Here is a 144179-nt window from a genome sequence, read left to right on the forward strand (position 1 = left end):
AACCCATGAAACCAACAAACAAGTGTCCTGGAGGTAAAGTAGTAAAAATCAGAAATACACTGTAACATGTTTGTAAAAATTTTGGATGTTTGAAATGGCTTTGAAAATGAAAAGGAGTGAGATCTGATAAGTAAAATATGCTTAAAGTATTTGACAGTAGTACAGGATATTATAATTTCTTCTCCTGTATTTGCCCATTCTTTTATGTTCAGTTGAAACGTTTTATTACTAAGAAATAGTGTTGCTTGTCTTAAACAAAAGTTATTGGCTTTTTACATGCTGCTTTCATATTAACTGCTACCTCACATTTCATTGCTTCTACCTAAACAGAAAAAGTCTTGTTTATTGTTCTTAGACACTTCAATATCTTACATGCTCAACCTTTGTGTGGGAAGAGTTCTTTTACAAAACAAATAATTTGATTGGAATACCTGTGCCCACTTTTTTCCACTTTTTATTGTACTTGATATCTGTACAGAAACAACAGAAAGAGGAAAAAAAACCAAAAAGCCCAACAAGACCAAGTCCTAGTCTGATGAATAAGATTTTTAATTGCAGAAAGGTCCCGTTAAGAATTTTATGGCGATGAGGCAAAAAAGTTTGTTTCAGGTCTGTAGTCAGTTTAGAAAGAAATAAGTTACTATTCATATTCTGAACTTAATTGCTGCATATTTTAGAAAGGTTGACCAGATGCATAATTATTAATCCTGTCAATTTTTGGCCAACAAATACCCAGTGACTTTTTTTTTTTTTTTTTTTTTGTGGAGTTCTAATTCCTTTTAACAGCTCCAGGACTTTAAAGGCACTCATAGAAGTTAACTTTTGCCTGCTTTGAGTTTCTCACCTTGAAAGGAAAGGTGAAAAGTTTTGGATAAATACAGATTTGTGTCCTTGTCCTGTGTGTCTTGTAAAAGTAGTTATTAAAATTAAAACAATACCCAATGCTGAGACTTCCTTTTACGCAAAATTAAATTTTTTGGTTAGGTAAAATTGTTTTTGCACTAGGTTTTGTCATACACTTGTTAAAAGTACATATGAAAATAATATATTTCTTGATTCCCTTAAGTACTGTTAATTTCAGGGATCTTTCCAAGATAAGTGCTGCTTCCTTGCCCCTTTCCCCTTCCCCATTGCAACTTTAAAGCCAAACAAAACAGATACTGGTTTATGCTTTGTGGAGGGGATTGTGAGTCAGGGAATCTGCTTCCTAGTCTGTAGCTCTCTCTTTGTTTTTAGTAATCCGTTTGTTAAACTCTCTTTGCTGTAGATATTCTTAGTGAGAAGAAAAAAAACCATATTAATTAAGCAATATGCTGAGGGTTTTGGAAGTATTAAAAACAAAGGCTTTGCTTACGTTATGGCTCAATTTTCCACCTAGTCAATTAAGGGGAAAATTATTGGTATTATTTATTTCAGTGTATATTTAGCACAGTTTATAGGGACAACCTGAAGATGATGAATTACCACAAACATGTTTAGTGAACAGAATGTCCCAGATTAGTTTTGGCTGAATTTTGTGATGTTTGTGTACCTGCATACTTGATTACTGTTCTTTTCTTTCTCTACATATTTAATTGCTGCCTAATTAATTGCTCAGTTGATTTCCTACGTAATTAATTATTCACTAATTAGTCATTGATTCCATGCATAGTTAATTAACTTACTCCTTATTTGATTTTTACACTTAATTGACTATAACTCATTGCTTTATCGCTACACTGCCTAATTAGCAACTGCATAATCAATTATTGTTTGCTTATTCCATACTTGCATTGTCTGGTGATCAGCAGAGTTTATCCTCTGCTCTCTGACCTCCTTTTCCAGTCATTCTGCCTAAAATAATTTCTTTACTCTGGTTTCCATCTCACCTCTGAGTAAAGCTCGTGCATCTTCTGTGTGTTCTCCTGGTGCTTCCTGCGCCTTCAGTGACACTCAGTGTGCTCTGCCACCTGGGCTGTTCACTCATGGCTTTGGGTGGCCTTGCTAATCAAACACCTTAAACACCCACTGAGGCTTCTGGGCACTCTCCTTGCTCGTCTGCCCCTCCCCAAGTCCTCTCTGGGAGGAGTGAGAGTTAAATTGGTGTGTGAGTACTGATTGCAGCTGTTCAAGGAGGAGACGAGACAAAACCCTGGGTTTGAACTTCTAGGGAAAACAGCCAGCAGGTCAGGAAGCAGAAACAGTGACAAATAAAACCTCAAAACAGAAATGTCAGCTAAATCATGGAAATTGAATTGGTTAAATGTTTAGGTAAATGTTCATAGGTTTTATTTTGTGTTTACATTTAAGGAGAAGAGTTGTTATCTGCTGGGTCAAAAACAGGCTTCATGCCCTTAAAAAAAACCAAAAAAACCAAAACAATTATGCTAATTAGGGCAAAACTAGTTCAAAGAAACATTTCAACATACTGCAATCAAAACAGAAATATCTGTGTGCTCAAGACAGCAGAATGCCTGAGAAGGAGCCCAGCTGAACTCCTAAGAACACATTGATTGTGCCATACCCTTACATAGCTGCTTGTGTGTAATAAGAGGGTATTTTGAGCAACAGGAGCAGTATTGGAGTTGTTTTTTCAGAGATGTTGTGAGAGATGAAGGCACAGCCTGCCTGTTAGTTTTGAGCTGTGTTTTTGTTATGTTTCAAGGGCAAATACCTGTAAAAGAGACAACTCTGCTGCCCTTAACTTTCAGGACACCTCAAATAAAGATTTGTTTTGAGTGGGGTGAACTATGTAATTTATGTGTCATGAAACAGGTAGAATAAGATTCAATAGGGGAGTGCTTAGGTTTGTTTTAAAAATAGATCCCAAAATACAGCTTCCCTGTTCTCTTAACCCCAGATTCATCCCAAAATTCTCCAACTAACACTTTATTTCTGTACTTACCCAGTGATCTCTGGTTTGACTTGTACCTCAGAAGTGCTGCTTGTTCCAGTTTGGTTTCAGTGGGTTTATGTCCCTAATTTTCCTTAGGGAGATGGAGGGAAAGTAGCAATTGAAACCAGTCTGTGGACCAAAGTTTCATACATGTAGCTGGAGAAATTGGTTCCTGGTTGTTTTTTTGTTTCATTGAAACCTGAAGATTTAGGTTCTCTTCAAAAATCAACCATTAAACCAGAAGACTGCAGAGTCTTCAGAAGTCCTCTGAATTTCTCTGGCTAAAATCTCTGGCTTTTTTAAATCTGGGATTATATTAATCTTCTTTATTGTTATTTACTTTCTTGATGCTTTGCTTTCACATCACACTTCAAGTACCTGTGAATTAAAAAAAAAAAAAATTGCCTAAAAAGTTGTGTGAAATTTCTGTTTAAAGCATTGACCAGGGAGCAATTTAATGACATTCTTCATTTGCTCCTGATGCTTTGAAGCTTTTTAGGGTTTTTTTTGTTTTGTTTGTTTGTTTTTCTTAAATAAACAGGAACTTTTCATGGAATCCGATGAGGATGTCATACATATAATTTTACCATGTGTTTGAAAATATATGAAATTATAAGGATGGTTGAGGCTGGATGTTGAGTATATTGAGGAAAAAGGTCTTAAATTGTTCTTCTTCCTTTTGAGTCTTGTTAAAACATTTCTACGCTTTTAGCCAGAAGAAATTTTTTGCCCTATGAGGATCTAGCTAGGAGTTTGCCCATTTCCTAAATGAATTCATTTGGGGATGTATTATGGACGTGTTTATTTAGTGAGAAAACATTCATAATTTCACCTCATTGCTGACTGTTATGTGTCTTAAGTAAATTGTAGTTACTATGTTGACTGAGCCAAAAATCCCAGTAATTTATGGTAACTTAAATAACTTACATTTGGAAACACTAATTCCTTGTTTCTAAACTTGTTTTTTTCAGGGATCAATTCCATCTTCATGTGTAAGCTTTGTAACTTATTTTCACCAAATAAGTCAGAGCTGTTGTGTCATGTCTCCGAGAAACACACAGAAGAAGGGACTGGTGTGGATGACATCATTATTCCTCTCCAGCCTCTAACAGCACCCACAAACACAAGCAAAGATGGAGAAGGTACAGTCAGAAATTGAGAGAAATTTAATTTTCAGTGTTACATATTTTTTTTTAAATCTCTGGTTTGATGACTCTGCATTGTGCATAGAGTGGTTTCCATAGTTGGTTTTTATAATAAGCACTGTACAACTGCCACCCCAAATTTCATTCAGCACAGAATAGGTCACATGACAGATATGAATAAGCTCAACTTGTCTTATGGAACTATGGCCTTAGTTCATTAATTTTCAATGTGAACTATAGCAAAGTTTGCTTCCTACAGCTTTAATTGAAGCTCTGTAGTGGGAGCAGTGGGAAGATGGTCTAGCAGCAGTGAACAGCAGTCAGGACACCATGGATGAAGGTGTATCTTGAGACTTAGGTGTCCTTTTTGAGTTGTTTAACATGTTTGTTGTGATTCAGGTAATGTTAATAATTGAATTCCAAAAAGGAAGTGGCACAATTAATAATTTATAATTGTGTTTTGATAGCGATGTTGGTAAATAAAGCAATCAGAGGTTGAATTAGTTACACATAAAAGCTTTACTGTGCAATGGAAGAAGTTGTATTCATTCCTTTCCATTTTTAACTGATCATAATTTCCATCCTTTGGAATATTAGCAATGGGTTCAAAATAATTCGGACTTTTTATCTTCTTTTGTGCCCCTATTTAGTAATGGATTTATATTGCTGGCAAACCTCTTATTTAACACAATTACTAGGATTTTTCAATCATTAAAATTTCTGAATTTTAAAACCTATGTGCTTATGAATCAACTGCCCTCTAATATTGTACATTCAAGAATTTTTTTTTTGTTGTTAACATATATATGTGATGTTTCTTTGCTTATTTACCAGCAGTAATTCAGTAGTTATATTAACTTCATCAATGTAAGAAGATATTTCTAATAATGGTCATTTCGTATTTCACTAGAGCTGCTGTCTGCTCAGGGGGCTGGTGAGGAAAAATCTCACCAGAGTATTGTTTCACATAATGCCCAAAATTACCAGTCTATCAGAAGGTGATGAATAAATTTCAAATCAGTTTTCAAAATGTCATTCTAATTTTATTTTCATAGCACAGAATTAATTCCTTGGGCATGCAAAATGCATTTTCCTTTCTCCAGTCTTTGTTTCCTGTTATCCCTCCACCACATATGTTTTTGAGCACAGTGAGACTGGTACCTTGTAACATATTCATTTTAGTAAATGGCTCTTCGGTAAAATTCTCTTTGCATTTTTCGTAGGAGTGTCTGTTACTTTCTGTATTGTATGTGTTCAGCAGGCATTGTACATTTATGAGGATAGTTTGTAATTACCAATATGATCTGCTGCAACAGAAATTAGACATAATTAGCTTTTAAGAAAACAACTCTCAAATCTTATGTAAAATATAAAATTCTTCATACTTTACCTTTCTCATTATTCTTGGTGAATAATTTTATGTATCTGATGGGCTCATGTGATGCCACCTTTTTCAGGTTAGATAGCCCAGCTCTTTGACATCTGCTGTCAGTAAGAACGTCAAGGTAAATTACTTTTCCACAGTTTTCAACTCATATTCTAGGCATTCTTTAGAATTTTTCCTGTCCCATCAGACACATTGATTGGAGAAGATGGTTCTGAAGTCCCATTGATTTATTTTCTTTGTTCTGTTTTAAAAAAATACTGGATTCTACAGTTAAACATAGGATTTGGAAAGAATTCTTCTTTCAAAGCATCAATTATTCCTTCATGCTATGGAATCTGCAGCAAATAAAACTTAGAAAGTTTGTAGTATACAATTATTTGTCAGTGAACCAGTCTTTGTAGTAATTCAGTATTGTCACTGAAAGGAGAAGTAATTGGTGAATGACAGTCTTAGAAATTACAACCTTTAGTGCTTGGTGACTAATAGATGAACATCTTTTTGTCCTTTGAAAGTGTCATTTCTCTTCCAATTATTGGTAAATACTGTAGCTACCCCACAATTGGTACAGAAGAGTGAATGCTGAGTTGCTAATGGAGCTCTTTGTTCTGCCTGAGTAATGAATTAATGATTTTATAAGCACTGGGGACAAGTAAAGTGCTAGGCATGTCATATGTGTTTATTATAGTAGTGTTATTTTATTTACAGTGTTCTCTGCTGAATTTTGTTTAGTCACACCACTTTCCCATCATTAAGCCATGATCTATTTAGAGTTGATTCGTTCTAAATATTTTGGCACAATGATGTTAAAATTTTTTTATGAAGTAGGACCGAGGGTACCAGGGAGATGTTGCTGTTATACATCTATACACAGGTCACATTTTGTCCAGCACTGGAATGTGCCATCTTTGTTTTAGGAAATGACAGGTAATTGTAGTCATTCATACTCCAGTTTAGCCTAGGGCTTTTTATAATTCTTTACAATGATCTCCATTTTCTTCACAGTGCTTGTCAAAACTCAGGGCCCTATTTCATCCATTCATACTGTTATTACCTGATGGATTGTTGTTTGATTTGGGCTGCATCTAGATTATGGGATGCATGTCTCTGTCTGCTATGAAACCTCAAAGAAAGGTACAATCTGAGTATCATCATTTCCTCCAAGGAGTGCAGGTCATTAGGGTCACTTAGAACCACAGTGTGTGCATTAGCCTCACCCTTGCCTGACCACAGGATGCAGCCAGAGCCTGCATTCACACCTGGGGGACAGGAGGTGTTGCAGGTGCTGTGATACAAACACAGAACTGTTTTAAAATAAGGCTGGGGGTGAGATTTATATGGGTGCATTTGTGTGACACGGTGTGCAGAAGAGTCTGAGTATGGCCGTGTGCTGTTGTGACTGATGAAATGTAAGCTTTTTATACTGACATTTGAGGAAGGATTCATGTTGCATAATGTATCAAATGTTAAAATATGGTCATAAGGTTTAAGTGACGTTTGCACAAGCATTTTGTGACTTCTGAAAAACTTTTTGTATTAAATAGATTGATTTGGACAAGCTTATGTGAACAATTCCTGTGAAGGAACACTATAAAAATAGACACACAGTTTATTTCATTACTTGCTTTTTGAAGTGTCTTTTTTATGCCTTTGAGTACATAATTATACAGCATAGCACAGAATGTCTTTCCTGGATATTGCCATTGCTCATCCAATAGCAGGCAGCATAAAGATTGGTTTGAGTCAGTCAGTAATGAGTGCAAAATCCCCAGAAACAACTAAGTTGTTCTTGAGGGAACAGGATCTTAATTCAAAATCTTTTTAATGACCAATTTAAAACTTCTATTTATGACTAAACCTCCTTGAAATAAGTGTTAGGGGGGTTTTATTATTTACTTAATATACTGTTTTATTTTTAGCAGTTAAATAGATTATTTTTTCTGACAAGCAATATTTGATTAACTTGGTTATGTACTGGCAGATGAATGACAATATTCTGCTATTAAATTACTGTGTGCTGTTGATCTTATGTGGTTTGAGCTGGAATTTGTATACTGCAGCGTGAAGAGCTAACTGGGTGCAAGCTGGTAGAGAGACAGCTGGAATTTGTGGTTGTGTGCCTCATTAAAAAATTAATTCTGGCATTGTTAATTCAAAGTAGCTTGAGATAAGTTCTGTTTTGGAAAAAGGAAACCAAGGAGCAAGGAAAATAAATGACTGTGATAAACCTCAGAAGTTCTGGTGATGTTTTGGTGCTCACATGAGCCCTCCTGTTCCTGTGTTTGTTGCTTCCTGCCTCTTGCCACCAAACCTTTTACATGGCTGAGAACTTCTGTGAATTCTCCTACTGCTGGACACATTTACAAACATTTCTAAAATTTGCACATTCCTTGTTTATTTGCCACACCATTAATAGTCCCAGTGACAAGAACTGCAATTTTGTAAGCCATAGCAGTGGTTCTCTCACCAGCCATCTAAAGGAGCAGTTTTCATATTTCCACTTGCATGCAAGATTTTCTTTCAACTTCTGTCTTAATGCTGTTCTGTCTTTCATTAAATTTGCACTAAAACAGTCAGGAAGAAGCATCTCTTTGACCTGGTTTTTCTTAATTTCTTTTTGTTGGGTAATCTGATGATTGCATTGTAAAGGAATGAAAAGAATATCATACACAGAGAATATGGTGGTTGCATTCATTCCTCCAAGCCTTGGATTTAACTATTTTGTGGAAGTCTGACCAGCATCCGCATGTGAATTCCTCATGTTGGACACCAAACTGTGCCCTTTTGATGGGTTGATGTAAAGATCATTGTTGTTGGGTTTGTTATAATTGTTTGTTAATTTCTTCTACTTAAATACTGATTGCTGTAATGGATGGATATCAAAATAGCATGAATGGTAGCAGAGAGAGGCTTGAGAGCACTGAAATCACCCCTTTCTTTTTGGCTGAAATTGGCAAAATTACTTTTCCTAGAGTAGCATGAAAGTTCAGGACACTGGTGGAAAGTTGCAAAAAGTTATGGGAAACAGTTGTTTTTTTTCTATTCATAGTAAGGTTTTTTGGCAGTTTTATTTTGTTTATTTAAGGTGTTATATTAAGGTGTTCAGTCGCTTCTGTAAGAAGACAAAATGCTTTCTTTTTCATCCAATAGTAATTATATGGTTAATTCAAAGCTGTGGTCTCTGAGTGTGGGGTTTTGTTTGCCTGGTATGTTTTAGGGAAATGCTGACTAGGTTACAAATAACATGATGCTACCTTCCTCTGTTCTCCTGCATCATCTTCCTTTAAGATTCCCTAAGTAATTTCTTTTTCCATATCCTCTAAATCAACCAGTTCAATAAGGTCTTTCAGCACCTGTGCTTGGAAAATTTTTGTAGTTTAGGTTTTTTTAAATATTCTCTCTTTTTGTGGTTTTTCAGACTTCTACATTGTCAATCTCAATTTATCAGCACAGCAGTGATGACAGAAATCTTAAGCAGGAAATAGAATTTTCATGCATTTCTGTACATTGCCTGTCATAGATTTCATCAATATTTCCTCTACAGAAATGTGGAATTGTAAAATTATATTGTATTTATTAGGGGTTGTGGATGACTTCTTATTTTAATTCAGGAAACATTTTTTGCATTACTTCTGGAATTAATTTGTTACCAACAATTTTTTATGCCAGCTTTTGGCTAGAAAGTGCTGACAACCAAGAACCACAGAAAATATTAGGGAGTAATTTTTCACTATATCAAAAGGACAATGAGATTTTGGTTCTTAAGCATACATTGTTTTTCTCTGATTACTTCTCAATATCTGGATAATTTGTTTGGAAATGACTTAAATTAAAAGGCTTTTGTAGTGTTGAAACACAGTACAGCAATTTGGTAGTATACATGTGCTGATACAGTGCTTGCAGTGTAATTAACTAAAACTGTGGCACTTTGACATCTGCTGATGTCAGTAACATAAATGTTATTTCTTTGCAGCTACCAGAAATGCCAGCAAATACCACTGCTTGAAATAAGTTTGTGTGATGCTCACCTTTTTTTAAGCTTTTGGGATAACTCTCCTCAAATTTCATTCAAGGCACCTGTTTTTCAAAGATCAGATGGGTGTTAGCTAATTAGCCATGGAATTTAATTATAGTTCACTTTAAACTTTTATTTTCTTTTCTAGAGTTTCTTGTAGCAAAGAGGAAAAGGGGCAGACCAAAAGGGTCCACTAAGAAGTTTTGTGTGGATGAAGATGTGGCAGAAAATAACCCTGTTCCAAGCAAAGAGACTCCAGCTGGGACAGAGGAAGGCTCAGAACCATCAGAGGTCTCACCAGGCAGCCTGGAGTGCAGGAAATGCAATCGCAAATTCTCCAACACACGTCAGCTGACTAAACACATCTGCATTATTGTTCTGAATGAAGGAGAAGAAGAAGGAGATGGAGGTAAGGAAACATCCAGAAAAATATGTGAAGCAGGTTGTGAGACTGTGTGTTCCTACTATGAGACTTGGCTTGGAATCCCCAGGGCTGGCTTTAAATGGAGTGGAGTTGTCTGTTCCTTGTAACACAAAAAGGCAAAACTGAACTTAGATGAGGTATTTAAACTTCTTTCAAAGTGGTCAAAATGTTTATAACAGTAATGATTGTCTTACAACTACCTGAAATGCTTGTTTTTCATAGCAACTGTTCTGTTTCTCACAAAGTGGATTGTATTTTTTCAGTGAGAAGTGGTATAGGCCCTGCAGGTGAGTATCACACATAGGTCAGGAAGGATGATCCAGTACAGGGGTTTCTATCCAGTGTCTTCAGAAACCTGAGTTCTGTTCTCTTCTTTTGACAGAGTTTGCTTTTCTGAATGGCTTCTTTTACTGTATGAAAAATAATGTCAAACTCAAACAAAGTTTTGTGTGAATGATTGTCTTTGGCACAAGAGAGTCCAGTGTTTAAATTTAGCTTGAAGATTGATTTGGGTATATTCAGCCTCTCAAACTTTTAGTTTAGAACAGAGCAGAATGGAGTTATTTTCAGTTGTGAGGAACCTACAATGACCATCTCATCCAACTGCCTGACCAATTCAGGGCTGACCAGCAGTTAAAGCTGCTGCTAAGGGCATTATCCAAATGGTTTCTTAAACACTCAGTGGCTTGGGGCATTGAACCCCAATCTGTTTAAAGAGACATCAGTGAATATTCATTCAGAATAGAGTAGTTGAAGGGATGTACAGTAATCATCTCCTCTGCCTGCCTATTTAACTTTTTCCTCAGGTCAATGTCACATACATACAAAGCAATTACTTAGTCCAAATTACCTTAACTTTATGAGAGTTTTGTGTTAATGGTAAAATTCAGGTTTTGCTTTTGTTACAGTTGCTCAGTATGATACTGTGGATTCTGCTTGTAGACAAAATTTGCTACTGATTTTTTTTTTCCAGTTTCCTGTTACTCTTTCCAGTTTGTTGTGATTATACTCAATTAGTATGACTACTTTACTTTCATATATATGTAGAGTTTAACTTCTGTGGCAAAGCTTTATTAAAATAAGTTTAAAATACATTGATAGAGCAGAGATACTCTTGCTTTGATAAAGTACCTGGTTCTGTTTTACAGTCATCATTGGTACAATTTTTCAACTACACAAAATGACAGTTACTCCAGCTGTCCCACCTCTGACATCCTAAGTGTCAAAGCCCTCTGCTGTTTGTATTTGCATTATTTTAGAAATGTCATCTTTTCTAGTGTCCTTTTAAAATAAACTCTCAGGTCAAAGTATGAACTCAAATTACCTGTTCTTGACCTGTTAGCTCATTAGAGCTCCTAAATCTTCATTGGTTTCTCTACAAAATACACTGCAAATTTTCCAAACAAAATTGCTCATCCTTTTCCTTCTTCATAAATAGCCTCAGTTTTGGGCAAATGAAACATTTTTTTGTTTATTCCCTGGTAAAAGCAAAACAATCAAACAAAGTCAAACAGTCAAGCAACAAATGACTTGGGGTCACCAAAACAAGGGGTGCCAGTTTTTGGAAGCTTTATATCTTCACTGCAAACTGCTAAAGTGTTGGGGGCTGGTTTTATCCTGAAAACATAATTCTTCCTTGGAATATATCTGTGAAATTCAGTCCTCAGCTGTCTACTGATTACTGTCCCATCACAGGAAAACTTTTCACTTCTGGCTTTACTATATGAATTGGTTTGAGACAACTTTTCAGTTTCTGAATGTGGAGATGAAAGTAGCATGTGCATTATTATTTTCCTCTAAGAAAGTGTGTGAATACAGTCAGTAGCTCAAAACACTGCAGAATGGGCAAGAACAGTGTGTTCTCTGCCTGGGGTTCTCTATAACAGTCTCTGTAGTATTCCTCATAACCTTTTGCATAATCACAGAATCGCCAAGTTTGAAAAAGACATCCAAGGTTATGGAGTCCAACTATTAACACAGCATGACCATGTTCACCACTAAACCATGTCCCCAAGTGTCACTTTCACAGACCTTGTGAAAGCTTCCAGGGATGCTGAGTCCACTGCTTCCTTGCACAGCCAGTTCTGATGTTTGATCTCCTTTTCAATGAAGAAGTTTTCTCAATATACAGTCTAAACCTCCTCTGGCACAACTTGAAGCCATTTCCTCTCATCCTGTCTCTTGTTACCTGGGAGAAGAGGCCAACCCCCACCTGGCTACAGCCTCCTGCCAGGCAGTTGCTGAGAGTGATAAGGGACCCCTGGATCCTCTGCTCCAGGCTGAGCACCCCCAGCTCCCTCAGCTGCTCCTCACCAGACTTGTGCTCCAGCCCCTTCCCCAGCTCCATTGCCCTTCTCTGGACCCACTCCAGCCCCTCAATGTCCTTTTGTAGTAAAGGGCCCAAAATGAGCATGGGATTTGAGGTGTGACCTCAGCAGTACTGAGTGCAGGGGGACAGTCCCTGCCCTGGTCCTGCTGGCCACATTCATTCTAATAATATGTCAAGGTGCCAAGGTGCCATTTGCCTTCTTGCCCACCTGGGCACATGCTGGCTCATGTTCAGCCACTGTTGACCCACAGCTCCAGGTCCTTTTCTGCCAGGCAGTTTTCCAGCCCCTCTGCCCCCAGCCTGGAGCACAGCATGGAGCAGTTGTGACCCAGGGGCAGGACCTGGCACTTTGCCTTATGGAGCCTCACACAATTGGCCTCAGTCCACTGATCCAGCCTGTCCAGATCCCTCTGCAGAGCCCTCATGCTTCATACCATGGCATGAGGTATTTTTTTGCTGTTCTGCTCTTTTCTTAAAGTTTCCTTTTTATTACGGTTGATTTTTTTGCTTCCTATTAAACAGATGTTTTCAGGTAAGTATTTAGAAATACAGGCAGATCTTTCTTGTACTCTAAGAGTCAATTTAGAGCCCATCATTTTATCAGTAATTTTTTTTTTCTTGAATCCACTCTTGCCAATTTTCTTAGAGCTGGATGAAAGTTTTTATTAAAGGACTTTGAATCTTCCAGAAATATAATGCCTGCTTCTGCATGTCAGAGGCAGTTCAAAATAGATGGTTAAAATTCACAAGCAGCTTTAACTAACTGCAGGTTCTTCTCACTTGGTCTTTGACATTTTGACATACAGGTTGGTTTTTTTTTCTCTTTTATCTATGTATTTTCCAACTTGAAATTACTAATCTGTTTTTTTAATACTTCTGAGATATTTCTATAGTTTTAAAGTTTAAATCACTTTCTCATCTTTTTAATTTCTTGCAAAACTTAGCACTCTATGGACATCTAGTTCATAGTCAGATGTTTTCACTTTGCACTGTGTCTGGCTGCAGGGGAGTTAATTTCTTCATAGCAGCTCATATAATGCAGTGGTTTTTATTTTTGACCAAAATAATGTTTTGGCTATTGCTAAATATGCTAAGCATGAAAATATTGAAAAAATATATATATAGTTATTCTGTGTGATATTCTCTGTTCAAAGAAATCTAATAAATGTTTTGAGCTGGATCTCAAATATTCATGGAGGTCTCCAAGTAATAAAATGCTCTGCTGTCTTTTCTAGGTCGACAAGAAAAGTGCTGAAATCCCTAACATGACCGGCATTTAAAATAAATACATCACTAAAAACTCTGGTTGAAGCTAGGCTTGAAACTTCATTGAAGCAGCACATGTATTTGTCAGAGGAATAGCTGGTAGATGCAGTGGGCCTCTGCTGTTCCTTGCTTCTGTAATTAGTGATCTGCATTGGTCTCTGAGATCAGACACTCACTGGGAGTTCTCCTGCTCTTTCCAGAGTCACCAGGCCCTACTGATTATTGACACCCTCTGTGCATCTCATTTGATCCTTTAAAACATAATGATTGTCTTCACCCTGTGGGCCCTTTCACTAAAACAAAGCAAAAAAAGTGGTTCTTATTTCAAATCTGGAGGGTTGACCTGCCTGGACTCCAGGATGCTCAGGAAGCAGCTCCTCAGCTGGACTGGAAAGAGAAAATAAAACAAAAGGCTTGTGGGGAGAGATCACTCACCACTTACCATCACAGGAAAAACAGACACAATTTGGCCAAATTAACTTATTACCAATCAAATCAGAGGAGGATAATGAGGAATAACCCCAAATCTCCATCAGAGAAGCCAAACTGTATCCCCCCTATTACCATAACATGGCCACACAAAGCCAATACAGCACAGCATTAAAAAATGTCCATTGTATTTCAAATTTCCCCATGTACATGCTTAGTAAATATATTTTTTCATTGAGGGCTTATTTGCCTAAGCAAGTTGCTGTTTTGTAAGCCAAACTGTGTGTACACCTATTTCTCTTTCTTTTTGGTTAAACAAAGTTAACAGTTCTGGCTAATGATTTGGGTCTGGCTGGCAAGATAGAAGAGAGGACATTTAATGACTGGGGAGTGGCATTCAGTTGTAAGACAGATTACAGTCCCTTCTCTGGAGTGAACCATTCAATCCTGAAGTGGGAGCTTACATATATCTTAAAAATGTCACTTTTGGCCTTAGTTTAAAATGGTTTTGCCATCAGCTGGATTCTAATTTAAATTAATTCTTCCTGCAAGTAGAATGTCATTCTCTGCAGGAGAAACAATTGCCTGTTAATTTCAAATGGCCAGTTCACTTTCTTTTTTCTAAGCTGCTCTCCTGCTGCTATAAAATATCGCTTCTTAGAGGCTAAAAACTAGTAATTTGGATGAAGAGTAACATGCCAGTTAAGGCTGTGTAGCTATGCCTGCAAAATGTCGTACATCCAATTACAGATGCTGAGAGCAATCCCTTCAATTCATGACTCCAGCAGAATCCTGGGACAGATGAAGGATGCACTTCAATGGGACTCTGGAAGCCCTGATTAATTCAGAGCTGGCAGTAGCTCTGCTGATCAGCAGCCCATACCAGTCCTGGATTGAGTTTGAGGCAGCTCAGCATTGTGTTCCTTGCACAAACACGTGTGCCTGGCGCTGGGGAGGGTGCTCTGTCTGTCCATCTGTCTGTTGGATCCAAGTGCCAGCTGACAAAGTGCTGAGATGGCTGCTCAGCAAGGGAGGTGCAGAGTGAGACAGTTGGTCTAAACAAACCTCTTCAGGAGCAAGGAAAGGCTTTTAATGCCTGGAGAAACTCAGCTTAGCTATTCAAGTGGCATATACTCCATTTTCTCATAAATAATCTTGAAATCATCCAAGGGTGTTCCTTTATAACTCATGGTAGTTATAAGACAGCAGAACTTTGCTAGTTGAGGTGGACAAAGCATTTATTTGTCACTCTAATCCATGATCCTAACAGTGAAGGAATTTTTTTCCAGGAAGGCAGCTAGATGCTGATGAGATGGCCGCATACTACAGAAAGTCTGTTTGAGCCCTGTGGTCAAAGTTAAAGGTCTTTTTCATTAAAACATCCTTTTGTGTCCCTTTCAATCCTTTCCTAAAGCACACCTTCCACTTCAGGGTTTTTTTTTGGTGTACAGAAAGTTCAGAAACAAAGCAGCTGTCATTGAGAATTAAGGTGTTTGTTCATTTGGTGATTTGATAGGGAGTGTTGGTTTGAAGCATTTTTAAGTCTCAGGTTACACACAGACCACAAAATAGTTCTCTGTGTAGCAAAAAGTATTGTAAATGGGTATACCCCAGCTCCTTATCAACAGATTGTTTCTGGAAGTCTGTTTCAGGCAGGGGTAGAATGGGGCTACTGCCATCAACAGGCATCAAATTAGTGAATAAATTTTAAGATTTAACTATCAGAACTAGATCACTGTAGTAAGAGGATTTTTTGTTTTTTATATCAGTTCTCATGTGAGGATGAGAATGTTCTTACAGATCCTCAGCACTAGTAGCAGATGTATGAGCAGGAAATCCATGGAGTTTTCTCACTGCTTTTTCTCACCAATCTATGTGTGGGCTTTTTTTGTGTTAACTGAGATTGCACAGCACTCAGTAGCTTCCTCACACCTTTGCTCATGCTGAATGTGATCCTCCTGTTAGGGGATGGGTGTTTTCAGCTCATGTTGAGGAAGCTGAGATTTTTTGTCATAATAGACAATTCAGATTGAGTTCTTTGTTTGAAGTACTTACCAGCTTTGGGTTTTGTAGGAAAAATTTTTTGTATGGCTGTAATTTTTAGTGCTTAGCCTACATGCACAAATATTCTACATGTATGAAACAGCTCCATTTTAACAAAGAAATATTTTTATATTGCAATGCTGTATGTTTTTTTAAGTCTTTTAAAATACTATTTGTGGTCTGTTTTGAAATCAGGGAGACAGTCAGCAGTGTTTATTGTAATACATCTCTTCACCTTGACCCTTGGTTGGACTTAAAGAACTGCCAAACTGATCTGCCTGACAGAGGCAAGTCAGGAAAGAAAGCAATGTGAAACATTTGTTGGCTACTGTGGTCATAGTTGTTCACTAACATGGATCACAAACAAACTCAAATCTTTAGTTCTCCTTTTTTTAGTAGAATTCCATTACTCAAAAGTTAATAGAGTTGCATATTAACATGAAAAGGTAATAAATGGTTTTGTTATTTGTCTTCAGCCACTTTACTTTGTCATTAAACTGATTAATGGCTAGAATCTTTCTAATGGTATAGAAAGGAGAGTTTATGAGTAAGGTGCTTGGATTCTATTCATATAACTGCTAGGAATTACATGATCCTAGCAAAGTGGACAAAATTCCATTCCCCTCATCAGAGCTTTCATTCCAATATATGGTTCTGGATTTCTTTTAGCTAAAGCGTGTTTTGTCCATAGGCATATAAAATCTTTTGGGTTTTTTTCCTAATGCTTTTCAGTTTTGCTTACTGCCCACTTGAACAAAAGCAGAGTAATTAATTAATTAATTAATAAGCCAGTATGTGAAGTACCCTCAGAGAAACAATTCAATAAGCAGATTACATTCTCAGGCACATGGTGTGGCTCTTGGGGACAGTCCTGTGCAGGGCCAGGAGTTGGACTCCATGATCCTTGTGGATCCCTTCCAACTCACTTTATTCTGTCATTCTGTGAATTCAGATTCTTTATGAGAAGACTTTATTGGTTGGTAGCCTGGTCCTGCTGAGAAATTTGTGATGATTCATTTTATTCTTGCTAATAAACTAACAGAGGCTGTTTAATGAAGAAAATGTGGAAATATGTGTTTGTTTCATGGAATCACTAAGGTTAGGAAAGAACTGTAAGATAGAGTCTGACTGTCTCCTTACACCCCTGCTCAGCATACCAAAAGAAACCACTGCACAAGTAGCTTCTGTTTGAAGGGGATTTTTCTTTCAATCTTCAGATATCCCTTTCAAGTATTGCAGAAAAATATCAGTGTTAGAACTGTGTGCTTTTAGTATAAATGAATAATTTACAACTATATTAAGGAGTTAAATGGGAGCATTATGAAACTCTTTATATCTATAAAGCAGCAATGTTTTCCAAAATCATAGAAGTCCACAGAGAAGAACCTAGTTGAGAAGAGGCATAGATCAAGGAATTTTTGTAATGAAATTGGAAAAATCATTAGTAGGTGTTGAAAAACTGGGGACTCTCCAGGCAGAGGAGCTGGAAGCTGGGCAGAATCATGGCTGGCAGTGTTTGAATTCAGTTTGCTTTGTGGTTGTTCCTCATTCTGGAGACTCTAAATATGAATTTCAGGTTTGCAGTTTACTGCCAGTTGTCAGCATACAGATTTCTGTCTCAGGATGCCTGAGAAAGCTAAACTTCTTCCTGCACACCTTGTTTCCTTCTGGTTCTGTGTCTAGTAAAGAAATTGTGGTTTATGCAGGTTATGTGATCAGCCTTACGCATGCTGCTTTAGCTTCTGCTTGTGTCCTTCATTTTTGTAAGGAACAGCCAGGACACTTTAAACCTGTGTTCCATTACAGTCAGGCCACAGAGACAGTCTTTGTTTCAATCTCAGCTGAGTATTTACAAAATATTTCTGGAATTAAAACAGCTGCTTCCATGTTGTATATTTTTTCACTCCTTCTGCTGTTTCCTTGACAGAAACAAGTCTGGACACTACAGGCTTTCCTCTCACTGTTTTTTTATTTATATTTTGTTTTCCTATCTCATTATGGCAGCATATTTTGTATATGCATGGAATTACTCACTCTGGAGATTGAATCGACTGATGTAGATTGAGAGAGGAAGAAAAAAAAAAAACCTCACTGGTTTTATTTACTATTTCCTTCCATTAGTTTCTTCTTTCCTTGTTCATGGCCTCTGGAACATTTGCATAATGCCTTAATTTGCTGACTTCATTTTTTCTTGTCTGCATCCTCTACCACTTCATCTAATATAAGAAATTTTATTTGTGTAAACTTAAAAGTTCTCTGGTTTTTTTATCTATGCTGCTAATTATTTATCTAAAAAGACACTGTTGGTTTAGGGTTTTTTTTAACTTTTATTTTTATTATTTAGAATTTCAGTAAAGGAATTCCTCATTTACTTTAAAAAAGAAATCAGCTGATTACTGGCTATTCATTGTTATCTCAGAAGAGTTTTGTATACAGCTGTTGTGTGGCTTTCTAGTTAACAGGTTGAAAACTTATCCTATTTAAGAGGTTGAAGACATTCTGAATAGCAAAAGGGAATGATTTGGAAGTGCAGGCCTTCAAAATGAGGAGTTACATGTCAGGGTTAGGTTGAAACAAAGAACTGTTTTGACCCCCAATTATTTTTGAATCCATACTAAAAAAGAAAATTATGTTTCTGGCTGTTGATTTACAATAACAGAAGTGGAAGAAGGTCTAATCCAAAGAGATGATCAATAGACTTGCCTGTAAATAAGATGGATAATGAAGCCTATACTAGAAAAAATAATCCTAAGATTGTCAGAACAATTAAATATGGAAAAGAGAAAAATTAATTATTTATTACTTGCAAAATTATGAGATCTTCGACAAAGTTTGTAGCATTTTCACAGAAATCTACAACAATGTGAATGAATTTAGAGACACATGTTTCTGAGAGTTCATTTTTTTTAATTTTGATTTTTTTTCTCTTATTTTCTTTGTATAAGTATCATACTAGTTTTATTAAATAGAGGAGAGGAAGGTTCCCCTTTGGGCATCATGCAGCACATCTTGTTTTGATAACATCTTTCTTTCTACTGTAGCATAAATTTTCTCTCCATTTGTTCTTTCAGTGTTAGAAACTGTGTTACCTGCATTGCTTTTGTACATAGTTACCTTCTTTTTGATGTTTGCTCTTTAGGTAATGATTCTGACGTTGACCTTGACAGGAAGGAAGATGAGCGAGAAAAAACTCCCAAGAGGCCCAGAGCTCAGAAAACAGAGAAAACAGCTTCAACTAAGGAGACCGAGCAGGTTTCAGGAGCTAAAAATCCTATTATAAGTGTGGTTTTGACAGCCCATGAAACTATTCCAGGTAATCAAAATCACCAATTATATAATTTATTTTTTTTAATTATGCTGACACTGTATAAAACATTCACTGGTCTAAAACAAAATTGCTTAGAATATTTAGTGTATGAAAAATATTTAGCATTATTTGATTATCATGATATAGAGTCTCCACATGTGACAGCTACATAATTGTAGAACTTCAGTCACATTTCTACATAGATACAAGAAATGCTGGACCTGGCTGCAGTTAACCTCAGTTACTGCATTAACATCAGTTATGTTTAGTCTGTGAATAGTTTTAAAGAAAATGCTAAAACACTGACCAGAGAACAGAAAAGTGCATATATATTTGAAAATCAAGTTCTGCATAATGATTAGAGGATTCAAACAATTTAGTTAAACCTAGATTTGCATTTGACTGTTTATATAAACCATTAACTGGTTATAAAGCATTAACCATTCTGACTCACTGTCAGAATCCCTTTTTTCTAGTTTTGTGAATTATTTTCAGCTTTGTGGTTTTATTCTTCTCCTTTTCATTATTGTTAACATTTCTGAGTATTTGTTTTGCTTGTAACTATCAGAACAACTTTAAGGTCTTCATTTTGTTGTTGTGGGTTGGAAGCTAGCAGGATTCTCTGTGTTGTTAATATCTTTTGATATTGATACCTGTGATATGCTGGTTCAGGGACTCATGGAGGTGTAAGTAAATTAACACCTTGAGGTGTTAATTTATGAATATAGACAAACCTCCCCTCCTCAGAGCTTTTGGAAAGAGCCATAACTGGAGATTCTCCTCTCCTGATGCTAAATTTTATGCACTTTGTAAGAGTTTTTATCTTAGGCTTTTATACTTCTGGCAAGGACTAGAAGAATTTCCAAGAGGGGAAGGAAGGACATGTTGGATAATGCAATCAAAGATCCATTTACTCACAAAACTGGCCTAAAAAAGGCAAATGAAATAATAGTAAATATAGATAATGAAGCAAATGTATGAAGCATGTGATGCAGGAGAGGAATGTAAATCTAGTGGATGCTGTTGCTTTAATTACTACCTAGTAAAATTTTTCTTTGGAAACCCAAAATTTTGGGCTTTCTTGCCCAAAACCAAAAAGATTGTTGAGGTACTCAAAATAGTAAAAAAACTTTGGAGGAACTTGGGCATAGTACATCAAACATTCAGAAGGCTTTAATGAACCAAAGGGATTTTTGGTCAAGTATGAACCTGCAGCAGTTTTTGAAGGTCCTCTCATCTGTTTGGCTGACAATTACATTCAAGTTCCCAGCTAAATTATATGTAATAAAAAAGTCAGTACTCTTCAAAAAGTTATGAATTGTCACCCAACTTTCCAGAATTTGGAAATTTTAGAAGATACAATATCAGTGATTAAAAATTCAAAAGAAAAATATTTAATGCAAATATCATATAATTTATTTTTCATTGATTTTCCTTCTATTTTTTTCCATTCGTTTCCACATTCTAATTATTTCTTAATGTCACTAGCAATTCTTAGACAGTTCCCCTTGCTCAGTAATACTTAAATGTCTGGAGTTTTTAATAAAGATCTTTCATAGTCTTTTTCATAGTAATTTTTCTGGAGATTTATCTTGTGCTGAAGGGATGAGTAACTGCTATAGATTGCAGTTGAAGAATATAAATCGATGAAATAGTTCTCCCTTTTCTTCTTTCTGTATACTAGACCATCTGTAATGTTAAGTTGAAAATAAAGTTTAAAGTTCCTTAAGCACTATCTAAACTAAGTCCTTTCTCTGCAAGCATTAACAATCTCTACCCACCTCTTACCTAGTTTTGAGGGTGCATGGAAATATGCCATTTTTGTGTCCATTACAGTAAAATTCTGTTGGAAGATTTCACATGACAATTAGAAAAATAGAGAAGGCCTTAAGAATTAGATGTTTTTTATTCCCAGTACAAAGGAACTACTTAGACTGTGTTTTTCCCCTCTTAAATAAAAGATTCTTCTAGAAGTATTGCATTGACATATTGATGTAGCATTGCTAAACACTAATGAGGTTTGGGACAATGCTTTGTGTCATTGAGATTATGACTAAATGGATGTTTTCAAAATCCCTTTGAACAAACAGGATCAGTCCGTTTTTAATTTCCCAGAGAGGAGGTTTGGGCAACTTTGATTTTCTCTGGTGTTCCTCTTCTGTAATGTTTTCTTGGGAGGCATATGAAAGGTAATAGATTTACAGCTATAGAAATCTGAAAGCTGGCATTAACCCACAGAGTAAATACAGTTTGAATAAAAGTTGTAGTTTCTTTTTTCAGTGCAGGCCTTGAAGTTCCTTGATAGGCTTGAGAGGTGAGCCTGGGCAAAGCTCCTGCAGGGCAAGGGCAAGCATAGGGTCCTGCCCCTGGACATGGAGGGATGGGATAAGGGGAAATAGCTTCAAACTGAAAAAGAGAAAGGGTAGTTTTAGATTAGGTTGTAGGAAGAATTTCTTCACTGTGAGGGTGATGAGGCATGGAAAAGTTTGCTCAGAGAATTTGTGGCTGCCTCATCCCTGGAAGTGTTCAAGGCCAGGTTGGATGGGGCTTTGAGCAGTCTGGTGTAGTGGAAGGTGGCTCTGCTCACAGCAGGCAGGTTGGAATTAGATGGCCTTTGAGGTTCCTTCCTACCCAAACCACTCCATGGTTTTATAATTGGAGGGATGTGCAGACCTTCAAGAGAAGGAGTGCTGAGTTCCTGAACACACCAAGACATCAGATCAAACACAGGACAGTTTTTTGGAAGCATCACAATTAAGACTACAATTATATGCACTTCTGAAAATTGTTTTGAATGGCAGACACATTTATTTTTAAGTCTGTCTTTAGGAACAAATGAGTAAAATTGTCCAAATATTCCATCTTCTTGGTTTTTAATGTCTTTTGTTTCCCATGTTTAAATTCTGTAAATTATCAAGGTGTCAAAAACCAATTTATTATTCATGCTCAGTTAGTTTGATTCAGGAGAGATGTGAACATTTAAATTATTGTTTTATGTAAATTCTGTAATATTTTAAAGACTCAGCTTGTTGCTAGATTAGTTTTAAGTTCCTAGGAAGATGGTTAGTGGTAGATTTTTTTTGTTTGTTTGTTTGTTTTCAAGAAATTTGAAGAAATGAAGTATTCAGTTTCTTGGGAATAATTATTTTTTGTTTTCTAAAGGCGTTGGATTTTTTTTCAACTACAAATTCTTGATACAGCACTCTGAAGGCTTTTCTCTCCCTGATTTCCCCTGTCCAGAAAAGTCCACCTGAGATCTCACACTACTGTGTGAGAGGATTCTATCTGTAATCTCTGAGCACTTAGTTCCTTCTTCCATTGAAATTTTTGGGCAGTGGGGAAGAAGTGGAAGAATATAATTTTGCTTACTATTTTGGGACTGACTTAGTTTAACTGGTGGCAGTCTTTTTAACTGATAGCAGTATTTTTAAAGATAATTTCTGTTCTGTAGCTCATGGAATGATGGTTGTGGGTTTATGACACATTTGAATGGATTTAGTATCAGGAAAAATGATCCTCCTGGGGAAAGGAGGAGGACTGGGACTGCCCCTTTTCAGAGTATCTTGGTCAGTAAGTACAGATTGCTCAGATTGCTGTCACAAACAAGTGGTGTTCTTCAGCCCCAGCTTTCTGTCCTTCAAATCACTGTGCCTGTTGATGCACTTCTGTTGTGGACCACACTAGAACATTAATAGTGTATTTGCAGAAGGAGAGAAATGATGTAGATTTTGGGTAGATCCCCTCTCTAACCCTATTCATGATCTCCTGTGCTGGTACTTTTCAGGCATCACCAACATGAAGTTGAATGGAGGGCCAGAGAAAAGATGCTGTCCTTATGCTAACTTAAAGCAAACATTGAATTAGGCAAGGTTAGGAAAAGGAAACCTTTCCCCTCTGAATGTGAGCAGGTGTTCATGTTGTTGTGGGTTTACAGAATGATTTAGCTCAGCCAGTCTAATGTCCAGCTCTGGTGAAAGGGGTAATCTTCATCCTCCCATACATGGGTCTGCGTTTCTATTTTTGTCTGAATTAAAATGGGTTCAATCTCAGCGTGACCTAACCTACACAAATATTAAATGGTCTTTTTGCTTTTTTTTAGCTTTGTTTGGAGGGTTAGAGATAGCTTTGCATGGAGAGCTTTGGCATTATGGGCAGGGTTGGTTTCTGATGACTTTGAGAACTGTCTTTCTATGGATCACACTCATTTGGAGCACATTTCACAGGATACTGTGGAAACTGGAAAAACACATTCCTTCAAAAAGAGATTGAAAGAAACAAATATTCACTTCATATCCATAGCACATTGTTTTAACTGTACAGATCAAAGTTATGGTCTGTACAGTTAAAATCTGTTATATATACCTACATGATGAATTTTTTTTTTATACTTCAGCCAAAGTCCTTTTTTAAAACAAAAAGTTGGTCTAAGGGCAGCATGCAGCATCTCTATAGGAAAGAAAAAAGACACTTATTGTGTAAAGTCTCATGGATTCTGACAGTTGAGCTGGTGTTTGCATTAGATTATCATATTTAATATGTATCAATTAATATGTCTAAATCCCATCTTGAATGCATTTTCAGTCTCTGTGACATTAGGCAGTAACTGTTCCATAACTTAATTAAATGTGGGGTGAAAATGTATATTCCCTTAGTTTAAGTTTGCATTTACTTGTTTTTTGTGGGTTGCAAGATAATGATTATTCACACTTTTTTTTTCACAGTATTGCTAATTACAAAGTTTTTTCTGATATTTCACTTTCAGTTACCTCTTTTCCAAGCTGAAGGTCTCTGAATTCTGTATCCCTTTCCCAAACAAAATACTTCTGATTTTGTCTTTGTTACTGTTTTCTGAAGTTCTTCTTTATCCTTTTTTTGTGATCTGACTTGAAGCTTTAGGACATTTGCAGAATTTAGTTGAATTAATAGGAATTAGGTTTATGTTCTTTCCTGGTTTATTTCTGATCCATTCCTGATAATTCCATTACCTTTTAGACTGTTGATAAATATTGGATAACTCTGTAGTGAAGGACAGGCTGTTTTTCTAAGGGACAGACTGTAAGACACTGGAGGCCATCTCTGAGTTTGAGCCAGAGATGAGGCTCACTGGGTAATGCTTATCTGTAGAAGCTGCTGTCAGAATGCCATGAAGAGCTCAAATCTTATTCTTCTGAAGGCAGATTTACTTAGGTGATATTGACTGAAAAGAGGAAAGCAAAAGGCATAAATAAAGTCTAGTAAACTAAAGTCGATTCTGACTTTAAAATAGAGATATGATAGTGCTGATGGAAGGATTTTTGTGAAAGAAATGATCAGTACAGTAAACTTTTTTTTTTTTTTACCCTGATATTTATATGCTTTGACTTCTTGAAATGATTGCCTAGGGAAGTAGGAAAACCTTTATCTTCTTTAGTGGCATTTGATGTTTTTTAATGAAAAATAAGACCTTGTATGTGTTTGCCTTGTTCTTAGGCATTTCCCTAACCTGAATACTGAGGGCATTCTTTTGGGATTTGGGACATGTGGGGACTAGGCTGGGTAGAGCCTAGAAACTAATTTTCTCACTTCCTGGGCATGTGCTGTAGTTATTAGTTTGTGATCTAGTGCTGTGGCTGCTGGTCTCTTGGCACCCTCAGTCAGCATCCCAAGTGGATGGAGGCATCTAATGTTTCTTAATGCTTCCCTGTCTTCTAAGGATGGGAAGTAGCAACCTCCCACTAGGGGACATGATTGCCTTTTGTGAGCAGGTACTTCATCAGCATGACTGAAAATCTGAATCTCCCTCTTCAAGTTTTTAAAGACATTTGTCTTTCTGTGAAATGCATAGGTAATTTAGAGGCAGTAACATGAGGATAACCTTGGAGCATTCTACTCACTTAAAGTATGCAAAATACTGGTGAGTTAGTATTTATCTAGTGAGTATATATTCAGTTCACCCAATTTAGGTGATTAAATTTTTATAGTGGTAGTATGAAAGTCTATTAAACAGTTTGGCAGTCCTTTTAGAAAATGCTCAAACATCCTGAAATGCAGAAGGGCACAGAGGAGAGTTAGTGTGGAGCATTTAATGAGAATCTTTGTCTCACAGTCAAGAAATGGGAGGCCTAGAAGAGGCAATCATGCATATAAAGTAGTTTAAGACCTATTTTCTTTTAACTGAGTCACTCTAAATATAGAATTTGCTTCTATTTTAGGTATTGAAATATCAGAACCCTTTTCTGGTGTCTGATGTCTATTCTGTCACCTTTGTACTGAACCCACAGACTGAGCCATGGCTCCTGTGCTGTAATGACAAGGTCCCATCTCACTGGGACAGTGCAATCTGGGAGATGTAATCCTGTGGAAAACCTGATATTTTTGTGAAAGGGAGGAACAGGAAGAATAGAAGTTGTAATGTTCTGGTAACATTTAGGGTGAAAACTTGGAAGATCAGTTCTCTTGAACCTGCAGAATCTCTAGTACAGAAAGCATTATTAAAAAAAGTAATCCAAAAAAGCTGGTTTTAGATGCAACAAGTTTAGTGAGCAATAGTGCTATTACAGTTTAGGTTTTCTGTTTAGTTACAGAGTTGCCTGATGTGCAGTCTCATAGGAAAAGCTTCAATAGCTTTAGGTACTAACATATGGCCTCTTCTCAAAATATCTCAATTTCCCACTTAAAATCACTCTGAAGGCCCCACAGAATCTCTGTTTTTCTCCTTGTAGTCTACAGCACTTCTTTCCTCCATGTAATGTCACTAAGTCTTTCACACCTGTTGTTGGGTAGCCCCCACTGAGCTTTCAGAGACTTTATGTTAGTATTGCCTATATTTTGTAAATAATATCTTCAGGAATTTGGGCTAAATGCATTCAGTATAGCTCTGAATGCTCCCTATGGAGATTGAGAAGTGCACATGGAGCACAGAATCAGAATATACTGAGTTGGAAAGGCTCCACAAAGACTGAGTCCATCTCCTGGCCCAGCCCAGGACAGCCCCAAGAATTACACCATGTGCCTGAGAGCATTGTCCAAACACTTTTTGGGCTCTGTCAGGCTTGGAGCTGTGCTCTGGGAAGCCTATTCCAGACATATTATTTTATTCTGAGGGATGGCAATATGCCCCAAAATATAAGGAGTTTGAGGAAAAGATGTTCATAGTTTTAAATATAGACTAAATTGTCTTTAGTGTAAACTTTTCCCCAGCCTTATTTGTGGAACTGATTGAACAGCTTGGCATAATTTTACTAAGGATGTGGTATGAAGCAGAAACAGAAAAATTCAAATTTTATTTAGAAGATTTACAATCTTTTGAAGGTGGAAATGTTTGGATGTAGGATCTCCCTGTAGCAGGCATCAAGCACTATGAATAATGCTCTGAGCTATCAGTCCTGGCAAGTTTTTTAGGCAGAACTGTGGTGTAAGTACTGATGGATTCTGGAAGTGTATCCATCATTAACAACAGAAACTAAAACAGTCAAACTAATGATTACAGAGTTTATTGTTTAATTTACACTTTTATATTATAGACAATGCATGTTTCTAGTGTGAAATTTTTGATGAGCATTCTTTTCATTCTTCCTTTAGGAGCCAGAAAAATTGTTCCTCTCGAGGCTTCTCCTCATGAAAGTGAACCCAAAACTCCAGACACAACAGTCCAAGACCCATCACAACGAAAAGGATATCAAGAATATGCCATTCAGCAAACCCCATATGAACAGGCAATGAAAACAAGCAGGTAGTTTTGCAGTACTGTATTCTGTTCATGCAGAACATGGGGTATTTTTCTGAGACCTTTAAATAAAGAAAGAGCTGAAAATTAACTATGAATAAACTGTATCATTTAATATGTCTTTGGAGAATACATTTTCTTTTTTAAACTGAGCATTTCTGTCCATTATAAATGTCTAGGGAAATTTCAGCACATTATGTTAGCTGTAAATATAACTGATTGTTTGGGTTTCTTTTAGGTTGGGTCCAACTCAGCTGAAAATTTTTACATGTGAATACTGTAACAAGGTGTTCAAATTTAAACACTCCCTCCAAGCACATCTGAGGATTCATACAAATGAGAAACCTTACAAGTGTTCTTACTGCAGTTATGCCAGTGCCATCAAGGCCAACCTGAACGTTCACCTGCGGAAGCACACGGGGGAGAAGTTCAGCTGTGATTATTGCACCTTCACCTGCCTCAGCAAAGGCCATCTCAAAGTCCACATCGAAAGGGTTCACAAGAAGATTAAGCAGCACTGTCGTTTCTGCAAAAAGAAATACTCAGATGTTAAAAATTTGATCAAGCATATGAAGGAGACTCACGACCTTCAAGACAAAAAGGTGAAGGATGTTTTCGATGAGCTTCGCCTGATGACACGGGAGGGCAAAAGGCAGCTTCTCTACGACTGCCATATTTGTGAGCGCAAATTCAAAAATGAGCTGGACCGCGACCGTCACATGCTCGTTCATGGTGATGAAAGACCCTTTGCTTGTGAGCTCTGTGGCCATGGAGCCACGAAATACCAAGCCCTTGAGCTTCACGTTCGAAAGCACCCTTTTGTATACGTGTGTTCTGTGTGCCTGAAGAAGTTTGTCAGTTCTGTGAGGCTCCGTGCTCACATCAAAGATGTGCACGCAGATCTGCAGGAGGATTTTGTTTTTAATAGTTCTATCAACCAAAGCTTCTGCCTGCTTGAGCCAGGAGGTGACATCCAGCCAGAAGCCCTTGGTGAACAGCAGACACAAACTGCAGGTGAATCGACTGTCATGAGTACTGGTGCTGTTAACACCCCACAGCCATCTGCTTCTAAAGGTGAATCAGCAGCTGCAGAGGTCAACCATGATGGTCAGCATAATGGTGATGTAAAAATTGATGCAGTCCTTTCCTTAGAATTAGAAAATCCTCTGGTGAAGAATGTAGCAGAGACACTGTGTCAGACAACAGACATAGCAGTCCCAGACATTCAGCCATGTGTAACATCAGATTGCTTCCTGCTGAAAAATGGTACTGCTGGTCCTGAGGAGTTTAAAGGTTCTCCTCCAAATGAAGAGGAAGTTACTCAATGCAGTTCTGTAAATGAGCAGGGTGAAGAAATTAATCTTTTACTATCTGAAGACAAAAGTTTAGATGTGAGTCAGAGCAACACAATGACTGAGAACCTTCCAGTTCTTGAGGAGAGAATCCAGTCTGTTCCTCCTGGTGAATCAGAAACAAGCAATCCACCCATTCAAAATTCAGCAGAACCCACGGACCCTTTGGCAGCAGCAGAAGCTGGTGCAGCCACCAGCCCGCAGGCAGCCTCTTCTAACACAGCTACAGCCAGTGGGGGGAATGGATCCGTGGCCTTCATGCAGATCCTGGACAGCTTGCAGAAGAGACAAATGAACACTGAGCTGCGGGAGAGGATAAGGAAGGTTTATGGAGACTTGGAATGTGAATACTGTGGTAAGGAGCAGTGGAATTACGTGTGGTCATACGTCTTATGCAGTGAGCTATCTTTTTCCTGCTCCTCCAGTTTACAGTGATATAATTGTATATCTTTGCAGCAGCATTAATTTTGTAGTTCAATATGGATTCTGGGATCCAGTGGGATTTATTTTTTGCTGTAAATATAATGTGAAATGAGTCAAATCTCCTCAAAAAAACTCACTAGTAGAATATAGCAAAGCAGTACATTGCAAGGCTCTATTATCTGTTGATGTGAAATTTGATAGAATTAGATTATTTCCATCCACATGCATCTCCCCAAGTTACAACTTTCACTGGGGCCAAGCACAGCAGATTTAGGCATGTGATCATCATTACTTCTGTCCATGCTTTAATGCTTGAACTTCATTATCAGCTTAATACAAAATCCAATTTTTTTCATATAGTGTAGGAGGATGTGTAGTAATATACATTCTGTACAATAGAAACATAGACACTGGCATAATTTTGTGTCTTGTTTTGAACCAGGTTCTTTGAGATGAAAATTTTAATTACATGGTATCAGATCAAGACTATCCTGACTGTAATTGTTTGGTTTTCTTAGTTTATGGAAGTGGGAATAACACACCATTCCACTTATTCTAACTGAAAATGTTTGTGTTTACATAACTGGAAAGGAAGCAATTCGGGATGTATTTTGTAGCTTTCATTCTTGAAAAGGGAAAGGAACCAAATTCTGGAAAAATAAGTTTTTGAAACATCACGTAGCATCGTACTTTAGATGAATTGCTCTGAACTTTTTGGTGTTGTTATGCCAAAAATGCTTTTAAGAAAGAGTAGCATGAAAGAAAGTAATAAAAAATATTTTGACAATCTCTTTTAACATACAGTTGCATTCAGATTCTTTGCATAAGAAAACAGATGTATGGGACTTTTTCTTTAGGAAAAAGATCATTGATATGTACTGAAGTGGCCCTTGTTTGGCTGTTTCAGGACATATAACATGGTCTTCTTAGGCAAAGGCAGATTTGTAAATATATTTTCAGTAGCAAAGGGTCTGTAGACAAGTTTTCATCAAGGACAAAAGGGACAGGATTCAAACAGTGCGTTTTGTCCTGAATGAAAATTGGTTATTTTTTTAAATTCTCACTAACAATTGTTCAGGAATTACTCTCTTCATGTCTAATTTGATTTTCAGGCAAGTTGTTTTGGTACCAGGTGCACTACGACATGCACGTCCGTACGCACACTCGAGAACATTTATATTACTGCTCCCAGTGCAATTATTCTTCCATCACCAAGAACTGCCTTAAGCGTCACGTCATCCAGAAACACAGCAATATTTTGCTGAAATGTCCCACAGAACATTGTGATTACTCCACTCCAGATAAATACAAGCTCCAGGCACACCTTAAAGTTCACTCAGATCTGGTGAGTAGCAAAGCGAATGTGTGTTTGTCTGAATTCAGTGTCTTCTTCAGTGTTTGTAATTCTGTGGTTCTACTTTAAGACATAGCTGAGGGTTCTAACCTGTGTGTTCTCTGCACACTTCTGGGAATATCTGACTTAGAGTAACTGGATATTTGGACCTTCTCAGAGCTGTTTCCACGGTAGTATGTCTGTATCCATTTTCTGTCTTTGGTTTTCCCAGTATTTTCAGATCCTTTGAGCGAGTAGAATAAAGTTGGTACTTGTCCTGGTTTAGGGCAAATCTGGGAGAGAATCCCCAAAGAGGGGCCCCTCCAGAAAGCAAGCCCACGCGGCCCCTCCCCCCAACTGGTTTGGGAAGGACTCCTCAGAGAGAAGTGGACAGAACCTGTTTATTGAACAGGCACAGCATCCCCCAGCACACAAAATGAACAATACTGGATGACAGCACTCTTTCACTGCTCTGAAAAAGATGACAAATTCAGAAAGTCTCTCCTGGGGGTGGTCGCTCTGTTATCGGTCCCTCCGGTGTCGGGGCAGCTGCTGCAGCCACAGGGTGCAAACTCTTGGTGTTCCCAGGCCCCAGTCTGGAGCAGGTTTGAGTAGGTCCAAACAGGAAAGGAGAAACAGTCCAGGATGAAATTTGGACTTTTTAGCTAAACTAACTAATGAGAAGAAGCAAGAAGCAAGGGCAAGCAGAAGCGAAGCAGAAGCAAGAAGCAAAGCGAAAAGCCAGGCAGAAAGCAAAAGCAGCACTATGTACTGTCCCGTCTGTATGTCCCACAGGCCGTAGGGGAGCGGCTGATAAGGAGCCAAAACAAAACATTCCCTCCTCAGAGCCAGTCTTGAAGGCACAGAACAGAATATCCAGCATAAACAGCACACACGAATGGGGATACAAGCATCCCAACGTCAGCCTAGGACAGTACTATTATTGCATTACTTCATTTTGTGAACCTGAATTCCCTTCCTTCATAAATAAATGACTTGTGTAAAATGGAAATATGTTCTTCTTAATTACTACAGACAAAAGATATGTAAGAGCTGAAATGAGGGATGCAGGACTCCAGGCTGCTCTCCAAAATGCAGTTTATTCCATCCATGAGGTTACAGCAGTCCAGGGTCGTGGGCGGCAGAGCCTGTGCCTACAGCTGTCAGCTCCAGCTGCAGGCAGGCCTGGAGACCCTTTGGTTTAGGTTACAATGCATTATATACTTTTCTTTGCTGAGCATCTCAATACAGTAGAACCAATCTATACCTTAACAATTATCTATAGGCTATCATAACTACTATCATTACCGTATTCATGTTAGTGTTCTCCAATCACTAAAAGTCAGTACATTACAGTTTAAGCTAGAAGTTGTTTTTCAGTTTTCTTGGCAGTGGAAAATTCTGAGACCTTTTTTCTACTTGCCACCTCAGCAGGCTTGTTTGCCTGTGCTATCTTTCTGCTTGGTAAGAACATCTTCTTGTTTGAGGTGGGTTTATCCTTTGTTCTAAGTCGTAAAAACCCCTTCTAACTAACACACCCTTTGCCTCCTTGGTTATCCAGTAAGACTGGCTCAGCAATCCTTTTCTTCTATATCAAAACTTGCTTCCAACTCTATTCCTTCATCAGACTCCACATTTAAAAATCTTTCTGCTAAGCATACATATCTGTGAGACTTTCTTGTCAAACTTTCATCCTTCCCAACAAAAGATATTTAGGTTTTTAAAAAGGATTTTTTTCCTAGTATCTCCACCTAGTTGCAGTTGAATATCTAACATTTTCTGTTGTGTTGACAGAGAGATCACATTTTTTTAAAGGTTCCTGTCTTGTTCAGAAAGCCCTCAGAGCGCCATGTGCTAAAACCAGGCCTTAGTAGGCTATTGGTCAGTATTTCCAAGAGCTGAATTTACTTTAAAGGTATTTGGAACAGAACAACACTTCACTTCCTACTCTTCTTAAGCAGCTACTTCTGAAGAACTTTAAAACCGAACAGAAGAAATTACACAAAAAGGAAAAATTTCCCCCTTGCGTCCTCCCCTTCTGTAAATATTTGAAATGGAATCTGAATTTTTTGTGAAAGGTGTAGAAAATTCGCATAATAGGCGCTCTTTTTGAATGTTTTTGAATTCATGATGTTTACAATGCCCATGTGATAGCAAATATCTGTTATTGATGTCTAGGAACACTTAAGAAAAAAGAGTCTACAATTAGCTCTCCTATATCCTTCTGTAAGTACCTGGTTTTCAAGTGTGATGAATGTCCAGCAGCTCCCATCAGGAAGATCATTTTCATAATTTTAAATAGAACTGAGAAAATGGATTTCATAATTAAAACCATTGTGATGGCAGGATCTTTCAGAATCATGCTTACTGATGCTTACTGTCAAATATATTTATTTAAATGGATTGAAAAATTCATGTACTACATTTTGACAATTCTCATATTGGTCTTTGTGCCCACTGCTTGGTATATTTACTCCATGTATATCTGGTGAAAGGACCACTTCTTCAAAAATGTATCTATGCACAGTTAAATGTGGAAATCTACTTTAGTTTCATTTGGAAAACCAATTCTTAATAAATATTAAAATTTAAACTTCACTGGAGACAGAAGATATTGAAATCTCAGTTCAGTTTCTTGTGTGGATGGGTATCCTTCATCACCTCCTTGCTGGCTGCACTTCAGCTGGATCCCTGCATTATTTGTAGAAGATAAATGGTGGGTATTGAAAAGCAGCTTTCCCTTCATCCTTGTATATATCACTGTATAGACACCCATCTTACTCTCTGTGCAGCACCCAAGTCTTGCACTGAATTTGGGGTTGCTTATTCCCTGGCAGATGATGAAGGGGAGTGTGAATGTGCTGCCTCTTGCCTTCTGTGTTTGCTACACATTGTTGTTATAGGGAAGATTTTTATTATTGAAGCCTGGGAATTGAGGCGTGGCTTGATTCAAAACCAAAACTTTGTATATATTCTCTGATTTTCAGTGCTCCTCTTTTGCTCCTAGGGCTTTTATTGCAGATTTTTGACATTTATTGGCATTTATTGAGCTCCTCCAAAGTTCAAACTGTGACATGACCAATCACTTCAGTGTCATGGGACCTAGGAAATGGCTGGGCAGTTTCAAATTGCTTTAGTACAATTTATATTATGAATGAGCTAATGATAACATTAAAGAGCAGGGTGTGGAATGAAACAATGCTGAAGTAGGTACCAGAGTTTGTTTACAAACCCCAGTGGCTTTTGCCATACTCAGTGTGCTGAGCAGATAAACATCACAGAAAGGTTTGTCTCTGAAAGTATTTTAAGTCTCTATATGTAATTGATACTGCAGCTGCTTTCTTAGCACAATTTTAATTCATTTAATATAAAGAGAAATGCATTGTGATTATTATGTAAGTGGCCTTATTTAAGAAAAAAATAGTATAAACAAGAAAATCTGTGATAATATTAGGCTAATTTATTTTCACTAGATTTAAGAATACTTAATTCTAATTAAAGTACCTGATTAAATTCCTTTTTTATGGAATGTAAACAACACTTTCAGTCAAAAGCCTACCTTTATTTAGGAATTATTTTAAGTTTCTTATATTTTCTCAAATTGGCTAATAGGGGTGTTGAGCAAATATCAGGCAGTGATTGCCTTTGAAATTTAAACAGCTGATTGGACTTTGCAGCTGGTCTCTAGCAAAGGTAGATGCAGTTCTCTTCATGCTTTGCTTCTGTTCGTGCCTTTCAAAAAAACCTTCAAAGGCATTTAAAAGGAAGGTATTCCAATAAGACATAGGAAAAATAACTTTCATTCTTACCAGAGGAAAACTTTCATGCTGAGAATGTGATTCAGGTATTTCTGCAACCTCAGCCTTCAAAGGGTTTCTGTCATCACCTATGGCCAGGGCACCTGAAGAGCTGGAGCTGTGGAGCAGGGGAGCTTCTCTGGGCTCTGTGCTGTGGTGTGGATGCTCTGAAATACTTCATTTTCAGCAGTGGATCTTTAAAGGCTGTTTTGAGGCTGATGGGATTGCACTGAAGGACTCCCACAAGCTCTCAGGGCAGCAACAGTAGAACACTTCAGCATTCCAAGCTGACAGCATAAGCTCCAGTTCTCTGGCCTGGGTACCCAGCAAGGAAAGGTTTGGGTTCAGCACTCTGTGAGAAACTGGAGCCACACTTTGAAGGGACTCAGTGCTTCTAGGCATGCTCTGTTACACTACAAAAGATAACCCTTTTGAAGATCACTTCTGCAGAACTTGGTGTAGATAACTTTCTGACAGCTTGAATGTAGCTGTTGGCATTATTTCATTATTGAAGATTTTGTTACCATCGTCTTTTGGAAACTCAGCACCCATCCATTCATGCTGCTCTATAGCTCTTGATGCATTTACTGATTATTTTGGACTTTCCTCTAAGATATAGGCCTATAGCCTTGCCTTCTTCAAGAATATTAATAAGAATGTGAAGTTGTCACAGTTAACAGCACTTCAGCTGAAGTAGCGTGTGTGTAGTGGAGTGTTGAGTTTTTATTTTCTTTTTTAACATTTTTCTCAATGTTCTGGCAACACTGAGAAATACTTAATTCAATGAGTATTAAAGGCCAGCAACACCCAACTGCACATTAAAAGTATACTATTTTTTCCCCTTTATTTATTGTATATTTTGAAATCAGATATATAGCAAGTTTGAGGAACAGACTGAGATCTGTCAACACATTTCAGCTCAAGAGCCCCTAAATGACCTAAATGACTTTGTGCTGTTTTTCTCATATGTGCCAAATTATGAATGTGATCATGCAACTACATCTTTGAAAAGGTTCAAACATTGCTATGGAGTTTGTTATGATTAATCTACCAATCTTTATTGGAGTAACATGTTCAGGTAGAAATCCAAAATCATCAGTAGCAGATTTAGGTTATATCATTTGAGAGACCCTAATTCCACAAACTAACAGCTCTTTTTCAAGGTTTTGTCAGCTTTGTAGGCTCCTTGAATCTCTTCCAAAACTCAGCTAGTATTCTCTGATGTTCCTTTTTTTCCCCTAAGATTCTTAGGGCTTAAAATGATGACAGCCCAAACTCCATCTTAGCAAGGTACAGCCCTCAGGGTGGTAATCCTTTTGTAGCTGCCATCCCCAGTCCCTGGTGCAAGTTTTCTCACCAAGGAGCAAATGGCTGTCAGCTCCTGCAGAATTCTCCTTGTGCCACTGCCACATCAATGGCAGTGAGAGCCTCCATATCCTACAGTTGTGGGAGTATTTATTGCTATTTCAGCCCAAGTGTTCTAGGGCTACTGCTGGTTTTAACTTGTAGATGCTTCAACACAGGGATTTGTTTCTCAGAGGTACATGAGACTGCCTGCAAATGCTGCATCATATTCCAAAACCTGTCTGCCATGAAAACCCATCAATATTTGCTTTCCTGTCAAGAGAGGTGTCCATGTACAGCTGTACAACTGCAGCATCTGGACAATAATGACCTCCTTGTACAGTCCTCCTTGTAATTCAAAGATGCTGTTTGGTCAAAGGTCAGAAACTGGTAGAGTCCAGGACCCTTAGCCTCCTGTGATCTCCAGATTTCTCCTTCATAACACAGGGGTCTGTCCCATTTTGATCAATTATCTTCCTACTACACTCTTCAGGAAGTATTTCTGTCCTGGAATAAGTAGTGAAGTGTCTGTTCTGTGGCTTCAGCTCACCTTTTCAGAGATCTCTGCTAGGTGGGCAGCTGCACCTCTCCAACCAAGTACTGCATTACCTGGGCACCTGCCCAGCTGTCAGGACTAACTAGACTCCCTCCATCTGTGGTTTTGATAATCCACTCATAAATTAATCTGCTCAGTGCAAAGGTGACTATGACCCACTCATTTCATTGAGCATCCAGTGCCAGCAGGTACTTCTGAAAAGATCAATCTCTCCAATTTATATTGTGACTGTCAAGATTTAATTTAAAGTGTAATGGAGAAAATTCCTACATTTTTAGGAGTTAGATTCATTTGTAAAGACAGAAAAATTACAATTAGACAAAAATTACATATAGGAAGAGATGACATCAAAGCTCTCCAATTGAACTTGATTGATAGTGTTAAATCTGTTATAACATCAGTGACACTGAGAAAATCCAAAGAAGTCTTTAAATCAAAATACTAGAATAAGACTTTATTGGTAATACATAAAATGCTGAATATTTATAAAATAGCTAGAAATGTAGACACTGAATAAGTTATGGCATCTGTCATTGTTAACTCTGCTGCTCAATTTCAGGACATTTTATAAATCCACATAGTGGTGATTGTCTTCAGAAAGGTAAGATCTGATCCTGGTTTCAGAAGGGTGGACTTGTGAAAAAAAAGAAGAAAGCCCCCTAAATATTATTGCTTTCATCAAATACATTTTCTTCTGTTGTGTGACTTGATCTTTCCACTCCTGATTTTCTACAGAGTCAGTCAGAAGATAATGCTTACATTTATTGTGCATATTCTCATCTGCTGTAACTTGGAGCCCTGTATTCATGAGGATTAATGATGTGCTCAGAGTCTTTTAATATTTCTTCTTCACTTATTTCACTATAAATACATTCATTTTTTCCTTAAAAACCGAACCTTGAATTATAACTTTGTTGAGAACCATGTATTACTGAATAATGACTATAGTGATTATACTGGTAGACTGAAAATGCAATCTCTTTCTTTCTCACTTAAGGATAAAAAGAGTTATTCCTGTCCTGTGTGTGAGAAGTCATTTTCTGAAGATCGACTTATAAAATCTCACATCAAGACAAATCACCCTGGTAAGAAAAAAAAATCAAGGAAGATTTCTCAGTCTACTGCAATAAATGGATAAGGGTTTAGAATGAGCAGTGCAATGTGGTTATATTCCTAAGAAAGAGAAGAGTCTATTTCTAATTCAACTGGTTTAGAGTAAGAATTGTGTTGGTTTTGCAGATGCTAGAATTTAGAGTGAAAAGTGTTACTGTTTGAGCATGTGTGTTGTGGAATATATCAGGTAATTGTGCTAAGAAATCTGTCTTCATCTGGCAAAGGGTGAATTCAGATTAAGCCCTGGGAAGTTTGGGATCAGGCATATAGACATCCTGTAGCACTCCAGGAGATGTAAAATTGCCACTGGCCTTACTTGAACTGACAGGAATGTGTTCAGGGCTTGTGATGTGTCTGTAGCTGCCTGATGGGAATGCAGAGCTGGCCCAGGTCCCATGGGCTGGGCTGGACCCCCAGGGACAGCTGGAGTCTGCAGCAGGGCTCCTGCTAGAGCCAGCTGGGATGTGGTGTGGCCAATAGTAATGGAGCTGGCAAGCCTGGCTGGATGCAGCAAACTGCCCCAAACTCTGTTTGTACCTTGCATTCTGGTGCCCTGATTTATCAGTGCAAGTACCAGATAACATGAATGTGGCGAGTCAATGTGCTGTGCCTGAGTAAACAATTCCTTCTCAGAGCTTGGGAATTCAATGCCAAAATGCTGGCGTGGCACTGATTTAAACCTCACTAATGTCAACTCAGCAATCACACTGCTGTGTCCCTCATTTCCTGCTTCTCAGGATCTGTGTTATGTTGGATAGAAAGTTCTGCTGCTGCTGCAGAGGAGGGTGAGGTGACACTTTCATTAATTCATCTACAGTGCTCCTTATCACCTGACATAATTGGATACAAAGAAGGAAAACACTGGTCATACTCAGACTGAGTCTCAGGGAAAAAAAATACAACTAAAATGATGTAACTTCCCTTGTCTTTCTTGTCAGATGTACAGCATAATAGGTAAAGCAGTAGTTTATCTTCCTACTGCCACTAGATAGTGCTAGACCCGTGTTTTAAACAATTTCCTTCACTTTAATTTCCTCCTTAACTCCCACTTCAGCTCTTTAGTTACTAAACCTCTTTATTTGCAGACCACTCCAGAGCAGTGTGGTTGGAGGGCTGGTCGTGCGTCAGAGGACATGTCTGATGCAGGAAATTGAGATGAGAAAAGGCTTCTGAACTATTCTGTAGTCAGGAGGTATAACTCCAGTAAGCATAGAAACTGAATCTCAAGAACTGTGCCTTTAAAGCCTTTGTGCTGCCTCGGGCAGGGAGCATAGGAGACTTCCCTAAGTAACAGGACCTGAGAACTGGCAGGACAATGATGTTCTGTGCCCTTACATGTTGTCATTAGCCTGTTCTTGTCCACTGACTGCTGAATGATCAATGTGCTATGTCTGAAGTCCCAAAATACCAGTTAACTCTGGAGCCCTGAAGTACTAAATTCATGGATTTAAATACTCCTGAACAATTCATTTGGTATCTGAATCCCTCTAAAAAAAGTATAGTGTAATTTTTATTCAAGTGGGTCTTTTAAACTCTTACAATAGAAGTAAGGTTTAGAAAGAAAATCTGCACTATTATTTTGTGGTTTTATTATTCATTCTTGTATCATGGGCAAATAGAGCTAAAAGACAGAATGGCAGATTTATGAGATGTATCTCTCTGGTGCTGCTGAAATACTACATCTAAGATATGCCTATGCAACAGTTATGCAACAAGCCTGTTTTAATATATGGAGGAGAATTAATGCACAAATCTTTTATTTCTGTGAATTTTCTCCTTGTAATCAGGAAGAAATCCTTTATTTGTACACCACACTTAATTACATGCCATATAAAAGGGGTCTGATGGTATAAGCTATTAAACAGTGCAGTGGCATGAGTGCAGTTGTTTTCAAAAATATAAATTAAAATTAATGAAGATGAAAGGAAAGATGGGTACTGTTTAAGAGGAATTGAATTTTAAAACAACATATCAAAAATTAATTTAAACTTAAACACTTTCATATTTATCATTAAAATATTCTAGAACTCCCTCTCTTCTTCCTTTCTTAGTATCATTCAGCATGTCCTGCTCCCTTGTCTCTTCTGTTTCATCAAGTAGAAAGTATGAAATCAAAAAGTAGTCCTTCCTCTTCTCTGTTTGCAGAGGAGTTGAATTTTGGTCCCATGAAAGCAGTGAGACAAAAATCTCTGTAGATTTTGGCAGAGCAGTATTTCAAACCAAACAGATAAGAGAGCTTGGCTTTATTGCCCAGTGATTTTTGTACTCAGCAGTGAAGGGGGAGTCTTGGGTTCTGGTCCCAGCTCTCAGAATTATCTACCTTTCATCCACTGTCTGATTTAATATATTTCCTAATAGTTCTGAGGCATGAGAGGCATCAGCTTCCATAGCTCCCCACTGAGCAGACATCCTAGCCTGCAGTCATGAATGAAGGATCTAAGCCATGAAAGGCAGAATGAGGGTTCAGACTTATGGCTGTGTTTTTCATTTTTTTGGTACCTTAGAACTTATCTCTGCTCAGTTCATGGGCTTTTATAGTTACCTTTTGAGGTTATTTTCCCCGTGCATATGAGTTCAGGCAGGATTTTTGTGATTCCATTCTGGGACCGATCATCAGGACACAAGGTGATTTTTGGTAAAAATTGAAGTTTAGACGGGAACTTTCAAATTTATAAGATTTGAGGTATAATATGTCACCAGCTTTCATGTCTTAAGGTTTAGATTGCATGAGTGTTGTACTTTCATTAAGTCAGGACATACCATTTCATTCATCTGACGTGCATTGAGCAATTTGATTTATTTTTAAAAGCATCTGGCAGTGTTTTCATTATGCGTCTGGGCCACTTTAATTTAAACTTCATTATTTTGAACTTTTTCACTGTGACAACCAAAACATTATCTCATATGAGGGAAATACACACAACTGAGTGTGTCTAGCTTAAATAAAAAAAGGCCAGGAGAGGAATCTTAATTGCTGTCTTCAGCAATCTAATTAAAAAGAAGACAGAGGGAGATTTTTCTTGGAGCTGTACAGTGAAGGGATGTCAGTTGAAACAAGAAGATTCTGACTAGAACTAGGAAAACAGTTTTGACTGTAAAGATGGCTAAACACTGCAATGGGCCAAGAGAGGCTGTAGAATCTGCATCCTTGCATATGTTCAGGACAAGACTGGATTTGACCACAGGCAACTTGATCTAACTTTGAAAATGGAACTGTAAAGTTGACTGTGCTTGAAGTAGGTGACCTTAGAGGTCCCTTCCTGTCACATTTATTCCATGAGCCTGGTTTTCCCTTTAAAGTGCCTGATTATCAGAATTCTGACCATTATAGCTGTGGCTGAAGTGAATTGTCTTCAGATCCTTGACATCTGGAAATCTGGGGTGAAATTGTGAATAAAGAATTTGAAAAAAGCCAATTAGCCAATTTAGCTTATGGGGAAGGGTCACAGTAATAAAATTATCTTTTGTGCCAGTGGCCCAACCAAGTTTTTTATATTTAAAATATTAATTTTTTTTTTTCAAACAGGCAGCAGTGAGGACAGTGAGTTCACAGATCAGGAGAGAAAGGATAGAGCATCCTAGAAGGCCTAAAGGAAAAAAGGTCCTTGAACTCTTTGCTCAAGTCAGTTTTGAGTGGGAGTAGGGGAAATACAGCTTTTAAAAAGTTGGACTGAATAAGGATCTACCTCTTCAATATTACTTACAAAATAAATTCCCTCATGTCCTTCTGGTTCTTACTACTTTTTGCATTTCTCTCAGAGGTTTCAATGACTACTATTTCTGAGATTCTTGGCAGAAGAGTTCAGCTGAAAGGACTTATTGGAAAACGAGCTGTGAAATGTCCCCACTGTGATTTTTATTTTATGAAGAATGGATCAGACCTTCAACGTCATATTTGGGCTCATGAAGGTAAAACTCTGGTTTTAAGCTTTGGGGCATATAATGAGTCTCATATTCCACTGAAGCTTTGCTGACATAAAAAAAAAGTAGATTCAAATTTATTTCTATACTCCAATGCAAAACTTTAAGCTACATTGGAGGTTAATTAATCATTTTTATTGATTCTGGATCACATATGGAACTTCACCCTCAGATCATGAACAGACAGTTTAAATGTTTTATAAAAATTAATAAAATTCAGAAGCAATTTTTTTTTCAAAACATATTCATAAGCATCTATAAGATATTCTATGTGAGTAAGGAGGCGTGAATTAAATACATTCTCAGAATTTTGAAACAAGTAATTTTCTGTATCTTCTTGTGAGTCTCTGCTGCTCCTTTTACATTTGTCTAAAAATCCTTGGTCTGGAAATCTGTTAGTAAACCAATTGAAATCCAGTTGCTTTGATGTACACATAAAATTCTGTAAATATTTTAATTAAATCCTGCAGAGCATGGCAGCTGGCTGCCTTTAACACAGATAGTGATCAAAATCCCCTAAGATAATGTTCATCATATTTATGACATTTTTAGGGAGAAATTCCAGTAATACGGCAACACATAGGTTAAAAGTGCCTCGAATTTAAAATCTTTAGACAGTAAAATCTTGTGTCTACCCAGTCTGTGTATTTTTAGAAAAGGTTGAAGACAGCTTACATGGTCTTTAGTCACGTTAGTAATCTGTGGAACAGATTGCCTATGATTTTAGGTTCTTCAGCCATCCCTCTGCATGAAGGGGATAATGGGATTTGGTGCTCTCAAACTGGTATCTTGTTTCCAAAGTGTTCCCATATAGGTATTGTTTGAATGCTCTAACTGTGAGCTTTCCTGCCTATCTAGCAGAGCAGGGCTCCTCTCCAGTGGCCTTTCCTCCTTTAAGGAGTTTAGGTAAGGCAGAATGTAGGTTAGAGAAATTCCTTGTGTATTCCATAGACAAAGTTCTTTTATTCTGACTGTAACTGGCAACCCATGTCATCTACCTGGCAGGAGAAAGAGGTGAATAGAAATTTCTTCTCAAATCAAAGGGTGCAATCAAGTCTGCTGAAAGCAGACTGTAATTCTTCATGCTTGTAAATCTAATTTTAAGGTCACGAGTATCAATCTAAAATGTGCAGACCCTCATGAAACTGTTAAACTACTCTGCCAGTTCAGATTTATTCAGCTTTTCTTTGAAGGATTTACTTTGTTCTTATAGACTTTCTGTTAGATGACCCACTGGGTATCTCTCTGTATGCTTTGGACAATTTGAGCAAAGAGAAGTTTTAAGTGCTTGTATCTGCCTGAACCATTAGCAAATCTGACAGTAATTAACCATAAAACAGCTTGCACATTTAACTTCTGCTTTCATGTTAACTGCCTAATGAAGCAGTCCTCCTTATAACAGGTTTCCTCACTGTTGACTACAGTAAACAGAGAATGGGAGTTACCTGAAGACTTCTAGAGGGAGCTTGGCATAAACATAGGCAGCCTGGATTTTACTTCTAAAGGGAGGGTAGGCATAGCAAGGCCCAAATATCAGTATTTTCCTGGCTAAACTCAGTACCTGGCTTCAGTAGGGCAATATTCAGTTGTGAAAGAACTCCTCTTTTCTCTTAGCAAGTTGAGTGATGCTGTCATGAGCTCAGCATCATTTACATAGAAGCTGTAGATGGAATTTCTTATTTGTAGAGATCCAAATTTTGAAGTGTTTCTCTTTGTCCATGTTGCTCACATGATCTGAAATTTCTTTCAAGCAAATGTCCACCTTTCATGAAAAGCCACGGCCTGGTTGTTTCATGGTATATTTTTTCATTTTTAGGTGTTAAACCATTCAAATGTTCCCTCTGTGAGTACGCCACTCGCAGCAAGAGCAACTTGAAAGCTCACATGAATCGCCACAGCACGGAGAAAACCCACCTTTGTGATATGTGTGGGAAAAAGTTCAAATCAAAAGGCACTTTGAAGAGCCATAAACTCCTTCATACTGCTGATGGTAAGTGCATTAAATCTATCATCTATTTATTAAATCTATTATCTATTTATTAAATCTATTTTAGGACAATAAATATTGGCTGTACCACAGGCCTTATTAACAAATGCTTTTCAGTTGAACACTTCAGTGTGATTTACATATTTTTTTTTTATTCCCAGGAGACACCATTTGGGAAATAATTCAAAACTTTGTGAAATTAATTTCTGTGAAAGACAGCTGTCCCTGAAATATTATGTTTCTCTGAAATTCATAGTGGCTGTGTATACCTTCCTTGTTGTAACAGAGAATTGTTTATTTCAATAGAAATTTGAAAATGCCAATAGTTCTGTCTCTTACTGTTAAGTCTCTCACTTTTTTATTCTATGAGAATATTATTAGGATCCTGGTGTCTAATCAGCCAGTGGCAAACCTAGGCACTTACTCTCTACAGTCTCACACTCAACACCTCATTTGCCCTGCAATTTTATAATTTATGTGATGATAAGTGAAAAAAGCAAGATGCACATCCAGAAAAGTATCCCATTTTATATCAAAGTTTAGAGCACAACAGTACTTTATTATTCTGTGATTATCATACTGAAGTAAATTATTTAGCAGAGTAAGTTGTACAGACCTTCATTATGACTTAGTAGCTTGATTTTTGTTATTCATGCAATTGTGTGAAACCTTATTCCACTTTTTATTGACCATTTAATTTACATTCTTTTTTTATTTTCAAATTACATTTCAGAGAAAGCACACAATGCTCTGTTACATTTTTAGAATACATTTGAAGTTTCTGTGTCAGAGATATTTTATAATGCTTACGTCTGTGTGTTCAAGTGGAAGAAACAATCCTTTTTACATCAATATGCTGCAGGAAGATGATAGTTATTGTTTTATTACCAGTTACTGCAAAATGCTGTGTGTTGGTAAATCACTTGTTATTTTAAAGTAACTTGATCAGTAGTAGGTCTGGCACAGGCATCTAAGCTTCATATGTGAGAATCAAGATTTTACTTACCAAATGCAAACCTCAGTTGGTTCCTTGCTAGGAGGAGACAAATTGTTGTATTTGAAAGAAAAGAAAATTTCAAGCATGATCAGTCTATAAAGAAGAATAAAAAGGTCTCTTTCTATGGCCCCATAAAAAAATCACTTCATGGGGTTTCATTTCAAAAACTTTCTGTTTTGTTTTCACCATCTGGCATGATCAAATGGTGAAATTTAGCGATGAAAGTTGAATTTGTTTTCACCTGTGTGTTAGTTAGATTTCTTGAACAAATCTATGTGTGTATAAGTCATTACTGCAATTCATCTGAGACTGCTTTGAAATTTAGTGTTGTTAAGAACAGCACTGTAGTTGAGCAGGATCTAGCCATGTCTGGATTTGGTTTAAAATTGTGAAGTTAGCTTTAAACATTCAAATCCATTTGAGGAACTATGTTCTTTTATAGGTTACTGCTAGGTCAGGCTGAAAACTTGGCTCTAGAAGCATTGTTACTACCAGGAGCCTCCTTTATCTGGCTTCAAATTCATCATCCTCTGGAATAACTTCTAGTGGAAGGTGTCCCAGCCCATCACAGGGTGATGGGGGCTGGAACAAGATGATCTTTAAGGTCCTTCCAACCCAAACCATTCCATGACTCTGTGTTCCTTTTTGGTAAACCTCCATTTTTGACTGGTACAAATAAATCCAAGATTTAGGCTCTTGTGCCTTGCTTTTCACACTTCCAAAACTGTTCCAGGAAATTCCCAGTACCTTTGGAAGGTGAGTTTGACCACTGGCTCCAGTGGAAGCAGGATCTCACTGTCTGGAGTCTTAAGTGAGTTTCCTCACTAAGTCCACCCTAGCAAACTTTTCATGTATTTCAAACTCTTGTGAAAAAGGACATTTGTCACCAGGAATGTGGTTTGTCAGGGGACATTCAGCCTCTGGGTGACAGTTTCTCTTTGCCCAGTGTCCCTTGCTGTAGTGACAGCACTGCAGAAGTTCTTAGCAGCACACATCTAGTGTTCTTCAGTTATTTTACAAATAAGTGAATTTGAAAGCTGTTTCACTGTTATGAGTCTTGTCTTCCTGACTTATGAATCCAAGCAATTTTTGTTCAAATATCAGAGCCCTGCAAGGTCAGTATAAGTCGTGGAATATAAAGTAGTTTTGTGTCTGATTTATTCTTTTCCAGAAGACAGACTTCTCAAGAGTGACATGATAACAAGCAGTTCTGTAGTCCAGGGTCATTACTGCATGTGGGTAGAAGTAAACCAGAATGCCTGATTTTCTTTATTTTATTTAGATACCAGAAGGTGCTTCTTAGCTGTGTTTTATAGAAACTATCACACTTAGTATAAAATGCTTTTACCTTTTTCATCAGCATCTGGAATCTAAAGAAACCCCATCTCTTTGTGATAATACAGAACATTATCTATTCTACTGCTGCTTTACCTTTTGATTTGTACTTTTGGAGTAGTTTTTAGCATCCTTTTTCCACATCAGTCAAATACAATTTGCCAGCTGTGCACATTTAATTTAGGAATGAGGTCCTTCAGTATTTAATGCACTTTGTAATTTGGCTGCAGGTAGCAGGACTGATAGAATCTTAGAGGCAAAATAAGGAGAGAGAGAGCGTGAAACCCAGAGAATAAAAGGAAGGAAATTGTGTTCATTTAAATCATAAGAGAAAAAATAGATTAGTGAGAGAGACTGCTTTGAGGGGAAAATGTATTTGAATCACAGCAATTCAGTGCCTGGGAGAGAAATAACTAAACCCATGTGAACAAGATCAAACATTGGTGTTTTAAGGATTTCCAAGTGTGCTTTACAAACAGCAAAGTAGCTGTGCCTGCTGTTGTAAATAATGGATTTCCTTCTTCCATTTAGGGTGCACTATAACAATTCTTTTTCTTCTTTCCCAAGTGACTATCCCAGGAGAATCCAGAGCATTTAATGCTTATTATTTAAAGATTGCACTCAAGCCTTTTTTCCTCCCTTATTCTGCTCTTAGCTCTAGTTAAACAAAATTTTGCAGAGCAAGTGCCAGACTTCTTTTATTTTTCATTCTTAGCATTTTGGAATTTATCTTTATGAGGAAATAGAATCAGTAGTTTTCTGAACTTAAATAGAAGAAAATTATTCCATTTGCTATTCCCACTGCAGGAAAGCAGTTTAAATGCACAGTATGTGACTATACAGCTGCCCAGAAACCACAGCTCCTACGTCATATGGAACAACATGTCTCTTTCAAGGTAAGAAAACATATCAGTCATACTTAAAGTTATTAGGAAATACACAGAACTTTAGATAGCTGTATTAAAACTGGCACATTTTCTTGTATGGTGACAATTAACAGGATATAAACATTTTAATATTTTGGAAATTTTCACCTTATATTCAGACTTTTGCAATAGGGTTATTTTGTTCATAACCAATTTGTAATTAGTAGTTTTACTTGAGAAAAATATCTGTATTTTACAATATGAAACAAATTTTTTGGGGTTTGATTTTTAGTCCTTGAATGAGTGAATCTAATATGTACCTTAAAATGTCCTAGGGAGGTATGGAAGCAAATCCCCACTATCACTATTCATTCATATTTTCCCTGAAATTTGCCAGTCTCTTGTACTACAGATGAGTTCATATACTTGAAGAAAATTGAAGAGAATTAATTTTAAAACACTTACCTTAAAACATTTATCTGAAACATGCATTGGAAAGAGTTTTGAAAATTGTTAATGTTTATATGAAGTATTCAGATTAGAGATACAGTTTATTTTAATAAATTGTAGTATGTTTTTATTTCTAAATTTCACATTGGTTCTCAGTGTGATAGGTCCTAATGTAATGTATTGTGAAACGTTCTATTCAGTAAATAGGAATTATACTGGTCCCTTTTCCAGAAAATACAGTATTTTTTATTTAAGAAAATGTTCACTTTAATGTGAGGCTTTATCTTAACAGGGAACATATTTCTTATTGAAAACATGATACTATTTTCATATGTAACATCTTTCATTATGTAACAGATCATTTTACTTCTATATAGAGTACACTGCAGGCATTCTTAACAAGTACCATAAAGCAGCAAGGCAAGCAGTCTTTTCAATGATGGTTTAAGTTTTGGAAGACAAAACAAGTCGTCTAAAGAGATGATACATTTGGAACAAATAATTTTTCTGTCTTAAGTGTGTGGTTTTGCTCCAGACTTACATTTTTTAAAAGATTTTTTTTTTGTAAATGGAAAGATAATTTTCCTTTTTTGATGGCTAAAGAGATGAATGCACTCACAGTGCAGTTCTTGAAATGCAGCTGGTTCTGACCTTGGGATCTTCCTACACATATTGTGGCACTTCAGGACATCATCAAGAGAACTGAACTCTGGGTTAGATCAATCAGGAGTATTTGTTTAGAAGAGTTCAAAAAATGTTTGCCTCCTTCTAGGACAGTTGTTTTCATACTTATCAGGCTCAGAGAAATGCCACTACTTATGTGACCTAATGATCCTTTAATCCATCATATTTCCCAGCTCCATGAATTTTCAATCCTGCTCTCCAATAGTAGGTAGCATGCATGACTTGCACAAGTGAGTACTACAAGAGCACAGCAGTCTGTCTGCATTATTTTCTTTAAAAAATGACAGTTTCAGCAATAGAAAGAGAGGATCCATCTCTGAAATACTGAGTAGCTGAATTTTACAGTACCCTCTGAAGCATAAGGTTAAGGGAGTCTGAACATCACTTTTCTTCCTTATTTTTGCTGTTTGGAACCTGAAGGAAGATCATGAGCAATGAGCTTAGAAGAGTGTTCTAATCAATGTACCCTGACTGCAGACATTTCCCTGCTTTAAATTCAGCTCCTGGGTGAACATTTCTGTACCAGCTGAGGAGCTTTAGGTGGGACTGCTGTGCATGAAACAATTTCCATCCTATTCTGAGGTACCTGACTTTTCCCTGAGGACTTCAGTCAACATCTGCATGCTTTTAGAGGACATAATGTTTGTGTCAAGCTCCCTATGACTGTGATATATCTCAGTCAGAAAGTTATTATCAAAGGTTAACTTTAGGCTCAAATGTTTGTTTTCCTCTTTTTTTTTTCTTTAGGAATTTGTCTCTATGTCAGTTGAAGAGAGACGTGTTCTTAAAAAATTAATTAATTTAGTTGCCAAAGTCAGCTCACCAAATGGTCAGAGAATTGCAAATGCCAGGGAAAAGTGAAAGAAAAGGGAAGAGGGAAAAGTAAAAAAGGAAAGGGGAAGGGGAAGGAAAGGAAAAGGAAAAGGAAAAGGAAAAGGAAAAGGAAAAGGAAGCTGTTAAATTAGATTAGCTGTACAATCATGTTGTACTTTCAGTTATTTTAGTTGTCTTGCTGCCCTTTGTCAGACCAAAGCTCACAGCAGCTGAATCATTTTGTAGTAGAGAGTCTCCACATGGTCAGACCTGTTATCATCAATTATGAAAAGACACAATTTACTGAATTACAAAAACTGGGTAATATTCTTATTATAGTGAGAATATTTGTTGTCTTGCACATAATAAAAACAACCAAATTTAGGTAATGTTTAGTTACAGCTTCAATTTCTTTTGAATTTTTGAGAGTTCCCTTGAAAGATGCCCAAGCCAGAAATGAACATGGTTTCTTGGGGTCAAAACATTGCAGCTTAGACCAGTATCCTGAAGAGGTGAGGAAATACAGTCCAATATTTTCCTTTTTGCTCCCAGCCCTTCCGCTGTGCACACTGCCACTATTCCTGCAATATATCTGGGTCCCTGAAGAGGCATTACAACAGGAAGCATCCCAATGAAGAGTATGTCAATGCAGGGTCTGGGGAGCCTGCAGCTGAAGCTCTGATCCAGCAAGGTACATCTCCACCAAATAAGTTTTGTTGGTTTGTTTGGTTTTTTTTTCTGAAGCAAACTTGGTGTGAAGCTAAACTTTTGTGCAGTATGTGCTCTTCAGTTTATTGGGTGCCATATGGTAAATCATTACACCTTTTTAGTAATTCTGAAATGGCCACCATTTACCCTTCATTCAGTGTCCTTTGTTCTTGGTTTTAAGGGTGTGGGAACCAAAGTTTTGTTTGACCTTGACTGTGCTATGTGTTGTTGCACACATTTATCATTTACACTTGTCTGTCTCTTTTTGTAAGTCAAGTATCACTGCATGTTGAAATGAATGATAAATTTCTACCATTCTGCTGATAAATTTCTGTGACAATTCTGCAAGGTTGAACTCGAGGTAAAGCTCAGCAAACATAAGGAAAGAGACTGAAGAGTAAATGGCAGCAAATTATTCCCCCACTAGGAAAATCCAGGGAGTAAAGAGAGTACAGGTAAAACAGGTTAGGAATTGTTATGCTCAGAATGTTGTTTATGGGCAAAGGAAGCACACCTTGTCTGTGTAAGCCAAGAATTTATTAGTAATATAACAGAAATCACAACAGTCTAATTTAGGATTAGTCTGACTCCCATAAGTAGCTTTACTGTTACACACTGGGTAGATGAACCAAAGCAAACAACTGATTATACAGTCAGGTACATTTATGGGTGTCAAGCTCCTCCAGTTCTAATGCCTTGTGTGAGGAATATTGAGCAAGAAGAGGAGAAATCCAGATTAAATATTAAATTGTGTGGAAAATATTTTCATTCTTGGTAAAATTAAGTTTACTTCTTTGTTACTCATAACTTTAGAAAGTGTTTTCCCTATTTTTTTAGTAGAAACTACCAACAGTTTTATCCTTTGGAATCTTCAGTTTCTGATTTTGTTGAAGAGGAATAGAGACCAAAATAATGCTGTTGTATTAAATAATGAATTAAATGTAATTCTTCTAAGATTACATTATTTCTAAATGCTATTTCAAAATAATTAATCTAACACATAACATTTATCTATTGAAGGCATGAATCCATGTTAAAATACTGAAATCATGACACAGAGAAAGATAACTCAGTTGTAGATTCTCCCTTTAAACTTGCTCTATAAGGGGAAAATGTATAAACTACAATAAGTTATCTGGGTCTCTGTTGGTTTTGTATGACATTTCTTTGTTTCCTTTTGTAAAAAACAAAACAACCAAATAATTTTAAAAGTAAGTATCTGTAACAGAGTAGGAATATATAGTATAATTTTATGATTATTTCCACAGGCAGTACAAGTCCATGGGGAACCTGCAGTTGTTTTAAGGAAGTAATATTTGCTTGGTCAGTACTCAGAGCCTCTATTTCTTAGTCACCCAGATGAAGGAAAAACTCTTCACTATGGGGAGCTTTGTTTAACTTTCCAAATATCTGAGCACTGCAAGGAATTATTTGTCTGTAGCTTCTTTTAGTAAGAGATATGAGAGAATGAATTCTATTATATATTAGGGATCATATTTGCAATGTTTGGAACAAAGAACATTAATCTTATACTGATTAGGCTTTCCTTCCCCTTTGGGAGCCAGATAAATGCATTTCTGAAGGTAATTCTTTTCCACTGAAACAAAAGAACTGTAAAATTGTTGAGTTGCGAGAGTAGCCTTAAAATGGAGACATTGGATGAGATGAGATGAGAGAGAAGAGACTTTAACTTTCTCCTGTGGTGGATATCCTTTTCCCACCACACTGGAACATTGGAGAGGATGAAATTTAACCAGGTCAAATGTCAGCTTCTGCCCCCAGGGTGGAGCAATGCCTGGCACTAGTCTAAGTTGGGGACATCAGCCCTGCAGACAGGGATCTGGTTGGGAGCTGCTCTCCAGGAGCCAGCAGGGAGCCCAGAGGGCAAATCCCATCCTGGGCTGCATTAAACACAGCATGAGCAGCTGGAAAAAGAGAGGATTATCCTGCTGTGCTCAGGGTGGGAGCCCTGAGTGCAGGGCTGGGATCACCAGGTGAGGATGTGAGGGTTCATGACTGTGTCCAGAGGGTAACAAAGATGGTGATGGGGCTGGAATCATGTCCTGTGAGGAGCACCTGAGGGCTCTGGGCTTGTCTGGTTTGGAGGAGGCTGAGGGGTGACCTCATTGCTCTCTGACAGCTTCCTGAGGGAAAAAGGGGAGAGGGAGGTGCTGAGCTCTTCTCTTTGGGATCCAGTGATAGAACACGTTGGAATGGTTCAAAACTGTGCCTGGGAGGCTTAGACTGGACATTAGGAAGCATTTCTTTACTGAGAGGGTGGTGAAACTGTGGAAGAGGCTTCCCAGAGAGGTGATCAATGCCTGAAGGCTGTCAGTGTTTAAGGGGCATTTGGGCAGTGCCCTTAACAACAGCTTTAACTTTTGGTCACCCCTGAACTGGTCAGGCAGTTGGACTGGATGGTCCTTGGAGGTCCCTTACAACTGAAACAGCCTTTTCTGTTCTTTCCATCTCTGGCTTTGCATCCTTCTTTCTCTTCCTCTCCTTACACAGCATTTATATTTCCTGTGCTGACAGTAGTGCTGTGCCTGTTTTCCACATTCACCTGTGGAAAAGTCAGGCATTTTAGAGTAGTAATGAGGCATCAAATCCATGTAGGAGCTATGAAGTCAGTGTCTCTTCTCAGGGCTCTGTAATGAAGAAAGCTATATTAATAAGTGTGATTTCCCACATGCAGCTTCTTTTGCCAACTCAATTTCCTGTTCTGTGATGCATCAGATGTATCTTGCACCTGGGCTCCAAATAAGACCAGAGATTCCTTATCATGCTATAGAAACATCAGTTTTTCTCAGTGGGTCGGTAATCTCACTGGGGGAAGAATTGTTCCTGGTGGGAGACATTTGCATTTGGAAGTGATAAACATGAATCCTATTGAAGTTAATAAAGGTTTTCCTGATTTGGAAATCAGAATGTTTTCTGTATTTGGTTCATACAGAAAAAACAGGATAATGTGGACACATTCTGCAGTATGACAAGTAATATTTGTCCTATATGACACCTGGCTATCATACAAGGTAATAGATGTTAGAAATAAATTCTTTACTGTGAGGTACTGGAACAACTTACCCAGATAAATTGTGGATGCCCCATGCCTGGAAGTATTCAAGGCCAGGCTGGATGGAGCCCTCAGCAACCTGGTCCAGTGGATGGTGTCCCTGCCAATTGGCACAGGGATGGAACAAGATGATCTTTAAGGTCCCTTCCAACCCAAACCTTTGGATGATTCTGTGGGTTTCTGAGCTGCTTGGGCCAGAAGTTGCACCTTGCTGTCTGACAAGCTTCTGTTTAGTTTCAATTACTGTATTCATAGACCTGAAAAGCAATTTTGGAAAATTATTCATGTATTCGTATAAAGGAAGAAGACCTTTCAGGCCTGATATTAAACAAATCCTTTGAAATGAAGGGACTATAGATAAAAAGGAAAAGGAGAGAGTGCCAGCAAGCAAAAAGGCTTGAAAAGAATTGAGAGGGGAAAGTAACAAAGATTAATATCTAATAAAAGCTGTCTATATCTATTTGCATTGTATTCTGCTTTTTCTAAGTTACCTACTGATCCCAGAGTGAATTGCCTCACACTTGCTCATCTCCTCTACTCTCAGTTGGTTTTTGACTGCATTGCAGGCACTGCAAATAAACTTAATTGAAAATATTTATATGAACATAGGCTTCTGGACTGTACTCAAGATTCCTAGAATGAGCTTATAAAAAAATGAATGATTCATAGAAGAGGGACTGTGTTCATTGGAGTAACTGCATTGCCAAGGATAGACAGCAGTATTTTATTTCTGGGCTTGTGGTTAGAAATTGGAATCACCCAGGATCAGAGAAATGCTTGGAATTTTTCAGGGTTTATGTGTGTGTTTCTTTGTTTAAGTAGAAGTCTATGATCTGACATTTATTTTAGTTTTATAAATTAATAAAGGAAAACAAACAGCATAAGATTTTGATATATTCTGTAAAGGGGTCAAGAATATTATACATTACCCACTAGTTTTTCTGCAAGGCTCTGTCTATGTGCTCATTTTCGATGGCTTATTTTATAGCTTCATTTGCTTTGTACTGGGCAAGTCACATCAAATTTTTTCCAAATTTCTTTCTTTTCTCCTAACTGATACTCCCTCTCATCCATAAACATTTTGTTTACATGTCTGAGAGACAGATTTTGGTTTGTGTTTGTGCAGCTGCTCATGCAGGCCATACATGAGGATCCAGTTGTGGCTTCAGTGTTCTGTTTGACAGCTCTCATCACATGCTCTCTTTATCCAAAAATGAGAATTGTCTTGTGGAGATTTTAGGCCAATAAATAAAAAAGAGCACATGCCAATGGAAAGAAGTTGTGGAGCTATGCAAGATCTGCCTGCAGTGTTTTGTTACAAACATCAGTTCTGTTATTGAACGAAGTAAAGGTGTGTGATTCGTTGACACTCTTTGCATGTTACCCATTATTCTAAAAAATTATCTAGAAATTAATTTTTCTGAGCTTCCATATCAATTCACTGAAATGGAGTTATATATTGCCAGTTGAATTCTATGCCTCTATTACTTGTTATTTAATTAAAAGTCATAATGACAAAAGTTACAGATTTAATTTACCTGGTGTGTTGTTATAATAGTTTTGATATCAAAGTAATGCAGAAAAGTGTTCACTGCTTCACAGCAATGTGTTTTTCCTAGTAATACAGGTTGCTGTGAAATTAATGTGTAATTTCGTTTTCTGTAACTGGTAATATTATCTAATCTAATCTATTCTAACTTGAACTTTTTGAGTTTCCCTTAGTACAACTGCTTTAGTTTTGCCTAGAGATGGAATATTGAGCATCTGCTCTAACAGTGAAGTTTGGTAAAGACTTAGCAAAGAAGAGGGTTAGTGTAGTAGCAATGTCAGTGAAAGTAAGTGTCTCTCACCTTAGAGACTGGATGTAGTTACCCTCTGTTTTATCAAAATAAAAATTCTGTTTCTTTTCACCTGGTTACCATATGGTAGCTTTCCATTAATGTAAGATGAGATGTGTTTTCTAATTGCCTTGTTAATAAAGGACTGTGTAGCCAGGTCTTGGCTTATGTCCAGCTTCTGTGGGTGTGTTTGATGCCTTGGAAAACAATGGGTGAGAATCATCTTTTGCCACAATGAAATGGAGTCAGGCATGTGGCAGCACAGTTCCTGCTATTAGATTTGTTACAGTGAGTTCTGGTCACCTAATGCAACAATTTATCACATTGAGGATATTCATGTTGTCTTAAGTCAATAGAGGGGGAAAAAAAAGGAATACTTATTTGCATAATTACAAGAGAGATCTGACATTTGACCAAACGACTTTCATAAGCAAAAGAAGTAAAAGCTCTTTAATGTCATATGAAAAAATGGATTCTCATTATTTTATCATGCTTAGATTTTTACCTGTAATGCTGCACACTCACACATTAAACATTGTGTTAACTTCTTGCTATGCACCATTTTGTAGACAGAAAACTTTATTTACAGTTTTCATGTTAACATTAAACTCGAGCAAAAATATTTGGGTAAAGAGAATATTACATTGTTAATGCTTCCTAGTTTACTTTGCTAATGTAAAAAAAAAAACCACAATGTTTGTTTTGAAACTTGAGAAAATTAGAACAGCTGTATTAGAGAAGACACATTTAAAAAATATTGCTAAAGTATGCCACTGATGTATATGTTAAATATTAACATATTTCATATTGGACAAATGACTAAAATAAAACACTTCAAATGGCTTGACTGAGATGGGGTCAAATTAAACAGGTTGTTCCTGTGTTGAAAAAGAATTTATGTGAAAATAACTCAAAGAATTTATTTGTGTTTTCTTGTAGGTGGCATTAAATGTCCTGTTTGCAGCTTTGTGTACGGTACAAAATGGGAGTTCAACAGACATCTTAAAAATAAGCACGGAATGAAGTTGGTGGAGAATGATGGGGAGACCAAATGGGAGGTAAAGCAAAATAACAATGGCTTTGACCCTAAGATTTTTTAAAATTCTGGGGAGGAAAGTAAGGATAAAAATAAGAAGTGTGAAAAAATGTGGTTCTGACTTTATATAAGATGAGAAGGTTGTGGGATCTTAACTTTGTTTGAATGCATGCCTTGCTATGTCTGTTAAATTTTAATATATGGTAGGGTTAACAACATTGTAAATGCTTATTTTTGCATTTTAGGCTTCTAGTCTTCTGTTTGCAGCAGAAAGGGTGAAAGCTTTATATAAAAAAAAGTGAAATTGAAAAACTTAACTGCATTTTGTAATATGCTGAATATTCACTGGTGTTAACTGTAAGATGAGCAAAGCTGCAGAAGAAAGTTTATATCTTGGTCCAGAGAAGGCTAGAATCTAGAAAACTGAATTTTTTAATTGACCACCTGAAAAAATTATAATGTTACGCAGAGTAAGTCTTCCATGATGTGTTCCATGCTTTCAGCTTCAACCCTGAAGATGCAGAATCTATGGGAAAACCACAGATTTAGACACTTACATTAAAAAATTATGGTTGGCCAGTGGAGCGTGTTCCACTGCCCAAGCAGGCTGATTTTGATACCCAGTGAGAGGAAAAAGCCAGGAGTCAACTGCAGCTGGCTGACCCCCACAGTTTTAGGCCTCTTCTGCTAAACTTCAATCTGGCCCCCATCACAAATCTAATACCTGATTTGGAAAAGCTGACCTGCAGGTCTTGTCTAACAGTTATTGAGTATCCACACACAGAAGGATAAGTCTTTGAAAAACACTGGAGTAGGTTCTATTTGGACAGCTGTTCAAAGAAGTAGGACAAGCATTTTAAAATATAGCCCTTCAAAGTCCTTTATCCATATTCCAAATGATTCTCTGTACACTTTCCCTGTAGCTGCCCAAAGCTGGGAAAATAAGGGGACATCCTGAGTGCAAGAATGACTCTGTTGCTGAATTGGCTATAAAGAAAGAATAGACAGCTTGTCTTGAAAAAAACATAGGTTATGGAAAGGATAACTTTTCTGAAACAAATTGCCATTTCTTTTAAGCTTCTGAGGTGTTTTAGCAGTTCTGCATTATAAATTCATTTTTATCAAAAGGTTTTTGTTAAACCCTGGTACAGTGCAAGTCTGTTGTTACTTCTAAGATAACTGTGCAACAAAAATAGGGTCAGGACAAGAACTTTTGAAATAGAATCCAGACGAACCCTGTGGGATGATTATCCTGTCTCCCATGCAACACTCTTCTTGAATTCTGTTTCACCCAGTATAGCTCCTGTTACAGAATTTGTGTCCAAACTCATTCCTTATTGCTGTTAAATCACTGAAATGAGATTATTCATGCTCTGACTGGGTCTTGTTTCCAAGTTGACTGCCGAGGTTTCTGAAGAAGCATCCACTCAGTATCTCCATATCACAGAGGCTGGAGAGGATGTTCAAGGCACTCAAGCTGCTGTGGCTGCATTACAGAACCTCAGATACACTTCTGAGAACAGTAAGTTACCTTTTTCCTAGGCTGGAACACAAATATACCTTTTCTTCCAAAATATCCAATTCTTTTGAGTGTACTGGGCAATATACAACCTCCTGTAATCTCCTATTAAAATTTATGAAATAAGTCATGCAGAACTTACTTCTGGGGGGCTATATTTTCTTTAAGTATAAATGAGAAATTATAATTCATTATGAACTTCTATATCCTAAAGTCATTAATACTTATCACTGCCTGTTTTGCACTTTATTATTAGCTGTGTGGAATTTCCTGCCTGTATTATTAAACATGCTGTGAAATTAGCTATCTTGGCAGAGTAGATGGTGTGTATCTAATGACAATTCTCTGGCTATTATTTTTCTCCCTCTCTGGCTTTAGTCAGCAAGACTGCAGGAGTGACATGCTGGAATAGCTCATTTACCACGTTCCCAAGACAGCACTAGCAATCTCAATTTTGGTGGTACACAAAACTAAGTGAGCTATTCTGTATCAGATTGAGAAGGAAAAGAGTAGTATTAGATAATGTCTGCCAAGTGATAAATAACAAAACCCAGGAGAAAAGAAAAAAATGCCCAGTTTTCTGAGAGTGTTAAAACACCAGAGACTAGAGTAGGTGCTCCTAGGTGGTTTTTTTTAATACATATAAATAAATGCCCTGGTTATGAGAAGACAGCATTTTACAATTGTTTACCATTGTAGTCTTTATAGTTCACCATACAGATACATGTCAAAAACTCTCAGTTTTTATGGATTTTCCAAGCATGTTGCAATTAAATTACATTGCATTACTTTAATGAGTTGTGATTCTGAATAAGTGAAAACTTATTGAGAACTTTTCTTAAGCTTCTATATATCTAAATTAAAATAAATATTGTCATGGAATGTACTGTACATAGTAATCTTTATTTTAAGCATGAAGCTATAATTTTTTGAGTAATCTTCTTTTTAGAGCATCCAACTTTAGGTACTCTTCCAGCATATTCCCTCTTAGTATAAAACCAGTACTATCTTGTCTAAAGGCAGTTTTATAGTTAAAAAAACCCAAAGCAAGCAAACCTTTTTCAGTACTCAGATACACTTGTTTCTTACATAAATAACAAAATATAGCTACTTTCTATTTGAAATTTAATTATCTGACCTAGATTGCCTATACTATCACAGTATCAACCTCAGTTTAAAAGTTTAAGTTAGGAAATTAGATTTATTCTATTTTCTATCTTTTTTCTATCTCTGACAATGATTAAAGCAACTATAGGACAGCTTTACATAGCCCTGACAATTTCTTTTCCTGTCTGACATCTCCCTCATGCTGACAGTGGGCATGTAGGAATGGTGGGCCATTGGTGGGAATTTGTATTCCTGCATAACAAAAACCATTTTTCTGCATTCAGGTCTTTCACAGCTTGTGAGAAGTACAACTATAAATGTTTTGTTTGGTTTTTTTGTAAACATCCCTTTTCTTTGGCAGGGCTACACACATGAGAGAATTTTTTAAAAAGGACAGACATGTTCTGATCCAGTGTTTATAAAGTGATCAGTATGAGTTTTCCCAATCAATTAACCTTTTCCTTCAGCAGGTTAGTGATAAAACTTCTTCATTTAGGTTGAGGGGTATTGCAAAGGACCAGACAGAGGGTAAACACAGGTTTCTAAAGTACCAAATGGCTGTTAGGGTTATAGGTATACAGGTAGGTTCTGTGTAAGGTGAATGTCTGGTAAATGCACATTTGGATTTGTAAGGTCTTGCAGTTTCCTAATTTGCAATTCCTGGTATGGCTTGTGGCTGTTGTTTCTTTATTCAATGTACTCTTTTAGATCTCTTTCAAATAGGCATAGCAGTGATCAGTGTGGCTGCACTTGCTGATTCATGCATTCCCTGGGCAAATTTGTTTTGTGAATACTTCCCTGCCATAGATCTGTTATTAAAATGTCACATTACTGAGCTTTTTGAATTGTACCAACAGCACTGCAAGTCGGGGCTGTGCTGTTTGGTTCACATAGGCTCAGAACTGTTCTCCTGTGATGATCTTACGGCTGCTGTCTTTTTGATAAGGTGAAAGACTGGATCCAACAGCTGTAAACATCCTGCAGCAGATCATTGAGTTGGGTTCAGAGTCCCACGATGCCACTGCAGTGGCTTCTGTTGTTACCATGGCACCTGGCACGGTGACAGTGGTGAAGCAGGTAAGAGCTCTTTTCTTCTCTAAACCAGCCACATTTAATTTTCATATAATTACTGTGAAATGGGTGTGACTTTGCAAGGGACAAATTTTAAATGATCATTCAAGACACATAGAGAACTTTTCATGATTTTTCACTGGGTGTTGTGTGTATGGGTGTTTACATGCCCAAGCATGTACATGTTTATATATATACACATATATCTTTATACATCTAAAAGTGCATATAGTTGTGTATGTTTTATAGTTTTTATAGTTTTTGAATGAATGAATACATCTGTATCTGTATGTAGGTATATGTGTGAAAATACAGCTTTTTTTCTAGCAGGTATTTTCAGGTTTTATAAAATAACATATTTTGTGCAGACATTAATGCCATTGGCATCTAAAAGATTCAGGTGATCCTTGGTGCAGCAAGCAAAAGGAAATAATTTGCAACTTAAGGTGCCTATAGGGTTCAAGCATCAAGACTTTTGCTCAGTATTCCTCCTCACAGGTGTCTGCTAACTTCAATTTTTCATTCTCCTCTCAGTGTTCTTTAAACTCTGCTTGTTCCTTCTCTTTCAGCACAGCTCTTTGCTTATCCCTTTCCCCACTGATTCACTGGGGTCTCTGCACTCAGTGGTTGACAGGTGAGGAAAGTACATGAGAAATTTTAACTTCCTAAAGAGTTTAAGTAACTCTTTTTATTTAAATGAACCAGAAGTGATTATTCTGAGTGCTAAAACTAACTTTTGAGTTCAGTATTTTTTGTAGTGTTTTGAACACTGAATTCATGGGAGTTCCATAGAAGTGTGAAGTTCATGGTCTGTGAAGTACTTGGATAAAACCTAAGCTTGCTGCCCAAATGTCACAAAAACAAGGCAGAATTTGAAGTCAGAGCATTTTCAGATGTTCCTTTGCAATACTTAACAGGTATTTTGACTAGAAACTATGTAAGAGTTCAGGGCTTTTTTTGTAGAATAACATACCCAAACTTGAAAACTAAATTCAGTCACTAAAGAAAAGAGACAGTATCGTCCAATTATGAGCAAGTTCCAAAAATCCTTTTATAGTACAGCCACCACCAACGTGCATGGTGTGCTATAGAGATGACCTGTTTAGGGGTTGAATGCAGTATTAGTAATTGATGTTTGTCAATAATTTTTAAATTAGTTCTTCCCTAAAGAAATTCATCTTTTGAGGCTGTTGTAGAAAAGGTATAGGAGTGAGTGGCTGCTGAAGGAGAGCTGCCTAGAGAATGTTTTGATATCTGAATGTTAAACTTTAAATATACAGGTATTAACTCCTATCAAAATCTGACTCATCATAAAATCTATTGATTTCCTTGTTGGACCCTCTGAATTTATTGGTAACTTTTTCTAAGTAAATATTTTATTCCAAATTAATTTTCTTCTTTACTTTTCAATCCATATTTCAAGCCTTTTGAGTTTGCAGACTGCTAAGCCTTAATCATTTTTTCCCTGTATACATCAGTGGTTCTCAGCAATATCAAACTCTTACAAGCACCACTCCTGAATTGAATGAAATATTGAATTTTCAGAGCACAGAATCTCTTTGTTACTTTTCTTTTTATGCCCCCTATCCCCTCTCTTTAGAATCTTCTACGTTTTTAAAATTTTTCTTTTAATTTTACTCTTTTCTTTGTTCTTTTATTTTTCTATAGAAATTGTTTTTATATCATAGTCTGGCCTGTTATACAGCTGTAGTTACTTTCCAGCTCTTTTCTTCCCACTGGAAAATTGCTCCAGAGTTTCAGGCACACCCAATTTTAATCTGAGGGAAAGAAGTCTTTCAATGTTATTAGCTTGACTTTAATCTTCCCCTATTAGAAACTGCCAGGTTTTTTCTTCAATGCTGAGTTGCTTTCTGTGGGACATCCCTCATTTGTAGCTATGACTTGGTTGGGTTTTAATTATCATAGGTTCCTAATTGATAACCTTGAAGTGACCTTTAGATATGTTCATATTTCACTTTCCTATTGGAAATGTATTCCACACTTTCTTCTGTGACCTTCAGCTTCTCTTGTGGATTGTGAGACAAAGAATTCATTCAGGGTGTCAGCAATCTATCAACATCATCTGTCACTGAATTTCCACTCCTGCTCTTTAATGGCCTCACAGAGTCCTTGCTTAGCACCTTGGATCCATTTTTTCTTTCCTTAACATTTATTGTAGTTGTCCTGATTTTTATGCTGTTTGTTTTTTTCTTTTTCTCTAAGGACATGCACTACCCATTTCTTAGATCAGTTCTTACTTTCAAATCTCATTTTTAGCTAGCCCTTGCAAGTTTCCTTCATATTTCTCTACTTGCACCAAGAAATTTCTTCTAATTCTAAACTACTAGAATTTTTCAAAAGAATTTTTTTTTCTTTTTGCTGTAAATGTTACACTATAGTGTTCTATTTTAGTCTCCTCTTTCCTCCCTGGAAATTTATTTCTCCCACGGCTGTCCTTGTCCTTACTTTTAACTCATAAAATTCCCATCTACACTTTATCCTTAAAATCTTGTAGAAATCCAGCTGTATCTCTCAGTAATGCTGCTAAGCTCGTGCTTTAGCACTGCCCTAACATGTGTGCTCACATACCTCCAGTGTGCTGTGCTTGTAGAGCTTCAGGGTAATGCAAGAATTCTGCCTCCAGAAGCAAACTCTGTATTTATCCCTAAGTCCTTTTCAGCATCTTGGAAGGTATGTGGTGTATTAATTAGGTCTAACTGGTGTAATTTTAAAATTGTTTTCTACTAGGTCACAGGACATAAAGAATACCCTGTTTGAGGGGTTCTCCTGTTAAATTATTGTTCTGCTGGTAGTCTTACTGCAAGTACACTAAATTATAAATACACATTATACTGGAGGTGAAATCAAGATCAGATTGTCCTTCACAGTTCCTGAATTGCATGTCTAGAACAAAACTTCAGTTCTGACTTAGGAAACTTTATATTTCTTGTTTATATGAATGATTATATTAAAGAAAAGGCTTTGACAATGCAACAGTAACCAATTCCAGACAGAATTGGGATTCAACTTATGATTTTCAACCCCAAAAATGCAAAGTTAGCCCTGCTTAGCTTGGATTATGTTTGGTAAATAGGAATCATTGTTGGCTCTGTTAGTGTCACGTGTATGAGACCTTTCCAAGGTTTTGTCTGGAGCCTGAAATGATTTTATCTTAATTTTGCCTGTGAGTCAGTATACTAATCTGTTATCAAAGTTTTTTTTTTCTAATTTGGGATAAATCCAGTTGTGTGAGCTCTGAAAAAATGCAGCTGCTAAGGAGTGTAATATAAATATCTCAACAAATGCCTGAGGAAAAAAAAGCTAGTAATGTGAAGTTTTACCAATATGATCTGGGACTGACAAAAGTCCCCTTTGGAGGTTTGATCACAGCATGGCAGGAGAAGTCCATCCTTGTTCAGTTACTAGGGATCCACTCTGGGTCTCTCTGTAAAAGAGCTGATGAAGAGATTTCTTCGTGGCAGGACATTTGAGTTGTTCTGCTCCGCTTAAAGACAAAAAAGGCAGCAAGGTGGGGAAAAGAAGAGAGGACAGAGTGCTGTGTTTGAAGAACAGCTAGGAAAGAGGCTAATAAATGCTTAGAAAAGACAGGGAATACTCTTCATAGTGGGTGGTAAATACAGGCAAGAGTCTGGGGAGAAAGGAGTTTGGTGGGAACAGCACATGGGAAGGTGAAGGGACTGCAAGGGTGAAACAGGACACTTCCCTTTCTGCACATTCAACTCTCTGTGTCCTGTTACAGATGTACTTTTGCCTTTGTGCCTTAGGGTGGAGATTGATTCATTTGTTTTTTTGTTTATTTTGCTAGAAGAGGCTGTTCAATCCATTATTTATAGGGCTGGACTATTTTCCTGGCTTACATGCCAAGCATAAGCAGTCAGGCCAGTATCACACACACCCTTGATTTACAGTCTCTGCAGTCTGTGTTCAAAGACTGGTTTTTCACACACAATCTGTGTGTTAACTTGAATAGAGATAGTGTTTCACTACAAACTGCCTTGATGTTTAGTTGTTCCTTTCAGTTAGAATGTACATCAGACAAGGATATTAATTGTTCCATTAAAAAGTTTCTTCCAAGTTAAATATGTGTTTGATTTAAATATTGAGTTTCTTGTGAGGAAACATCACCCTCAAAAATGAACAGCCCTAATATGTTATTTTTTGCAGAGGAGATTCTCTCAGTGTGTAGTACTGTAAGAACCTCTCCAAGGAAAGAATATTCAAAGTGCATATATTCTTGGTTTCACAATATATGAAGAATATCCTTAAAAGCTTAGTTCAGGAATCCCTCACTGCATTGACCAGAACATCAGAAGTGTTTCCTCTTCTTGGTCTGTGTCCATGAGCCCATTTCTCTTCTAGTTGTTGCTCTTCCATTTCCAGTGTTTGTAGCAGGAATGTTCAATGGCAGCAAGATGCTACCTGATTTAATTAATTTATTTTTTCATAAATACAGTTATTTTCTTCTATCAGATCTCCTTGACACAAAGAGTAGGAAGCATGTAGAGATCTCTGTCCAAATATGAGTTTTTATTTTTGCATCAAATTACTGCTACCGAGCAGTAGAATTTTGGATTGCAAACCAAAGGTTTACACTGGTATGCACTGTTGTACCCAGTTAAATTTAGTTGCATGTTATCTTTTTTTTTCAGGGTTTTCCTCATTTAGATAGTGATGGACAAATTTGCTGGTAATTTGTTTTTTCTTAGGCCTGTGATACTGCACTGGGTTTGTGTGCTCTGGAACCATCACTTATAGCTCACTCTGAAGATGGCTGAGAAGTTTGTGTTAATCACTAGTTATTATTATTAACCACTAAGATGATTATATCAGCCTTTCTGCACAGTTGTTCATCAGAAGTCCACTTTATTTCTCAACTCTCTGGGATGTCTTTCCTATTTTTCAAGTCAGAGGACTGATTTCCTCCTCAGGAACATTGCTGGGCCTTGCCTGCAGATGAATACCTAAATGGTGCCAATTTGTTCTGAATGATGACTCCTCTATGGTTTCCCATTTCAACCTTTTAGCTAGAATGGTTGCCCAAGCCATTATTATTTTATGCTTCAGTTAACTCTGATAATCTTTTTTTCTGACATTCACAGTTTATGTTCTATCCCTTTTGTATTCTTTCAGAAAAAAACCTCAAAGATTGCTTTCTCTCCTCTTCCTGTCATTGCCTTCTCTTATCCTGTTTACTTGGTGTTCCTTTTTATGCCACATCAAACAAAATCTTGGTTTTCTTTCCTGAATTTTTTACTCCTTTCTGACTTAGAGCCCCATTTCTCATTAGCTGTAAAGATTTTTTCTCCTACCTTTGCTCAGTCCATGAAGATTTAGTCGCTTATTACTTTTTTTAAACAAATTTCTAATGCCATCTTCCATATTGTGCTTAGTTGTGTGGATTATTAATGATGAGCAATTTCTAAATCATTGTCTTCTCTCAATTACTTGTCAAAAATATGATGGCAGCAATTATCTGTGAATAGGTTGTTGTATTTTGACACCAATGCCTGGCACACTGAACTACCACTGTCTCATTTATGTTTTACTCTCTCACCTCCCTTTTTCTAGGTTTGCTTACTTTGTCTTATTTTATGCTGAAATGATACTGAAATTATAAGGCCTTTGGGGCATGAACTGCTCTTTTCATGTAGCATAGCTGATACAATCCAGGTCCTGATCCAAAGCACTACATAAATATTAACAATAAAGTGCAGTAGTTGGCTGCTGAATTCTCTTTGTTTTCCTTCCACTCAGAAAGATGAGACAGGACTGACATTTTTACTACTTCTGTAGACTGAAGTGAAAGGTTAAATCTATTTCTGAAAAGGATAGTAACCTTTTTTTAACTTAGACATAATGTGTTCTGGAGAATAAGTATATCAGCTATTACAATAACTAAACAGATCTCTATCAGAAGATAACCAAAAAATATTGGATTTCCGTGTGTTTCACCCTTTATTTTAGTTGCTTTTATCCTTTTATTCTGTGATCTCTTCAGGCTCCAGTAAAAACCTACCATGGTAAGTCACTTTCTTCAAAGTGACAGCAGTAGGAAGGCAGAGCAAAGATTATACATCAGCTCAAAGCAGATCACAGAAAAGAATTTTATAACATAGCACATCTTCAAAAGTAAATACCTATTATTAGCATGGCTGTCACATCAGAGGCTGCTGAACATTGTGCTTCAGCAGCACACCCTGTATTTCAGTCTGCTGGGATTGGTCCTGATGTGATGATGGGTGCTGGTGGTAATCTAGAAAATCTGCCGGTACAGGGAGTTATGTACATGTTGATTGTCAATTTTGAAGTTGCTTTAGAACACAGAGCAGTCTGATGCTTCCTGTGGCAGTAACAGCAATGGAAAGTTTTAAATGGGGCAGATGGGGCTGAGGCCCTGTTTCCTCAGCCTTTGAGGAGTTCTCATCTCTGTCATGTACAGATAAAATCTCGGTCAAGATCACAGTCCTCTTCGAGCACCTAAAACAATGGCAGTGTTGCCATTCTGCCTCAAAAGGAGGAGGGGTGATCCAGCATTTTGCCAGATGAGGGCCATGTCCAGCCACAATCCCTCTGTTGGGATATATTCAACCAGCTAATTGCTATAACTTTTAAAAAATCTGCAACAACAGTATAAAGATTTGTTTGTCCCCTTGCTGTTTTTATTTTATGCAAAGCACTTCTTTCATACTCAAGACTCTTATTATTCCAAAACCATTAACCATTATGCACCAGATTGTCTTTGTTTTGTAGCTCATTATAGAGATTCAAATGATCAAATTACAGTGTTTTCTCTCTGTCTTTTTCACACAATATAACTGTATGTAAACCAGAACTGAGAAAGAGATGAAATTATTCAAATGATGCTGAACAAAGCTTAGAGGCACCAATGTAAGCTGACACATCACATATCCAGGTGTTCTCTGTGATCTAAAATGCTTTCATTTTAATCCTTTCTGCAGATATTTTGTATACTTTCTTACTAATGTTTTATGATATAAATAGGAGCATCTGCAGCCTAGTGTAAGATTTTGAAAATCTGAAAGATCTCTGTGATTAACTTTTCTGCTTCATGGTGAACTGAAAAGCAGCATTCAATCTGAAATCAAGAGAGAGATTCCAATGAGGATTTGCGGACAGGCCCAGCAAAACTGTTTTGAGCACAATGGACCTGAAACTCCTGCTGACTTCAAGTAAAATTGAAGATATAACAGTATTTCACAAAATGAGCTCTAGAGTAATGAAAAGGCTTTAGCGCCTTACTGCAAATATTTTTTCCTACTCCTTTTCAGGAAAGGAAAGAAGTATGTTTTCCTTAATGGCTTGAATTCATTTATTTCAAATTTAAAAATACTTTCTTGTTTTGAGAGAAAGGGATTCCTCTAAGAGAGACTCATTTGTAATGAATACTTCCCTGTATTTGGATGGTCCTTGGATATGTAAATTAAAAACATTTGGAATTTAGAGATGTTGAGCTTCTTATGAAAACATGGTGGTGAAAGTCCCATTGGCTTTTGCGAGAGACGGATTTAGTTAATAAAGAATATTTATGCAGGTACTGACTCGATTTAATGTGCCAGCTGTGTGTGGCTTCAGCTCCTTGCTGGCATTCTTTAATGAAGGATAAGCAGACAGATGCTTTTCAGCTGACTCTCAAATGGAAAAGAGGTCTTGGATGCTGCTCTTCAAAAGATTTCAGAAGCCAATAAAGAGAATTGAGTGTGGTGACTTTGTTCATTCAGATGGCAGCTGTCCCACTGTTTCATCAATTTGAGGGATGTAAATTAACATTTTGAGATTATTCCCTGTGGAACAATCTAATAGGAACCAAGCAGAAGCATGTAAACATTGAACTGATTTGAAATGTAAATATCCCAAATAATGTGGTGATTTGTCAAACTAAAAGGATTACAGATAGCTGTCCAAAAAAGATACTGGAAACTAGAAACACCAGAAATAAAGGCATTAGTTTTCTTTACCCTGCATGACAAGGGTAATAAACCCACATCGATAAAGTCAGGTAGGGAGTTTAAATTAACTTTCTTTATTGGCCATTTTCATTTCAAAAGGATATAAAACTGAGTAAGTGTTAGATTGCTGCTATTGAATTGAATGAGATTCTGCTTTCATTTCATTTTGTGTCAACTGTGCTTTATTTGTTTTCCTCTCTTCATTATTTATGTACATTCACAAAGCTATATTTAAAATTACTTATGGGTTTTGGTTTAGAGTGACAACAATGAGATCCATCTCATACTGTGTTGTGCCTTCTTGAAGCTCTTAGCAAATGTAGTGTAATTTTTCTGGCCTGAGGCATGTTGTCAGAGGGGTTATGTGTAGTGCACTAAAACAAGAGGGATTAGTGTATATTGCATAATTATAGGGCCACATTTTAGACACCCCTATTTCTGTATTTGTTTGAGCATCTCTAGCATCAAGGGCTGTAATTGTGAGCTGATTCATAACAAGCTGTGAGATTCTAATTATCTGACATTTTTAACTGCAGCTTCCTATCTGAATTCAATGATGATTAGACTTTTCATGGCCTGTTGCAATATTCATTAGTAGATCTTGTGTATGTCCTTAACTTGCACAGAGCTGACAGTGGAGCAAGTACCCTCAGGAAAGAGGAGAGGACAGTTATGAAAAGGGAGTTTGGGATAAGAATTCACTAAAGCTCAGTTACTTTCAGTAGGATTTAGGGTTTCTTTAATAATTAAAAAATAAAAAAAGGGTGCATTAGGAGCAGCAAGACACAAGTTTACAGTTCTGTGGGTTTTTTTTCATTATTTAGCTCCTTGCTTTTCAAAGAGAGGCTCAAGCTTCCATTAGTGAGGGGTGAAAGGGCCTTTAAAAAGAGCAAGTGATTTTTGACAGATAGGGAAAGGACAAGGGGGGTTGTTTATAAACTCAAAAAGGAGAAACTTAGATTAGATGTTAGGAAGAAATTCTTTACTCAGAGGGTAGTGAGACATGGGAACAGATTGCCCAGAGAAGCTGTGGATGCCGCATCCCTGGGAGTGTTCGAGGCCAGGCTGGACAGGCCTGGTGGGAGGTGACCCTGCCCGTGGCAGAGGGGATGGAACTAGATCAACTCCAAGTTCCCTGTCAATCCAAACCATTCTGAGTCTATTACTCCCTGATTCTATGATACCTGCATTTTGAGACAACATAAATTGTTCTTTCTGAAGGGGGTTGCAAATTTTACTGTGTCAAGAAAAACATCCAGCATCATCTGCTTGTGTAGGGCGTTGAGCTTGAGCTTCAGCAGGAGCTGTTTAAAGTATATTTCAGATAAAACACTCAGATATGTTTGATAAAAGAAACAGAATGTGAAAAGGACTTCATTTCACTCCTGCACTTTTTATCCCCATGAACTGAATCCTGTGCAATGAAGCCAGAGTGGGCATTGGTGAGTACGACTGTGTTGTTGCACTAAGGTCAGTGACAATGGCCAGATTCCCTTTAGATGTTAAATCTTTCACCAGATAAAATCCACATATATTTCCTTAGTATATTACAGCCATACTGACTTGGGCCCTCTAAATAATTTAACACCTGGACATACTTGTTATTGTTCAAGAAAAAGCTAGCATAGCCTTATTAGTTGAGTGAAAGTTCAGAGTGCTGTGAAGTCCTAAAGGGCTTGTGAATCTCTGAAATCTTCTTCTGACAGGTATTTTAAACACGAAATAGAAAAGTCAGAAGCAAAGTCACTGTATAACAAAGAAAATGGCTGCTTAGGGAAAAAGAATGAGAAAAGAGCATCAGGAAAACGAACATATAGAGCCTGTTTTTCTCTTTGCTGGTCTCTAAAGGGACCAAACAGATCCTTGGAATCTCCATTGTGGCTCTTCCCTTCTGTTCCCACTCCCCTCTTAAACAGCATTAATGATCTTAATTATATTTACTTGAATTTGATTGTGCTAATGCTGTTTACTTTTGAGCCAGCTTCTAACTAAAAAAAAATTAGCCCTTTCTAACTTCTGTAACTTAGATTCCACGCTTCATAGAATCTACCATGTTTGACCTCTTCTTTCTAAGATCACTTAAGAGTTCAGTGCTGCAGGAGCACACTGTGCTACAGCAAACAGAACCATGGATTCCTAGAATGGTTTGGATTGGAAAGGACTGTAAAGATCATCTCATTCCAACCTTCCTGCCATGGGAAGGCACTTTCCCCTAACAAATGCTTTTGCATATGTCCTCCATACTGAAAAATTGCTGTTCCATTCCCTCCTTAAAAGTAGATTATTTTATCACTAACACTTCAGAGAATTTCTTCCACATCACTTACAGTTTCCTGATTTATTTATACTTTTCTGGAGTACTTTGCATAGGAATTTTATATAGGTCTGCTAGAGGATTAAGATTTGGTTTTGCATTCTAGTATGTACTGTATTTCAGTAATTGACAGGCACTTGTATGAATTTGGAATTCAACACCAGATTGTGTTGCTTTTTTCAATTTTGACAAGAAGCAAAATGTTCAGTAAAAAAATCCTTTATTTTCACTTGTTTCTGTCACTCTCCTTTCAATAATGTAAGCATTGCTGCCTCACAAACAGTAGGCCTCAGGAACCTATTTCAGTGATATTTATATTTCACATTTTTCTAATAAAATCCCTTAAGGTTTACAGTGAAATTTGCACTTCTAAGAGCAGCCATTGACTAGGGAGAAAGAGAAAGGTGGGTACAGTAGGTGTTTTCTCACATGGTTTTGGATGGGTTCTCAACTCAGTACTACTAGAGGAATTGATTGAGTTCAGATTTATTTAAATAAAAGCAGTTTTGAATGAGTGACTGCTGAGAGATTAAAGCTGTATCTAAAGACCAATGATCCTGAAACTTTGCAGCTCTCTGTGCCCAGAACTGAGATGCTGTGTTGGTGCTTTCAGTATTCTGCCTAGCTACACACTCATTAATCAAAAGTGCTCGCATTTTCTGCAAAACTGATATTTTCTTTCAAAACTGTGTGATTGCTAATTTGTGTGCTGTCTTTCCATTAATCATCACAACACCAGGTACTTCTTGGCAAGGTGAAATTTCTGTAAGCTCTCCACTGTCTCCTCAGGTGAAGGAAGAGGAGCAGTCAGCCAACCACACACTGATGATCCAGGAGACGCTGCAGCAGGCGTCGGTGGAGCTGTCGGAGCAGCATCACCTGGTGGTGTCCTCGGATGAGGTGGAGGGCATCGAGACAGTCACCGTCTATACCCAGGGTGGGGAGGCTTCAGAATTCATTGTGTATGTTCAGGAAGCTGTGCAGCCTGTGGAGGAGCAAGCTGTGGAAGAATCAGTGCAGGAGCTCTAGAGAGCAGCGCTCAAAGGAAACGATTTCTTGTTTTGCCAAAGCCAGAGGTTTGGGGGTTTCTTGTCCCAACCAAAAGCAAGCAAGCTGATGGATTTTCAGTTGATTTGTGAAGTGATCTAACTGGTTGGATTGTATCAGTAACTTAGATGTATTATGTGCAAAATCTTCTCAGACTTTTTTTTTCTAGAAAATGCTTTTAAGGAAAAAGTATTCTTCCCCTTCTAAGAAGATCTCTCACTTGATTCCTGTAAATTTGCACAAATATTGTCTGTTCAGAACTGTGGTATCCCATGATAAAAACCATCTGTAAAGATAGCTATAGAGTGTCTGGAAAAGCCCATACATCCCATGTTATACATGCTTCATATGTTGACTTGGCTGGAAGCAAAGTTGTTTTTTCTGTAATTTAAAAGGGCCTCTTGGCTCTGAGTACATGCTTAGAAAGTGTCTGCAGAGTTGTGGACCTAACCCAAACAAAGGCTCTAGTTTTAATTAGAAACACACCACAGATGGACTGTAGCTTATACCTGTGAGATGATCCTTTGAGTTTGGGAGGTATTTAAAGCCATATGTGATAATTCTGGGTATCAGTAAGATGACTTTTATTTAGCTATTTAATAATGATAACTGTTTCCATCCCACTGAATAAATACCCATCTGGTATTTATAAGGTGAAACCAAAACAGTCAAATCAAGGAAATATTCTTTTGTTTTTAAGAAAAAAAAATATTTAAAAGATTTTTAAATGCTATAAGAGATGTATGTTCATGTTTTAAACAGACATGCTTGTAAATATGACTGTGTGAAAAAATTTGTACAAAAAGCTTAAGTAAATATTGATGAGAATCAAGATATTCTTAATTATGCATGTACATAGTTCCAGATTTTTCTTCATGAATTTTGAATTGTTTCTGGTTTAATATTTTTAAATTTGAGCTATAAAAATTATTAATAAATAAAAAATTGTCTAATGTTTTCTTCTAATGCTTCAATTTCTTAAGTGTTGGTTTCCCTTTTGTAGCTAATTAAAAAGTGCTGATGTGCATTGGCTCTGCCAAGTTATTCCTCCAGTTAGTAGTCTCTTATCAAGAAAGTACCACCATGAAATAAAGGCAGACCTTTCTATGTGATTTAACTTATTTACAGGTGTTCTGAGTAAAGAAGTGCAAAAAAGCTTTTGACCAAGTGGATGCAATGTAGTGAGTTGGTTGTCAGCATCTTCTGAGTCTGCTGGGTTCTCTTGGTGCTGGGCAAAATCAGAGTGCAAACCTGTAGTGACAGTTTCTCCCTTAGCTGTGGCAATGGGGAGTTTAAATTTGTTAATGGAAAAGAACTGAGAATTCTTTGGCTTCAGTGGCAGCTTTGTTTCCTCTGGTTTCATCCCGAGGGTGCAGCAGGAGCCCCAGGGATGTTGGGTTTGTAGGGTGGAGACCTTGTTGCCATTTTGTGTCACTGACCAGAGCTGGTCACAAGTGTCAGGGTTGGTTCTGTGTATGTTCAGTAAACTTGGCAAAAATGAGCCATGAAATGTTTAGTAATGTTTGTAACGTGATAGAAACTGATGCATCAAATGTAACAGTATGATTAATCTGGATAAGAAACGGTGTTTTTGTAATTACTGGTTGAAATTCAGTGTTTATTTACAAGAGCAGTGCTTTCTGTTATCTAGAAGAGAAGAAAGCAGTCTCAAAAATGTAAAATTTATTGAAGCAGCCCATTTGTTGTACAAACCAAGGAAGAGCCTCTTGATGACATGTGCTAATAGTGGTGAACTTAGTGTAAAACATCTCTGAAAAGGGGACAGAAAAATATTTTTCTATGCATCACTCAAGAATTCTGAAATACATTGTTTCAGATAGACTGAGTAATTCTGTCTGGAAGAGGTGTGGCTGTATTTGGACAAAGTTTTGGGGTTTTATTTGTTTTAATTTTAGTATATCACAGCCATACATACCTATGTAACTTAAGTCTTGATATATCATTGGTGAATTATATCATATTCTCCTATACTAAATCATAAACACTTGAATTTTCTGCTTCCTTTTTTTATTACTATATTTAAAATACTTTTCAATTCAGGTCTTTTTTTCCCCAGCTCTGTCTTCCATGACCTAAACAGCACAAATCATGCTTTTAATGGCATGATTTCCAACAAGATTACAGAAGTGACATTGATGCAATTCAGATTTTCAAAGCATTTCAATCTTTTTAATTCTTCTAAAGTTACACATTTCTTAGTCCACACAGCATCTTAGCACTGCTGTATAGAATATGAACTACAACAATTCAATATTAATAAAGGAAAATTATTTCACATTCCAATAATTTGCTCACAACATGGATACATGCTTTACAAATTAAAAAAAAAAAAAAAAAAAAAACAAGCCAAACCCAAAACACAGGAGAAAACCTCTTGCATCTCAGGAAGGAGCAGTCCTGTTAGCACAGTTAGTAGAAAAGGGAAGAATGTAGCAAAAATCATACTGCAAGATATTCAATTGTTCAAATGATTTAAGATCCAAGTGGGCAGAAAATCTGGTATATGAGGGAATTCAGGACGTGATATTTGGCTTGAATTCTTCACCTGTGAAGGAGTCTGATCACAGAAGGTTCAGTGAAATGTCAATGGAAATGTGGAAATTGATGCAGTAAGGAAGTTTTCCCTTTCTGGTCCTTGTGAAAATCCAACTCCTGGGACAAAAGCACACTGAATGTTTGAGACTGACCACTCAGGGAGAACTCCTTTCCTATGTGCCACCTAATCTCTTATGGAGGTAGAATTACCAACCCATCTTATGCCCTAAAAGACTGCAAGCCTATCTTGTCTTGCCTACAACTAGAGCTGTATTTCTGTATGAGCAGTGAGATTCAGTTGAGGACTCTGCTACTAGTATTCAATAAAAATAAGGTTCATTTTTATTTTGTAATTCTTTTGATCTGTTAATAAGGATGACTGCTATCAGCACTCACAGAGCAGAGCTTTGTGGAACAGATGGTGTGCACAAAGTCATAGTTTATGGGTGGTTATATTTGGGGTTGTGGTTGATGGTTGGATTTCTTTACACCAGATTACCATTTTTGCTATTTGCAGGTACGTTTGAGCTGTATCTAAAAGTTTGAACAGGGAGTGACACGAGCTCATTTGCAGATGGCATCATTAACAAAAGTGTGGCTTGTTTAGGTAATGCTAATCCTGCAGTGAACTGCAGATGTTCTATTCCCTTTTGTGATACAATGACAGTGAGGTTACTGAGTGGTGCTGCACGTGGCTTGACAGCTTCTCAATTTGCATTTCCAGCTTTCCCATCATAGCAGTCATTATTTCCATCAATAGCAGCACTACTCCGTTTGTCTTTTTTCTTCCTCGAAATGAGGGCAACTTTAATCTGAGAAGACTTTCATGTTCACTCAGTCACAGAGATCTATTTTGGCTCATCCTGAGGATCAGATTTGCTATTAGGACATAAACATACAGTATCATTGCCATTCCTTCTCTAGTTCTACCAGGTAAGTGATTAAGGTGATCTTTCATGAGTTCCTGTTCTCAACTTGCCTGTATTGTGCTTTAAGTGATTAAAAACAATGCCACACATTTCAAAGGACAGTGCAAATTACAGATCTCTGATATCTGCCAAACAAAATATTCTGTTCAAGTCCATTGTGTTCCCCACCCCATCAACCTTCAAAATGATTAAAGCAGAGAAAGGACTGTCACGTTTCTTTTTTGATAAACACTGATGGACAAACATGCTGTGTCTGTGATACCAGGTCTGGTCCAATTCCTTGCCATGTGCTCTGGGATGACCCTTCTGGAGCAGAGAGGTTGGACCAGGTGACCCAGTGGGGTGTTTTCCAATCTGTCCCATTCTGAGATTCTATGAAGGGCCTGTGTGTACCCAGATCAGCAATGTTTGAGCTTTTCACCAGAGGGGAAGGAGCAGAGCTCAGTGTGAAACTGGAATAAAATCATCAAGGAAAAGAAATATTAGGTCAAATGACAGAATTAACATCTTGTTGGGAAGATCTATTAGCCTAGAAGGTAATACCTAAAGCTCATCTTGAGTTGCTGTTTTTGAACTGAGTGAAATACAGCCAGACATTGGGCATGAGCCCAGTGGGAAGAACAGGGTAGCTGACCTCAAAGGTTTCTTTGACACCTCAACTTTCTGGGCATTTAATGACAGCAAAAGAGAAAAAAGTGACAAAAGACATTTTTTATATTCAGAACCACAGCTAACAAGGATGCTTGTCAGAGCTCACTCTGAAGGAATTGATGGGATGGGCTTTGATGGGATCTTAAATAAGAGCAAAATCATCACTTACATTTCCTTATTCTCAGGTCACATATTCATAAAAAGTTCAGTGCAAGGCTTGAAGTGAATAGTGGCTGCCAGTAAAGCAGAAAAACAAAATAAATGTCTCTGACAACGCAATAAATGACCTTTATATTACCTATAAAAGTATTTTTTACAGGCTGGTTTGCTAAAGGGGGATAAAGAGAGAAATCACAGTCAATATGTTGCACAGAGCTCTTCCTGGTTTTTGAAATGTTGCAAATTTTCCTGAACAGTGGAAATAACTATCAGCCTAGGTAAATTTCAAGGGATCAAAAAGTCTTCACTGTTTTGGAATGAAAACAAACAATGGGAATTTATAGCGCAAGCCTTTCTTCGGATTTTTCTTCAGTTCAAGGAATGTTATCTTCTGGAAAATAAGGGATCATTTTGTGTTGTGTACCCAAATGAAACACTGTGCAATTGTGTTTTACAGGAACACATAAAGATATATGAGAATGAGACCACAGGAGCTCTGCATTGGTAATATTCTTTATGGGCAAGCAGTGAAATAAGGGACAAAATATCACAGTGGATTACAGAGGCAGTCAATGTTTTTACACTTTGCTCTGGAAATGGTTCCCCTTTTTGATTAGTCTTTATAGCATTTATTTTGCTACTGCCATTTGGAGTGAAAATACTTTCTGGGAGCTGAATTGGCCCAGGGTATTAAAAGTAGAGTACAGAATATTTTAGGGACAGATAGCTTGTTCAAATACATTTTCTGATCATATTAGTCAAATATTCCTTTGAGCTAATGGTGACTGAATGAGTGAGTTCAAATCCAAGATATGATAAAAAGGTCCAAATCAGAAAATCCCTATGCTTTGTGCATACTTCTTACCTCTTGGTCAAAGGCCAATCAGTTTCTCCAGCAGAAACAACCACCCTTCACTTGCCACAGAGTTTGTCTAGACAGTGACATTCTATTTAGAGTTTGGGTTTAGCTATTCAGGTTGTATTTCCAAACCTTAAATGAATTGCACGTGAAGCCTTTTCTATTTGGAGTGTAGTCCTGCTCACCCAGAGATGTTTTCCATTTGTGTTCAGGTCATTCCCCTGGGAATGGGTGTTGACTTGAACTCCTGGGTGGTGCCACAGCACGAGAGCTTTTTACTACCAACTGTAGTACTTACAATTCTTACGGCATTGTTGCGCTCCTTTGTGAGGTCAGAGCACATGAAGCCACAAAAATTATTTACTGAAGTGCTAGAGAAATGTTGTCTATTTTTGAACCTAGAAGTTCACCAGGACTGTGTCATCCTCAGGAGCTGCTCTGTCCATTTGCCAGCGTTGACTCAAAGCTTTGCCAGCAGAATGGGTGTGTTGGGTTTGCTTGGCCAGGTTTTGGTAGCAGGGGTGTGACAATTTGGCTTCTGTGAGAAGCTGCCAGAAACTTCTCCCCATATCTGACAGAGCCAATGCCAGCCAGCTCCAAGACAGACCTACCACTGGCCAGGACTGAGCCCAGCATTGATGGCTGTAATTCCTCTGGAATAACATATTTTATGAGGGGGAAAAGATTGTTTTTTCTGGGATAACATATCTAATAAAGGGGAAACTATTGTGCAGAAAGAATTGCAGGCAGAGTGAGAATATGTAAGAGAAACCTCTCTGAAGCCACTCAGGTCAGTGAAGAAGGAGGGGGAGGAGGTGCTGCAGGTGCCAGAGCTGATATTCCCCTGGTGCAGCCCATGGTGAGGCAGCTGTGTCCCTGCAGCCCCGGGAGGTCCATGGGGATGCAGAGATCCACCTGTAGCCAACATCAGAGCAGGGAGATGCCCAAAGCAGCCTGTGATCCCATGGGAAGCCCTTGCCTAGGGGGTCCTGGCAGGAGCTGTGTCCTTGTGGAGAGAGGAGCCCAGGCTGGAGCAGTCTGGGCAGAGCTGCAGCCCAAGGGTGGAACCTGGGCTGGAGAAGTCCATGGAGGACATTCCCTGTGCTGGAGCTGAGCTGGAGAAGGAAGCAGCAGCAGAGACAAAACAACATGTGATGAACTGACCTCAGCCCCCATTCCCCCCTCAGCCTCCATTCCTGTCCCCCTGTGCCCTGAGGAGGAGGAGGTAGAGCCCAGCAAGGAGGGAGACATGAGGGCAAAGGTGTTTTGTTTTGCTTCTCATTACCCTTAGTAATAAATTCAATTATTTTCCCCAAGTGTGGTCTGTTTTACCTGTGACAGTAAGTGATGAATGATCTCTCCCTGCCTTTATTTCAACTCAGTGACCCTTTTGTTACATTTTCTCTCCCCTGTCCAGCTAGAAAGGGAAGTGACAGAACAGCTTTGGGGGCATGTGGTGTCCAGCCAGGGTCAAACCCGAACAAGAGGTAATGTAGGAGCTTCCTAATTTACCCCAAGGGAACTGGGGCATTAACTTAATCCCTTACACTTCCCTTGAAGCACACTGGGGACTCTCACCCAAGCCTTCTGCTCACAAAACTCTTGGGCAAGCTCAAGGAGCCATCTGGTCATGAGCATTTTGGGGACCTCACTGATATCAACCAATATGGAATTTATGGCTTTGGAAAAGAGCACAACAGTAACAGGATAAAACTCCTTACACTGGTATGGCTAATCCTGGGACTATCCTGATTCTATGTTTTAATTTTGTCCTACTTGAATATATTTTTTTAGAGTAAATTCTTTTTTAGAGTAAATTGTTTCTCTAAATCTGAGTAAATTTATTTTTTCTGGCAAAAGGTCTTTGCTAACATAATGCTCCTGCATTAGAAATGTGGCCCATTGTAGCTCTCTCTGTGAAGGTATGTTTGAACTGAAAACATGGACAAAGCTGTAGATGGTGTACTTCAGCCACTCTCATGCTTTAATTTTCCTGGGTCAGAATTAAAAAGAAAACCAAACCAACAAGCTTACAGAAAATATAAATTTCTATGTAACTTAGCAGAAAATAAAGGGACTGCCACAATGATTATGTTCCAGTTTTTGGGGGTTAGTCTAATGATATTTTTATTTTACTTTATCTGAAGCTGCACCAGAACTTTCAGCTTTCCATGTGATGCTCTTAACTACAGAGCCTCTCCATAGCCTTGTCTGAAGTGAGGAAAACAAGGCAAGCAAGTAAACCTTACACTTTTGTGTAAAGTTGCTGTTATTTTTGAGTAAAGCTAATACTTCTTTAGTCTTACTTAAAACAGGCACTCAGCATGGAATTCAAACCATGGTATTTTATACTTAGTAGGATGGAGGATGCACTATGGTAAAGCTTATTAAGGGTTTAAGGTTTTGTGGAGCTTTTCATTTATTTGGTTTCTTTTTTTTTTTTTTTGTTTTGGTTTGTTTTTGTTTGGTTTTTTGATTGGTTGGTTTGGTATGGTTTTTTAATCATCACCTTAAAAACTGTTACAGAAAAAAGCCAAGTGTAACAGAAATTATGACAAATATTTATAAAAAAATTTTACTATGTCACATTATGGCCTTTTTATTTTACTATTTCTATGTAATAGAATTCAAAATTTAGTCAGTGGTTGTAGTAGGTACTGTAAAATCCAAACAAAAATCCTTGCCTTGAAGGTCTTAATCTCTCTCACCTCCAAGCAGGTGGGATTGATATGAGTTTTTAAAATTTCATGCATGTAAATGGAGAATTAGAGTGGGGGTAGCTGTAAATCTGTGTGACAGCCAAGAGAAGCTGGGTAGCTTCATGTTGTCTTTCCTCTTGGACAAAAAAAGAAAGTTTCAGAAATTCTAGAAACTGATACTTCCTTGGCCGATGAGTGGAAGCACAAAAGGGCAGACATTGGCTGAGTGATGGCAGCATGATTTCAGTTATGCTGTTTTTCAAGCAGTTATGGTGTCGCCATGATATTTTCTGAAAAATCCCTTTGCCAAGATTTTTCTCCTGAGAAGCTGAGAAGCCTCAGAGGAAAAGAAAAACAATAATTATCTGCTGCTGTGGAATGCAACAGGTGCATCTTTGATTGGTCCATGTTGGTTGTTTCTAATTAATGGCCAATCATAAGCAGCTGGCTCAGATTCTCTGAGAGTCACGAGCTTTTGTTATCATCCCTTTCTATTCCTTTCTAGCCTTCTGATGAAAGCCTTTCTTCTATTCTTTCAGTACAGTTTTAATATATAATTTTCTTAATGTAATGTATATCATAAAATAATAAATCAGCCTCCTGAATCATGGAGTCAAGATTCTCAGCTCTTCCCTCATCCTGGGATCCCTGCGAACACCACCACAGTTATGGTTTTGTTTGGTATTTTTCAGCATAGGATTCTGCATGGGACCAGCTTTGAACTGTAGATACACTGATTTTGGGTGTCTTGTCATATAACTACTGTCCAGCCCCTCATGGGAGACTTTCTAGATGCTTTGGCAGGGACCAGTGTGACACCAGGGCAAGCATAAACACAGCTTTCAAAACCATGCACAAGGGATATTTTTGAAAAGTCTGATTTGGTAGTGTTGCAAACTAGAAGTCTGTCTTCAATTAACAATATTATCAACAAAATTCTATATTTATAATTTTCTATAGGAAAGCCACAGGGACTTCTTTCCTCCAGACCACACCTTAAAGCAGAGAAAGTGTTTTGTCTTAGGCTACAAACTGTGGTTTTGACTTTCTTCTCTCTTTCCCCACCCTTGTTCAGCAGCTGTTGAGTCTGTACTTTATGCTTATGTTGGTCCACAAAGAGTTGAGGACACTGAGTACTGTGAGACATCAATAAAGTTTCTAGGCTGGATGTCAGGATGTCCCATGTCACAGCTCAACATGAAGCCAGATTGTCTTTTAATTGCACGTTTCCCAGTTGAGCCCAGATTCATCTGAATTGGACATTCATGCTTTTTCCCTTGTGCTCTATATTCAGAAAAATGCCTTGCCTCTCTCACTCTGCTTTCAGATCCCTCGGTGCTCCTTTGTTATGCTGAATGCCTTGGTTGCTCCATTTTTCTACTGCTGTTCAAGGCAGTTTGCCTTATCCCCATTCTCTGAAATGTAACAGGATTCTGTGTATTAGAGGATTTTTCTTGTTCTAGATCCTGCCTATAAAACAGAAGGCACTAAGGCTGGGATACTGTGTGATTTACTGCAAACCCAAACCATTTCACTTAGCCTGACACCACAAGGGGATATGAATTTGGTTTAAATCACCCTCCCAGTGATTTAGAAGGGTTAGTTAAATACCTGATTTAGACACTAATGATTGAGCCTATGTGAGCTGGCAATTATGCACGCAGTAATTGAATGTGCTTAGGAGCATGTGTCATGGAAATGGGAACCAATGGGATTATATCACTTCTCAGGAGGTTTTGAGATTGAGAGAAACAGCAAGTATGGTTAAAAACAAAATTAGCTGTTCATATGTAGAGATTATAAAGCATCAGCAGACAAACAACAGAACTAATTCTCCTGAGCCAATGGCAGGGAGCTCATTGCCACTAAATGAGCATCCAGCTGCATGTGGATGGAGATGGGAGCTGGGTGGGGAGCACTCCTGACATGGGGGTGGCTGGGGAACTCTTGCAATATCTGGAACAGGAGACGAAGCTGCTGTGAAAACAGATGCACAAGAGTCACTCAGGACTTGCTGAAGAGCTTCACCACCAATCCACAGCATCCAAAGGTCAAGTTTGATTTGCACAAACCAAAGCATTGCCACAACTCTTTGGGCAGGTAATGGCCCATGAAGGTCCCAGCCTACTGTGGTGTGTCTGAGCCAAGAGCCCTTGGGGTTGTGGTGGTGCAGGCAGGAGGGGAGCATTGAAGAAGTCAGTCCAGAGAAAGAGGCATATCCAGGAGTTGTAAAACTTTTGAAAGTTTAAAACTTTCACTTGTAAAATGTGGTATTTTCTGAGACCCTCGTCACAGGGAGGAAATGATGAATCTGACTCTGTGTTCTTAGAAGGCTAATTATTATTTTATGATCTATATTATATTAAAGAATACTATACTAAACTATACTAAAGTATAGAGAAAGGATACAGACAGAAGGCTAAAAGATACTAAAGAAAACTCATGACTCCTTCCAGAGTCCCGACACAGCCTGACTGTGATTGGTCATTAAGTCAAAACAATTCACGTGAAACCAATCAAACGACCACCCGTTGGTGAACAATGTCCAAACCACACTCCAAAGCAGCAAAACACAAGAGAAGCAAATTAGATAATTATTGTTTTCATTTTTCTCTGAGGCTTCTCAGCTTCCCAGGAGAAAATCCTAGACAAAGAAATTTTTCAGAAAATATGATGGTGACATCATGGTGAAAATATGTAGCTGATCCTAGCAAAAACACAGAGCTGCTAATAAAGCATTTCTCGCTAGCTGCAGCTCTCTCTTACATCTGGCTAAACAAAACTCGTGAGGGTGTCCATGACAGAATTGTCTGCTGAGTGCAAATGGAGTCACAATACTCCTGAGTTATCCCTGCCATCCTTTGTCATTCATGGACCTGTTGGAGCAAGTCCACAGAGATGGTCAAGGGGCTGGATCACCTTTTCTATGAAGACAGGCTCAGGGAATTGAGATTGTCCAGCCTGGAAAAGAGAAAGCTCTGTGGAGACCTTCTAGCATGTCCAGGTTCCTAAAGGTGGTACAAGAAAGCTGGAGAGGGACTTTTTAAAAAAACATGGGATGATAGGACAAGGGAGAATAACCTTGAGCTGAAACCTTGAGGGGTTTATATTGGATGCTAGGAAAAAATTCTTCCCTGTGAGGGTGGTGAGGCAATGGCACAGCCTCCCAGAGAAGCTGTGGCTGCCCCATGCCTGGATGTGCTCAAGGCCTGGATGGGGGCTCTGAGCAACCTGGGATTCTGGAAGGTGTCCTTGTCCATAGCAGGAGCATTGGAATTGGATGATCTTTAAGGTCACTTCCAAACCCAAACCAATCTATGATTCTATGAACCTCATTATGTATGGTCTTAAATAAATTGAATATTGTTTTCCTAAATACTTTTTAAATTTTTAGCGTGGAACTAGAACTTCAGTTTATTGTCCCAACTTAAGTTGTTTGGCATTAAAAAAAAAAAAAAAAGCCTGGAAAATGAATTCATCTGTACATTAATATCTTTGTGCATTGGAAGACATCTGGCCACTGTTGTGGTAAAGCCTGAGATGTCACTGAAGTTTTGAAAGAAGGATGTTGCCTTAGTGTAGAGTAAATGTCTGGGTTTTGGGCTTTTTTTTCTAATCTGCATATTAATTACTGTCACACAGCTGATGGAGTGGGCTGCAGCTAGATTCATCCCATTTAAATCAGTTTAATCCTTTGCAAGCTTGCAAAAGTAATTATTCTGCATTCCCATCTAACACTGCAATACAAACTTCAATCTGTTCAGCTCCTGCTCCAGACCCTGGGTGACCTTTCTGCTCATATACCAGCAACACTGACTGGAATTAATTTCTTCTCTCATTGGGATCATTCTTGTATTGATCCATTCTTCATAAAAGATTTGAGATTGAGAGAAACAGCAAGTATGGTTAAAAACAAAATTAGCTGTTCATATGTAGAGATTATAAAGCATCAGCAGACAAACAACAGAACTAATTCTCCTGAGCCAATGGCAGGGAGCTCATTGCCACTAAATGAGCATCCAGCTGCATGTGGATGGAGATGGGAGCTGGGTGGGGAGCACTCCTGACTTTCTTCATAAAAGATGGTAAACTGTTACCTGCTGGACCATTCTTTGAATAATCTCTCTCTCTCTCTAATTTTTGCTTTTATCAGTGTCTTGGTTTGAAAAGACAGGTTTCTGCTAAGGAAGGCAGGAGCCTCTCTTAAAATGGAAAGTGTAAACCCCCTCCTTCCGAATTATTATAATTGTGAAATTAAGGGGCTCTCAGGCAAAGATATGGGAGTAGGAATAACAGTTCTTTATTAGGAAAAATAAAAATGCAGTAATATAAAAACAACACTGATAGAATACAGAGTCAGAACAGGAGCTGACACCCTGTGGGTCAGGGAGGTGGCAGCCATTAAATGGTGGCTGCAGCCTCCTGCAGTGCCAGGTGTGGTTCTGTTGGAGCAGTGATCCTGTAGAAGGGTGCAGTTTTCCTCTGAAGGTCCAGTGGTGGGCCAGGTCTTCCTCTGGGAATCCAATGGAATTTCCCACTGCTCCCCTGGGAATCCAGTGGGAAAAGGCTGCCTGTGGTGTTGCCAATGTCAGATTCTACCCAGGGAGGAATGCTTGGCTCCTCCCTCTGGGCAGAGCTTCTCCTAATAGGATGTTGGAATTTTATCAGTCCTGCAGTGACACTCAATGGCCATTAACAGACAATATCTCCTGGAGAGAGGATGGGTCATGGAGGAGATAAAGAAAAACTGCCCAACAAACAGAAGATAACTGCCCCACCTCTAACAGCTAGCAGTAGAGTACACACCCTGGCCACATCTGGCATTTGCAGCCTAAGACAATCAGCCTCAGAGTTTGGATCGTGCATCCCACGGCATGGCTTTCCTTTCAGCATGGAGACCATATTGCCATTAATTCCTGGCGCTGGGAGTCCAGCAGCCTCTGCTTCTGTTCCCTGTGTTACATTTCTGCCTTGGCAACGAGACATTCTGTGCAGCTTAATTTGTCCTTTGGCTGGATTTTTCTGCTTCATCAGCTTGATTTAATTGACCATCTTGTGAAGTGAACCTGAGGTGGAGCCATTCTGCCGAGGGGAGGGCAGCAGGTTCAGTGGGCACAGCCCCTTTGTGCTGGGGATGCACCAGACATATTCATGTGGCAGAAATCTCTCTTTACAGGCTGCAACTCCACTCTGCTTTAGGATTACACAGTCCACACAGCACTGCAGTGAATCACTTCCTTGTGGATTTAGGGTTCAGATGCTCCCATTTATTCCTATTTTTTAAATTTTTTTTTGCAATATTTGTTTCCACGTCAGAGCTCATTGAGCTGGAGCCTTTCTCCCATGACCGTCATTAACGCAATGATGATAATCACTCATTCTGAGTGTTGCTATTATTTGTTCTGGTTTTCAAGGGATACAGTGAAAGTATCCCTTGATGTGAAACTCACCCATGTTTGCATGACCTTCAGATAGGCAGGGCCTCTTGCAGGGCTGTGACTGTTTCAGGCAAGTGGCCCTGAACTGGAGCTCTGATGACAGCACTCTTGCAGCCTTTCTGCTGGGCACAGGTGGCAGTTTATTTCAATCATTCTACAGAGTTAAACAAGATGTAGAAAACATGCAGCTCTATAAAAGAGGGAATCTCTGAATCACCTTCTCAGGTGATTCAGAGATTAGTACACCTACAGTTTCTAGTGTGTTATTTTATGTGTGTGCTTAATCCTTTTATATAATCCTGCTTACTTGTTAGTCTTTCAAAGACAGATAATTACAGCTTTTTGAACTGATGTGGAATCTCAGACATGTTGTGACTGGTGGGGATTCAACAGTGATACAGACAGGTGAGCAAGATGGAGCTTTTTGCAGCTGCTACATTTAGTTACGTACCTATTTTAAACTAACAGGCACCATTTTATTATACATTATGAAATTACAGAGCGGTGATAGTAATATAATTACCATTATTAAATATTTCTGTAGCTGTACCAATTGAAACCTCAGCTGGAATCTTTCACAGTTATCTGAGAAATTACAGTTCCTGTCCAACCAGAATGCAAGTTGAATTCTGAGGTACCTGCATGGTCCAATAAAGCACCACACCTGTCATGTTTTCTGCCAGAGCTGTCCCAGGTGTTAATGCACTGCAAATAAAGGGCCTGGTGTCTTGGCAACTTGGGAAGGAAAGTGAGGACAGGTCGCAGCTGCCCAACCTTTCACACTCCCCTGGTGGTTTTTGTCTTGTGAATCAACAGCAGCTGAACTTCTCCTGATTTGCATTCTGACAACACCAGGTAATCTCAGATCAAGTTGCTGCTGTGGGCTGGGTTCAGGACTTGTTTCAGGAGCAGCTCAGCTGTTTGTACGGTAGGGGAGGGAGCAGTTTAATGGAGGGTAGTGTCAGCAGCTGCTGTGGCCATGCAAACATGCCACCTCTTCACTTGTAAGGGCTTTACAGGTGTGAAAATGAAAATTTGGCCCCAAAAGGACAAGGTGAAAGGAAAGAGAATTTAGATCCCCCAACACAGTAATTGCTGGATTTATTTATTACTCCCTGAGCTCAAAAATAGTTTTGTTGATAATTTTGGAGGCAAAACTCAGTGCACTTCCCCACCATGGGACTGGAAGAGAGCATCCTAACTGAATATGGAAAAAATGTAACATAAATCAAAATTTCAAGCACTCAAGCAATATATTTCATTCTGTATAAAGAAAAAAAACTTATTTGGCAGCTGCTGCTGATACAAAATGTCAAAGATTATATGTTAATTGACTCTCTAGCTAGGACTTGCTTATTACCTTTCAGTAAGATCTGTGTGCGAGACAAATTGAGCTTTGAGCAATGCATGGAACAGCCGTGAAAGACTTAAATGGGAAAAAACATCATGAGCAAAGGACATTGAAAGTCTGCTGCTGTTTGCTGTTCTGCCTCATTCTTTCTTCCTTTCTACTTTCTAGTAGTTTCAGCCCTGCTGTGGAGTTTTTTAATTAAAATCTCCTCTAAAAACAGAGGGGAGGGGGGTCAAGCAGCCCCAACCTGCTGTCACTGGCTGTATAGATTGGAAAAAGAAATGGTCCCTAGTCACAAACACGAGATGGAGAAGTAAGATAGGAATGGGGGAAAAAAAATAACAACCCCCTGCTTTCTAAACCATAAGGTCTCTCTGAATCTGATCCAAAATCCAGTGGAAGAAAGGAAATCTTTTTTTGCATCAGCTTCTGTGGATTTGGAGAGAGCTCTCTACTGGAGCGAGTGCCAGCTGTTCTTTAATGACTGTAATTGGTAACAGTGCTGCAGCAGGGAAGGATAAAGGAAGCAGCATTCAGGTCCCCATGGAGAAAAGGATGTTTGGGTAATATTTTGTCCCCTGTGTTTGTAACAGCAGTGTGTAGTGAACCTTTGCTGAGAGTGCTGCCTGAATGCTGGGAATGCCTCCTCTGAGGGCACAGAGGTGGAGACAAAGGACTGGCTTTGGCAGCTCTGCCTACGACTTAATCCTTGTTTTGCATTTGTCTGCCTCCCTGCATCTGGGGAGATCAAAGAGCTGGAAATTATGGAATTCTTTAAGGCTCGTGGCCCTTTCCTGGGATCAGCTACTCACACAGGTGCTTGGCTGCTCTGTGAGGGGTACTGCACATTGAGTGCACAGAGAGATTTTGGCTGAACACATCTGGTGTGTGCTGCCCTGCTGCTGGCAGAGTCAGAGGGAGCCCCAAGAGGTTTTCTGGTGCCTGTCAAAAACACTCCCACCATTTCTGTTATCGATGAGTAATGTGAGAAATGGCTACTCCCTTTTCATAGTTTAGCAAGGTTTATTAAACCTTATCAGAAATACAACAGAAGACTGAATAAAGAAAAAAAATTATGGCACTGGGAGCAAAAGATTTCCCTGCCATGTGCTCACCCCCTTCACAATGGAGGTTTTCACTTTTTAACCCTTTAACCCCTCCCAAAGTTCTGTCCATCAACCCCTCCTTCACTGTCCAGTGGTGGAGATCTCTTCCTCAAATCCTGATTGGAGGTCAGATGTCGCCATAATGACAAGCCAACCCTCCCAGATGTCCCAGCCTCAGCTGTCCCTAGATAACCATGTGAGGGGGTAAAACATAACTATAAATCTATAACTTTTCTTAACCAATACACGTGATATTTGTCTGTTAATTGTGAGAGGCAATTATTGCACTACTCACCTATCACAGTAATGAGAGGGTTGGCTGTCACAATTAAGGGGTGAGCATTATATGTATGTTAAGAGAAGTTTTTGTAGATGTAGAGATATGTTACTGTAAATGTCCCCGCATCCTTATCACAGGATGGCCTTGGGATGGTCAGGGCATTTGGGGAGGGTTGGCTTGTTACTATTGAAATAAACAGGGCAAAAAAGATCTTTCTCTTTTTTAATGCCTTCATTAAAAGGGATCAGCTCAAGCGGGGAGAACCAATGCGTCCACACTCATGCCTCCACACTCATGCCACTTCCTCCCAGAAAAGCAGAGAAGTGCAGTTTTGTTCACTAGTCTGCAGGCAGAGCCGGGGGGGTCCCATCATCACAAGACCACCAGGAAACTTCCACTTCTTCAGTTTGACATTCAAGGTGCTCTGTCCAGCCGACATCTTTGGTTAGGGTGAGGGGTAAAAAGGGTCTTAGCAGATACTGGACTCTGTTGCTCACGTCTAGACATCACTTCGATCTGTCAATTTTGTGTTGGCTCGTTAGTTTTAGGGGTTTTTTACTAGGTTTGATGAGGGGCTTCTCCTGTTGCATGCTGGCTCCGAGGTCATTTGCATGCCAACTCCAATGTCCTCTCTTCCCCATCCGGGTGCCGTCTCCCAGGAAGCAGCAGGGTGGTGCCCGGCAAAGGGAGGTGGCCAGCGGCTGCCCCTGCGGGACACGGCGACCCGGGCTGGTCTCTGCAGGGCTCTCCCAGCACGACGGGACCCGCACCGAGGTGGGGAGGGGACTCTGCTCCTGGGGCAGGGCCCCGCTCCTGGGACACTCCTGGGCCACCCTGCCCGCAGAGCCGGGCTGGGAAGGCAGCGGCGGGCTGGCTCAGGGAAACGAAAAAGGAAACGATTAACAACAGGAGATTATAACATGAAGTTGTTAACAATAAATAGTTACTACTCCAATTTGGCAGCAATTGGTTTAACTTGTGAACTTTGCAACTTTTAAAAATATGGACAGCTTTTTTACTCATAACACTATGGCAACACCTGACGTCCAATCAAGGTGTAAGGATGTGATTTCTTCCACTGGATGGCAAGGAAGGAGTCGGCTGACAAGACTTTAGGAGGAGCTAGAAGTATAAAAGGTGGAGCACCCATTTTGAAGATGACACACGGCTCGTAGTCATGATGGGGGGCTCCCCCAGTGTTGTACTTTTTCCTTATTGAATCCTTTTGTTGGGTTTTTTGTTAAAGTTTAATAAACCTTCAAGAAATTTAAAAAAAGTGAGCAGTTATTTCTCACAACTTCCAAGCATCTGGAAAACAGAGTGGAGTTATTTTCTTCAGGAGCCTTTGGAAGGAGCTTGTGTGGAAATAATTAGAGCAGATCTTTCTCCTTTAAATGCCTTTATTAAGTATTAAAAGTGATCAGCTCAACATTGGAAGGCTCAACAGGTCCACAGTTTCACAATCATGACTCCCAAGAACAACTCAGAGGAGGAGAAAAACACAGTATTGTTCACTCAGAGACAGGAGCGGGAGCTATTCTCCTCACAAAAGCAAACAAGGGTATATAGCCCTGAATCCTGCTTTTTGATATTTCAATCTTGGGTCCTGGCGCCAGCTGACATCTTCTGAGGTTGTGGTGAGGGGTCATTAAAGTTTTTCAGCGTCTCTGCCGGCTCCAGACTTTGCCCCTGATGTCCAGACACTACTTTGATCTCTAAATTCCATATTGGCTCACCGGTTTAGGGGTTTATTAGCTACGTTTGGTGGAGGGCTTGCCCCGGCGCATCTTGGCTCTAAACTTATTTGCGTATCAACTCCTGGTCCTCTCCCCTCCACCGTCCGAAAAACAGTCATTTACCTGGCTCAGGCAGGGTGATACGGATACAGTAGGGAGTTCACAAATACATTTGCATGTCAGTCTGTGGGGGTGCCATCTCCCGGGAAGCAGCAGGACTACGCCCAAGCGCTGCCCCTGCGGGAAAGGCGACTCGGGCCGGTCGCTGCCTCTGGGACCCCCGTGCTACCCCTGCAGGGCCCCCCCGGCTCAGCTGGGGCCTGTGCTTGAGGGGGAACACGGCCCGCCGTTCCCGGGACGGGCGGTCCCGCTGGCACCACCCGTGGGGCTCCCCGGCTCCACTGGGACTTGTGCCTGAGGGGGGGCACCCCGCCTGTCCCTGGGGCCGGTCTGCACTCCAGGGGCACCTCCCGTGGGGCTCCCCCGGCCCCGCCAGGACTCGTGCCTGAGGGGACGGCGCCCCACCGCTCCCGGGTCACCCTGGCCCAGGTGGGCCGCGCTGAAAGGTGCGGCTTGGGCCCCAGCACTCCAGGGCAGCCCGGCAGCGGCGGAGTTGGCTCAGGGCACTCTCCTGGGTCACCCCCGGCCCGGGCGGGCCCGCGCTGAAAGGTGCGGGTTGGGGCCCACCACTCCAGGGCAGGCCGGCAGCGGCGGAGATGGCTCGGGGCGCTATTGAGAACAGGTAATTAAACGGAAACTGTTAACAGGACATTACAACATGAAATCATTAACAATAAATAATTTGAGCTCCAACTTAAGTTGTGAACTCTGCAACTTAAAAAACGGATAACCCTTTTTTTGGTTCCTAACAGTGTTGTTCAGCACGGTGGGAAGGGACGTGCTGTGTCCTGCCTGCAGTGCCCTGCACACATTTTAGGAAGGCTCTGGAAGGGTAGAACTGTGCCCTGCCAGCTCAGGCCCAAAAGCTCCTTGGCACAGAGAGGAAATGCATAATTCTTTCCATGTGTGATCCCTTATTCTCTACCCTAAAATCTGGCATTGTCACCTGAGACTTTTCTTTAAAAGAGAGCCTTTTTTTCCCCCTCTCAGCACCCTGGGAACACCATTATCTTATGGGCTTTAGCTGGGTGCTGGTCCCAGAGCAGCATTTAAACTCTGTGCTCTTTGGAGCATGGTCAGTCCAAATTTGTATCCAGAGGAAAAACAACCAGCAGAAGCAGATCAGCAGTCAGCAGTAGCATTAACATACATCTCCTTCTTTGGGGCACAGGAGTGCAGAGCCTGCATTGAAAGGTGGCAGATGCTGTTATCTGAGGGTGAAGGGAATGACAGCCAGGCCAGTGCTTGTCACCACTGTGTCAGGGATGGAGTGACAAAGGAAGGACAGTGATGTGTCTCTCCCGGCAGATAGTCAAAGACAGTGGCCTGGAGTCAGAGCCAGTTGTCACTCAGCCATTGTGAGATGTGACAAAGCAGCAGGGCTGCCCTGCCGTTTAGAGGCAGCATGAATTATTAATGGTGCACTTGTACCAGTAAGTTAGGAGAAAAAGAAAAGAAAAAAGTCAGCCTGCTGTGCTGCAAATACAGTGATAACAATTCCTTCCACTCTTTTCTTTTTTTAATCAGAAGATGGAGCATTCTGGCCTGGTTGCTTCCACCTCTGTGTAATAGGTAAGCAGGGTTGGAGTGGCACAGCCTGGGCTCTGAACAGAATCTGTGCAGTTTTTCCCCAAAATATGTTTTGGATCTTTCTCACTTTATAAAAGCCTCTGTATAAAACCCTAAACACAGCAAAGTTTTTCTCTCCCCACCCTGCCAGCCCCTTCCAATTATGTAATTTCTCTCTTTATTTTTCCCTCAAAAAAAAGTTTCTCATGTTGGGCAAAGTGGTGAGAGGGTCTGCTCTGTTCTTAAATTTTAAGTGGAATACTATTTTTTCTCTTCAAAAAGTACAGAAGATTGTGTCATGAATTGGATTTTAAAGTTTAATCACATTCTGTTGTCCAGAGAAGTTTCTCCTCAAATACTGAAACTGAAAGGCAGCTGTGTAGGCAGGCAATAAGTAAAAAACTTGAGATGACTGGCATTAGTATTTTTCAGGGAATCAAGGATTTATAAGCTATTACTTTACACCAGTGCTCTTCTAAATCCCAGCTGCAGGATTTCTTTGAATGTGTGATGTGCTTGTGCTAGCCTTTAATTTTCTCAAGTACTCTTAGGTGCCTTCTTTGTATTTCACCCTCACAAAGACATACGGCTTGAGTCTGGCAGCCTAAAAACTCTTAATGGGTTAAAATTAGCCCCTTTCCCACCTCCTTTGTGTCTGATGTGCACTTGTAATGCTGGAGATGATTTATAACTGCTTCCAGTGAAACACGGGGGAAATGGATGGTCTGATTCATCATTCCCAAAATTGCCATTTATGGGTCACTGTGGGGACCATTTTGGGGTGTGAATGTTTCATGCTTGGATGCCTCAAGGGAGATGTTCTGTGTGTCTGTCTTCCAGTTCATGTTGGTTTTCTGTCAAGCATTTGTTTGTTCCTGGTCCTCTGTCACCCTCAGTTTACAAAATAACTTGCATATTCCTTCTCCTCCTCACTCCTGTGCCATTCAGCTGCAGACTGGCATCTGAGCTCATCTGTGGTGCAAGCAAGCAGGAGAAAGCAGAAAATGGCAGCAGCAGCACCACTGGAGGTTGCAGAGGGCCCCTGGGTGGGATGGTTTGTTATTAGGCTTGTGAAAAATGCATATTTTATGATTGGCTTTTCTCAAATATTAAAATGAATATTATATGTGTTATGTTAGAAAGTTATGCTGTATTAATTTTCTTAAGTAGTGTGTTAAATATAGTTCTAGGTTATAACATAATGTTACAATAGAAACTATGCTATGCAAGGTAGTTTTTTAAAAGAGAGGGCTCGAACCGAGATAGCAGCCACAGGGCACCTAAATCTTTCAGAGAAAGAGAATTTATTGCTCCATTGTCAGAAAAAATGAACTTCTTCCTGCCTCGCTCAGTTCTGAAGATGCTGTTAGGACTAAGAGGAAGAAGCTGACACTGACCAGACAGAATCCTTTGTTTGAATGGAATTTATGCATCATGTAGGAGGTGTATGAATATGCAACAGGCTATTGTTTTTAAGAGATAATCCTCTGTTAACGTGGGTCCTTTTTCAGGCTTATTTTGCCCAGAAAAAGGTACCCAGACCGTCCATAACTCTTTGGTTTTATTGTCTCTTATTGTTCTAAATCCTGATTGTCAAAATTTTTATTACTCTAATTATATTACTATCTTTATAACCATTTTATTACTGTTAAACTTTTAAAATTTTAAAAACAAGTGATAGGCATTTTTCACAAGTTCATACTCGACACTCGTTCTGAGGACTTGTTTTACTGCATGACCTCCCTTAGGAGCAGTGAGGATAATCTTCGCAGGAGTGTAAGAAAGGCTGTGATGTAAATCAGTGAAGTGAAATGTGCTGTAAATACCTGTGCCAGCCAAAGAGCAGCTGGCAGTGCTGTATCTCACGGGGGAGGCACACAGAGGTCCTGCCCCAGCACAGGCTCCCTGTGAGGAGGAGATGCTGCCTGCAAGCCCTTCCACCAGGGAGGGCAAGGAAACAAGGAGGAGCAGTCCCCAGGCATGGGGGCTCTTTTATGGACAGATGAACATAGGATTTATGTTATGGCATTGTCTGGTGCTGTCTGACAATGTTAAGTGCAGATGTGTTTTAAAAGAAAAAGTAAAATCTTCACCTTCTACCAGAAGTTTGCAGCAATGTGCCTTTTGCTACTGCAATGCTGCCTATAACATAAACAGAGCTCCACACTTCTCCAAGAGCTCTTTTACAGCCATTTAAAGAGACATGATAAACCATTCTTGGTAGTAGATAATAAAGCTTTCTTTGCATTATTCTGAGTGACAAACAAGCAGAAGTGAACATACAGTGCTGCCAGCTACAGGAAAAACCTGACAGTTTTTCATTCGTTCAGTTTAGTTTCATTGCACTAAATTTTCAGATACACATTGCTATTTTCCAAATAATTTTAAAATTAAATGAGTCCTCCTCAGCATGCAGGAGGTAGACAGAAATGCCATCCTTTTCTCAGTCCTACCCTATGCCAATGCAATTCCTGATCCCTTGGACATGAGAATAAGGACCACGGATCTGGAAAAGCAATGAAAACCTGAGTTGCATTTTTGGATTGTAAGGGATGCTTTATGCATGAAATACAACGAAAAACAGAAAGCAATTTTCCTTTCAAAATGTTGGCACTGTAATATCCAGCTGAGACACGGCTGCACAGGAATGCATTAAAATGAAAACCTAGGAAGAAGGGAGTTGAACTAAATAACCAGGCTCCTTCCAGCATGGCTTAGGAAACATGAGTAGTTTCCTAAAAGCTGCCTCACCCACTTCTATCCCCTGTCCCAGTGGCCAGAACGTTGGCGTGACTAGGCAGAGAAATCATCTCTGTGGCTAAATTTAACAAGATTGCTTTGTAGTGGTGCAATAAGTGAAAGTTGTTCTCTCTAGGAAGATTAAGAAGTGGTTTGTTTACCTTGTTTTGTACAAGTGCCTTCCAGTAATAATAATTTCCTTGCAACTTATGCTGTTGGGAAGATACTATGTACAGAGTAGTCCTCAATTGCTTTACCTCTGCCATCAGTAATACATAAAAAAGTGTGTGGGGGGGAATTCTATGATGAGCAGTCTTTTGCTCACACCAGTTTGCAGGTACAGCTGGCAAAGAAATGTCTCTATAACATGACACCATTCCTCACCACTTTGACATGATCCATTGGTGGTAGGACAGACACAGGCCAGCCTTGGAACCAGACAGGCTCCTGTCCACTCTTGAGGAAGACAATGGTCACCCACTTACACTTCAGTGAGAAAATATAAATTTGATTTTTACGCGAACCAGATCAAAACTTTACATTATTGAATTACTTTGCTCATGGCTTTGAGTGCTGTAGGTTGAAAGCCCCCTTGTATTAAATCCACAACTCCTTAGCCTTGTTGTTCAGCATATAAATAAATATATAGCTGTCTGAATGCTAGGAGCTGTTGTTTCATTCCCTCCCTCAAGGTACTCAGTCCCTGCATGACAAACGTAGAAGAAAAATCAAACATTATTGCTCCTGCCTGAGATGGCATCATTGGGATTGACGGCAATGAAAAGAACTTTATTTTCTATTACCTAGTCATGGCTGCTGCTATTTCAAATGAACCAGAAATGCTTTTGAATTTCATCCTTTTGAGTTATCACACTTTCCCTGCTGAGCTGAATGTAGTAAAAACGCTGTTTGTCAAGAGACTGGAGAAACTTTGACATGAAGGTTTCAAAGAGAACACTTTGGGAGATGTCGATCACGAGCGCACGCACCAGAGGCCCCTGGGGCTTTCTCCACCTCCTGGCTTTCTTCCTTAGGTGATTTATCTGCACTTTCTGAACAGCTTTCCAGTCTTCCTTTTAAGAACTGACCAGGATATTCAAGCTTCTCATTTTATGTCTGAGTGAAGACAGTTGTTTTAGGAGGGGGAACGTTTGTCACCCCCTGAAAACACAGAGTACATCCCAGCTGTTTGAATTAGACACTAGATTGGCCTTTTCCAATAACCTGTTCTTTTGGGGAAAATGAATTTTTAATATATATAATAGGTGAATATCACTTTCTCCCAAGTGTATCTTCTGCATGGAATCATGTAATTTCTCAGTTTTAAGATTATTATTCTTGAGTCCGAATTACCTTCTCACAACTCAAGGAAATGTCTTTATCAGGTCAGATTTTCCACTTGGACTTCACTGAAGCCCTGCCTGCTTTTGCTAGCAATGTATTTCACCTCTTGCCCTTAATTTAAAGATATTTTGCTTACAGAGACATTTATCTAACAGGGACCTGTAAAGGAAGAAAAAATTTGGTTTACAGATGACTTGATTCCCTCAAGGTACGTGAATCAATCATGTAAATGGCAGTGTGTCCTGCACTTTAGCTTCAATCAATAGGGGATTAAAGTTCTTCTTTCAGTGTGGGGAAAATAAATGCCCACAGTGATGCTATTAATAACACCTGGGATTACTAAAACTGTACTGATGCTTTAAAAATCTTGCTTTTTACCGTTTATGTGTCTTGTTTGGTATTTCTACTGTTCATCTCTGCTGGGAAGGTGAGCAGAGACGAGGAACTTTGATTTCTCCTAACTTACTGCCAGGCATCGCTAAAAAAAGTTTATTTCCTACTAGTTCTTTCCCTATCTGCAGTGGTTAACCTCTCTTAGAATAGTTTGTTTGAGATCCATTAAGATCTGTATGGCCAGGGGACAGAGATAGCCCTGGTGCCTCCACAAAATACCATCTCTGGAAGCAGGCTCTCTCTCTGGGGGTGGAATAGTTCTGCTGGATATGAAGGATGTTTTTCATGCTGACTGGAGGCAGCCTGGATGCAAAAAAAGCAAGTGGAAGTGCTGGTGCAATGTTATCCTTGTTGGTCAGAGCACTTGGTCTTCTTGCAGAAACAGCACCTATGCTGTCTCATCTCTATGGGTCAATGTTGGACACTGGCTGCCTCTTCCATAGCATGTCCAGAGTCTGGGAGAGCTCCATTCCATTCCTTGCCCAGGGTGAGAGGGCTCAAACCTGCATCTCCATCACCTGGATGTGGCATTTCCTGTGAAAGTCACATGGGAGAGCAAACATGAGGCTTTGCTGGGTGGGGTGGGCAGATCCCTGGGGCAGGCTGCAGAGACCTTGCCAGAGTCTGATATCAGACAGGATACTACAGACAATTTCACAGGCACTCCTTGACAACATTTAATGGGCCTGTCTGACCTTTTACAACCTTTTAGTTTTTGTACAGGGTAGAGTGTCCTTTCCACAAATTGGAGCCTGAGCACCTTGTAAGGAAATCATGACCTCAGGCTGTATAGAACAGTCTGTGTTGTCTACCCCACTGTTGATATTTTGCTACTTTTCTTTCTAAAGCTGCTGCATCTGTATCTTCACATGGGGCTGGTACTAAACAAAAAAGAGATAGTAGTAGTGTCTGTTTTTTAAATGTGTGAAATACTCTGCAAGAAAAACTTTGGGCTCTTTTTTGGGTTTAGTATCTGCTGCCCTAGCATTTACTTCATCTTCTGACAGTCCTCTCAAATCCTAGGCAAAAAGCCAAATTTACTTATATACATTTTTTGCTGGCCCAGATCTATTATCACATATTATGTTCCACTGTATGTAGGATTTGAGATAAATAATATATTTCAGAAATGAAATTGATAGAATATATTATGCAATATGAAACATTATTTCCATATCAGTGTAGTTTTGAGCCAATAAATCCATTGCAGTTGTGAGTTTTAGAATGATCTCCTGCCTGCTTTAGATGGTTGTCATTGATTTTGAAACGTGCTTGGTGTACATGAAATATGATTTTCTAGATTGTGTGGTTTGAACTTTGGATACTTCTGCTTTAATTTACTGCAGCTTTCAAATGCTTTTGGCAAGGAAGGCAGCCTGCCTCACGTAGGTCTGAAACCAGATGCAATTAGGAATGTTTCCCATCAGGACAAGTCTGCCCTGGCTCCTTACATGACTGTTTTTGTATCATCATTCTCTGTGAAAGCTGTTGCAAGCGATTGGTGTCTGTCTTCACTGCACTCTGTCAGTGACTGGGAATCTTATCAACTTTTTAGCATGTTTTGACTCACCAAAGACAAGATCAGCTTTAGCTAAGCCATCCTGGCAGATGATGATCTAACCTGCTTGTAGACATCTCTGAGCAATGTGGGCTTTACAATTCTCACAGGCAGTGTTCTCGCCAGAACAGCTCGTGCGGAAATTCAAAATCCAGCATTCTTTTTCCTTCCCACATTAGATCTTATTTCTTTCCTAAATTACCCAAAGCAGCCACCAGCTGAGGTCCTGCAAGGGCTGCATGAGGAAAGATGTCCTCTTGTGGCTGTTGTCATCTGCTGTCAGTGTTCTGTGTCGATTGACCCATGGTCTCACTTTTCACAGCATGGCCACAGGCTTGGTTTGATGCAAAACATTCATGGTTTATGGGTTTGGTGGGTTGACTCTGGGCTCCAGGTGCCCACCAAAGGTTCTCTGCCCTCCTCAACTGGATGGGGGAGAAAATGTATCGGGCTTGAGGGTCATGATAAGGGCAGGGAGTGAGGAACACTCTCCAAATACCATCATGTACAAAATATATTTGTCTTGGGGAAAATAATTTATTACAAATCCATTCAGAGTAAGATAATGAGAAATAAAAGCTAAATTTTAAACCACCTTCCTCCCAACTCCTTCTTTCTCCACAGGCTCAAATTCACTCACAAATTCTCTGCTTCCTCCCCTGCACTGCACAGGGGGACAGGGAAGGGGGGCTGTGGTCAGTTCATCACATGTTGTGCAGGCCATGTCTCTGACCAAGACATGTACTGGGGCTCTCCCATTGCCCTTGTGCATCTGGGGTCCTCTCTGCATGTGCAGAAAAACCTTCTATCCTATAACCTAATATAATACACCAGTAAAAACAATCCCATGTTATTTTGTATAATTAAGAAAAGTACGTGTTCCATTCCTGGCAAAGGAATGGAACATTCCTGTGTTTAATAAATTTGTTTCCCTTACCCTGGTTTTGCAGGACTGTTCTCCCTGTGACATCCTCCTGATCTCCATGGCATTATCTCAGGCAAACAGTTCATCTGTGATCACATCCTCTGCAAGAGCTGCTCTTACTACCTGTCAGCCAACACTTATATGATTACAAATACTAATCAATGTCTTCAGCAGGGTCTGCAGCCTCACATCCTCTGTAGGCTGCATGCTGCTTTTCACAAAGCCCGGGATCATTTTTGTTTTTTCGCACACCAGGACATTGTTGACTCATCTCCAGCTTGTGACTCACCACATCCCCATCCCCTTTTCTGAATAGCTGCTCCCTGGGGCCTTGGTCCATATGGTGTGTTTGTACAGTCAATTCTTCCTGTCCTGCATGTGTTCATATTGAATTACACCCTGCATATTTCAAATGTCAAGATCATCTGCAAATTTGACCTTGTTCTGTAAGGACTTCAAAAAATCACAGTTACCTATCTCAAACACTGCTAAGGCCACTGAAGGACTTTGCAGAATGAAGCAGGAGGGTGGTTCTGGCTCTGGGCACATCCTGGGTGGTGCATCCAGGCAAGGGTTCCCACTGTGTAAAACTGTGTGTGCACATATTGCTGGTATCACCCCAAGCTATGGCCAGATGGCACCTGCTACCATGGGAACCCTCCCCCCTCCCACCCCTTCCCCTCAAATCTGCCTCCATGGATTCCTGGAACTTGGACAGTAAATTAAGCCACCTGTTGGGAATAAGATAAAGGTGCTGCTGTTGTCTCAGTGCTACCTCAGGCCCAGGGGAGCACTGATAGTGGGCACAAGGAAGTCACAAGGGAAACAACTCAGCAACTGTGCTGGAATCAGCCCTGAGGAGGTGAAAGGAGGGGATTCCCACAACCCACTGGCTCAAAGAAACTCAGTGAGGAAGAGAGAAAGACTGAGCATGGGACTAATCAGAGTTAGAAATGAGGGAATAATTTAACCAATAGAACTGTTTAGCAAATAAGCATTAGTTCCTTTCTTTGCTAATATGTATAAATTGTGAAAAGTTTTGAACAACCTTGGGATCTCCAATCGAGAAGCCCAGGGTTAAAAAGCAACCAACAGGATGCTGCTGGATCCACAGGCTGTGATATCTGTCTACCTAATCTGTCTCTTTCTCACTCTCTTTCTCTTCCTCCACCCATTTTCAATTTCTTTTGATTTATCTATACCACCTCTGAAATTTACTGTTAAATAAAATCTGTACTATTGACTTCAACATGTGGGCTCATTTGCACCTTAATTTTGGTAGAGGCATCTCTCAATAATGGGATTATAACAGCTCTCAAAGAGGCTCAGCATTGCCTTTACACCACTTGAAAATTCATTAAATCTCGCTGTTAAACACTGAACAGAAGGATGGGACCACACCCAATGCATTTTTTCCAAATTGGCAAAGAACTACTGATAAAAGTCCTGACCTATGAACACTACTAGGGTGAAGTGCAGGTGTCTCACTATCTCTGCACCTGCTATGTATGATTTTGTTTATACTGCACTTGTTCTTATTTATAATATAGTTGTGCCAATTAAACTGTGTGAAATCCAAAACTTCTTTGCTGACGTGTGAACTTCTGTCTAATTTTGGAAGGAAACTAGGCAGGTTCTGTCATGATTTAATTTTTGGCACATAGATATTTTTTCTTACCTTATTTTCCAGATTCTTACACATAGCTGTTCTGATTATCAGATCAAGAAATCTATTGTGTATTTAAGCCAAGTTGAAAGGTCTGTATTTCCTCTAGGTCCTCTCTGTTTGCCATTACCAGGACTGAGAATGCTTTTGACCCTCACAGTCTGTTGGTAGTTCATCCACTCTTTACAAATTCTCACAGCCTTTAACCAAATGACCCCAAGGTTAATCTCGTAGACCAAATTGTATTGAGAATATCAAAGGCTCAGATGAATTTTTTGAACACAGATTGGCATTTGGGATGCCAGAGCATATCTGAGCATCTCCACAGTCTGTGGAATGTCCTGCATCTTTCTGTACCAACAGCTGCAGGTGGGGTGAACAGCTCCTCACTAGGGTAATTGAATATCCTGAGTGGAAGTGACCCACAAGGATCATCAAGTCCAGCACTAGGACTAAGTAGTGCAGCCAAAAGCCATCTTCTTTTTTTTTTTTTCTTTTTTTTTTTTTTTGGTCATTGGCATAAAGTGTTCCCTGTTTTTAGTAAAATGTATGTCCTCTTCTGAGTTTCTCATTGTCATTCGTCAGCAGTGTCCCCATTCCACTGAGAAGCTGATCAGAAGTTTCCGTGGGCTTCCTTGAACTGATAATGTAAATGTGGTTTCCTCTTCCTATTCTTCTGTGTGGAGACCTCATTCTACTTTCTTTTTCCATGGACATAGCTTACACTTCTGCTTTAAGTGTATTTTCTCGGAGGAACTGCAAACCATCTTTTGTTGTTGTCTCCTTCAGATTCACCTCCTGTGACATACTAGTGGCTCTGTCTCTGAGATTTGTTCAAGACCAAATGTGAAAGGTTGTCTATGGACTGAGTGAAAATTCTAGATCTGAAATTGCAATGAATTTTGTCAGAAGCTACTCTTTGGAAAACAGATATTGGAAGCTAGAGGACTCCCACCACACACACAATCACAGAATAATTTTGGTTAGAAAGGACCCTTAAGATCCTTGAATCCAACTGCAAGCCAAGTCTACCACTAAACCATGTCCCTAAGTACCACATCACATGTCCTTTAAATACCTCCAGGGATGATGACTCAACCATGAGCAGCCTGTTCCAGTGCTCAACAACACTTTCCATGAGTGATTTTTCCTAATGTCTGATCTAAACCTCCTTGGGTGCAACTTGAGGACCTTTCCTCTTCTGCCATCACTTGTTACTCAGGAAAAGAGACCAACACCCACATGACTGCACCTTCCTTTCAGGGTTTGTAGAGAGCAGTGAAGTCCCCATGGACCTCCTTTTCTCCAAGCTAATCACTCCCAGCTCCTTCAGCCGCTCCTTATCACACTTGTGCTCCACACACTTCCCCACCACCATTGTCCTGCTCTCAGCTCGCTCCAGCACCTCCTTTTTTCATGTCATGAGGGGCCCAAAACTCAGGATTAGTGAGGAAGCCTCCCCAGTGCCCAGCACAGAGGGACACCACCCTGGTCCTGCTGGCCACACTGGTGCTGACACAGAATGCCAGCACCCCCAGGGCCTTTCCCACTGGGAGCTTTCCAGACACTCTGCCCCCAGCCTGGAGCACTGCAGGGTTTGCTGTGACCCAAATGCAGGAGCTGCTAACAATTGTGAGATTTCTCCCATATGCTTAAGAGTTTCATGTGCCTCTTTGTCCTGGCTGGACAGCCTATGACAGACTCCCACCAGGATATCTGCCTTCTTGGACTTCCCCCAGTTCTTACCATAAACACTCGATGCTTTCATCGCCATCATCCAGTTTTAGGTAGTCAAAACACTCCCAACACATTGGGCTACCCCATTGTCTCACCTTTCTTGCCTGTCCCTTCTGAAGACCTTATAGCCATCCACTGCAGCTGTGGGACTCATCCAGCCATATTTCTGTGATTGCAACTCTGTTGTAGTTTTCCGGCTGCACAATGGTTTTAAGCTCCTCCTGCTCTTTGCCCATGCTGAATGCATTGCTGGAGATGCACTTCAGTTGGGCTACTGTTCCTGCCACCTTTGCTGGGGGGAAGCCATGATTCCTATGGGACTGTTCTCAGGTTCTTCCATGGTTTCTAACATATCAACAGCTTTTATTCATTTGCTGCCATGTGGATCTTCGTCCCCTTCTCCATGGAGATGGCTGAGGAGTTCCACACATTCTAACAGAGACATTTCAGATGTGCTTCAGTGTGCTCAGCACAGCCTGGAGCAGCCTGAAGGGCTTCACTAGAACACTCCCTCAAATGTTGGTGTGTTGCCCTCCGGCTTACCTCTGGAGAGCCTGTTTTATCTATTTCCCCTTTCTATGAGCCCTGGAAACTCAACAGTCAGTGCCATTGCTCCCTGGTCAAGCTGGCTGAGTTACAGCCTCAGCCTGCGCACCATTCCATGAAAACTCCCACAAAACCTGCTGCACCTGTTCTCTTGTACTGTTTGTGAGTTCCTGAGTTTCTTTGGTCCATGGCTTAGCCACTGTTGCCCTGGTCCTGCCCAAGTCCCCTCAGTTGCTTGTCACATGTGCTGGGGTTTTCTGCCAGGTCTCTGTGTTTTCCTGAGATTCCCCCAGCTGAGGAATTCTCTGGAGTGCTCCACTGCAGATTGTGCTGGCACTGGAGCTGCCAGCCTTGGCAACTGAGTTTTCATTTGCTTCTTTCATTTTTCTCCTTTCATTTGCCTCATTTGTCATCAAAACACAAAGTTTCTGCCAATTCTTTCCATCACTACCTCTAGTAGGGGTTCTCTGATGAAAAATGTCAGCATTAAGATAATTTGCATATTCAGTCCAGTACACACAATAGACAACACAGTTCTGTGGGGCAGTTATAAATAACTTTTTTTAAAATAAATAATGGAAATGGAGTGTTGAAGATTATTGGCATGCTGCTGTTTACTTAAATGACTTCATCATAAAAGAATATCTTAGTAGTTCCAACAATTAAACTGAACCATGTTCTCTGCTCTCACTTGTTATGTAATGCCAAGTGCAGACTGTTTTTTGGTATATTTTCAAAATTGAAAGCATATTCTCCATAAAAAATTTATTACTTTAACCTGTCTTTTCAGTTACTCATAACTGTATTGGCTGTAGGCCTGCAGCTGTGAAAACAGCTCAGTATTGAAAATCTTTATTTCTTGCAAGCTTCTCCTTTGATCATCATCATGCTGTCTCCATTAATAACTCTTTAGGTTACTGGAATCTGCTCTGAGAATGGAATCAATGGCATTCCTCTTTAATTGCATCCGAACTTTTCACTTTTCTTTTTGGTGCTGTTTTGGGTCTCTCCTGATAGAAGGTAATGATGATTTCAGTTCCACCAAAATCCTTGTCAAGTAAATATTCATGGACCTTTAAAGGGACTCCTTTCTCTTTGTTAATAACACAGCATTTCAGCAGTATAGAAATGGCACACTGTTTTAATAGCATGCACTTGAAGCAGAGGATAGCACAAAATCAATGCAATGTTTGACACATGGAATATGACAGACCCTGGCCATTTTTAATTTTCATGTCTGGATGATATAAAACCTGGTTTTCTGTTGCTTAAGAGAAACTATCACCAACTTTCTGCTATGAAAAAATAAAATGAATACTGGGGTGTTTATACTACAATTTTAATTTTAAATTTGGTTTATTTTATGCTGTTTTTTTTGTTTCCTTTATGATGTTTTTTTTTTCTATTAACAACACAATATTGAATCAAAAAATTTAATTCTTGCTATCAAAATTTATTAGCCTTCAGTGCTCAGTAAAGTTTTAATTCAGTCCAATAATTAAATAGATGCTAAATTCCCATGTGTTTTTTAAGTCAGTTGCAAATAAGGACAATTTCCTGAGTCAGGAGTAATTGATCAGGCTGCTCTATTTTACTTTACCAGGAATGTTAGACGAGAAGGGTCATTAGATTCTGCTTCCTGCTATTACAGGTACACAGTTTCTTATCCACATGAACTGCTGATCAGGATCTGTCTCAAAATTTCTTCTTCTTGATGTTTACTGGTTGTGATCCAGAAAGTTGGAAACTCTCTGGATTCTATCTAAACTCTCAGGTTTCTATCTCAATGTATTCATGCCCAGTTTATTTGTTCTGCATTAAGCTGGTTCACTCCCTCTGGAATTGAAAAAAATGAGAAAAGGAAGTACTTTTTATTAAAATCTTTCCTCTTTTTGTCATTATGGCTTGGTGTGCCCAGATTCCTTTTTCACAGCAGCCCAGCCACTTTACTGTTAATTTCTTCACAATGCCCAGTCTGGGGTCTTGAATGTAGGACCTCACTGTCTCAAAGTACTGCAGGTGAGGGCTCTCCAGGAACAAGGATGAGATTCAGTGATGCTTGTGTTTCTTTGTATATTCTGTAAAGTTCTCATCTGTCCTAGAAACCCCTTTGCTTTTGTCACAAATGCAGCTGTGGTGACTCTCACTTGCCCACGATGGGCAAATTTGAAGCAGCTTTCCTTCTCAGTTATTCCAAGTTATTATTGCCCTGTATATTTTATTCCACCAGCTAACTGACCTGACAGCTAAATGTCACTGATCATTTCCAAATAGCATGCATAAATTTCCACTCTTCCTGACATTATTTTACACATTCTCTAAATATTGTTTATGGCTCTGTCCCTAAGGTAGTTGTCTTTTACACCATATGCTGTAAATCCCTTTAGGTGCTCCTCCTGTGTCACACCTTTAAATTATTCTGTTGGACTTTCAACCTTTCTCTGGCATAATTTCAATGTGTCTCAGACTTTTGGATGCCAGTGTAGATCCTATTTCTGCAAGTCAAAGCACTTGCAAGGGCCAGCAGGAAATGTGCTGCTGCACAGAATCCTATTCTCTAGACAGAGCATCCATTCAGCAAAAGAAACAGGAGAAATTTCTACTATTTTACTTAATATCCAAATAACTACAAGAACAAAAAGAGCTACATCACATTATATGAACTCGTTGAGACAGCCTGTGGAAGCAACAAGATTTAACAGAAGGTTTAGAAACAATTGTGTCATTTAAATAAATTGTGGCTCATCTGCAGTGCTCCAAGCTAATTACTTGTTTTTCTGAAACCAAATATTTTGATGTTTAAATATATATCCAAGAGGGAAGCATATACATTAATGAAAATGTATGTCTGAAGTAAAAACAAGCAAATAAACCAGCCACTATTAAGAATCAAATTCTTAAAGACTATAAGAATTTGCTGTGTAAGTAAATAGGTGCTGCACTCACTCCTGTCTCTGTGAAATATTGTACTCATTCAAATCAATTATCCTTTTACAGATGTGATTTCATAAAAGGATAATTATTTCATGTCTGGAATTGCATCAGGTAAAACAATCTATTTTAATTGTTTCTATATCAATGAACTGCAGCACAATTTTTTTTTCTATCCACAAAACAAATTTAATCATGTCTGCCAAATAAGAACTCATTTGTCACTTGAAAGATGAAATTGTTTATTTTCTCTGTCAGCCAGAAAAAATCCCAAAACCCAACAAACCATATATCTGCACACATATGTTCCTTGCATCTGTAAATGCCTTTTCTAAAAATTCACCTGCACTGGGAAGCAGTGTAGGTGATTCTATTTTCTTTCCATTGTCTTTCATAGATGTTTGTCCTAGGTGCACAAGGACAGTGCCTGGCAGAGGTTCCTGCTGACTCCTATTTAAAGGCCATTTTAACCAGGTGAAATTAAAAATCTTTGTCCACAAGGTTGTTTTTGAAAGTCACCTATGACACATGAACCATGAAAGATTGCCTTTCATTTGTCTCAGGAGAAATTTATTAAACTGACCAAAATAATACAAAAGTGACGGAACTTAATGGCTAGCCAGCATAGCTGGAGAGAATTTCAGTCAAAACCACAGCAGATATTTTCCCATACACCTGGATGTGGGAGGTGCACCCTAAAGGCTTTGCTCCAGCTGAGCACAGGGGGGGATGTGGGTTCACAGACCCACACAGGGCTCCCTTTGCAAACCTCACACTCCAGGGCCAGTGGATTTGCCTTGTCCCTTGCAGTCACAAGCCCCAGCTCATGCCCTGCAGCCAGCCCTGGGCCTGTGGGTGTGCTCATCCAGCCTCAATGTGCTGGCACTGAGGAGGGAGCACGACACCTCCCCAGTCCCTGCTTTGCAGTCTCCTCTGTGCCCTGACTCCTCTGTTACACGATGGACCAGGTGCCCCATCTGTGTGTGCAGAGCAGCCATCCCTGCTGGTGACTTCCTTAACCACACCATAAGATCTGGCTGCTAACAAACCTTTCCCAACCAGTCAAGTGCCAGCTCTGCATCCCTTTGCACGCCAAGGCTACCTCTGTAACTTCCAGCAGAATCCTAGGCACAGGAATGTGGTTCCATGTGGCAGAAAATTAAATTACTAGATTGTTCTCTGTCTAAAAATTTGACCTCTTCCAACTTGTGAACTCCCCAGCAGTCTCTGGATATACTTCAACAGATTGCACAGTCCAGGGATCATTCCCTGTGGTATTTTCTGAGACCCCTGTTGTAGGGAGGAAATGATGAATCTGGCTCTATGTTCTTAGAAGGCAAATGTATTGTATTATATAAAAGAATACTATACTAAAGAACACAGAAAGGATACTTACAGAAGGCTAAAAAGGTAGTAATGAAAACTTGTAACTCTCTCTTCAGTGTCCTGGCACAGCTGGGGTGTAATTGGCCAATAAGTAAAAACAATTCACACAAAACCAATGAAACAGGCACCTGTTGGATAAACAGCCTCCAAACCACATTCCAGAGCAGCAAAACATAGGAGAAGCAAATCAGATAATTATTGTTTTCATTTTTCTCTGAGGCTTCCCTGCTTCCCAGGAGCAAAATCCTGGGCAAGGGATTTTTCCAGAAAATATGATGGTGACAATTCCCCAAAACCTTTTTTGTGCAGCCACCGTGTTCTGGGGGCTGCCATGAGTTACTAGTGTGGATGCAGGCTGATGTGTACCACCTGCCTTCAAGGTCCAGGAACATTTATTTTCACACAGGCAGCCAGCATGTCTCACCATGTCCTTTCCTCTGTGCCTGTCCCCCTCCCTGGTGGCACCTGCCATTTCAAAACTCAGCCACTGCAGTGACCCTTATTACCTCTCAGCCCAAGGCATTTGCAAAAGCCTCCTGCAGGATGGGATCGTGTCTGTGCAGAGATGTGAGCTAACCCCATCACTCAGAGCAGGCACAGAACTCTCTGCTCTGAGGCTCATTCCTCCAGGCTCTGTCTGATTGTCCAAAACCAGCTCTCTCCACTCCCTGCCTGTCACTGGTGGAGCTGCCAACCAAGACAGGACCTACAGCAACAAACAGCCAGCATTTCCCCCACAATGAGAATAGTAGGGATCTATTTCCTGGTGCATTTATTTCCTAGGCTTTGGAATATAATATTCTGATAAAATTCTTATTAATAATAACATTGCCACTGCTTGATGAGACAAGTGGGATAGCTGAAATGTATGCAGAGTATTTGACTCATGTCTTTTCTGATAAGACAGATCTCTGGAGCAGAAGGCAGAGCTCTGCAGCATGTTTCTCATGATTCTTTGTGCATTGATAGATGAGTAATTGAGAAAACAAGGGCAATTCAGACTGATTCACACTGGATTTACCTGTGCTGGTTGAAGATTTTACCTGCCTAGCTGATAAACTCTTCAGCTGTTGCAGCTAAATCAGAGAGGATTGTGAATGTGACTTGTCAGCCTGCCCAGTTTGCAACCTGATGTTTTAATGTAAACTGAGATTGATAGTGGTTTGCATTTACTGGCAGTGACAAAATCAGCACCTCACCTAATCAGTGATCTGGCAGGGACATTTTTGGATGGCAGGCTTTTAAATCACCCTGTCTTGAAGGGCCAAATCTTGTCAAAAGGGGATTTTTAGGACAGGACTGTTACATCTGACTCTGGCTTCACAAGCTCATGTCCATCAGCCCTTTTGGATTTCAGTGGACTAAAGAAAAATAGCTGACCTGGGGTATTGTGAAAAGTATTTTTCCTTGGCTCATTTTCTTTGCATATATCTCTTGATCTCATTGGAGATCTTGTTAAAAGAATTCACTGGAGAATACTTACCAAGCAGGTAAAAAAACCCCCATGGATAATTAATACCCAATTCGTTTGATGACAGTTATACCTAAGACTTTGGAAGAAATTATTATAGAAAATACAGAAATACAGAGTTAATATGTTACAAGTCTTTGTCAAAAAAAAAAAAATCACAGAATAATCTAAAGTCTTCTTTGATAAGATATGAGATTTTCTAAATTAACCTGTGCATTTTTCTCTTGACATTTAAGAAATTATTACTTTAGATTACTAAACTGGATATCAGTACAGCTGTGAGATGACTGGAGATAAGGAAATACAAGACCATCATGAGACTTTATCTAGAATAGTTTGGGAATTCTGGTTTTCCATACCTGAGAAAAAGAAATACAAAATGAATCAGGCAGAGCACAGTCTAAGCAGTATAAAAGAAATTTATTTTATTGGAGGAAACAAAAATAAACTAATTTATTTCAAACAAAATATATTTTATAACAAAAAAGCCCCAAACAACAACAAAACCAAACAAACAAAAACAAACAAACAAAGAAAAAACCCCAAAAGCAAGAATGCTTTTGTGTCTCCATCCAGGTGGACAAGACTGGCAGGTCCCCTTCCCCTTCAGTGGTGCGTGCCTAGGGAGGTAGGGAGATCCAGTTTGATGCCAAGAAAGTTGAAAATAAAGGGTTGCAAGCCACTATGGGGAAAAAAAGTCATTTGTGCAAAGGCCAAAGTGCTTCATTGCCCTTTGAAAGCTCCTGGTCAGGCACATTACATATGGAAGGTTTTCCACTGGAGGAGATAAAGGAGATCAAATAGAAAGTGGGACCTCAGCTGCTTGGTCTTTCACTGCATGGGAATGCAGAGGGATGTGTCTGCCATCACTCAGTCTGGCTGGAATCTTTCTTGTACACCTGGGCTGTGCCATGTGCTGCAGATTGTCCAGGCACAGGCAACATCCCAGCAGCATCCAGGGAACCTCCCAGCAGCAGTTTTCTGACAACTCCATGGCAGCACAGGTGAGACAGAGGAAGGGTCCAGTGCTCTGCACTCAGGTCCAGTGTGCTGAACTAAAATTCCTGAGCTGTTGAGTCCATGATCAGGCTTGTGAGGGAAGGATGGATTTTCCTATCAGAGTCTGAAGTGAAAGAAGGGATTTAATAAAAAATCTACGCTTGTATGTCATTCAAGCTCTATGAAGAACACCATGCCTTGTTTATCTGTTGGTTAAACAGCTGTAACAGACTGTACCTGCTTCAAAGAGGATTCACAAGAGACAGCAATCAATAAATGCTTGTGAAAACCTTTGATGCTTGAAAATGGAAAAAGCTATTTTCACCAGGCTTATACAACAATTCAATTACGGTTTTGGAGAGACAGACAGAGAAGAGCAGACAGATTTGATCAAGACTGAGGTTCTTTGCTATGATTACACTGAGACCTAGCTAAAAATAACTATAGGCTAAGAAAGAACTGATTCAAATTGTTATTTTTCAGACTTATTCTAAGTACATGATCTAGAAATTATTAAAAAAAGTATTGAAAAAGAAAAATAAGATAGGCAAGGGCCCTTCTGTCAGATCAGCTGTTTCTGTGTTTAGGCTAATGGAAACAGCATATCAGGTTAGAAAGGCACAGTCACAAAACTAATGAAAATTTAGGAGGATGATAAATGTGTTTTGATACCAGCCTAAGACTGAGGTGTCCCTGAAGAGCTTACTTCAGAGATAAGCGCAGGACAAAATTCAATTCCATGAAATTGCAGTGAAGGCAAGATTGAAGTCACCTAAATTAAGACAGACTTTAGACTAATGTTCTGCAAAATTTGTGTGCCAACAGCTCAGACCACTGCTTCAAAGCTGCCTTTCTCTTGATACTCTCCTTACTGTCCAATGTCTGTGTGTGCTTTGTCAGCCCCAGAGTTCCATACCAACACAAATATTGCCCATCTCTGCTGGTCACCTATTCAGACCAGGTTGGTGCCCATGTCACCCTCAAGATCTCTTGACATTCAGATTTGGGCACCAATGTCTAATTCCACCCAAAAGCCTGGAGAACTTGGCCTGTGCTGCTGTATTTGCAGGAGCCCACTGCCATGCACAGATCCATAGCATTGGCAGACCACCGATGTTCAAATCTGTGATGGAAGAAGTCAGGACCTAAAAAGCAGGAATTGAACTTTCCCAGATGTGGGAGTTTTGAGCCTCTGTCACTCTGGTCCCCAGCCAAGAAGTTGTACTCCATCCCTCCAGATGCACAAGTCAGATCTCAAGATTTGTGAGCCCAGGAGAAGAACAGAAAAACAACAACCTGACTCTACTCTGAGAAAAGCAGGTGAGGGTTCTGACTGGGCTAACAAACCTAGCTGAAGAAGAGAGAAAAGGTAATTTTTATTTGGTTCTGAGCACTACTATAGCAACAGTTTAGTATTTGGAAAGTGCACTGTGCCCTTGTGCATGAAAAGGATCTGCCAGCCTGACCTTTCTTGCCATTAAAGTCTGTTTCCCATGTGCAGACCTGCTTAAAGATGCCTGTCTCCATGTGCTATTCCATGTCTCCTAAAAAAAGGAACAAAAGTGTGTTTTGAATAAAATGGAACTTCTACTCCCATGATTAAATGCAATGCAGAAACCATTGAATACAATGATTTGCTAGCAGGAGACTCGTATATCTTTAAATCAATGGAGTTGCATTTGCTTGCTGTGATGAGCCCACAGCCCACCTATGGCTGGCACAGGCTGAATCAGCTGGCTGGCTGGAAGAATTATGAAGAATATATTACAAAAACATCAACAAGAGCAAATCTGTTTTGTCAGGCATTTTGAGAATAAATCCTGTGCTGAGCAGTACACGAAGACCACACCACAATCAATCTCCTGCCCAACATCTTAGCCTGTTTTCTATATCTCTTTTGGGCACATGCAGTCTCACCAGGATGCTGAATCTGGCCCTGATTCTGCCCTATTGCCTGCCCCATCCCTTAGCTTTGTCACTGTGGTGACACCATTAACTTGCTGCTTTGTCATAATGTGGTATCTTCCCATCACCTTTCCTGCCCTTTCAAAGCACTGCTGCTCATGTCATCCACCCTCTTCCAGCTGCCTTTGCTTGTCACTGGCCTAGGGTACAGGCAGCAGAAACTTGCTGAAAATATTTAGCAGCCTACATTATTGTCTCCTTGCCTTTTTCATCTTCCTGATCCTCAGTTTGGCCTTGGCATCAGCTCAAGTGCTTTGTGCCTTCAAGTGAGCTCCTCTGTGCCTTCTCTGGTTTTCCCTGGCATTAGTCAGAAAAACCCTCTGACCAGTCTGAAATATGTTATGATTCTCCTTGAAACCCATCCCTCAAACACTTGTTTGCTCTGTGATTGGGGCTCCTGTCCTTCCTCTCCTGGAACCACTGGATTTATCACTTTCAGCAAAGATGTGTGCTGGTTTCCTTGTGCTTTCCTTGCCTGTTCTGTTGTATCCCATTTTTCATTTACCCTGTGAGCTCTCTGCAAGGGACGGAGCTTCCCTATGCTGTGTTCACAGAGTGTTTAACTCCAGGAGGAGGATGGGGCACAGCTACTGCCCAACTAAATTAATACTCTACAGGCAGCTGTTTGGTCTTTTTATTAAGGCAGGATCCATCTTCTTCTATAACATCTCCATGTTATCTGACAAGGTAGCAATATTCCACCCTTCTATGCTGAATGACATCAAAGCCACTGGGCGGTTGGGAAACACAGATTGGTTTGAAAAACCCAGAGAGAGAGAGAGAACGTTATCAAGTGTTTCTCTTGGCTCCAGCAGAAATTTCTGCAGCTGTTGTTTTAGAAAAAACTTTCCAGGCTGTATATTTTAAGTTTTAGCTTTTGGCCCTTTTATTCCAATTATGTCTTCATTAGGCACATGAAAGAACTGCTGAAACTCCAGTATATTCTACAAATACCATCAGGTCACTTTTGCACCATATCCTGAACCTTCAAGAGGATAAGTACCACTTGTAAGTATGACACCAGGGAAATACCTAATAATGGTGATAGAATCCATTATTCACAAAAGAGACAAAACACAAAGTGCAAAATATAGAATCAAAACTAAAGGCTTGAATAGAGAACAAGATATTTCATAAACTGAAAAATGAGGGCTTGAGCATAGCCTAAGACACTTCATAGGCTGGGACATAATTGCTCTTGATTCCTTTATATTGGCTTTTTATCTCAAAGAAGGCAGATGACAAATTGTCAAGTGATTTTTCATAACCCATTAGTACATGGTTTCCCTCCTTGTCTCTTTCTCCTCCTTTGCACATTTTGATCCTTTCCTTTTAATATTTGCAAGTTTACAGTTTGGAAAGGTCAAAAAATGCAAACCACAAAGCTTTTGCTTTCTGCAGCCTGCTGGCCTCCTTACTGTTTATACACTGCATTTGAACTTGGGGACATCAGTCATCTTTGATGTTAGACAAACCCATTTCAGAAGGTGCTCCTGCCCTAAAAGATTTGCTCTGAATAGATGAAACTTCTGAGAGAAAGAGGATAAAGCACAGGGACTTACCCCATGTCAGTGGGCAAAGGGCAGGCCTCGGGAGGAATTTTTATCTCAGTGATGCTTTAGTCACTGTTTTTCCCATGCACTAGAGTCCTTTTTTTAAGACAAAGATTGTTGTGACTGAGAAATTGGGTGTTTCTCTAACCTGTCAAAGGCCAGCTAGTACATAAGGGACCACTGGGGTGAAACAATGAAGCTTAATAATGTCTCAGTGTACCTGTACCCCTGGAGAGCATTTTTAAGCTGATGGTCAGATTAAGGTTTCCTGGCATAAAGTAAGGCTGGAATTTCTGTGCTCCTTCTTTCCCCCACATCAATAGACCTCATTGCTACTCCCCCATCACAGCACTCAAACCTGAGCACTGTGGGGCCCTGGCACCCCCCACCTTTTGGCCGTGGGCAGCTGCAGGCAGCTTGCAATGCTGGCAGCATCAGGGTGTTCCTTTTTCATCCTCCCCGTGGTGGGAACAGAGGTGAGGAGTTCAGCACTCGCCCTTACCTCCACTGACATCAGTGCTGTGTCAGCCCTGATGGTATTAGAACAATCTTTTAAAAGCAGCTCATCTTATTACTGAGCTGTGCTCTCCCTGAAGGCCATGGACAAATGTTAAAGTCTGGAAGTGCGTGTGATGTCACGGAAGAAATATGAAACGGCAGCTGAACTGCTGCCTGCTGCAAGGGCAAGTTCTGGCTAATGTTTCCTATTAACTCCTCACTCCTTCTGTCATCCTGCTCTCGTGGCAGGGAGAATCTAAAGGAAATGGCTCTCTCATCTTCTGCTCAAAATTGCCATTTCCCAGGGATTTGCTAGAGGTCTATTTAAAGCAGAATAAATGTATTTTGCATTTCTCACCCAAGAGGGTAGTTTAGATCAGAATCAGTGGAATGAATGCAGCATGTTTCTGATGGAGTTTTGAGTGTAAATGAAGGGGATACTTTGAATGATGATGACAAATGTACTTCAAATGCAGAATTAATATGATGCATATAGGAGTCTAGGAATATAAAATCGACTAGGAATATAAAAATCCATATTATTAGAACAAATGCTTTGGTAATATTAGGCACTTCTGTGTCTAAATGTCTGTTAGAATACACAGAAGGAACAGACAAATATTTCTGCTGATATTTAGTACTTAGTACTGCTGTGGCTGTAATTTCTATTCCCCCATAATCATGTCACAGTGCCACTCTGTGCTTTGCGTTGTGCCATTTTCACTTGTGATTTTAATGCCCCTGAAGCAACACTTCATGGGGAAACCCCTTCTTCTAGCCAATAAAACAGCTTTTCTCAAATCTCTGTGGTGCTCTCTGAAATACAAATAGCAACACTAATAAGACCCAGAAGCTTCTGTATTGAACAATGCACAACTAGCTTGTGAGAAATGTTTTCTTCACAGGGGACCTTATGTTCTTAAACAAGACTCAACACGTGATTTCTGCAGACGAGCAGGGGAAGCCGTAGTTAACTGAGACGTGGTTATGAAATCTGTTTATAAATGTGAGTTGCAAACATGTCACATTTTTACAGACAGAAGGAAGCCAAAAAATCTTCATGAGATCACAAGCCTTAACGAGCAGCAGCCTCTGTGCTCCTGCTCCAGGTTCATTCAGAGATCCATGTCCTGTTGACAGGCTCTGCACTGGATTTTCTCCCCAGACAGCTGCAGGGTGACATCTGCAGAGGTTCTTAAAGATGGATGAGATGTTTAACCAAATCCCTCACTCCCATACTCTTTCACAGGGCTCCCACAGCTTTCTCTTCATTAGGCCTTTGGAAGCACATCCTTGACATCCTCAGCTAACTCTCCTTGCTTCTAGCAGCCAAAAGGACCAGTGAAACACATACCTCGGGTAACAATTAGAGAATGGGTTGGCTTGGAAAGGACCCTAAAAATCATTTATCTCCAGTCCCCCTCTATGGACAGGGATACCTTCCACTAGACCAGGCTGCTGATTGTGTTGGTGGCATAAGTGGCTTGAACAGGACACAGAGCTGTGGAAACAGGCTTAGACACTTGGGGTTGTTCAGCTTGGGTGCAGTAGTTTTTAAATAGCCTTTTGGGTCACAGCTGTATTTCATGATAATTCATCATCATCATCATTTGTCTTAACCTCAGTTTCTTTAGAAACAAAGATAGTACCCTGCTTTGCAGTACTATCGTGTCACCCTACAGAAGACAGTATTTTAACCATTGCTATTAATACCTTAAATGTATTATTATTGAGGGCTTGTCCCATATTTGCCTGCAAACTATAGCTGTCTGCCAGACTAACTCCATTTTCTTCCATTTAATAAAGTGCTGTAATAGTTTCCCTGAGCATCCTTTTTTTGTCAGATTTTCAGTGTGTTATTGCTGTTTACTCCTGAGCAGGGTCATTGGTGGTATCTCGATTCCTTGTGATAATGAAGAAATTGGCTTACACAGAGAATAGCTGTTCCTTTGCCATCAAGTTTGTGTTAACATTCACAGTATCAATTAAACCAAAATTGAGGATCAAATATGTGACAATAACTGGAGGGGCTGAAATAATTGCAAGGGTGAGGTCATGGTGATCAAGCTTCCGAATACATTTTACAGAGTGCTGATGTGAAGTCTGCAGGTTATTTCTCCTTCCTTCAGGTGTCAGAACTCATTTAGGCTTTAGACACTGCCGTAAAAGGCAATCAGCTCTTCCCTTCCAATCTCCAAAATCATTTTAGCACAGGTAATATCAACAGAGTCACATCATTTAGAGCCTCCTCCTGCCGCCGTGCAGCTGCTCAGGCAGTTAATTACAATATGTTCCTGGGCTGGGAGGCTGAGCAGGCACCGCATTTCTGCGCTCCATTAAAACCGGCTCAGCCAAATTAGGCTGATAGGATAATGGGGATGGTTTGTGCAATTCCTTCTACTCCCAGCAACAAAGATTGTGCCAGATATTGCTCTCTTTGTGTAAATTGTATAGCTGGTGTTTGTTCCTAGGAATAAGTAATGGCTATATTCTTTCATCTTATATTGAGTTGCTAAAGGACATTTTTCTAAGGACTTATAAATTAATGCATCATCTACTCCTGCAAAATAACAATATATCTACTGTCAAACTTTGATTTAGCAGTGAGGAGAGGTAGGAGCTTGAAATATTTTTCTTTGGAAAGTGCAGGAAACAAACCACTCCATGAGAACAGGTGCCTTACATGATGTATGTCATCCATGCACCTTCATCATTTCAAGTAGAAAAGTTCTAAGTTTGTGCAATTCTTCTCTATCACCTTCAAGAGTTGTTAAAGACTGGAAATTCAAATTATTTTAATAGCACTGATTAGTCCGTGGTTGATTCATTTGGAGTGGGTCAGGGACCCAAAGATGGGATTTACCTCATCTTTCTCTCTGAAAAACTGTCCTCTACATTCAATGTAAAATAATCAGGGGAATAAAATGCCCTTCAGGGAAGTCTAGCTTAGGAAAAGAAGTACCTCTGAATAGCAACAGAGCTCCCAAACCACCTTGAGACAGATGAGCTAAATGTGAGGCACTAATGTCAAAAAGGATGAATTCAGGACAAAGATGCCCTTTTTTGAACCTATCCATTAATAAGCTTTACTTGATTAACAGAAAAATGGAAAATTCAGATAAAATAATGTAATTTCTTGTAGTTGGATTTCTTTGTGGTTTCATTTTGCTGTTTTTCAGGCTGTACTTCCTTTCTGTTTTTCATAGTAGCAAATGGGGGTTTGGCACTCCCTAACATCATCCTCTTGGCTGAGAACAGAGCAGAGTAAACAGGGGAGTGTGGGTTATGGTTTAGCATGTCCCTTTAGGCATCTCTCTGACAGGATAACGAGTGGTCAATGTGGATGGCTCTCCTGTGTGATGTTAGGGAGAGAAAAGTGCTGTGTCCTCCATAAGCTGGTTTTGGGCCTCATCTCTGGGATATCTGCAACAAGCTTAGTAGAACCTAAACGGGAGATTTCCCAGTCAGGACCCAAACAATGAACAAGGTAATGAAGTCTGACTTCTCCTTGGGCGTGGACCCTGCACAGAGCAGTCCAGGCCCCTCTGCAGAGGGAGCACTGGAGGCATATTTTGCTGTGGACTTTAAACATTACACCTGCAGTTTCAGAGTTTCATGGTCAAATACCAAGCCAGAAATAAACCCTGAGTGTCTGTTCCTTTATCAACCACACTGCAACAAAGATGACAGACAGTGTGGGGTTATTACTTTAAATGGCCACAGAGGGAAGGAGGAATCCCTTGCTTTGGTGTTAGCAGAAGCTGTGTTCTAAAGATAAGTGAGTGAAGCAATTGCTGAGAAAAGTAAGACATTATTCCATATATCATCCATTGCAGACATACACATTATCTATGATATATGGATAAACCTGGAGGGATTTACATTTTTAAAAAATGCCTATTGTTCTGTAGCAGTGTGGGGTGAGTTTTTATGAGCAGACATACATGTGATTCCAGTGAGTTCAGCTTTATTGCATTCAGAACTGCTGAAAATAATTACCCACAATATCAATTTCCCTTCTGGAGCTTAAGAAGCAGGTTGAGAGCAATGGTGTTATTAAGAATAATTTCAGAGCAGTAAATATGGCTATCTAATCATCTATAATGGCAGGCTAGACATCTAAATTTGACTGAAATGAAGAAATATATCACTACACATTCTATTTCAGTGAAAATATGCATACATCTATCCTGCCTGCAGCAAATGTGAGGTACAAAAAACATTCTTCAAAATACGTAGTTCCTTTAGTGATCAGTTCCTAACTCTCACTCTTTAGTCCAAAGTCTTAAAACCAAAACACTACATAAAATTTTGCATCTACTCTCTTATGTGTCACGATCTACTAAAGAGTTGGAATACTTTAAATGCATTTCATATAAATATAAAAGTTATTCTGAATCAAAGTCTATGATCTGGAATACAATGGGACTCTCACTGATGGTTCAGCTGTTAAATGATAAGGTCCTAGAGATTCTGTTGGCATTCACTAGTGAGTCCATATCAAACACAGGCAGTATTTGTCTGTCTATACAGCAGTACTTGTGGAGCTGCACTAACAGATGGGACTGCTGCTCTCAGCTCTGGAGCATGAAAGGTTTGCACCCTCCTGGCAGCAAAGCATATGGTCTAATAAATATGAACAGGGTCAACACTTAACTCTGTGCTCTTGGGATATTTTGTACTCACCTAATGTCCTCTGGGAGGAAACGTTAAGAGACGTGGCCAACATATATATAAATATAACCATTCATATTTTACTTGGCACGTGCTGTAATGCTTCATATTTTTACTATGTGAAGGCTGCAGATTTTAGCAGGTTTATGATGCTACATTTAGAAATGAGAGCAGTAATGGTGGGTGAGAGACTGAACATGACCCAGCAATGTTCACTTGCAGCCCAAGAAGCCAAAGGTATCCTGGGCTGCACCCAAAGCCCTGTGGGCAGCAGGGGAAGGAGGAGATTCTACCCTTGTGTTCTGCTCTGCTCTGCCCTGGGGAGATCCCAACTGCAGTGCTGCATCCAGCTCTGGGGTCCCAGCACAGGAAGGGCCTCAACCTGTTGGAGCAAGTCAAGAGGAGACCACAAAGATTGTTAGAAAATTGGAGCACCTCTCCTATGAGAAAAGGCTGAGAGAATTGTTCAGCCTGAAGAAGAAAAGTCCCTGGGGTCACATAATTGCAGCTTTCCAGTACCTACAGAAGAAGCCTACTGTAAAGATGGAGAGGGACTTTTTGTAAGAGCCTGGAGTGACAGGACAAGGGGGAAGGCTTCAGACTTAAAGAGGATAAGTTTAGAATAAATATTAGGAGGAAATTATTGTGAGAGGTGGTGAGGCACTGGAACATGTTGCTCAGAGAATTTGTGGCTGCCTCATCCCTGGAAGTGTTCAAGGTCAGGTTGGATCAGGCTTTGAACAACCTGGTCTAGTGGAAGATGTCCTATGGCAGGGGGTTGAGACATGATGATCTTTAAGGTTCCTTTCAACCCAAATAATTTGTGATTCCATGATTCCACAATTCCATGATTCTATGGATAGAGAGGTGGCTGAACTTGTCACAAGTTTTGCAAATTTTGGTTTTTTTGGGGGAATGTCAGGTATCACTGTCTGCATCAAGATTGACTATGACCACATCCAGGGCTCTGTGAGTTCAGTGCCAGGCACTGACCTGCATCTCTTGGGAGCTGCAAGACAGAGTTCACCCTCACAGGAGAACTGGCTGCAAACCAGAGCAGGTTTTGCTGACATATTTTAGATGATTGCTTTTGTGAATATATCTTAATAGATTAATATATTTTTAGAGGAAAACTTAAGTATCAATTAGGTTAAATAAATTACTCCTACAGTGAATACCGGTGTCAGATGAAACTCTTAAGTGCTGGTTACCGATTTCCAGGTGAGGTCACCTCTCTGCTCACATTCAGTTCTCATCTTCAAATGGCTCACTGGATGATTTTGATTCAGAAGGGTTCATGGTGAGTAATCTTTTCCCAGCCCACTCCCAAATTATGGTTTATCTTAGGTGCTTCTGTGTGTTTTCTCAGCTGGGTGTGATTTATTAAGTGCAGTAGGTGACTCTATGACTGATCCAGTTTATCAATACCTCGTACTCCACAGGCCTGTGATTGCTTTACAGCCTTTATCAGGGTCTAGTAAAAATGCACTTATTGATGAGCCTTATTAGAGAGATACCAGGTGGTTGGCAAAGGTGTCTCCTGGCATCAGGTAGCCCATTATTATTGTTGTTAGATATGTTCATAATTTCTGCTAATTTATTTTTCAAGTAGTCATATGGCAGTAAGTTATAACCTGAAGGACCTTCACTACACAGGGTATGCAGTAAAAAAGGTGAACAGTGAAGAACTTAGACTTGCTTTTGTCAATACACTTGTCCCTCCCAGATGACATTTGACACTCTCTCAGTTTAAAAATAGACTAGTGTGTTAATTCATATCTCTATGGCTTTTCTGAGCTTGGAAAGTCTTTGTGTATTACTTTCCATCTGACAAGGAAGAGAGGTGAGAGAACATGTATCAGAAAATCAGCATCAGTCACAGCTTTTCAGTGGGGTTTTAGTTTTTTTCTCCTTAACGCTTTCAAGGTTGTATCACCAGACATGCTAACTAGTGAATGTACTATGAGAAGAAATTTAGCACAGAGAACATTAGCATCATCACTGATAGTAATTAAAAAGCAAATTTAAAAAAAGAAACAAAAATCCCAAAACAACACAAACCCCTACCCTCCAATGATTAGAGCTAGTTTTTTTATGTAATTAAACCAACCAACTCATTAGCATTAACCACACTACACATTCTAATGACCCTATTTATTTTAAACTACAGATTCAAGCAGATCTGATAAGGCTGCTGTTTCCTAATTCTAAAATAATCCCTAATTTGAAACAACCTTCTAGGCTTTGGCTCCAACACTGAACCATGTCCCATTACAATTGGACTTACTCAGCAGACCAGTCCAGTTCATCATGGAGAATTTTGCAAGCCTTTGACTCCATATGTTCTTTATGGGTATTTGATGAATTTATTTTAATTTAAATCTATCTAAGGACTGAAATTCAAAACTGTTAAGGAAAATGAACTCTTTCCCTTATGCTAGAGATTGTTCAGTCTCCCTAGGGCAGCATCTGGCAGATAATGCAGTATGTTGTGCTGGAAAGCAGCTCAGACATATTTAAGTAGCAAGCTGTGATTTTAAAGGCAAAGCTTAGAGGATGATGTCTTTTGACACAGAATTTAAACTTTTAGCGCTTAACATCAGTCATATTTCTTTGCCCTCCTTGGCTTTAGAACTGCAACGAGGGATCCATAGATGCCTTCCCAGAAGTTTTTCAATTGCCCAGAAAGTGACCATGCTTACATAATGGTGACTACTCCAGAGCAATGAACTTGTGCTCTGAGCCTCCAGATCCAGCCCAGGTGACAGCAAAATCTGGGTCAAGGGGTTCTGGCCAGCTCCAAGCAGAGCACGTTCACATCCTCACACTGCATCCAGAGCAGCCACACACTGAATGGAGTCACTGGCTGCCACACTGGGATCTCCCTTTCCAGAGAATTTCAGTGCTCATCAGTGATTCCTGTTAGGAGATAATTTTTAATTTAAATCAAATAAGCTCAGGTTAACTTCAAAGTAAAAGGTCATTCGCTGTGATCAGATGAGATGGCAGACACTTGCCTTCCAGAAGAGCTCCATTAAGAGAAAAACAACTGCTCATTAGTGAGGAATTAAGCTCAAAACACTAAAAATCTACACCCTGGGATTGATTCAGGACACACTTAGTACACAGATTAATTTAAATGTTTGCTGCATCTAATCTTTCCTTATTTGCATCTGGATGTTCCATAAAGCAAATTACCTCAGCTATGAAATGATCAAGCAGCAGAGATTCAAACTATATATAACTTCTATGCAAGAGCATCAGAACATGACATTAATCTCCTTTCTAATTTCCTAAGCTCCCATTTTGTCATACAAGGTGACATCCCTCACAGCAACTGGATGATTTATATTGTAGAGGGTATTCCTAACTATCTTTAATATTGGTGCAACAGCTCATCCATCTTGAAACAAATTATGTATGCAAGATTATTTATTCAGGACAGCAAAGAGTCATTAAAAAAAGGTCTTATTTCTGAATAAACACAGCATATCTGTCCTTGTCTCTCTGGTACCAAGTAAATTACATGTGTCCATTATGAGTATGTGCAACCCTCCCAAAATAGACTGATTTTGAAGTCTTGTGGTGAAATACCTCTCTGAATAAGGACTTGAAAAATGAAACTAAAGGGAACTTATTGTCTCATTTTCACAGTATAAAAATTGATGAAATACCATGACACAAGGTCAGAATCAGCAAAATAATCCTATGTCGCCTATTCTAGTCTTACAGTGTCAAGGATTTTTATGCCAGTTGCATGAAGGCACCATTATGGTTTATCCTTATCCATCTATTAACATCTTTATGAGTAATAAGCAACTTCCTCATAACACTGTGTTTTTGATAGGCTTGAAACTTTATTTTATATTTCTTCCAAAATTGCTAAACAAGTTCTTCTTGCTTAAGGAATGAAGGAGGTTGTCTCTACAGTCCAGGGACCAGGAGTTTTGTAGGATCTGACTGGGTTGCCTGTTTTCTCTGAGAAAGCATCACTGTCACTTCCTAAGGCTGCACGTGGTGTGGGTAGAGAGGGGAAGGATGACAGAAGTCTTACATTTCTTGGCTTTAAATTGGCAAGGGGAAGGTAGAACCAGATGATTTTTAAGGTTCCTTCCAACATGAGCCATTCTATGATTCTATGAAATACTCTCTTCTGCTAACCAGTAACAACACCCTGTGGCACAGGAACGTGAGAGGGAAATGAGAGGCTCTGGTGAAAGACGTGGGCTGGTGGGAGCAAGATGTTTCCCCCCAGTTAAATACTGAGCTGCTGTTTAATGCTAGCTGGGTACCTCTTCTGAGGCTTACTCTAGAAGGGCTCATTCAGGACCTCTCCTACTTTTGATGATGTTGTGCAAGGTGGCATTCAAAAAAAAACCTTGTAAAGGTTGGATAAATTGTACCTGCTGCTTCTTTCCCAGCCCAGGCATCTTGGCCAGTCACAAACAGCAACAGGCTGCTCTGATATCAATATACCTGGTGCTTCACTCCCTTCTAGATGTCCACAGACAGTTTGGTCACCTTTTATGCTGTTTTTTTTTCCTAGTAGCATGTGCATGCAACAATGTCCCCCACAGCTGACAGCCTCTGTAGTTTCAATTCCTCCACAGTGATAGCAATAAAGAGAGCAGCTGTCATCAGGGCCAAGTTCAGGGCAGCCATGACCATCATTTTTTCTCCTTTGATTCATTTAGTCTCATGACAATATTGCCCTCCATCTCCATTCCCTCCATAGTAATTGACTTTATGTGGGTGAGCTGCCTTGTATCTTCCAAGCTTTCATTTTGTTAAGCTAATAAATCAATTTTCCATGTGGTAGGGTTTCCAGGTGGCAGGGTTAAATATTGCCCACATTAGTAAAATCAGAGATAAGACAGAGGTAGAGAGAAAGTTCTGAACAGTCTGAGGAATTCAGGGACAGCATTGGCAGACTACCAAACACTAACTAAAACATGCAGTTTTAAAAGGGTTTGGTGTTGGTTGTCAGTTAGAAAGCCCATATTCCATTGCCTGCCTCAAACATACATCCAAGAGAGGCAGGTTTAAGGAAATTTGTCTTCCTTATGCTGAAATCTAGGAAAACCAGGAACTAGCAGTCTTAAAAGCCAAGCAAACTTCAGCTTGGTCTAACCCAAAACTTGTGGAAGTCAGTGTCACAGTCTTCAGTGTGTTTTGAGTCAGTTCTCCAGAGAGCAGCCATAATCCATCCCAGCTGAGAGGAGAGTAGAGAAAAATCAAAGCAATTGGAACAAAAATCCAGCCCTTCAGGACAAAAATCCCCATGTCTTTAGGTGTCAAGTATAGAACAACACGTTATACCAATTTATCTTCCATGGAAATTATCCAAAAACCTTTTTGCGTTGAAAAGTTGGGGTTCCTGGGGTTTGTGCCATCAGTTTTATTTCTTTCACAGGAATTGCCTGAAATATAAAATTCATGCCTGAAGAAAGGAAAATCAATCAAAGCATAATAACTTATTCAATAGTATAGACTAGTGCTGCCACTGAAAATTGATACAGGGATAATCAGAGTGTGTTCGACCCCATCCTTTCCTGAATTACATGAATGCAGCTCCTGATACAGCAAAGGCAGTTTTGATACTTCAGAGCCATACAAAAAAGCATGGGACCAAATCTACTCCTGTATTAATTTTATGCCAGGGCAATTTCATACATTTTAATGAGATGACTTTGTGTTTACACTCATGAGAGAGACAGAAGAAAAAGCTTAAAAGCTTCTACAAATACCATTTCTTTTTTTTTTTCCTTTTTCAAGAGGAGGAAAAGCTCTAACGTGGACATCATAATTTTCAGAAACATTATTCTTCTATTCTTTTCCTTTGTGGAAGGATGATCTACAACACTGTAAATACAAATAATGGCCATTGAGCAAGGTTCATACATTATGTTGTCAACAAACTACTGACCTGAAGACTGAAAACAGAAATAGAAAAAAAAAGTAATAAAAATATTGATTATAGCATGGGATCAAGTAAATTAACTTTTTGTTATGAGAGAAGCCATGTAAAAGGGAAAGTTTCTGACTGAAATATTTAGCTTTCTTTTTGTTTTGCTGTAATCTTTTTCTTTTCACCTTCATCCAGACTGCATCCTGGAGAAGGTGTCTCTGCTGATAAGGTTACTCATTCAGCCCTTCTCACCTCCTGTAATTTGCCTAAATTATGGAAGGCAAATTAAGCCACATCCAAACAATATTAACAGGCTGGTGCTACCGTCATAATTAAGTCACAGCAGATGCAAAGGGACGATGGAGACTTGGTAGTAAATATATCAAGTGTTTCTGATGACAGTAATGCATTTTATTAGGAAAAACTATCATCATTGTTATGATCTAATGCACATTTACCCTTTTCTTGTCCTTCAGTCACCGGCTAGGACATAAGCTAAATTGAATTCCTGTATGTTAATTAATGTTTTTTTCTAGTTAACTGATATTAATATTGCATTCTATATTATTTAATATTACTCTTGCAGCTACACTTTGTGCTGTCAATAAGGCAGAATTACTTTTCTCGAGAGGTGTTGGTGTTCTGCACTGTTGTCTCAACAAGAATCTTGTGCAATGGGCCCCACAAGAGACACAGATTCAGCTCTGCCTGTTCCTCCTCTGAGCAGCCACCAGTCCTGAGCTGGGCCCAAGCAGGAGTGGCAGGTGGAATAAGGACAGGGCTGTGAGGAGCATGGGGCAGAATCATCTCGGCTGGAGGGAACTGTTAACCTGAATTTGCAGTCTCTGGAGGTGTGCACTGATCACTGGGCCGCCAGCAGGGTCACTGCTTCCTCCAGCCATGAACTGTGAGCACAGAATAGACTATTTGACAAAAATAGCATCGTGGTTTAACCCCAGCTGGCAACCAAGCCCCACACAGCCACTCACTTGCTCCCCTGTGGGGGGATGAGAGAGAGAATCAGAAGGGTAAAAATGAAAAATCTCGAGGTTTGAGATAAAGACAGTTTAATAGGTAGATCAAAAGCTGTGCACACAAGCATAGCCAAATAAAGAATTCATCTTCCCCTTCCCATGGGCAGGCAGGTGCTCAGCCATCTCTAGAAAATCTGGACTCCATCACACATAAAGGTGAATTGGGAAGACAAACACCCTCACTCCAAATGTTCCCCCTTTCTTCCTCTTCTCTCAGCTTTGTGTGCTGCTGTTGATGCCACATTGTATGGAACATCCCCTTGGTCAGCTGGGGTCAGCTGTCCTGGCTGTGTCTCCTCCCAGCTCTCGTGAATTCCCAACTTACCTGCTGCTGGAGTGAGGAACAGAAAAGACCCTGACAAGCAGCAAAACCAAAAGCAGTCACTAGGGAGCACAAGACCTTAAACTTGATCAAGCTCATTCCAATCAAATCTGTTGTTCCCTCAAAGCCTTTGAGCACCAGGAGGATTATTGTGGTTTGAGCCCAGATGACAATTAAGCACACACAGACACTCACTTACTTCCAGTGAGATGGGGAGAGAATTGGAAGGGTAAAATGGAGTGGTAGCTGAGCATCAAGAAGAAAGGGATGTGTCTCCTCAAAATCTCAAATGTCTATATTTTACATGATATCCTGTGCAAATGTGTGGCACACATGGACTTGGTTACCTGAAATTCCCAGGCCAAAGAGAAATATCAGAATTTGGTGACTTCATAGTGCCCTCCTTTTTTTGTGATCTGATCAAAGGCACTCCCCTCTCACCCTGCTTGCAGAGCAGCACAGGATTAGGACTGGGCTTGAGCACTGCTGTGCTCCAAATCCTGGCCAGGAGAGAGAACACAATATGCAGCTTATACTTGCAAAATGCTATTTGTAGGGTTGCCACCATAGCCCATCTCTTTGGACTTTAATCACAGCACCAGTGTGGGTGGCAGCCTCAGAGATGTTGATGCTTTTCTCATTCCCACAAGTCTCTAGGGTGTACTCAGTTCTGATATCCTTAATTTGAATTTAGCTTGTTGTCTTCCTGGGCTACACAGCCTACACATCTCTGCTTGTTTACACTTGAGAAAGAAAATCTGCTCAGAAAAGAAATAAGGCTCTTTTCCTTAGCTTGGAGCATCAATCAAACCAAGCAAGGGGAAATGAAGTGGAAATGGAGTGTGACATCTGAGGAAAAGCCTTCCTTTGATCTTTCTTGATATTGTTGGTTACAGCTAAAGGGGAAACACTTCGCAATTCCTTCATTACTTTTTGGTGTGTGAAGTAATTGTTTTGGATAAGGGTAGTGGTTGAATGTCTGCATCCTACAGCCTGTGCTGCAAACAAGCTTGTGATATTGACATTGCACAAACCACTGAGGACAACTTATCTGTTGGGAAAACCTAATTAATAGACTTGTGTTCATCCAGACCTAATATTACCTATAAATAGTGCAACAAATTTTAATTATGTCAGAGAGGCTTCAAGATAAAGACACTATCAGAATAGTGTAGACACCCAGCAGTGTACTCCTTCTCCCGTTAGAATGCCATGTTAACTTGCCTGTTTATCATAATCCGTTCATGGATTAAATATGGAATACATAAATTTCACCCCACTAATTAGCTGTTTAGTGTTATCTGGAGAGAAAAATAGTCCTGCTGCCTTCTATGGCTTGATCTGCTGAAAGGCAAGTCTGGATTGCTTGTGGTTATAGAAGAGGTACATGCAGGTGTCCTAGATAGTACTGCACTTCTTATCATAACAATTTCCTGACACCAGGCAATAGTAAGTTTAATCAGAAGATATTTCCCTTAATCAGAATGGAGAGAAGGTGTTTCAATCACAGATAACATCTGAACTCTCAGCTCAGCAATTATGAACTTCAGTGACTTATGAAGCATTTTTTTTTTTTTCCTTTTAATGCCAAACAAACCAATTATCCCCTGGAAGAGATGATGGCTTTTCCAGTCTAAACTAGGGGCTTTCACAGATTAAGTAAATATTTGGCGGATTTTCCTTCATAAAACATTTGCAGTCAAATCCTTGGTCTTTTCATATATATATATATACATAAAAATAAATATTTAACCTTCTGGAGCATGACAATCTGTACTTTATCTGGATACTTCATATAAGAATAGAAAACAACAGCAGAAGGCAGGCACCCCTGTATAGAGGAGACATTACACCCTGCAGAGGTGGAACACCCAGGTGGGCACCCAGTCCCATCCATCACTGGTTTTGGTTTCCATTGTACCCTGGCTTGCTAGAAGGCCACATCCCCTGTCACAGAGGATGATCTGAAACAGCTTTATCAGACTTAGATCACTTCCCACTCTGATGACTCCTGTCTGCTTGCCAGCCTGGGGGAGCCCCTGATGGTGCAGGACGCCAGAGTGGCCCACGCACACCTTGGCATCCTCAGAGCTGTTGTAGCCTCTCTGGCTCCTGTGTCTTGTGCTCCTCATCAGGGAGCACAGCACCCTGGCACAAGCACCTCTGAGAGGTGCTCCTACGGTTTTAAATCTTTCCCATTCCAGAAATGTGATCTATAGTTCTGCCCCTCAGACTTAACACCCCGAGGTCTCCTGAGCTGGATGCAGTACTGCAGCTGGGTACAATATAAATTCACAGAAAAAATACATTTTTTCATTATATGTGCAGCAATATCTCTAAGGAGTTTATTTTTCTGTGGCCTGACTACAAGTGAAAAAAACCTAAACCACAGCAGAATACTGTGAGCTCATTTCAAATGTCTGCCTCCAATCTTGACTGACTGACTGACATCCCAAAAATGGGATATTGTTTAACTAATATTTTGAGCTGTATAGAATTTGAGAAGTATTGCTCCTGTAAGCAGAGGTTGTCATCTAAGAAAATGAGTAGTTGAAAATGGGCATCTAATTTTAAACTCTGTGTTTGGACAAACTGCAGTATTCCATGTCAAACCCATGCAGTAGAACACCTTTCATCTCTGGCCTCTGGTCTTTTCTCCTCCCACATGAAGGATTTTTTTTGTTACTGATTAAAAGCAAAATTCACTGGTCACTGGAGTGCCCTGAGAAACTCAGGAAAAAAAAGTGATTATTACTAGTTTCTCTAAAAAAAAAAAAAGGCTCTGTTTTAAATATCTTACAGAAAGGACATTTTTTCCCAGATCCTTGAAATAAAGCAAACAATTCCAGAGAGGATAGTAGTGCTTATATTTATTATCTGAAAAAACTTATGTAGCAAAATATTATATCTCTATATATATTTTGGCTGTGTGGGAGCTGATGCCATCAGAAATGAAATACCCAACTTCTGAGAATGTTTTGGGGTTTTTTTTTTGTTTATTGCCTCATTTTGTTTTATGAATGCAGCCTCCAGAGCCTGTTTATTTTCTGGTTTCCATGTTGCTGTGACTGCTACTTTGGGTGGTTGTACCATCACTTACACTGTAAAACCCTGGGGATCTATCCTCATGTGAAATGTGTGAACCTCCAAAAAATGGATTTGAAATATGAACAATAATTTAAAAGCTTCATGCATTGGGAAAATATCAGTTTGTCCTTTCTGTAATGTAAAAAAAAAAAAAATCCTAAAAATGAGAGGATAAAATCCCAGCTTTGTCTCAGTTGCAAGCTCTCTCTGTAACCAGCCAGAGGAGAAAATTTCTCCAGCAGAGAAAGCCTATGCAGGGTCCAAGAGTACAAACTGCTCCAGCCAAGACCAGCCCTTCAAGGTAGGTCAGGCACTGCAAGAGAAGAGAGCTGGGGAGCTGACCCCTTGTGCCAATTCCTCTTCAACACAGAATCTCACAGAGCAGGGGGAACGAATGCCCATGGCACTGGGAGAGAACAAGAGAGATGAAGGAAAAAAATATAATATTCTCTGAATAAAACACAAGTTTCCTCAATATATGTGTCCCTTCCCTCCTCCCAGGAGCACAAATTTCTATCAGTTCTTCCCTGAGCCTTACTTGATTCCCAGCAGTCCTCCATGCCCATTCCTCTGGAGGCCTTGAATGTATGCACATATTCCAATTTTCATTTGCTGTGTCTGTGCCTTCTGTTTTTCAAAGCTAATAGATGAGTGTGATGTTTTATGCTATTTTATATTCTGGAGAATTTTTTCAGCAAAAACCTTGTGACAGATTGCAGTGTGCAGCTGTAGCTCACCTCACTGCAAGCTGCCCCATGGAATTGAAGCCCTGTGATTTTCTTCAAATGCTCCATGCACGGCAGAGATGTCAAATGAGCTCAAAGACATTTACAACTTCTAGCCATGGTCTGTAGTCTTCATCTGTAAAGTTTGAGCCTCACATTGCATTCAATAATCAGCCTCTCTTTAAACTGAATATAGACCACTTGCTCATGCAAATATGCTGAGTGGCACACAGAGTTACAGTAATTGCATTTACAAATGATGGGGGCATGCCAAAGCCTTTTGGGAAAAGGTTTCTTCCTCCACCTGTATTAATCTTAAGGTTCAAAACTGCATTGAGATGAAGGGCTTGTTCACACCTCAGGCTCCTTTTGACAGCCTTCCATCGATCCAGGTTGGAGAGCTGCCCTGGGAAACAGGGAGTGGATGTTTGCCCAGGATTTTTCAGATGGTGCTCCTGGTATGGCCATTCACATCTGAGTGGTAAGGGGATATAAAAGGCCCTCAACTAAAATGGAAACACTTCACACCTGTTTGTTCTGGTATTATTTGCACAAGAAGAATGACAGCATCAATATGAAACTACAATTGAGAAAAGATGAATAAATAAATGTTATTTTTAATAAGGGCTGTGCCTAAGAAGTTGATTAAAGCTACAAAGCAAGAGATTATGGCTCTTCCTTCCACCTTTCTGCCAATATAATATTCATATTTGAGAACTAAAAGTCTTATTGCAAATACAAGTAGTTGCATAAAAAAAATCACCTCATAAACCACTTTACTGCCTCCAGGTCTTTCCAGTGTGAAAACCAGCAAACTAAAAACCCTAAAAAAATGGAAAAGCTAGTAGAGGGGAAGATGAGAATTCAGCTTCAGAGGAGGCAAATACAAGATGAGCAAAAAGGTAACTAAGATATAATGTGGCATAAGGAATTTAGACATAGTTTCAACACAGAGACTTCCTGGCTTATTCTAGTGATGAAGAAGAGGTGGCCCAGAACAGGCAGATCTCAGAAGATCTGTCTTGTCTTAAAGATAACATTGTAATGCCAGTGACAACAGAGAAACTCGGGGAAAACTGAATAACCTACACCAGGTTTGTAAAACTGACCCTATTTCAGACAGGGTCTGCTGAGGCATTTTCAACAGAAAAATGAACAGCTGGATCCCATAGGAATTTCCTTGCACTCCTGTGGGGAGCAAAGCTTCCAGTCAAGGGAACATGAGCACATCCAAGCAGTTCCTCAGCCCCTCTGCTCCTGCTGCTGAGTCCAAGGGAGCACAGGGCATTCCCTCGGTGGCTGAAACCATGAGGAACCATTAAGGGTAAGAACAAACTTAAAAACATTCCAAAGGATTAAACAGAAGTGTGAGGATGGTTGCAAGGCAAGGAAAATGAGATTTTAAGCAGTCTGCTTAAGCTTGATTGCGCATTCCCTGAGTGGCATGAGGCAATGATGGATCTTGGGGAAGGTAAGGACAGAGAGAAGAGGAGTCTGTAGGGAGTAAATCTGTTCTGGGGTGCAGATCAACAACCAGACCCACTGTGAGGCTCTGGGGCAGCAAGAACTCAAGGATGGTGGATGGAATAGTGAGCAGGAGGAAAGCCATCTCCCAGGGGGTTGCAATGAGCCATGGGCTGGGCTGTCAGGGCAGTGTCAGCCTGGCTGTGACATTATCACAACTGCAAAGGGTGAGGGAAGGGATCTGTCTTGTGCTGGGCTGGTGGGAGCAGCCAGGGCACTGGGGGTGGGATGTTTGTCAGCTGGATATGGTGCTGGGGCTGCAGCCACAGCAGCATAACAAATCAGCCTCAAGAGCTGTCAAGAGGACACTGTTATTAATGTAAAGCTGCTATTAATCAATTCAGGGAAGCTGCAAAATTAACCTCTCTTAGGAGAGTGACTGAATAAATGTGACACAGAGAACACAAATGGGATGTTGTTTGGTTGAGCCAGTATGGGAAACTTGGGCAAGAAACCCTGTGATTTTAATCCCAGGAAGCAGAAGCCATAAATGTGAATACATTTGTATCCACCTTCCCCCCTTAGTTCACTGCTTTCCTTTCCTTCCAGCTTCTCACTGGCATCACTGGCACATGGAGAAAATATAGGAACAATCTTGTTGTCTCTGTATCAAAGAGATCTTTCCCATGGGCTTCTAGGGCAGAAGGGGCAAATCAAAGTTCCTGTGTGCTCCCCACACGGGCAGACCTGAGTCAGGGTCCTGCTGCTTGCCTGGGTGCGTGATCACTGGCAAAACACAGAAAGAGAAATGCCAAGAACAGTGAGGGGAAAAGTACAGCAGAGAAAATCTCTCTGTATGATGTCTCTGATCATCTCACGTGGATGATCTTGGGAAGTGTCTGCCTATAAACATCAGACAGAGAGGAGGAGGAAGAATGAGTAAAAGACCAGAGTAGACAGGGAGGGATGGATTTGCAGATATTGCAAAGAAAAATGACATGGAATTTCAGCTGGCCTGAGCCCTGGGGAAGGAGTGAGCGTAGTGAAAAACTTCCTGCTGGTCTCATTAAATCAGAAAGCTCCAAGCTCTGTGGCATAGGTGTGCTGAGGCATTGTCTGTAGCTCTGGGATGGGTTTTGCTGGAGTTACGTGGAAATACTGAGAGAACAGAACATGGGCAGCTTTCAGCTCATCCCAGGCCAGCTCAGAGCAGCTGCCCAAGATGCAGGACATGTGTGGCCTCAGGGGACAGGAGGATTGAGAGCACCTCACCAGGTGCCCACAGCAGACACCTGCAGGGAGCATTCAGGGCCTGAGAGGGTGCAGTGTGCAGGGAACTGGCAGCAATGTACAATGAAACATAAAACTGCCCTCTCAGACATGCTCTGGACATTGTTTTCTCTGCAAAGACCCATGTCTCTCTACCTCAGAGTCCTTTCGTGCAGCCACACCAACAAAAAGAGTTTACAAATCCACCAGTTATAAAACTTGGGTCAGACTGTGCCAGTGCCCAAGCAATTCAAAATGAGTTGTACATGTGCAATATATAGATCCAAATACACCATCTACTTAATTTCAAGTAAATCTTTCTCTCCAGGACAAAAACACTAAATAAAAGCTGCTGTAGTGCCTGAGGCATGCAGTTTCTCTAATAGTAGAAAGCAGACCAGCCTCTTAGGGATTTTTCTAATTGGCAGAATGTGATTAAATAGAGAGCAGTGAGACAGGAAGTGCCCCAGGTGTTAAATACTTAAAGCTGTTTTGTGCCATTGTGAGTAAATGCAATCGATGCTCTGTATCATTATTTAAACACTGTAATTAAATTTGGAAATTCAGGTGCTTAATGTTCCCTCTGGTCCACAGCCAGAAAAAATTACAGTCAAAGGAGAGGGGGCCAATAAACCAGGAGGGCAGCTGAGGGATGCTGGAGATCAGAGGTGAAATTAGTTCCAGGGTTCTAATTGAAATCACCGGACTTAAAGTGGAGCCCAATGAACCTCAGGGAGCTGAGAAAGGTTTGCTTTCATTTTGTGTTGGTTGGGAGAGATGATGCCTGGGACTCTCTGCTTCCCCCCAGGCTGCTTCTCCATCATCTCTCTTGAAGTGACCACGGGGAGGATTTTCCAGTGATATTTTCCATGAAAGGCTGTTGTTCTCCACAGCACCAGCCAAAGCACAGCTACTTGAAAACGTTCACAAGCAGAAGGGAGTGACACCACTGTTTCTAGTGATGAACTCCTGCTCACAGAAGGACCTGCTGCTGCTCTTGAGCAGATGCTCAGAGCTCTCAGGTGGCCCCAGAGAACTTTGCTGATTGCTCCCCAGCAAGGCACGGCAATGACAACTCACTTTGGCACCTCTGCACCTCAGTTCTCAGTGGCTCTAAGCTGATTATGTAGATAAGGGACAGAGAGAATGTCTGACATGGTCTCAGCCCAGTGGTTACTGGCTTAGAAAAGCAGGCTTGGTCTGAATTATGCTATTGAATCAATTTTTATACCTTCTTTAGATGGAGGCACCTGTAACAGCAGACTGAATCAGGACCATTACATCACCTTCCCTGGATATTGCCTTCTGGGGAATCCATTTTCCTGCACTGTAGGAATACTGGTTTCATGGTCCCACTTTTAGTGCCAGAGTAGGGCATGATGAAATATTTCTGCTTCCATCATCTGCACAGGATAATTAGGTTGGTTCCCCACAGGCAACCTAATAGCTGATGCCAAGGAAATCCATAGTGAAAACAAACCTTGATCATCAAGGCCAGCTGAATGTTCTGCCTGCAAAGTCTTCACATCAAGAATGTAAATTCCCTGGAAGTTACTACTTAGGTAACTTACTGAGCTCAGCATAGAGGTGGAAGAGTAAAAAGTGCTTGATAGTAAGACAGAGTCAAACTAAGTGATTAAATAGTCCTCATCTGTGAGAATCTGAGTCATTGGTGCAAAAAGTTTTTGTAGCCCCTGAATTTGTGATGCAATGCTGGATTTAAGTTTTTCCTTTTTTTTTTATTTCAAGGTTAATAGCAAAAGATAATTGGTGCCAACCCTTTAAAAGCAAACTTCATATTATGTATGAGCCCAGGACAGCAATTTTCCAGTAATATTTTTGCTTCTTGTGGCAAAACTGCCTCCCATTGCTTGAAAAATTGTTAAGCAAGGTTTGTAAGAGGTTTTCTTATTTTCATCCAATCAGTTTTAAGGTCAAGCTCTGTAGTTTTCCATTGACAATATTTTTAGCAATTTTGAAGATCTGGGAAAATAGGGAAGTTTGTGGTTTTCAATGTGTTCTCCTACCAGCACTTCATTCAGGGAGGGGAGTGCCTTATTCAATTTGCATTTTTCTTAGTATACAATTTTAACAGATATGGCTGTCTTTAGCAGTCCACTCTAGAGGAAAAAAAATACAGCTCAAAGAAAATTACAATGTGAATTGCAGAAAGACACCTTCAAGAAGTTTCTGTGAAGATGAGATTGCCTACTAGAGATGATCTTTAGAGCAGTTTCCATGGAAAGTGCAAACAACCTTAATACAGAATTATGCCCAAGTCTCTTTCAGATGTTCCTTTATCTAAAACAAGCAGCATAAATAGCTCATTCACACCACTGCCTCACTTCACAAACACAGCCACTGAAATCAGCAACAAGGAGGACAAATTCTGTCCCTGATGCTTTTTAGGAGGATTACAGTTCTGCAAGATGTTCAGCAGATCCTGAGGAACTGACATGGACTTGGGTGAAATTAAGACTTTGCAGTATCAAACTGATAATTATCAGGCTTTGATTAGTGTTATCTCCTGGGTATGAAGCTTTTATTTCAAGTTTTGATCTCATTAGGTTCTCTAACTTTTTCTCATTGCAGTTTCTTGCAATAAAGTAATCAAGTAATTTTGGCATGCAGATTTATGAATACCTCACAATTTATTGGTGAAGACACTAATGGATTTTAGAGCATATTAATTAACCCAATGATTCTTTTACATTGTTCAGGCTTGAACTAATAAAAGAAAACCGATTTTCAGATGCATTTCCAAATTTGCTTAGATATAAATATGTTATGTACACAGATGCAGACATAATTCTTATGCTGCTGTAGTACAGTCTAAACAAAACATGTTCTGAGATGTGGATCTCTCACCCTACATCAGAGGGGTCACCCTCAGATCCCAGCTATGACCCCTGGACAGTGAACTCCTTGGGCAAGGAAAGCCAGACTCTTGCTATGCATTAGAAAAAACAACTTTACCATCTCTTTTGTGAGTTTTGCCATGTGTTTTTATGAAAGGTAAATAGGAATAAGGCTTCTGTCTTTCATAGCAACATTTACAGATATTGCTGATTGGTGAATGGAGGCATTAAGGGTCCCAAAATCTAGGATAGGCAGGAGATGAGCTGGGGCTGTCCCATTCTAAAGGGATGTGGTGGGTTTAAAGGAATTGCTTGTGAATGTCTGGAAATTGTCCATCAAGGATCAGGGCTCCCAGTGGGTGGTGGCTGTGGTTAGTGGGACCTCCACAAGCTGCTCCATGAAGCAATATGGACTTTACAGCATCTCCAGGTAAAGACTTGCTGATTTGCACATTGATCTGCCAGAAATTTCAAGATTTCAGGTGTTTTGCTCTGAAACTTTTGTGACCACAAGCCTTTGAATTAAATTAAATTCATCTAGGAGGCAGGAGAGATTGTTTCTTTAAAAAGAACAGTGGTTTGGAAAATAACATGGATGGGAATCAGCAGGATTGGGAAACAGCAGACTCTAGAATGTCCCTGGCAGTTTACTTCTACATTTCCAATTAAAGATAGTAGCACACATGTGCTACACACAGTGACACATTTGTGCTACCTCAGCTTGGGGCTGCTCTTATGAAAAATGTGTTAAGACCACACTGTAGAAGATGTCTGAAAATTGTTATTTTCTTTTTCTTTGGCAAGGACCATCCTTGAGGAAGGCTAAACAGTCTAGCCTGGCACTGACCCACAGCATTTGCTCTGCAAATAGAGAGCTTCCATCTCCAGCCCCTGCTGTCTGACACATTTCACATTTATTAATACTACAGGAAAAAACCCCAACATGAATGTTGGTTTTTTGAAGCAGATGTCCAATTAGCTACTGGCTGCTATTTTTCTCTTAGAAATTTTTCTCTCTCTTTCTGCTTTTGGGAGATTAATGATAATGAAAAATTGTTGAATCCCCTTTATCCCAAAGAGCATGCATTCCAGCTCTTCAGATCCAATTCTATAACCCGTGACATACTGTTATGCTGCACTGCTTTCAAGCATTATCCCCATCTCTGTTTTGGGCAAAGGGAGGGCTTATTTGCTTTTGTACATCCACGCCTGCTTTGATCCATATGTAATTTATGGTGTGCTTTCAACTGTTTAGTTAACTTACCTTCTGTGCATATTCCACAAAGGAAACACAATTTGTAAGTCAGTTTCTACAAACTTTGAAGAGTTCTACTTTTTTGAATTGTTTGATATGCTACACGTATTTGTATGAGAAGCCACGGTGCACACATTGTTACAGACCAAGCTTAATGGATTGGAAGCAGGAAGCTTTTAACACCACTGTGAACATGAGCATCCACTGTGTTTGCAGGCTGCCAGTCACAAAAATCAACCAGAGCAAAACATTTTCTGCCAAGAGGAGCAGTTTTGTGCTGGCAGTGGGTGTTGTAGCGCAGCAGGAAGAATTGAGGCACTGCACTGTGCCCTTGCATTCCCTCGGAGTCAGGGAGCCTAAGGATCACTGGCTGCAGAAATTCCCTCAGCTGAACCATCCTCCTACAGAGCTCCAGTTCACCCTGCTCCAATTATTTTCATTCAGTCCTTTTCTGCCTCTGCCAGAGACCCAAGGATGAAAAATCACCTTCCATTGTAAAGGGAAAGCCAGGGGAGATGGCCCCAGGGGTGGCTTCACACCTCTGCTTTAATCACCTTTGGCTGCAAACTTCACATCACTTTTTGTCATATTTTTGTTTTAGCCATAGAGCCCTGACTTTCTAGCACTCCAGAATGTGGGCAGAAGCCCTTCATATCACACTCTATAACATTTCTCTGTAATTGAAATAGAAACTCAGATGTAAATTGCACTGAGACACACGAGTCTGGAAGAAGATTCTTTTTCTTAACAAGTTCTGGGTATTTGATCTCTGCAAGATGAGTGATGAAGCCCCACTATCACAGTTGTGATGGTAGATCACTCTACCAAAGGGCATTTCTTCAGTAGAATTATTTTTATGAACACTTTCTACTGCTGTCCCATATGTTGAGCACACTTGGGAGAGGCTTGGCTGTGCAATGGGGCTTTTTATGGCAGATGAAATGGCAGATCTCTGAGGAGTGAATTATTCATACTGATACTGTGACCTTTCATTAATAAACTAAGTTTCAAAAATAAACTTTAATCCTATTTAATAAGTCTCCCTTACTTTTTCTGAACATCTTTCTCTTCTCTCAGTAACACACAGATCCTAAAACTTCAATGTGAATTCCTGATAAGACTATTTTTTTTAATCATTCCTGAACCTTTTTTGTTAATAAGTTCAGGAAATTAAGAAAAGTTCCTATACTTCTTTCACAAAACACTCCAATAATTTCACCTTCCACAGAAGAAACTTACTGCAGCCCTATGTAATTAAACTTTCTACTACATCCTACTAATGATATGCCACTTCCTTTAGGGAAATTATTTTCCCAAATCCTGAATCATATCACAAGAAATATAAAGTAAAATAATAATTATTTATTTTTACATATATTTCTCCTCTCTTACTGCTAAGACAGACCTGTTTCATTCCCAAACTTCTCTCAGCACTTTAATATTCAAGGACTTTTACATTCTTATTAGTAAATAATAGATCTTTAAATTCCAGCTTATTCCAAGTGTAGCACACTTTTCAAATATAAGGACTACCTCAGTATCATAATTTTAAAGCCAGATGTAGATTTCTTGTCTTGTTTAAACTTCCTAATGCAGCACAAAGCTGTGCTTACATGCCTTTCTTTTTCTTACATTTGCATTTGCAGACAATGGGTTTGCAAATTACCTCATCATCCCCCAGACTGTCTTAAGTGATTGCCAACACATCTTGGATTTTATCTAATTAAACCATACTCAGCTGAGGGTGTACTTCAGTTTTACCTTTCCTTGTGCAGTTATATTCTTCTTTTTAGGAGGCTTTCTGGGTCAGCTTCCCTTAGTGCTCTTAAAATACTGCATAAATTCTGGAAAGAATAGTAGGAAAATTTATTCTGGGAGTCCTAGTTCACTGTTTCAGAAAGGTCTGATCCCATGCCTAGTGAACTCAATAGAATGAAGCCTGATGATTTTTGATTAAACCTTTTGATTAAACCTGATGCATTCAGGTTGGTTGTTCTCAAATCTTTCAGATCCAAACCTCTTCTTTCTTCTCCTCTTCAATAGGTTAAGCATGGACAAGGGCCAAAAGCAAGTTGGGCTCTTTACCTGACTGATATAGAATACAGATCTCTCAGTGAGACAAAAGAGAGGAAGAGAAACTCAAAACTGTCCAGGTCAGAGATAAAAACCTGGGGACTCTGCTTCCCTCCTAGTGAAAATTCAACCTCCCCCTCACCACAGAGCCCACGCCCCCAAATCTCTCCTGAGCTGAGAAACTAAAGCTGCTTTGCTCATATCTTCTTCCTCAATATCATTAAATCATTCAGGTGAAAGAAAGACATTCCCATCCTCTTGAGTGGCAAATGTGCCCAGATCTCACCTCCTGAGACACAGTCTGGTATCAGGAGCAATTATTCTACCTCATTCTAACTACTGTGAACAAAAGTGGTTAAATTAATGTGGCTTTCTACCCACCATCAGAGCCTGAGTCTAATAGAAGATTGTTGCCTAGAAAGAGAACAGAAGCATTTTCTAGGGGCCTGTTTCAGTCACAACTGAAATCACTTACTGATGGAAGCACTGAAAATTTTTTGCTCTGGCTAAGATTTTGGAAAAGGTGGATGAGTTCACAAATAGGAACTAGACTATCACATTGCTGAATTTTTAGGTATACATATATACTATTCTTTCATTCTTAGTGTGTGTCTTGGCATGCAGAATTCATAGAAGGCTTGGGTATTGTGAGATGTCCAGGAACAGGAGTCACAGAGGTCCATGTGCTGTGCTTAAACTTAGCCAATAGGATGCATTCAGGTCAGGCTTACAGTATTTGACCCTTTAGAAATCCTCAGTGGAGTTTTCTCTGTGATTTACACCGTGCAATGCTCTCTCGTCCCTGCGTCAGGATTCAAAGACAAATCTAGTGTAGGAGAGGATTAAAGCAAAATAACCCAGTGTGAGGGACTGGAAGGTTGCTGGCTTGAAACACTTTGGGTGAGAGAAGGGGCAGCCTGGGCTGTGGCTCTGGGGAGGTGCTGCCCTGCCCTGCCACCCCACAGCCCCGGGACTGTGTCCCAGCCCCACGGCGGCTGCAGTCCCTGGCACACCAAGGCAGTGCTCCACACTCTGTCCCTGAAGCCCCTGACCCAGCTCCTGAGAGCCAAATCTCCAGGAGTCCCACCTGGGGAGGGGCCCAGGAAGGCCAAGGGGGTTTTTGGGCCAAACAGGAGGCAAGCACATGTCTGACCCTGCCTCCTCTTGGAATTTCTGTCAGCTGCCACTGCTGGAACCAGGAGTGGTCGTTCTGTTTATTCACTTCTATATCTGTTCTGTCTTTCTCTTCTCATTCCTCCTTCTTAGAATTTTTGAGTGACTTAAAATCAAACAGGCTAGGAGTTTGCAAAGTTGAATGGGTTGAGTTATTGCTTTGAGAAGTGTTTTATGTTACTTTTAGATACTGATAAGGTCCCCTCTCAATCGTTATATGTCAAGGCTGAACAAGGCTAAAATTCATCTCCGTTGGAGGCATATGTGATCTTCACATGTCCAGAACCTGCCTCTGGGCATTTAATTCCCTCTTGTAAATAGCCAAATATGAGGATCCAACACCTTTCTTTGGGCAAATTGCTCCCAGATGTACTCAGCATGCACTTTTACAATTGCAAATCTGTTTAAGTACCTGTGAAAAAAATTCATGAATCTTTCTCTAAGTCTTTAGTTTTGAAAACTTTGGTTTAAAGCTTACATGCTTCAATAGCTTCCACTTCAGTGATTTAGAAAAGATAGAAAAAGGCCTGGAAAATTGCTTAAAGCAGAATTGTTGCTGCTGTCATGACACTGTGAAGCATAAATATCGGCACAAGAATTTACTTTATTTATATATATTGGAAATGGACATGGAGATGCCTTCCTGTATGTACCTGGATACTTCTACCAAGTGCAGCACCTTAATGTACTATTCTCTTTTGCACCTGGCCTATTTGATTTAATATTCACTTGATCTTTTTGCACTGAAAATGCAGCTAGTGCACTAATACTTATTTTGGCAAATTTTGGCATATCAACAAACCTCAAAAGTTTCATATGAGGATCTACAGCTTATGTCCTGAATTTAAAAAACTCCTTTTCAATAATTATAGGGAGCCAACTTAGGCAATCATAAAAGGCACATAAATCAGGTAAAAGAAAAAAAAAAAGCACAAGGTTTGATCTTTTCAGAACTTGACTCATTCAGGTCTCAATACCACTGTTTGAGCTTCTTTGCTTTGGGGGAAACCAATTAGAAAACCAGTTAAAAAAACTTGATTAAACGAAATGTCCTTGCATCCTGCTCTGAAAATACCAACTTGATTCACCAGCAATTGCTTTAGAAATGAGTGTATGAATATTAATATTCATGTGTTCCGTTGATGAAGCTATTCACACCTTTTCAGAATTCTGCATTTTAAAAAATATGCTCCCTTCTGTACCTTCTTTGGAGTTTATCATCCTAATAAAGAGCACATTTAGAGCCTCCTCCTTCAACGTGCTGAGTGCTCTACTTCAGCCCTGAGTGCCCTTGGTTTGGTGAGCTCAAGGATATTTTGTGGAGCGCTGATTGTGCTCAGCACAGTAACAGAACATGCAGTTTCTTTGTTCTAGTCCTTTGGTCCTTCTCTTAAATAGGTGGATTATTTTAGCTTAGATAACATTGCTTCAAATAACTCTCCTTTTATGAATTTTATCTTCCCTGTCAGGGCTTTAGAGAAACAGCATCTGATATTATTTGTTGTCGAGGTAGGTGCTAGAAAGTTCATCCCCAGCTCAGCACAGGTGGCCCAGCTCCCATCTGCCAGGGTCTGTTAATAGAAAAGCATGGCAGACCCTCCCTGGAAGATGCTTGTGCATTTTAATCAAAGGACAAAGTTAAGAGGCTGCTTTATCAGGAACTGGGACTGAGCTATAATCACCTGCTCAATTTCCCCCAAGGGCTGCAGGCTTGGCAGCAGACACAGCCACCACTTTCCCTTGGGATCTTGCCTCAAAGCTGCATGTGCTGTGCCCAGAGCTAAAGAACTGCTGAGACTCAGCCTCAAAATTCTGGAAATGCCAAAAGCACTCACAGATTAATCTCTGTCCTGAGAGGAGGCCATGAGTGGTGTTACAAAATTCCTGGTGTGGATTTATGTATCTAATGCAGCTCTAGAGCTGAAACTGAGCTGAACATCCACCCAAGGATCCCTTGGGATCCCATGGGCACAGGACTTCAATGTCACAACCATGAGCTATCCCTTCCTACCTTCTCCCAGCTTTTGCCAGTTCTCTGCATCCCCTAGGGGACTGCAGGGAAGGTGCAATGCTCTTCCCAATGCTGTAATGGGGAAATAAAGGAAGATGACAACCAAAGGTCCTTTCCTGTCCCTCAGTACCTGTCAGTATGAACACAGACTATAGAAAAATTCCAGTAAAACCATTTTTTCTTAGTTTCTCTCCATCTGCAAGATTTACCCCTGACTGCTCTATTCTAGTTACTAGGAGAAACAGGCACTCTGAAACAATTGGGCTGGAGTTATATTTTTTTCTGGCTCCTCCAGCAATGAGTCAGAGGAGTTCCCATGCCCATTCTCTTAACCCTGGATGATGCCCTGTCTTCGTGGATATTATCATCTTGCCCCAAGCCTGCTGGTCTATAATAGGAAAGGGGATATCAGCATGACTTAGGCTGTAGTTTTCAGGTAAAGAAACAGGATTTTTTGGGCAGACATAGCTGGCCAGATGCATTCAGTACTGCCTTATGCTGGCATATGTTTATTGTGCTCTTTCAGGCTATCTGGGGACGATTTCTAATATGTGAGCACCTCTTTGGAGGGCTCTGAGTTCATCAGCTCATTTTTCAGAAGCCCTGCTTGCCAAAAAGCTGTCAGGTGGTAATTCCTGGCTGAGCCTGCAATGGTGACCTGGTGAGCTGGCTCTGAACCATTGGTTTGTCCTTCCAGGCAGAGATAATTCTGTCAGATCAGCACCAGCCTGTGGGATCCTGGTGCTGCTCACAAAGCAACGCCCAGATTGAGGAGGCAAGATCTGCAGCACCCACACTGAGGGACAGCTGGTTACTTGCTTATCCTTAAAACTTAAATGCAGTTCAAGAATAAAAACAGCAAACCTACGATCTCCCAGCGTAAGGCAGTAGGCACATAAGCATCCATGGGAAACAAAGTGATTCACAACTGAACAGCTTCAGCTTTAATTTAATTTTGCAGCTTTATTAGCCAGAATAAACATCTCCCAGGAAAAAAGTCCAAAACTCGTGGTCTGGCAAGAAGAAAGGCAGAACAAAACATTAGCCAAGTGTGCAATAATGAAGGCCAATCCTGGCCTGGCAATGAGAAGGAACAGATGACCAAAGCAGTTTTTTCCATCTCAGGCCACAGTGGTTCAATAACAGCACTCTGTTATCAGCTGCCTTCATCCAAAAACCAGTTCCAAATTTCTAAGCACATCAAAATACTATGAAAGAACTGAGTTACAGGCAAAATACCCAATCACCTGATTTTAACCATGAAGATGAAATGTTAATTCCAACATGTTTTTTAGACATCTTCACCTTCTTAGCCTCAGAGCAACTTACAAAAAAGGAATTCATACACAGAGAAAATCCCAGCATGTATAATTCAATATCAGTGTGCCTTAGCTGGATCATTAGAGGAGCTGGAGGTTTGAATCCACAGCTCTAGTTACTACAACTCAAATGAAGGGAATTCTGGGTACAGGAGAAGACCCCTATCTTCTAAATGGGACAGTCAGCAGCAGCTTGTTGCCTTTTTTCACACACAAATTACAGCAGGGAGGTTTCATCTTCATTTATTCCTTGGAGCAGATAAAGTCACAGGTGAAATGACTGGGGAATAGGTGTTACTTATGTCATCCTTCTTGGGTGTTTGCCAGCATCTAGATTTGGGACTGAAAAGGGGGAGTGAAATACTCCACATACAAACAATATTTCATTTGTCACCAGGAATTGGAATAAAAACAAAAAACAACCTAAGTACTAGAAATACAGAAAAATAACAGGAACACATGGCAAACTCACATGGAACAGTGTCCCTTGTTTGCAAAACATGAGATTCAGACAGTGAGAACAATCGGCCACTTGCTATCACATTTAGGTCTGTGGTCCATGTTAGGGATGCACCTAAATTGTCTCTACCACCACAACAGTCCCTCTTCTTACCTCAGAGCAGGTTTCCAAATCCTTCCTACTCCTGTTGCTGGATTTGGGGGTAGGAAACCCAAACCACCTACCTTGGGTAGGTAATCCAGGGAGAAGAGCAAATGATCATGTGCACTGAGCTTTGCCATGGTGGTGCAGGGATCCTCAGCTTCACAGGCTGCATCCTTGGCAGCTCACACAGGTGGTGAAAGCTTTGAAAAGCCAAATGGTGTTTTCATACTTCCCAGGGGGTTTCTTGTGTGCTTTCCAAAGTTGGTCTAAAAGGCAAGAAAGGTATAAAATGGCTCCAGCACATCCTGTGTGTACTGGGGCTCATTTGTACACAGCGCCAGATTCACTGTTTGCATGTAGTTCAAACTCTGTAGCAGCACAAAAATTTGCATATACACAATGGAAAGGAGCATTTGGAGTATGGTTCACAGCTGCAATCACTGTGCTGATTTCATCTTGACATAGTTAAATCTAACACTGCCTGTCAACATGATGCTTAGAAAACAAGAGGACCTGTAAGATGTTTTTTCTTATGAAACAAATACCCAAATATCATTTATTCCCTCTTTAGCTGTTCTAGTCCAAAGTTTACATATTGCAGAGTGCTCGCCTCCTCCAAATTAGTTGCAAAACGAAGTCTTTGGAATACTGACAACTGTAAAAATCCCAAACTACAGATGGCAAAATTAGAAGACAAAGGATGTGTTGAAAGGCTGATAAATGGACAAACTAAACAAGTTTGCTCTAGAGAGGTTTGGGAAACCAAATCCTAAAGAAACAGGGGAGTTTTTCCTTCACCTCCTCATAAATATTTTCTTCTCTACAGCATTAATAAAAAGGAAGTTTGTATTGAGAAAGTTAACAGTGTCTTCAAAGACAGGAAAAGTAAATTTCTTTTAAAACACTCAACTGAAGAAATACATTGTAATTATTTTTACTGCTGAAGTATTTTCAAAAATTTTTGGTTCTGACTTAAGAGTGATATTGTGATTTAGAGAGTGAGTGGGTAGCAGCAAGGCTTTCTTACTCTGCATATTTTATTGCTGTGTATATGCAGAGTCCTGTTTGCATAATGCCAGAGAAAGGAGCTGTTAGTCCTGTAGTGGGCAACCATGGAGCTGGAAATGGTTTTGTTTTGGCTTATCTGTCACTGACTGGAGTCTTAATCAAAATACAAGACCTGATAGCTTTGAGATAAGAGTCAGCACTGATGAGTTTGTTTCAAAAGGAACCTACAGGTCAACTGATGAATGAGAAGGGAAAAAGCAGTGATGGAACATTTTTATCCCAAATCTGATGGAGAATCAAAGGAAACAGCAACTCCAAAGGTGTAGCAGACCAGCTGTCTCCCATGCACACCCAGAGTATAAAATTTCCTTCTGTGTCAAGTCTGTATCAGCAAAAGTTTTCTGGAATTGCTGATTTCTGAATGAGAGAACAGCATGAATTTAGGAGGCATCATTCCTAAATCTCAGTGGCAATGGAACTTTTTGAAGGAGCTTTTTGATGACAACAGTTCAACTTTAAGAATGGGGAGGCTGTTCCCAGAGGCTGCTGGCAGCATCCTGCAACCCCTGATAGAGCAGAATCAGATCATTCACAGGCACAATGGTCTCCAACACCAGCAGCCACATCCAGCACAAAAATCAGCTCTTTTACAGATGATAAAACATTCAACCAGCCCCTGACTTCAAGCCCATGAGTACAAGAAAATGCAATTGGAGATTTAAAAAAGAAAAAAAAAAGTTTTACTGAGCTAATTAATTTTCAGCAGTGAAAATGAAAAAAAGGAAGAAAAGCACACAGTGCAAACACTCATGGTTCATAACTTAATATTACTGCTCAGGAAAAAAAAGCAAACAGAAATCTGAAATATTATCTGTCACAGTGGAGTAAATCACAATCCACATCTCCATGAGGGAAAATAACGTTTTTCAGATTCTTGGTATCTGAGTGGAGGTGGTGGAAAAAAGCTTTTCTGAAAAATGAGGGATGTAGCTGAAGTGGAAGTTTTAATGAGAGGAAGTTCTGACATTTCAGTCAACTGGTTTCAAAAGCAGTTTTTCAAAGCTTTAAAAAAGCATTTCATAAAGTGTCCATCAGCTGCATTATGCTTTAAACACAGTTCATGTTTTCATAGCAACATGTGACTGAAAGGCAAAAGGGACTTGTGAGCAGCAGGTCCCATCTGTGAGAGTGGAAAGGAGACATATGCCAGGTGATTCCTCTCTTTCAAGCTTTGCAATTCTTCACAGGAAGAGTATTATTTATCCTCCAGTCAACTGGGGACAAAGAAAAATCCCACAGGAAAAAAAAAAAGGTCAAACAAAAGATATTTATGTATGTAAAATATTCCCATAAATTTCAAAGTTGGTGAAATTTTATTTGACTAATTCAAATATTTCATTTTAATTTGGGATTGTAAAAGCACCTTAAGAACTTATTGAAGCATTTGTTATCTTTTTTTTTTTTTGTTAGCAGAAGTTATTTTTAAACAGAGATGCTTCTTTGAACAAAAGGCAAAGAAAAATCTTGTTTCAAAAAAAATAGAAAAGGCCAAAAACCCCATCCTGATATTTTGTAAATGAAGAGGCAGGGAGATAAGGTGCTAAGAAAAGTCTCAGAAAGAGTGGTTTCAACAAAATGGTGTCTTTATAAATGTAGGAAATAGAAAAGAGCTGCTGTCCCTCCTTTCTGCATTGCAAGCTGTACTACCCAGCTCAAACAATTCTTAAACTCAGAGCCAGATGGACTTTTCTGCTGATTCTGGGATTGGAAAGGCTCCTGCTGTAGTCACTCGAGTTTTATCTCTTCTCCAATATCAAGATAAAAAAGTTTTTCATGTTCTTTAATGCAAAGGAAAGTGTTCTTCCCATTCTAGAACAAGTCAATGCCCAACATCTCTGTCTGTAAAGCAAATCCCTGTCCTCTTCTTTGGGAGAGGGATTTCCCCAGGGCAGCTGGGATTTGCCTCTCTTCCTTTGGAAAAAAGAGCAATAAAATATCAGGAATATTAAGTCTGAGCTGTAGCTGCTCTTACAGATAAACCTGAAAACTGAGAATGCCAGGAGACCCCAGTACTGAGAGGCCTTTGAAATGCTGGCCTAGGCACCCTGGTTTACTTTTTCCATACAGCAGAACTGCAAACAAAACCAAATGCCATTCTTGAAATCCAAGAAGTCTGGCAAGAGTTGTAACTGTCCAGTTTTCACATTCCCCAGTTTTGCAGCAATCACTGTTGCAGTGTTTTCTGTCAGTCAACAGCCCATAAGCAATGAAGATCAACATTCCTGGTTTTATTTGGACAGAGAATTTGAAAGGAAAATTAATTTTCCAACATCATCCACTGAATAGCTGGCATAGTTCAGAACTGTGAACTGTTCTCCTGAGTTCTGACCAGCACCTGGAATATGATTTTATTCCCACCAATAAAACCAGAAAAACAAAACAAACAAACAAAAAAAACCCCCACAAAAACCCCCAAACAAACACACAAACAAGGTGTTTTGATAGAACAGTTGTTGAAGAACCGAGCTATTCCCCTAGTACACAGGAAATGTTTGGAATTGTACTTGCTTTTAATCACACATATTCCTCTTAAAATAAAATATATTCTGTAGGGAATCATCAGCCTAACCTGTTGCT

At 39.6% G+C, this 144179-nt stretch overlaps 1 protein-coding gene across 1 annotated transcript; it reads left to right on the forward strand.

Moving 5' to 3' along the window:
• The first annotated feature begins 3851 nt into the window (after positions 1–3851).
• On the forward strand, positions 3852–70367 carry ZFAT (zinc finger and AT-hook domain containing). The gene is made up of 15 exons (XM_084212199.1): positions 3852–4017; positions 9568–9828; positions 19050–19223; positions 26778–26928; positions 27161–28629; positions 29810–30042; positions 36725–36812; positions 40600–40749; positions 42578–42751; positions 45888–45976; positions 48446–48584; positions 54452–54570; positions 55944–56070; positions 58121–58251; positions 69337–70367. Exons 1-15 carry the CDS (start codon positions 3864–3866, stop codon positions 69574–69576), a joined length of 3699 nt encoding a protein of 1232 aa, XP_084068325.1. The 5' UTR covers positions 3852–3863; the 3' UTR covers positions 69577–70367.
• The last annotated feature ends 73812 nt before the right edge of the window (positions 70368–144179 follow it).

This window comes from Fringilla coelebs (assembly GCF_963513975.1).
Source record: "Fringilla coelebs genome assembly, chromosome: 1".
Lineage (NCBI taxonomy): Eukaryota > Metazoa > Chordata > Aves > Passeriformes > Fringillidae > Fringilla > Fringilla coelebs.

Coding starts and splice junctions, on each gene's coding strand:
- ZFAT (XM_084212199.1), top strand. CDS start 3,864: ATGTGTAAGCTTTGTAACTTATTTTCACCAAATAAGTCAGAGCTGTTG. Junction 9,829..19,049: donor AGAAGAAGAAGGAGATGGAG/GTAAGGAAACAT, acceptor TTTGCTCTTTAG/GTAATGATTCTGACGTTGAC. Junction 54,571..55,943: donor ATGGGGAGACCAAATGGGAG/GTAAAGCAAAAT, acceptor CTTGTTTCCAAG/TTGACTGCCGAGGTTTCTGA.